This window comes from Carassius auratus, unplaced genomic scaffold (genome assembly GCF_003368295.1).
Source record: "Carassius auratus strain Wakin unplaced genomic scaffold, ASM336829v1 scaf_tig00216702, whole genome shotgun sequence".
In the NCBI taxonomy this organism is placed as follows: Eukaryota; Metazoa; Chordata; class Actinopteri; order Cypriniformes; family Cyprinidae; genus Carassius; species Carassius auratus.
Window position 1 is genome coordinate 1 of NW_020528697.1, and position 101435 is coordinate 101435.

Here is a 101435-nt window from a genome sequence, read left to right on the forward strand (position 1 = left end):
AGCTTACTGAGTCCAGTGATGTTGAAATAGTGCTTCTGTTCAAATGAAGTGAAATCAAGCCCAAATCTGCTCAAAAGCATGTCTCTCTAATAGAGAAAGCTGTTTCATTCAGTATTCAGTGCAAATCTTGCCAAACTGAAACATGCTTATGTCTTATGAAATACAATGTTTTCTGCAATGCTGTAAGACAGTTTTTAATGTGTTAGAAGTTATATGCACAAAAACTTATGTTAGGACTTCAATGATCAAGATTGTCAGTTTACAGCTTTCTGAGTCCAGTAATGCTGAAATAGTGCTTCTGTTCAAATGAAGTGAAATCTAGCCCAAATCTGCTCAAAAGCTTGTCTCTCTATTAGAGAAAGCTGTTTCATTCAATATTCAGTGCAAATCTTGCCAAACTGAAACATGCTTATGTCTTATGAAATAAAATGTTTTCTGCAATGCTGTAAGACAGTTTTTAATGTGTTAGAAGTTATATGCACAAAAACTTATGTTAGGACTTCATTGATCAAGATTGTCAGTTTACAGCTTACTGAGTCCAGTGATGTTGAAATAGTGCTTCTGTTCAAATGAAGTGAAATCAAGCCCAAATCTGCTCAAAAGCATGTCTCTCTAATAGAGAAAGCTGTTTCATTCAGTATTCAGTGCAAATCTTGCCAAACTGAAACATGCTTATGTCTTATGAAATAAAATGTTTTCTGCAATGCTGTAAGACAGTTTTTAATGTGTTAGAAGTTATATGCACAAAAACTTATGTTAGGACTTCATTGATCAAGATTGTCAGTTTACAGCTTACTGAGTCCAGTGATGTTGAAATAGTGCTTCTGTTCAAATGAAGTGAAATCAAGCCTAATTCTGCTCAAAAGCATGTCTCTCTAATAGAGAAAGCTGTTTCATTCAGTATTCAGTGCAAATCTTGCCAAACTGATAGATGCTTATGCCATATGAAATACAATGTTTTCTGCAATGCTGTAAGACAGTTTTTAATGTGTTAGAAGTTATATGCACAAAAACTTATGTTAGAGCCACAATGCTCAGGTTTGTCAGTTCACAGCATTCTGAGATCACTAATGCTGAAATAGTGTTTCTGTTGAAATGAAGTGGAAACAAGCCCAAATATGCTACAAACCATCTTTCTCAGTTAGTTAATGTTGCTTCATTCCATGTTAAATTCAAATCTTGCCAGAATGAAAGATGCCTCTGTCTTGTGATTAGAAATGCTTTTTGCAAGACAGAAAGACAGTTTTTAATGTGTTAGAATTCCTATGCACATAAACTTATGTCAGTGTTCCATTTTCATTCATTTCGGACACCTGATACATTGAGTGACAAACACTCCTATTTGTCATGCTATGTTAACATATTTGGTATTGTTGAATTCAGCACCACAGATCCCACCTTTCCAACAAGCCATCATATGTGTTTCTATGATAATCCCAGGCAAAGCAAGCACAAAGTAAATGAAAACATTCTGCATAGATACTAAATTTGTGCATGTCCGCTTATTATATGTAAGTGTTTACATGTCTCTATTTACTCCATACATCAAGATATTTCTAGTAGTTGAATAATCTTCCTGACTACAAACATGTCGAGTTTCAAAGCTCTCAGAGCTTGTGTGATTGATCTGCATTAGTTTATGTGCCCTAACTCCTATACGGACAGGCTATATTTTAGTCCTTTATTGGTTTTGGGGTGTATAACAATATCTGTTAATTTAACAATCTTAGCAGTAAAATATTTTTAGCCAAGAATCCATTTCATATATGGGAGACCTTAGAGATGAGGAAAAACATTGTTGGGTTATCTCAAAAATTCAGGGGCATTGTCACTAGCCTATCTTGGACATCTGCAACGCTGCGGGGTGGTCCACGCCCTCTACATTTGTCAGATTCTACGATCTTGATATGCGAGCCACTCCGGGCTCTTCTGTTCTCTCGCCTTAGCTGTGCTCTCCGGATACACACTGGGCAGGGATTTGGTAGTCTGGCAGCGTTGGCATATCATTCCCCAAAGCGTTGTCGACGCAGCTCGAGTTCCCGAAAAGGAACGCCTCAAGGTTAGGCATGTAACCCTAGTTCCTTGAGGGAACGAGACGCTGCGTCGCTGAGCCATACTCCCGGCACTATTTCAACATAACTGGTCTCAGACACCTGAAAACGGACAAACCTGAGCATTGAAGCTCGAACATAAGTTTTTGTGTATATAACTTCTAACACATTTAAAACTGTTTTACAGCATTGCAAAAACATTGTATTTCATAAGGCATAAGCACCTGTCAGGCAAGATTTGCACTGAATATTGAATGAAGCAGCTTTCTCTCATAGAGAAGACAAGGTTTTGAGCAGATTTGGGCTAGATTTCACTTTATTTGAACAGAAGCACTATTTCAACATAACTGGTCTCAGAAACCTGTAAGCTGACAATCTTGAGCATTGAAGCTCTAACATACGTTTTTGTGCATATAACTTCTAATACATTAAGAACTGTCTTTCAGCAGGTTTTGAGCAGATTTGGGCTAGATTTCACTTCATTTGAACAGACAAACTATTTCAACATAACTGGTCTCAGAAACCTGTAAGCTGACAATCTTGAGCATTGAACCTCTAACATACGTTTTTGTGCATATAACTTCTAATACCTTAAGAACTGTCTTTCAGCATTTTAAAAACATTGTATTTCATAAGGCATAAGCACCTGTCAGTTTGGCAAGTTTTGCACTGAATATTGAATGAAGCAGCTTTCTCTCATAGAGAGACAAGCTTATGAGCAGATTTGGGCTAGATTTGAACAGAAGCACTTTTTCAACATTAGTGGTCTCAGAAACCTGAAAACGGACAAACCTGAGCATTGAAGCTCTAACATAAGTTTATGTACATAGTTCCTTTAACACATTAATAACTGTTTTTCTGCCTTGTAAAAAGCACTTCAATTCATAAGACAGAGGCATCTTTCATTTTGGCAAGATTTGCACTTGGCTTTAAATGAAGTAACATTCTCTCACTGAGAGAGATGGTTTTTAGTATATTTGGGCTTGTTTCCACTTCATTTCAAGAGAAACACTATTTCAGCATTCCTGTTCACAGAAAGCTGTAAACTGAGAAAACTGATCATTGAGGCTCTAACAAAAGTTTATGTGCATAGTTCTTCATAAGACAGAGGCTTCTTTTATTTTGGCAAGGATTTTACTTGACTTTAAATTAATCAATGTTCTCTCACTGAGAGAGATGGTTTTTACCATATTTGGGCTTGTTTCTACTTCAATTCAACAGAAACAGTTTTTAATGTGTTACATGTTCTATGCACATTAACTTATGTTACAGCTTCAGTGCTCAGGATTGTCAGTATACAGCTTCTGAGAGCACTAATATTTAGTTAGTACATATGGTGAAAAGAACCTAAAAGAATCCCACATATGCAATACAGCTTCTCTCTGATATCGTCTGGTTTAGGCTATGTGTGATCCAGCATATCTGCTAATACCTGGAATCTGTTGATTAGTTGAAACCCAAAACAACCTGTGACCTTGTTGTCATGCAGCTTTCGGCCATCAAATTGTCTCATAGCTATTTTTCTGCTCCATTTCCCTAAGCTTTATTCTCAGCACAGCTGTGACCAGGTGATGATCACTACCAACGTCAGCTCCTCATTTGACCTTGACATCAAGTAAAGATCTCCAGGTTCCATTTATCATGAAATTATCTATTTGATTTTGATTTTGATTCTTTCTATTTGGAGAATTCCATGTTAGCTTGTGAGTGACCTTGTGTCATTCACCCAATGGGTTCCCCCAATGACAAGGTCATTCATGGTGCAAAACTCTACTAATCTCTCCCGATTCTCATTCATGACATTGCATCCTTCCTTTCCTGTGTTCTGTGTTGCTGTTCCCCACCTTGGTATTTAGGTCCCCCATCACTATCCTCATGTCGTGTCTGGGTGCAGTTTCCAATACAGCCTGCAGTCGTTCATAAAATTCGTCTTTCGAGGTGTCATCGCTGTCATTTGTTGGAGCATAACACTGGATGATAGTTGCTAATTTTAGCCTAATTTTCATGAGTCTACTGTTGCCAGGTTTTGACTCTATCATGCTCCTCTCTACTCCTTTTTTTTAGAAAGATGGCTACTCCTTCCTTATGCTTGTGGTTTTGTTGTGAGACCCCCTGATCCTGTCCATCTGCTTTCACTTACTCCTAGTATATCTAGGTTATGTCTTTGCATCTCTGATGTAACTGGAGCTAATTTGCCTACATCATACATTGTTCTTACATTTCTAAAATCCTATCCTAGTCTTACGTTTGGCATTCAGAATTTCCACCTTCCTGCAACTGGCTTCCTTTCGGTTTTCATCAATGGCTTTCATCCTAGCATCTGACAATAGCCCTGGAAGTCCATCACGCCCAGTTGTGTCAATTCCTTCTGTTGCTGTTTCCGTAACGTGTCTTTTTTTTTTTTTACAAGACAGAGTTGTTAGCCCTGTGCTTAACCCTCTAACCTAAAGGACCAGTGGATTGCTCTTTGTCTCGCCTCTACCCTTTGAACTGTCCAGCATGGGAGACCCTACCAGGAGTTAAATCTCCCGCTACACTACAAGGTTGCAATACAACAGGGAGAATTAAAACCTCTGTTATTTCAGAATTTAGCAGTAAGAAAGAAATTATTCGTCATCCAGTTTTTTATATCAACTATGTATTGCGTTAGTTTTTCAAATTGGTATGTTTCGCCAGGCCACGAAGAAATATATTGCTAGATTTCTCTTATCATCAGCATAACAGTGAAAGCTGTGTTTCTTGATGATATCTCCCAAGGGTAACATGTAAAGCGTGAAAGAGTAACGGACCTAGTACTGAGCTTTGAGGTACTCCATACTCCACTTATGATCAATGATAACTCTTCATTCACTGCTACGAATTGATTGCGGTCATATAAGTATGATTTAAACTATGCTAATGCACTTACATTAATGCCAACATTAATGGAATTAATGCCATTAATGCCTAGTCTATTCAAAAGAATGTTGTGGTCAATAGTGTTGAACGCAGCACCAAGAGTAAGTTCACCCAAATATGTGAATTTGAAGTAAAATGTACCAAAAATCATTAAAAAACGAATTAAAAAAATCACACAGACACACATAAGTCTATACAATTCATTAATTTACTTAAATAAAAAAAACTGTACAACACATTATGATTTAACAATATACATTGTTCTATTGAAATCAGAACATAACATGTTATCATCATTTTGTATATAAATCATTTGTCTTCAGACAGCCAGAAAAAAACAGCTAACAAATAATAACAATTCACATCTGTCAGATGAACTCATTAGAAAATATTATGAAAATAGCAAACATTTACACAGTTAACAAATACTTTATCAACTAGTGCCAACTTGAGCATCTCCAGATACACAATGACTTATGATGCTCAGTTAAACAGCCCAACAAAGCATTTTTATGTAAACTGTTGCTTTTAAAATGTATATTGTGTGTGTGTGTGAACTTCATGAACAAGTCTCATATTCAACCCCTAAATTCAAATAAGAAAGCAATTATATATTGCATAAATAAAAACTTAAAATCAGCACAAATTTAAGGCAGTACAATATAACCATGATGTATAAATATAGTACTTCAAAATCTTTACTGGATAACATGTTAATTTTTTAAACAAAGAATTTCAGGAAATCTACAAAATATTATTTATATTTTTTTTTTCTTTCACATCTAAAAGAAATATGACCTATGCATGTACATTCATGTACTGTATTCATTTACTTGTAATGTATTTCTTAGTGCTGATATTAAAGCAGTTGCATCCAAAAACCACAAGAAGATGAAAAATAATAATAATAAAATAAAATAAAATAAATTATATTATTCCAGTTTTCACACCCCTGTTTAGCAGGGATCAACCTGGTCTGGACTGGATTTACACCCGGCCTGTGTAAACATCAATTTGAGACAGACAATGCAGAAGAGCAGTTTAAAGAAACAACATTTGGCAAAATTATTAGTCAATCGATTCATTCTGTGCTTCATAAGTGCAATCCAAAACATCAGCCAGCGTGTGGGAAAATTCCAAAAGCTCTAAATGGCCTTTGGTAAAATACACAGATTCATCTTTGGGAGCTGAGCAACATTCAACAGTCCCTCATATGGGTGAGTAAAGTCTTTGAAAACCCAGAACAGTATTTTCTCATAAAATGATGATCTTTGGAATGTCTTAGATACAAATTATACAAATGTAATTTCCAACATTTAAATAAACTCTTAATATTATAGTGTATCTGTGCAAAGCTCTTCTGTTTAGGGTAGACAAATGAAAAGTGTGACCCACTATAAATATTGTACAATTCCTTAAGTTAGATTTCTCTTATATTTCAACATTACAGGATATTGCCACTGAATTGTTTTACCACTACATCTAAAATTTGCTGCTGGTCAGTTTTTCAATAGTATACACATAGTTGTTCTGGAATAATTCATGACTGAGAATCAAGTTTTTTTTCTTTTTTCGTAACTATGCATTCTTTAGATTTTGTGGTAAAATATGATCTGGATATTTCTCAGTGAGATTCAACCAAAAATTGCTCTAATGGCCTAAAAATTGTCATCAAGATGAGTTTAGAGTCACTTTGTAAAATAAAATAAAGTGCAACCCAGTGTTCGTTTCTGAGTTTGACACCATTCATATCTAATTAGTGTTAGTGATTCTGCTGACTGCCATTACAGTTTAGAAGAAAGGCATTTTAAATAATTTGAAACTACGCTTTCCCAAAGTTAAACTTGGGAAGATATTCTGCTAAAAACACATGAAGCACTCTTTTCTGAGAGGTGAGATTTAAATGAGTTTTAAGTGTGTTTTTGCGCACACAGCAACAATGCAAACACGTAAAAAAAATGCTTTGTTTATCAGCCTTAAAGGTTATTTGCACTCATTTGCAGTGACAAAAATAATTTACATTCATTTTCAATGAAAGTTTTAGATTTCTGGCAACTTGAACAGTGACCATTGCAAAATAACAAAGTGCACAAAGTTTAACTTTAGAACTAACCTGAATATAAAAAATTTATGTATAGTATATAAATAAATTATGCTGACTACAAATATAAATTAAATTTGAGAGTGAAGGTCAAGATAAAATATAGAGCATGAGACACATACTATAACTTTATGTTGTCTGATATTGCTCAAACTCTTATTAAAAGTGATTTCCTGTCAATTTTTGCTGCAAAACATTATAAGTGTTAACACACCTTAAAATGCAATTACTGCAAAATTACATTAAATATTTATCAGTATATTTGTCTTATTTACCGGTTTAAAATATTAAAATTTAGCTTAAAGGCAAATTTAAATGAGAAGGAAATTTCAATGAAATATATCTTAAATATAGCTTTTGATTTGTTTTACCTAACAATTGTGGTTAATTGTCTTTTAAACAAAAATACTGATTAAGTTATTTTATGCTGTCTAAAGTGTTAAAGACCATCCTTCCTGTAACATCTTCCAGACAATAAAACAATAAAACCAGACATGAAATCTGAATCAATGAGAGACAAGTACAAAAAACAAGTCTGTACACTGATCAGTATGCTCATTTTTGAAAAGCATAATACGAAGCCACCCGCATCCCTCAAGTTGGAAAAGCCTCTGCTTTGAGATGCAAAAACCCTCACTGGAATGTCCACTCGCTGAATCTCCTGCTAGTCACATCAGATGCCCACAATCGTACAAATTACAGTCGTTTGAAGTTAACTAGACAGGAAACTATTATCCAAATGAGATATCCTCCAGCAGGATAAAGGGTGAGTTACATCTCAGGGTTGGCTGTGGTCATGATCTTCATGTACTGGGTAAAAATTGTGTCAAAGGCCTCATCTCTGTGTACCATGGCACCAAAGACCAGTGGCTGTGAGAACAAGATGAAGCGATTCACTGTCAGACTTTATTTATTTATTAATCAAAACAATAAACAGACAGCGTAATTATTTTAATGAGGGTGATAAAGTACATCCAACTTTATCAGCATACATACAGTACACTCTTAATGTAATATATATACAATATAGTATAGTTCAGCTGCTTGAATGCTTATATCGTTGCAAAATATAAACTATATTGTTTAGCTCTTATCTGCCTAAATGTGCCTATAAGAGACTTAGATATTTTAAACATTAATATCATGATTTTCTTTGAAGCAGCTTAGAAACTCTGTGTATTTTGAAAAGTACCTTCTGTGTTGATGGAGTGGCAATAGAAATGCCCATTCCAGACCCAGGCAGAACTGATAAAACTTTATACTGTGGAAAAAGAAATCCAAGAGTTACTGTAACAGTAGAATATATATATTACAATATTAAATTTTTTTCTGTATTTTTGATCAATACATATCTATATATTATATATATATATATATATATATATATATATATATATATATATATATATATGATAATAAAGCCTCTCTGACTCTGAATAACTTAAATAAATGAGGGTAAATAAATGATGACAAAGTTTTGGAACACACTGCACAAATTTGCCCAATGTCTTTGCCAATCTGCAAATGTTGTTACTCCATGCTGTAAATCTGAGCAAAAAGGAATCCAGTGTATTCCAGCTGCAAAAACAATATGCATATTTGCTAATCAATGTTATCAATATTATAGCTTTATTACAATAAGCCCGCCTGTAGCTCAAACAGTAGAGCATAGTGCTAACATGGCATGGCAAAAAAACATTTAAAATATTAATGTATAATTTAGAAACTCCAAAAATGTATACATATTTAATTAAAATGCCCTTTACATGCAGGTCTGTGTGAAGTCTCTGATGCACCTACTGCTGTATGACACAAAGGTATAGTCCTCATATGCAATATGTTAGTGAATTATAAATGGTCAAAAGTTCATAAAATTATTTGTATTTTCATTTTTTTGTATTTGTGTGTGTGTGTGTGTGTGTGTGTATATATATATATATATATATATATATATATATATAAATAAATAACATTTAATGAAATAATAATTATTATTATTAATAAACATTTATTAATCTTTTTTTTTTTTTCAGTTAACTCTTTGAGTGTAAGTTTTATTTCAATGACCGAAAATTATTTCAGTCGTTTTTACTTAAAGATAACAACACTTGCACATACCTTCTGGATGTCTGTGATGTCCACCAGTTTGATGACTTTGTTCTTCTTTGAAGATCCTGATCTTGTGCTGGAGCTCTCAAAACACAGGCAGCTGTTTGGATGGACAACCGATGGTAATTATATTGCTACTGCATTACCGTACATCACATGTTAATGTACAAATGTGTGAAACTATTTATAACAGCATAAAACAGAGTGAAAAGTGTTGCCAGCATCTTGCTGTGCTCAACAATCAGATACTGAGCAAATGTTTCTTACTTCTCAGTGACATAGAGCATCCCATTGCGAATGTAGTCAGTCGGCATCTTCCTGTCTCTGTTTATCAGACAGCATCTCCAACCATTCTCACATACTGCAAGAAAACACCACTAAATCACACACTTGTACAAAAGTGTAAAGAGAAGGGAGTAAAAATCTGTTTATGAGGTACAACTGGTGCTGTAAGCAGGATTGACATCGAGTGGTTTAACTAGTTATTGCAGTCCAAATGTAAAAATATTGGAGAGGGCTTTTTTGGGGGGGGGGGTTTTCACCCGGGCCCTTCTCCTCAAACTTAATGCACACACAGGTTGCCAGATTAATGAAACCAACAGAAAGGAGTGCACTTGACAATGAATTAAATGAAATACAGTGTGTATTTCACTTTCACTTTCACTTTCAATTGACAACCCGGGGGGCGAAATACAATTGGGTAAACTGGCAGTGGGTGGGTTTCACAAACCAAAACAAAGACAGTTGTTCGGACACAGAACGCACACTTTCAAAGGAGAATAACTGCCTGTATAATTTTTTTTTTCAATTGAACAAGTATGTTAGTTTTTATGCTTTAGTGGAGTACTTTTCAAGTACTTTTTTCTTTAGGGAAGCAAAGTGTCATAAGATGAATAGCAAGTCTAAGAAAGGTCTCACCAGGCAGAGGTTTCTCATTCTCAGGTAGGTTGAAGACCTCATGGAATACTCCTTTCTTTGTGCTGTGTGAACGGCTACTCTCTTCCTCTCTGGTCACTCCGGCCGGGATGGTAGCTAAACTACTCCGTGAAACCACCGGCTGGATCTAAACATAAAAGGAGTGATGTTAACATATACTATTATAAAAAATGCTGGGTGGTTTCAACCCAACTTTGGGTCAAATATGGACTAACCCAACTTTTGGGTTAAAAATTTAATTACAAAATTTAACCCAACAGCTGGGTTAGTCCATATTTGACCCAAAGTTGGGTTGAAACAACCCAGCATTTTTTAGAGTGTAGAAAGAGAGAGAGAGAGAGAGAGAGAGAGAGATAATAGTGTTTATTTTGATCATTAATACTAAATAGCATTCATTTTGATCACTAATACTGCAAACGTGACGTAGTTCGTTTTTTTTTGTATGTTTGTCATGTGGGTGAGTTTTTTTGTCAGTGTAATGTTTTAAGAGAAGCAACTGCCATTGATCTCATTCAAAAGGGCAAGAGGTCAAGAGGCATTTGTCATTTGTGTAACACTGGGGAAAACGTCTCAGGTTACAAATGTAACCTTTGTTCCCTGAGAATAGGGAACGAGACAATATGTCATCGACATTATGGGGAACGCCTCAGGCGTGACAGGTGTCTGAAATCAAATATAAACTCACAGCAATCATGCTGTAACCTGAGACATTCCCTTTTGAAGGGAACTTCGACAATACGTCATCGACGTTATGGGGAACAAAATACCCACGCCACCATGCTAAAGGGAGTGCATGCCCAATGGCAGTGACAACTGTCAGAACCAGCAATTCAATGAACGCTAGAACCACTCACCCTCAGGTCACACTGGGCTGTCAGTGACAGCACTCCCTACGGTCATAGCCCAAGCTATATGATACCACAGAAAACCTCCATAAACATAGTTTAGTGAAAGGTCTACCTGGGCCTGCTCAAGGGCCTAGGAACACAATTTCGACTTCTTAGAAAGGGTCCCTTCTAGGGAATGTGGCTAGGGAACCCGAGGGAACCCCAGCCAATCACTATTCAGGGGAAAGTGCCACCTGAAATGCCACAAGGCAGGCCTGACCTGGTGTCACTACATAAGACACTACAGACTGTCCACTTCCTGTCTGTCCAAAGACAGAGCCTCTGGACACTTGCCTTTAGGAAGGAATCCAACCCAAGGAACTGCGGAGCAGGCAGTGAACCACTCGGCCCAGATCTCAGAGACGGGATATCCTGGAGAGTATGAGTAAAGCATAGTGCTTTACAACCCTTGCCAGCGAGAGGAGTTTCTCTACTGGATCCATGGATCTACCCAGTGTTTGTGTTTCAAAACACTGAGGAGGATTGTGAGGGCCTAAGGACTGATCTAACTGGGAGGCCTAATGAGAGCCGACTGACCAGACTCAGGAGACCACATTCTCATATTGACCCTCAGTGAGGGGAGCATAAGATCTACCTGGTAGGCAACCAGGGTGTAGCAAGATAAAGAGGGTCCAGGAGGGAACCCGTAGCAGATCATAAAAACTTAAGCCGAGCCTGGGCGCGAGCTCACTTTCGGTAGCTGCCTAAACTGAAAGTAAGCAGCCACTAGCTTACAAAACCCAGCACCACTGTGAAACTACTCTCAGGGAGACCTGGAGAGGCCTACTACCTGACAACCACAGTATGTGGGAGCTCACCTTCAGAGAGGCCTGGTGAAGCCTACTACCTGATAACCACAATATGTGGGAGTTCACCTACAGAGAGGCCTATTACCTGTTACCAGATAACCACCTTAAGTGGAAACTGAAAGTAATTTGGAACTCAACTCCAGGGAGGCCTGGTGAGGCCTACTACCTCACAACCACAGTATGTGGGAGCTCGCCTTCAGAGAGACCTGGTGAAGCCTACTACCTGATAACCACAATATGTGGGAGTTCACCTACAGAGAGGAAACTCAAAGTATGAAAAACCATGACATGAAGGAGCTTACTTTCAGGGAGGCCTGGAAAGGCCTACTACCTGAAAACCATAGCTGATAGTGAGCCAGACTGGCAGTCCAGTTGACTATCTTTGGGGCTTTGCCTTCAGGGAGGCCTTATGAGGCCTACTATCTGATGGTTCAAAAAAGTGGGAACAACACATATAAACTGTTATGACAGGAAGGCCATCACATACTCAGCACAGAAGCCACATCTTCTTTGAGCTTCTCCCTAATTCGCTCTAGCCACCAACTGGGGGAGGCTTCAGGGCCCTAAAGTCCAATACTTTAATTGCTCCTCTAAGAATGACCCGCTAAGTTTATACAGGGAACAAGGTCTGTAGAGAAATACAAATCAGTGTTAGTTATACACAGAATTTTACAAACCAAAAAGTTCACCTGCGGCATACGGAGTGAAGACTCGCCAGAGAGTTCTCAATTAATCTGGAGTCCACCACTTTTACATGCCTAAAAGAGGTGCTCACATCAACCAGTTGCTACGGCGGGCCATCAGAACATAGTTCTCATCATAAGTCCCATCATAAGATAGTTCGCAAACGTCTCGTCAATGGGCGGCATCGACACATAACCATACTCCCTGATCCCCTTAACATCAGCGAAATTACCCCGCTGATGTCGATGAATACGGGCAGAGTACGGTTTCTTCCATGCCCTCTCGATCTCTGAATGGAGATCAGGAAGGAATGGAAGGCTCTGCTGAGCTGGTAGTCTATGTTCAGGGAGAAACCGATCATCCAAATGACCGCGAATGATCTCTCCCTGAGCGCGCTGCCATGGCAACTGAAGTTTGTCAGTGGTGTGCTCCATAACTTCCACCAACTCTGTGTACACAGGGCAGGATGGCTGACGAGGTTGAGGATCTAAATCATCATCCTCAGCTATCTCTTGCCCAGCCCGAAGAGCACTCGCTGCAGTATCAGTAGGAGAATCGTCTCCGTCATCCACCTGCAGCTCACTCTCATCAGCCGATGATGCGTCCGAGAGGTTAACACCCCTCTCGAGACTGTTAGCGAGCTCCATCTGGGAGCCCCATAAAGTGCGTCGCCGCTCTGCCTCGGCACGAGCTGGACCCGATCCGCGAGGACCAGATGCTGAACTCTCTTCCCTCGAGAAGAGAGCCAGACGAGAGCGGAGCGTTCTCATAGGAAAACGCTCACAATTTGCACAGGACGCTCCCTCTTCACCCAAACAATACACACACATCTCATGAGTGTCACCCGGCGACAAATATCTTGGGCACGGGTCAGCACATTTAAATTTTAGGACTTGCCTTAGATGTGCGTTTCATTTTCGCTGTAAGCAGACGTTTAAATCAGACAAAACAGTCCCTGAAGATGAAAAGGATATTGTCATGGTTTCAAGGCGCCCTTTTTATATATCCAGGTTGCACGCTCATCATTCAAGCTGATGATTCACGGCTGTCGCCGGTCAGCATGATTGCTGTGATTTGATATTTGATTCAGACACCTGTCACACCTGAGGCGTTCCCCATAATGTCGATGATGTATTGTCGAAGTTCCCTTCGAAAGGGAACTGGGCATTGAAATGCTTGTGATGAGGCTCAGACATACAGTGACAATAACAAGACATAAGTCATAGACGTACATGGAGAGCACTGAGGTTCTTGAGTGACTACAGTGCCCATAGACAGAAAGACATGGATTACCATTATATTCCCATAAGTGGAAGTAATAGGCAGTGTTTGGAATAACGGCGTTTAAATGAACGGCGTTAGGTAACGACATTATTTTTTCAGTAACGGGGTAATCTAACTAATTACTTTTCTCGTCGTTACAACGCCGTTACCATTACTTGAAAGTAAAATGTGGTGCGTTACTATGCATTGATTTAATAAACTATGTAATCCGAACACACCCCTGGCTCACACAGCGAGTGTGGAGGTGGGTTAAAAACGAGATAAGCGATTATGATTGGCTAAGGCAGAGTCATCTGTTTCATGGTAGCCAATCAGAGCCAGTGTTTTTACACACATGCCGGCACACGCACCAGCGCCAGCGGCGCCAAACACACACACAGGCAACAGCTACACAGAGATTCGCAGCAGCAGCAGAGATGGCGACTCAGGAGCAATCTGATGAAAAGTTGCCATTTTCAAGGTGGAGATATAAGCACTACTTCAAATTAATTGTGGTAAAAGCCAAGAACGTGTATGTAATGTGTACATATAATGTGTGACACACACATCTACAAAGCTAGTGGCCCAAAACAGTTTTCTTACAAAGATAATACTTGAAGTGCAGGATAAAACTCTTGCTGTCTGTTGACGTGCAATACATATGAAAGTTATGTACGAACACGTTTTTTTGTTTTTTGTTTTTTACAGTAACGCAAATAGTTACTTTCCCTGGTAACGAGTTACTTTTATTATAGAGTAATTCAGTTACTTACTCATTTACTTTTTGGAACAAGTAGTGAGTAACTATTACTAATTACTTTTTTAAAGTAACGTTCCCAACAGTGGTAATAGGTACAATAAAGGTAATCAGTGTTTAGAGTTATGGTGTACATAAGAAGTCCTGAGGTATTGTGATTACTGGGGTAGAACGGTGTCTAAAATGTCATTGTAGAGTGCGTAGAGCTACAATGGAGGAAAATTAAAGTGGCAGTGCAGATGCAATAAATAAACTTAAGAGCAGCACACATTCAGATGTATTCCTGAGTAGAGCAATGTCCAAAAGTCATTGTAGTGTGTCACAGAGTAATAAAAAAGTGGCAGTGCAAGTACAATGAAATTAAACCACTGATCTATATATATAACTGGATCGCTCATCACGTTCTAAACTGCCAACAGGCAGTGAAGCCACCGGAAGTGTTCGATCGGCCATTTTACTAATCCCTACCAGCAGAGAGCACCATTGAGTTACATTCAAACCGCTGTCCTAAATAACTCGATTTGAAGCTGATCAGTCAAAACGGGACTCGTTTTTATGTTATGTGTAATAAAGTAATGTTTACTTCAGATGTCATCTGCAGTGTTTACGGTCTTTTGGGGCAGGATAAGCGATATATGTAAATTGTGTAGGTGGGTGTGTCTGCTGCGCACTGACGACACAGGTAACTGATCAAACACATAAAAATGGCTTATTTCTTTATGAACAAAATTATTCAGGAATTATTATACATGAAAGTATTAGTATCAGAAATGGATTTTAATATATTAAAATGAATAATACAATTATGTTGTTAATATTGCTCTAATGCATTTTTTTTTTTTATTTACTATCTGGGAAATAAAGCTTAGTATTTATTTCTTAAATCCGTACTGTATATAGTCAGTTATTTCTCTGAATAAATTCAGATTTCAGAACAAACACTTCGTTCTTTGTTATATGTTTGAGGTCGTGTCCGTCTGATGTTTATCATGTTCATGATGCTCACTAAGTAGGGGAAATTCCCGACATTAAAAAAATAACCGTTTACATTCCTAGGGTGTTTGCATTGTACAGAGATACTTCATATTTTATAAACGCTGACTTGTTAGGTGATGTTTTCTCATTAAAATCATACAAATTCCTATTAATTCAATGGAACGTTTTCGCACACTAGGGATTACCAATATGGCGGCGCGGTGGCTTCACTTTAATGACATCATGAGCAATCCAGTTCTATATTATAGATCAGTGAATTAAACATAAGAGCAGCATGTATTCCGTTTTTTTTTTTCATGTAGTATTCATTTTGTACAGATTCCCAAAACAATCAAACCACTCAAACATTCAACTATTTCTACCTCTAATGATCTAATAATGCACTATTGTGGAAACCAAGGTTAAACTAAAAATAAACAAATAAAATAAATAAATAATAATAAATAAATCCTTTAATAGTATCTCAATGATACTGAAATAGCACTGGTGGAAACAAAGTGATCCTTTTTGTCTTGAATGACACTAAGCACACACAAAGCTACCCATCACATAGTCTGTGAAAATGGATTCAAAATGGCACATTTAGCTGTACACATTGTCTGATGTAGCTTGATGCTAACGTTAGCTCTAATGCTACTAATAGCAGGTGCATTTCTTCTTTATAATGCATTTCTGTCACAATAATTCACGTAAGGTTGTAAGAAAATGTTTTGTTGTATTTTATAGTTTTATAGACTTTTGATAAATAAGGGGTAAATGCATACTGAGCCTGACGTGAGATCGCTGCTTTGTTGCTTTGCAAACATTGAAATTCCACAAAAAAGGCTGATAAATGTGATTAATGATAAAAGAATGTAGCCCAGTGCTAAAAAACATTTCAGTTATCTAAGTGCTAAATAATTTAGATTAATTAAGGTTCATAATTATACATTAGAACTAAAGAAATTATCTTAAAGATATAAAAAATTTGAATTTAGAAGTAAGCTCAAGAAACATATTTATTGTAGTTCATTTCCATTCTATTCATTTAGGGTAAGTGAAAGGGATTATGGGAGTTGTATTTTTGTTATTCAATTGTTTGTTTTAAGTATGTGTTTAAATTTATTTTAAGGGTTTTGTTTAAAGAATTTCATTGGTAAAGTGAAATGTGTAATGTAACATGTAATATTTTGATGTTTGGTAGTAAAAAAAAATAATAATATATGACGTTTGGTATGCATGGAATGACGTGAGGTGAAAGGTGAACAACCGGGAAAAAAGAGGAAGAGAGACGATATAGCGGAGCAGAAGTTGCTTCGAGAAATCGCTCCGTGTTTTAGTGTTTGGACATTAAAATAGAATGTGACAAACGTTGTATAGTTTCCAGTTGGACTTTGGCTGTGTTTGTGCACACAGTCGGACTGAATTGTGAACTTGAAAACCGAACATTTTGTAGTTATTGAAGTTTTGCCAAAGCTAACATTTCGCCGCCGAGAGGAAGTCTGCCGTGTGAGTGATTTCCAGTCCATGGACATCGCGTGTGAGAGACTTGCATGCCTGTGACGGTGCGGTTATTCGACGGACGAACTTCATTTGGGATTAAGGTATCTTAAATTGTTTTTTCCTTGCTCCAAAGGGAGAGAAGGGGTCATTTTGTTTATTGGCCACGCCGAACACAAGCAACGCTCCAGGCCTGCAACGGTTTATTGTTATATTTTTGCTCTTTTGCCGACTAGGATTGGGGTGGGCGAATCACGGGTAGTGTGTGTGTGAGTGTGGGCCCGTGTGTATGTTTCATGTTAATGTGTTATGTACTGTATTTTAGCTTACTGTTAAATGTTAGCTAAAGTGAGGCTAATGTTGTCACAAACGAGACAGGAGGCAGACAGGATGGACCGTTTGAGAGTTTTATTAGCAGAATGCTCCGAACCAGACGGGAATATCAGAGTGAGAGCGAGTATGGACCAATATCTATACAACTGAACGATCTCTGATCACAGTAAGTGGAAGTGGAATCACCGAAGGAGGACTGAAGGCAGAAGAAGACTGGCCGATCTTTGAGGGTTCTCAGAAGATTTGCGGATTCTCAGGCGAGTGTTGAGATAGAGTCTGTAAGCCATGTAATGACGAGATCAGACGGAGACTGAAGGTTGAGAGTGGGTATATAAGGGTGAGCATTGATGAAGGATAGCAGGTGACGGTGATGAGGATGAAGAGATACAGGTGATGACAATTAATATTCAGGGGATGACGAGCGAGTGGGTGGAGGGAGTGATGATGATGGTGGTGGAATCCTGACAGTACCCCCCCTCCCGAGGCGGCTCTTGACGCTTGAGAAGAGGGGCATTGGCGACGGCGAGGCCTACCACGACCTCTGGGGGCAGGACGATCAGGATGCTCTGCATGAAACTGGGTGAGGAGGGTTGGGTCCAGAATGTCTTCGCGGGGTACCCATGAGCGTTCCTCGGGGCCATAATCCTCCCAGTCGACTAGATATTCCAGCCGGGGGCCTCGTCGCCGCGAATCCATGATGTTGCGGACACGGTAGATAGGCTCCTCTTCTACTGGAACGGGAGGAGGAGGTAAGTCCCTAGGTCCTGGATCTGAGGGAGGAGAAGTGACAGGATCAATGAAGGGTTTTAACAAGGAGACGTGAAATGAGGGTGAAAACTTGTAATGAGGTGGGAGGTTGAGCCTGTAAGTGACTTCATTCAGCTGCCTCTGCACGGTAAATGGTCCGATGTATCGGGGACTCAGCTTACGGCAGGGCAGGCGAAGGCGGATGTCTCTGGTTGAAAGCCACACCTTCTGACCCGGTTGGTACTGGGGAGGGTCTGTCCGTCGACGATCGGCTTGGGTCTTGTGCCTTCGCACTGCCTGTTGGAGGTGAACGTGAGCTGAGTCCCATACCCTCTCGCTCTGATGGAACCAATAGTCAACGGCTGGAACCTCCGAGGGCTCCCCAGACCAAGGGAATAGAGGAGGTTGAAAACCCAGGATACATTGAAAAGGAGTGAGCCCGGTGGTGGATTGCCTGAGAGAATTCTGGGCGTATTCAGCCCAGGGGAGGTAGCGGCTCCAGCTGTCCTGGTACTGGTGGCAATATGACCTGAGGTACCGTCCTATCTCCTGGATCTTCCGCTCAGTCTGGCCGTTCGTCTGAGGGTGGTATCCTTAGGATAGACTAACAGTTACCCCAAGTAGTCGGAAGAAGGCTTGCCATACCCGAGATATGAACTGCGGACCTCTATCCGATACTATATCTTCGGGAATTCCAAAATTTCTGAAAACATGGTGGAACAAAGCCTCCGCGGTCTCAAAGGCGTAGGGGGTCCAGGTAAGGGGATCAGCTTGCAAGCCTTCGAGAACCGATCCACTGCTACTAGAATACAGGTGAAGTTGTTAGATTTAGGAAGGTCAGTCATGAAGTCTACACCTAGATGAGACCATGGACGACGGGGTATAGGAAGAGGTACGAGTTTACCCTCCGGGAGTTTTCTGGGAGTATTAGTGATGGCGCAGACTGAGCACCCTTGGACAAACCGGGAGACATCTTGGGAGATAGATGGCCACCAGTACCGTTGACTGAGGAGCGAGAGGGTACGCCTGCTACCTGGATGACCAGAGCCCGGAGCTGTATGAGCAGAGTCTGGACCTCCCGGCGGAGCGAGATGGAGACGGTTTTCCTGGGATATCTGATCGTCTATGTCCCAGAGGATTGGACAGGCGAACACGGCTGGAGGGAGAATGGGTTCAGGGCGGTACTCCTCAGACGAGGAATGATAGAGGCGAGAGAGAGCGTCAGCTTTTCCATTCTTACAGCCGGGTCGGTAGGTAACAACGAAATCAAAACGGGTGAAGAAGAGAGCCCAGCGGGCCTGACGAGGATTGAGCCGCTTGGCTTCTTTGAGGTATTCCAGATTACGATGATCGGTGATTACTTGAAATTGGTGATTGGCTCCCTCCAGCCAATGCCTCCACTCTTCCAAGGCAAGCTTGATTGCAAGCAGTTCCCGATTTCCGATGTCATAGTTTCGCTCCGCCGGGGACAGCTTCTTGGAGAAGAAGGCACATGGATGGAGTCTGGAAGGTTCACCCTGCCGCTGGGAGAGGACTGCTCCTACTCCAGTAGAAGACGCATCAACCTCGACGACAAATGGCAGATCTGGATCAGGATGGGCGAGGACGGGAGCGGTTGAAAAGGCGTCTTTTAATTGTTGGAAGGCTTGGATGGCTTCTGGGGAGAAGGATAGAGACTTGGTCTGGCCCTTCAAAGAGGAGGTCAGAGGAGCACTGATAATGCTGTAGTTATGGATGAATCTCCTATAAAAGTTGGCAAATCCGAGGAATCTTTGAAGCTCTTTCACTGTAGTGGGCTGCGGCCAGTTCCGGATGGTATCCACCTTCCTCTGGTCCATTTGCACACCATGCTGATTTATGATATAGCCCAAAAATTGTACCGACGTGGTGTGAAACTCACATTTCTCCAATTTCAGGAATAAGTGATGGACTCTCAATTTCTGCAGGACCAGAGTGACATGGCGTCTGTGTTCAGGAAGTGATGATGAATAGATGAGGATATCATCCAAGTAGACTACAACAAATCTATTGAGGTACTCTCGGAACACTTCATTCATATAATTCTGAAAGACTGCAGGGGCGTTGGATAGGCCGAACGGCATTACCCTGTACTCATAGTGGCCGGAAGGGGTGACGAAAGCAGTCTTCCGACGGATACGAATTAAATTGTATGCACTGTGCAGATCCAACTTCGAGAATATACGGGCCCCACGTAGTTGTTCCAGGGCTGCTGGGACCAGAGGAAGGGGGTAGCGAAATTTGACCGTTTGGGAGTTGAGATGGCGGTAATCAATACACGGTCGCAAGCCTCCATCCTTCTTAGCCACGAAAAAGAAGCTGGAAGCAGCAGGTGAAACCGATGGTCGGATGAACTGCTGCTGAAGGGCTTCATTCACATACTCCTCCATGGCCTTCTGTTCCGGGATGGAGAGAGGGTAGATACGGCCTTTAGGTAGAGTGGCTCCAGGTAGCAGGTCGATGGCGCAGTCCCATGGCCGATGAGGTGGTAACTTGGTCGCCAACTGCTTGCTGAACACATCCTGGAACCCCCTGTACTCAGCAGGAATCTCCACTTGATGCTGGACTTCTGGACTCTCAACTGAAGTCGAACAGACTGGGAGTTTGGGTTTGAGCACGGAGGACAAAGAAGAGGGAGAAGATAGGGCTTTCTTCTTGACTGGAGCTAGACAGGTATGTGTACAGTTTTCTCCCCAACGAAGAACCTCCCCGGATTTCCAGTCAATGGTGGGCTGATGTTGGATCAACCAGGGGCGTCCCAGGATGAGCTCAGCAGTAGACTCCTCCAGCGCCAAGAATGAGATCTCTTCTGTGTGTAAACAGCCAATGCGGAGCGTTAATGTGGGAGAGACATGACTGATTCGACCTTGACCCAGCGGCTTTCCTTGGATGGTTTGAACTCTGAGCTCTTGAAGGCTGCGGCGCTTGCGGACGTTCAGTTTTTGGAGGAGCTGGGTTGAAATAAAGTTCCCCGCTGAACCGGAGTCGAGAAGGGCTTGCGCTGAGACACAGATATGCGGGGTTAGTAGATGAACCATGGTACGATTTAAAGATTCCACTTTAGGAGGGATCTGAATGGAGCTTACCGCAGAACGTTGAGGTCGAACAGGACAGGAGCAGATGAGGTGATTGTCGCTCCCGCAGTACAGACAGAGGTGAAGCTGGATACGACGCTGGCACTCAGAAGGAGTGAGATGGGTGGAGTCCACTTGCATGGGCTCAGGTGCTGGAGGAGAAGCAATGGGAAACTCGAATGGTCTTCTGAATGAGGTTCTCAATTCCCATGGAGTCATCATAAACAACCAATAGCTGACGGATGTTCGGATTCAGGCCGTGGCGGAAAGCGGTAATCAGGGCCGACTCGTTCCAGCCACAGGATGCCGCCAGGGTGCGAAACTGGAGGGCATACGTACTGACAGAGGAGTTTCCTTGACGGAGATTGTAAAGCTGATCGTGAACTGAGAGATCTGAAACAGCCTGGCCAAAGACTTCCTTAAAATGAGACATGAAACCTGACAGGGACTTTAACACTGGGGAATCTGAATTCCAAAGAGATTGTGCCCACTGGAGAGCTCTGCCAGAGAGTAGAGAAATAATAAAGGCCACCCGGGCGGAATCATCGGTAAACTGATGCGCTTGCATTTGGAAATATAGTGAAACCTGAAGCAAAAAACCGCTGCAATCCTCCGCCTCACCACTGAACGGCGCTGGTCGGGCCATGGGACTCGCAGAGGCAGCCGGCGAAGTAGCGGGTGTTTGCGGAAGTTGATGTTGGCGTGCAGAGTGAAGGATTGCTTCAGGGATGGCGGAAGGGTTGTCCGGTAAAGAAGAGAAGATTGACTGGCGCACTGCTCGCACTAGTTCGGCAAACGGGTCTTTACTGGGATTAAGTTAAGAACCCAGGAACGCCCTTTAGTACCAGGAGATAGGCCTAGGGGGCGCTACAAGAATAATGCGGATAATGTGTCATACCTAGCGGAGGTGTGAAAGACTCGTTTGGTGAGAAGAATAGAACCATGAAACAGGGAATTTTCAAAGGCAACACACATACAGAGAACACAGGAGTGTTTATATGTGAGATCTTTCAGAGGTGAAAAGTGCCATAAATCAATCTGATTAGCCTTCTCTAAAAACACACACAACATGGCCTTAGAAAATATTTAATAAAATTCACAGTTTTACAGATTAGATTATGAAATTTCTAATGAAGTTTTGAAAGACTTGTGGCTTTATCTATGCTGTATCTCTAAACTCATATCTTACATCAACAATTTTTATAATATTTTTATTTTTGTTTTTATGTTTGAGCTTATATATCTCTATTATCATAACAGTCTGAGTGATTCTGATTCCTGAACAGTAAACTTTGAAGTGTCAGCTTTGTGAAAAAATGTTGTTTATGTATCTAGTCAGAAAGAACCATTGAGCAGAAACCTTTTTAATTTTGGGTATGTGATTTCTGTCTCCATGACAAAAAAGTGGGGTGACTGGTGAGGGTATATATTATATACGTATATATATTTTTTCTTTTCTTTACCAGTAAGTGTGTTCCCTTTCCTTTTGCACTGCTAACGCAATGCTCTACCGCTGAGCCACAGGAACTTATATTGCGAATACTCTGAAAGTCCTCATTTCTTTGTGATTTCGCATTGAGAAAATTTATTTTTGATTTGTTTGACACTTCTCACATGAAATTTGACCTGAAGTGATGAGCCATGATCCAGCTTTGCTTGCAAAGACTGAGATGTTCCTTTTATACTCAAACATGATCCCCAAACCTATTACCAATTCACCTACTGTGAACTGTTTCAAAATGGTTTAATTTTGATATTCCATAATCTTTCACTAGTATTTGGCCTCTGTCCCTCTACGTTTTTGGCGTAATACATTTAAGTTGGTCAGTGAAAACTCTGGAAATCTTTTCTTTGTATATTTGTCAACTAAATAAATGCAAAAGAGAATCAACAAATCACAGATTCCTGATTTTACAAAACCTCCCAACTTTTCTGGAATTGGGGTTGTAATTGTCACAAAAAAAAAAATAGGTAACACTTTAGAATACTGTTTCTTACTTACTACATAACTAATAAGGAATTATTGAAGAACTAACAGGTGATTATTCATTAACACTTAACTCACTACTGCTAACTACTAAGGAAGATGTGTTAATTAATCAGTATGTAATATGATTTTATGATTATGTTAAGTAACAGTTAGCTAATCAATAACTAATGTATTCTGTCATATCTCCTGATGAACTACTATTAATTATCTACTAGTTAGGGTTCAAGAAAAATAACTATGAAGTAACTACTAATGAACAGTTTTCCACAATTACATTGAATTGTGACCCTTTCATATAAATGTTATTAGCAATAGTAGTAGTAGTATGAAAATGCAATATTAATAAATGCAATATATTTTATAGAGGTTTTGCCTATGTAGTAAATTGTTTTGTGAGTGTGTTTTGTAAGAAATCAGCTTCCTATAGGAACCCCACCATGACTCCAGTGCCTTGCGATAACTTACCTTAGTTTTTATATTTTATATACAGTACTGTATGTGTGCCTCCTCAGGATATACCACATTATCATTAATTATATTTCTTTATGTAAGGCAAAGCCTCAGGAAAAGTGAAAATACAGGTATCCAATTTGTAATTAATGAAGAATTATAAAATAATTATGCAGGACTTATTTTGAACCTGAAACATTAGGCCTATTCTAAAGTGAAAATATTGGGAACCCATTAGTAATTAATAAAGAATTATCAGATAATTCCTTAAGAATTACCTAGAATCTGAAACAGTATTCTAAAGTGAAAACATAGGGAACCCATAAGTAATTAATAATTAATTATCAAATAATTATGCAGGACTTATTTTGAACCTGAAACATTAGGCCTATTCTAAAGTGAAAATATTGGGAACCCATTAGTAATTAATAATTTTTTTTTAGATAATTCCTCAATAATTACTTAGAATTTGAAACAATATTCTAAAGTGAAAACATAGTGAACCCATTAGTAATTAATAATTAATTATCAAATAATTATGCAGGACTTATTTTGAACCTGAAACATTAGGCCTATTCTAAAGTGAAAATATTGGGAACCCATTAGTAATTAATAATTTTTTTTTAGATAATTCCTCAATAATTACTTAGAATTTGAAACAATATTCTAAAGTGAAAACATAGTGAACCCATTAGTAATTAATAATTAATTATCAAATAATTCTGCAGGACTTATTTTGAACCTGAAACATTAAGCCTATTCTACAGTGGAAATGTTGGGAACCCATTAGTAATTAATAAAAAATTATTAGCTAATTCCTCAATAATTACTTAGAATTTGAAACAGTATTTTAAAGTGAAAACATAGTGAACCCATTAGTAATTAATAATTAATTATCAAATAAATATGCAGGACTCATTTTGAACCTGAAACATTAGGCCTATTCTAAAGTGGAAATGTTGGGAACCCATTAGTAATTAACAAAGAATTATCAGATAATTCCTGAATAATTACTTAGAATCTGAAACAGTATTCTAAAGTGAAAATATAGGGAACCCATTAGTAATTAATAATTAATGATCAAATAATTCTGAAGGACTTATTTTGAACCTGAAACATTAGGCCTATTCTAAAGTGAAAATGTTGAGAACCCGTTAGTAATTAATAAAGAATTATTCAGCTGTGCAACGTGATCTCATGAGAATAAGTGTATTTTTACATTAAATGTGGTTCTACAACACGTACATTTACTTACATTTCCATGCACATAAAAATGTACAACCTTGACGTATTTATAGCAGTAAAACTTACAAATACTTACGTGTTAGCAGCTAAAAAAACGTAAATAATCTAACGTAAAGTGTGAATGTATATGAATTCCAATGTATTAATATTAAAATCGTTGCTTTAATGATTTAAATCTGTTGTATTTGTCATATACATGTTTTTAGTGAATTTATTGAAAGCAGTTTACTCATCTACTTAATAGGAAGTAACATTTCTGTGCATGCTGCAAACTCGTTTCGGGGATTACATAATATTAAACAAGACTACACTTTGAAACCTTAAAATGAATACAATTTATGTAATTGTTTAACCATTTCGTAATATTTTGCTGTGCGATTTTCTCCTATCCAATGACTGGCATTACAACCATAGATACACAAAAGCACAGCATAAAATTACAAATCACATCCATTTTATTTGTTTGCTGTACTCCATATCTTTAGAATCCAGATGTTTGCAAGGAACATATCCAAATTCAGCCCTTTATCAATCGATCTTCATCTTCATTCTCAGCAACAGCGACCGTCACAGTCAAATCCCGCGCTCGTTATGATTCGAATTTGAAAATAGCGCCAGTGCGCCATCCATAGACAGTAAAAGAAAGGCGCCACCCTCGAGAAACGTTACGACATGGTTTACGGCACTGATATCGAACGCTCATTGGTTCTCACCCAATTCGTCAAAGATTGCGACATGCCGTGTTTCAGTTCAATCAATCAATCACCTTTATTTATATAGTGCTTTAAACAAAATACATTGCGCCAAAGCACTGAACAACATTCATTTGGAAAACAGTGTCTCAATAATGCAAAATGATAGTTAAAGGCAGTTCATCATTGAATTCATTGATGTCATCTCTGTTCAGTTGAAATAGTGTCTGTTTTAATTTGCAATCAAGTCAACGATATCGCTGTAGATGAAGTTGATAGACATTTTAAATCAGTACTGCGCCAGTGTGCCTTCAGAGAAGACAGATTCATAATTTCACGGATTAATAAATTAAATTCTGCTCTGTACCCTATAAAAACGATTACCTCCAGAGACGACTGCGACTGGAACTCATTATCATTTGAACTACTTTTGGTACCACTTTTGATATTTTCGCAAAAAATACATGATTAATCTTACGTTTGTTTGTCTGTTATTTGTTTATTTATAACAGTAGCATTGTTAGTTTTAAGAAATGCTTATGGGTAGGTGTAGGATTAACGTTAGTGGCTCAAAATAACGTTTTAATGTTATATTTTTACTAAAATTGTGTTTTATTATGTTTTATTCTTTTAACATTCTGTATAAAATGGGTAGGTTTATGTTTGGGTGGGGTTTAGGGATCTTACATTTGTCAAAAAAAATTATAAAAAGGGAAAATATACATAAATATAAATATTTTTTAAATCTGATTCGCATTGAAAAGCAGCTTCATGAGCAAATTTCTATGGATAACTGACTGGTCAGAGAAGGCGTTCTATCTGTACGTATTTGAGGTTGTTTTTACGTAAATTTAGTTACGTATCGAACCTGTAATTAAGTCCAGATAATTTAGCAGGACTTCTAAATTGAACCTATTAGTAAATAATAATAAACTACATCATTTTGACTAAAAACAAGCTATAAAAGTAATCATAAACTTTGTAAAATACTCTCATCTGTTTATTTCAGATGAGAAAATTTCTTAATACAGCATATTTTATTCAGTTTTAACATGTATACTGCCCACATTTGAACTAATTTAACAAACATTTCATAATCAAAAGTTAAACATTTAGAAGCAAACAAAATCCATATTTCATTTCTATTATAGGGTAATAAGTGGGCTGTAACAAAGTTGCTACTGTATCTGTACTTTTACTCAAGTACTTGATTTATGGGACACAGCCTGATTATTATAGTGTTTTTTTGCTTATAACTGTTCAGTATTAGTTATTTCATAGTTATTTTTCTTGAACCTTAACTAGTAGATAATTAATAGTAGTTCTTCAGGAGGTATCACAGAATATATTAGTTACTGATTAGCTAACTGTTACTTAACATAATCATAAAATTATACTACATACTGATTAGTTAACACATCTTTCTTAGTAGTTAACAGTAGTGAGTTAAGTGTTAATTAATAATCACCTGTTAGTTCTTCAATAATTCCTTATTAGTTATGTAGTAAGAAACAGTATTCTAAAGTGTTACCAAAAAATACATATATATTTTTTTAATCTTTTGATTTTGTAGTGATACAAAACTGGACGTTTCTTTGGTAGATTCACCCAGTAACATCAATTGGGTCATTGGGACTATATGGCCATTTTGATCCATTTGAGCACAGACAAAATTCATATTACACTCTGCATCTAGATTAAAACACACAAAAATAAAGAAAGGCCTCATCACACACACACACACACACACACACACACACACACACACACACACAGGTGCTGGGAGAAGCACATCACAATACCTACCTTCTCACACCCAGACAGCTGGGACGGAAAAATCAACAGATTACATGTGACCATCATGTCAACTATCTACACTGATGTTTCCCCTACGAGGGAACACCCATCACTCTCATGCACACGTGTTTACAGTGCCTGACACTTTGAAACAAATGTTTCAAAAAGGTAAGACATTTAAAGTATGAAAACACCCAAAAGGCTGGTGTTAAAGCATGACATTGTTTCTTTCTCTCTCACCCGTCGTGACACAGTGGCATTGCTGCGTTCTTTCAGCTGAGGGTCGGTGGGTAGGCTGTTCCACATGATATGTGGAGTGTCGTATTTGTCTCTGAGTTTTGGGCAGCTCTTAAACAGGAAGTCTATAATAAAGAACTTGATGCCTGCATAAAGCCCTGCCAGAGAAAAGACACACACCATGAGAATTATAAAACAACTACTTTAGACTGCTGGATTTTAGCACAAAAAGTTTTAGATTTTATTACATTTAAGAATTCAACTTTCATTTTATGGACCATGATAGAAGCACACTTAATTTCCTAGAATCCTCTGATATGCTAAAATAAAACTTTAGACAAAATTTCTAATTTTAAACTAAATTCTTAAACTCCCTGAAATTTTATAAATGCACACAACCTTTCAAAAGTATGTATGTATTTAAGATAAGTAAAAACAGTAATATTGTGAAATATTATCACAATATCAAATCTGTTTTCTATTTTAATACAGTTTAAAATTTAACTTATTTCTGTGGTGGATGATTACTCCAGTCTTCAGTGTCACGTGATTCCTCAGAAATTATTGCTGATTTGGTCCTCAAGAAACATTTGTTATTACCAATGTTGTGCTACATAAATTGTGAAAAGTGTGATACTTTTTTTTTTTCTATCTCAGGATGCTTTGACTAGATCTTTTTTTTTTTAACAATGTAAAAATCTTTTACTTTTTATGTTACTTTTGATAAATAATAAAAAAAAATGCTTCCATCCTGAATTAAAGTTTTAATAATAATAATAATAAAAAAAGACAACAACAAATTATCAACCCAATTTGTAGTCACAATTCACGAAGTGCACAATTCAGTGAACTCCCCCTGAGGAAAAATTTGTCTTAAATATACCCATTCAGAACCACAACACAACAGACATGCCTATGTTTGATATATAAAGCAACACTAAGCCATTTAGAATGACAACGTTTGTTTGTGTGTGAATGTTATTAGTGTGTATGGGGTGTTTATGTTACGTGAAGAGTTATGGGTAATGATTCTCACCGATCATGAAACCCATCAACTTGTAGGGCAGGACGCAAGAGGAGATGAAGGCCACCCACAGAGCGATGTACAATTTCTGAGTGATCTCAGGCTGAACCCACATGAACAAACTGATATACACATATCAGTGTACAAAAAAAGCATTGAAATATAATTTGTCCTATCATATTAATTTCCATGAACTTTAAAAGAGCTACTTACTTTTTGATTTTCTCCAAAACATCTGCCATCTTACCAAAAAGATTCTGTAGAGACATTAATTTATGTCGGTCAAAAAGAACAATATGCAAAATGACATTTTAGACAAGAGTCCATAAAATTTCAAATCACAAGAGACATTAAAAAATTAAGAATTGTTTATTATGACTATATTTCAGGTTATACAATAAAAGTCTTCAAAAAACTATTAAACAATGACCAAAAAAGTTCACAGACTTGTCTAGATCACAGACTCTGCTCACACAGATCTGATGTACTTTTTGCATTCTCTCAAATAACTTCATGAGGTGTATCCTGTTTTACTTTTTAAAAGGAATTTCCATGTATGCTTAACAGTTGGTGGCTGCTTATCCTTCACTATCAGGTCCAAAAAATGTATGTTTTGTAAAGAAATACATACATGATTGCAAAACGATTTAGATCAAAACATTTTCTGATCAGGAGAACCAATAAAGTGTTCCAAAATGCTTGACAAATAGTGTAAATGCAAGTGGTAGCTTTTTGTTAAAATGTAAGTGTAAAGTCACTTGTGCTTTTTGTGCAACATCAAGAACCAACTGAAACTTTTCAGACACAGTTAGGTCTTCCTTTGAAGGCTCCTGGAAGAAAAAATAAATAAAAATAAATATGCACAACATAAAAAAATGACTGACAACTATTAACCTAGCAAAACATTCCTACCACAGGTTCAGAAACCTCAGGCACAATACTCCACTGAATTCTCCATCCTCTATAAAAAAAAAAAAAAAAATATATATATATATATTTAATCAGTTTGTGAAACATATATTAAGAAAATACATATGTGCACAAAATGTATGTTTATTCTGTGGTAATATACAGGTATGGCATTAATACATGTACTGTATATGTACAGTGATAATGACTGCCTGAGTGTACATTATTTTTCTAAAAATATGAGTACTGATCTTGTGGTAGTATATTCATTCTTACGACTGGAAATTTCAGCTGATATACAACAGAACTTAAAATGAAATTTGTTTAATATATGTAACATTTTAAATATAACAATATGTTTCAATGACATACTTGACATACCAAAAAGGAAACATTGTCTTACCTGGCTATGAGGTAGTTCAGTGACAACCTCAGAATGGCTAAGAATAGAAACAAAGGAATAGCCCAGCCATGCCATGCTGCATTCATATAAATCTGTGACAGAAGACAAAAACACAACGCATATTACGTTGCTGTCTCAAGAAGGAATATTATTGGTAAAAAAAAAAAAAAGAAGAAAAGAAAAACATAATTGTTAAGTGAAGCTGTAATAAATCTTAAAAATATAAATATTAGATTAAAAACTAAAATAAGAAATTTAGATTTTTAGATTCAGTAATATTAAAGTAATTTAAAATTAATGGAAAATGAAAACTGAAAATAAATAATAATAAATAAAATAATAAATAGAAACTATAGTACTATATAAATAATAGTAAAATAACACAATATTACAATAACAAAATTATTACATTTTAATAAGGAAGTAAACAGATTTTGTAATTATAATTGTATAATTTAGTGGTAAAAAGTTACAGGAGCAGTTATACTCTTCTTTTACACATATATGTTTTGTTAAAACAACACAAATATATTTAGTTTTCCGCCAAAAGACAATTGTATTGTGTTTAATCAACTTAAATTGTTTAATTTTAAATTTTACTTAATTATCAATGGTTAAACTAACGTAAAGGGTTTAATTTCGTAATTCAAAAAAAACAAAAAAACGGAAGTGACGATTTCCAACGCATTTGATGACGGTGCGGAGGGGAGCAAGAGGTACCAGTCAGGTAAGACAATCTAAAGTTTTTCTTGTGTTAAGTCAACGTCTTTAATTTCTCTTAGAGTTTCTGTTTTGGGGTGCTTTTGTTTTGCAGTCTAGTATTGTGTAATCGGTTTATTGCACCGTTAATAGATGATTTGATGAGCGGTTGGGAGATGTGAAAGTGCATGACTCTCTGTAATGTATTCACTTTAGTATATATATACACTAGGGCTGAAACAATTACTCGACATTATCGACAACGTCGACGATAAAAATTAAATTGTCGGCAAATGTTTTTGAGTAACGTTAGTGGTTTGATCTCGTATCTGCCTAATTTGAAAGCCTGCAATAATGCAGTTTGACCAGTGTGGCGCTGTAGCGCAAGATTGTAATACACTCTCCTGATTCAATTCAAAATAAAATAGCACTTCAGTTTGAGGCTTCCTCTCAATAACTGCATAAACACAACAAAAAACTGGCCGCGATGTAAAAGCAGCTCTTAAGAACATATTTGATTACAGAGATGTGGATGTTTGCACAAACTCTGAGGTTCTCCAGGCACTCCAGTAAAGAAAAGTCCAGTCATGTTTATTTATATAACAGTCCTTTATGCAATCGATAGCTTTTCAATATTAAACATGAAAATACAGAGTCAGTGTCGCTAGAATTATAACTTGATTTCCTGTTATAAAGCAGCTCTCCAGTGTGGAGCTAGCTAATAATAAAATCATTTTATAAGTGGGGGAAATATTTCATTAAAGTTTTAGTTCTGCGCTAGATCAAACCAAACTGTTTTGATTATCATAACCCAATAAGGTATTTTAAGAGACATTGTATTTATTAATAAAATGTTAATCCAAAAATAAAACGTCCTATCATTTACCTTTACTTTATATTATACATATGGCTTACAATAAGAGATGTTAAGAGACAGAATGATTCGTCATTCAGCTACTTCCTCATATAACTAATCAAATTTATTTGTATAAATTAATTGTATTAGTAATACATAAAGACTTTCAAAAGTGGAAGTAATTACCTTTATTTGTTATAATATGTATATTTTAACTAATTGCAAAAGATAAATAATCAATAAATGTCTAACCATGAGATGGCTGCAGTTTTCCACAAGTTCATCAAACAACCGCAGTAAGAATATTTCATCAAGCACAGTGAGTAATGGCTTCTCCTACAATTGTTATTTGCACCTCTTGCCACATGTACAGTTTATCTATCTCTGTCGCTGATGAGGGATTCACATGTGATAAATGCAGGGAAATAGTTAGGCTGACAGAGAAGATTTCAGAATTAGAGACACGCATCCAAACTTTAATTGAGGACAGTAAGAATGTTAGGGCTCTAGATATGGCTTTGGATGCGTTTAGCTCAGGGACTCCTGTACATTGTCCGGTTCCAGCAGAGCCCCTGCAGCAGGGCAACTGGGTGACAGTGAGGCAGCATAGTCGTGGGTCAAAACACCGCTCTTCTGTTCCGATCAAAACATTAAACAGGTTCTCCCCACTCAGTGATGCACCCACTGAGAAACCTGATGAAAGTGCTCTAGTTATTGGTGATTCTATTGTACGGAACGTGAATATAGAGACACCAGCCACCATAGTCAAATGTTTACCGGGAGCCAGAGCGCCTGACATCTTGGCAAATTTAAAAGTGCTGGCTAATGCTAAGCGTAAATACAGTAAGATTGTTATTCATGCCGGCGCTAATGATGTTCGACTTCGCCAGTCGGAGATCACTAAAAATAACTTTAAAGAGGTGTGTGAACTTGCAAGCACGATGTCAGACACTGTAATATGCTCTGGTCCCCTCCCTGCTTACCGTGGTGACGAGATCCATAGCAGATTGTCATCACTCAATGGCTGGATGTCTAAGTGGTGCCCACAGAATAACATAGGTTTCATAGACAATTGGACAAGCTTTTGGGGCAGGCCTGACCTGTTTAAAAGAGATGGTCTTCATCCCTCCTGGGGTGGTGCTGCTCTTCTGTCTAGAAATATGGCACATAGTCTTAGTGTTTATACTTGACTAACTGGGGCCCAGGTCAGGAAGCAGACAGACTGGCTAAACCGACCGTCTGCTAGCTGCCTCCCGTCACAGAGGTCAGTTAATTCTCAGCACATAGAGACTCTTTCACCTAGATATCACACTATAGAGACTGTGTCTGTTCCCCGAACTAGAAAATACAAAAAACGTCTAAACCAAGTTAAGGTTAACAATTTAATTGAGGTTCAACAAATAAAAAACAAATGCAATATGGATAAACAAATGATAAAGATTGTCTTATTGAATATCAGATCCCTTTCTACTAAAACACTTTTTGTAAATAATATGATAACTGATCATAATATAGATGTGCTCTGTTTGACAGAAACTTGGCTAAAACCTGATGATTACATTATTTTAAATGAGTCCACCCCCCAAGATTATTGTAATAAACACGAGCCGCGTCTAAAAGGCAAAGGGGGAGGAGTTGCTTCAATTTATAACAACGTTTTCAGGATTTCTCAGAGGGCAGGCTTCAAGTATAACTCGTTTGAAGTAATGGTGCTTCATATAACATTATCCAGAGAAACCAATGTTAATGATAAATCCCCTGTTATGTTTGTACTGGCTACTGTATACAGGCCACCAGGGCACCATACAGACTTTATTAAAGAGTTTGGTGATTTTACATCCGAGTTAGTTCTGGCTGCAGATAAAGTCTTAATAGTTGGTGATTTTAATATCCATGTCGATAATGAAAAAGATCAGCATTTATAGACATTCTGAACTCTATTGGTGTTAGACAACATGTTTCAGGACCTACTCATTGTCGAAATCATACTCTAGATTTAATACTGTCACATGGAATTGATGTTGATAGTGTTGAAATTATTCAGCCAAGTGATGATATCTCAGATCATTATTTAGTTCTGTGTAAACTTCATATAGCCAAAATTGTAAATTCTACTTCTTGTTACAAGTATCGAAGAACCATCACTACTACCACAAAAGACTGCTTTTTAAGTTATCTTCCTGATGTATCCGAATTCCTTAGCATATCCAAAACCTCAGAACAACTTGATGATGTAACAGAAACTATGGACTCTCTCTTTTCTAGCACTTTAAATACAGTTGCTCCTTTACGCTTAAGGAAGGTTAAGGAAAACAGTTTGACACCATGGTATAATGAGCATACTCGCACCCTAAAGAGAGCAGCCCGAAAAATGGAGCGCAGCTGGAGGAAAACAAAACTAGAGGTATTTCGTATTGCTTGGCGGGAAAGTAGCATATCCTATAGAAAAGCATTAAAAACTGCTAGATCTGATTACTTTTCTTCTCTTTTAGAAGAAAACAAACATAACCCCAGGTATTTATTCAATACAGTGGCTAAATTAACGAAAAATAAAGCCTCAACAAGTGTTGACATTTCCCAACACCACAACAGTAATGACTTTATGAACTACTTTACTTCTAAAATCGATACTATTAGAGATAAAATTGCAACCATTCAGCCGTCAGCTACCGTATCATATCAGACAGTGCACTATAGACCCCCTGAGGAACAGTTCCACTCATTCTCTACTATAGGAGAGGAAGAATTGTATAAACTTGTTAAATCATCTAAACCAACAACATGTATGTTAGACCCTATACCATCTAAGCTCCTAAAAGAGGTGCTTCCAGAAGTCATAGGTCCTCTTCTGACTATTATTAATTCCTCATTGTCATTAGGATATGTCCCCAAAACCTTCAAACTGGCAGTTATTAAGCCTCTCATAAAAAAGCCACAACTTGACCCCAGAGAACTTGTTAATTATAGACCAATTTCGAATCTCCCTTTTCTGTCCAAGATACTAGAAAAGGTGGTATCCTCACAATTATATTCCTTCTTAGAGAATAATGGTATATGTGAGAATTTCCAGTCAGGATTTAGACCGTATCATAGTACTGAGACTGCTCTCCTTAGAGTTACAAATGATCTGCTCTTATCATCTGATCGTGGGTGTATCTCTCTATTAGTTTTATTGGATCTTAGTGCTGCGTTTGACACAATTGACCACAACATTCTTTTGCATAGACTTGAACACTTTGTTGGCATCAGTGGAAGTGCATTAGCATGGTTTAAATCGTACTTATATGACCGCCATCAGTTCGTAGCAGTGAATGAAGATGTATCATATCGATCACAAGTGCAGTATGGAGTACCTCAAGGCTCAGTACTAGGGCCGCTACTCTTCACGCTTTATATGTTACCCTTGGGAGATATCATCAGGAAACATGGTGTTAGTTTTCACTGTTATGCTGATGATACGCAGCTCTATATTTCCTCGCAGCCTGGTGAAACACACCAATTTGAAAAACTAATGGAATGCATAGTCGATATAAAAAATTGGATGACGAGTAATTTCTTACTGCTAAATTCAGAAAAAAACAGAGGTGTTAATCATAGGGCCTAAAAACTCTGCTTATAATAAACTAGAACACTGTCTAAGACTTGATGGTTGCTCTGTCAATTCTTCGTCATCAGTTAGGAACCTAGGTGTGCTACTTGATCGCAATCTTTCCTTAGAAAGCCACGTTTCTTGCATTTGTAAAACTGCATTTTTCCATCTCAAAAATATATCTAAATTACGGCCTATGCTCTCAATGTCAAATGCAGAAATGTTAATCCATGCATTTATGACTTCAAGCTTAGACTATTGTAATGCTTTATTGGGTGGTTGTTCTGCACGCTTGGTAAACAAACTACAGCTAGTCCAAAATGCAGCAGCAAGAGTTCTTACTAGAACCAGGAAGTATGACCATATTAGGCCGGTCCTGTCCACACTGCACTGGCTCCCTATCAAACATCGTATAGATTTTAAAATATTGCTTATTACTTATAAAGCCCTGAATGGTTTAGCACCTCAGTATTTGAATGAGCTCCTTTTACATTATACTCCTCTACGTCCGCTACGTTCTCAAAACTCAGGCAATTTGATAATACCTAGAATATCAAAATCAACTGCGGGCGGCAGATCCTTTTCCTATTTGGCGCCTAAACTCTGGAATAACCTACCTAACATTGTTCGGGAGGCAGACACACTCTTGCAGTTTAAATCTAGATTAAAGACCCATCTCTTTAACCTGGCATACACATAACATACTAATATGCTTTTAATATCCAAATCCGTTAAAGGATTTTTAGGCTGCATTAATTAGGTAAACCGGAACCGGAAACACTTCACATAACACCGTACTTTCTACATCATTAGAAGAATGGCATCTACGCTAATATTTGTCTGTTTCTCTCTTGTTCCGAGGTCACCGTGGCCACGAGATCCAGTCTGTGTCCAGATCAGAGGGTCACTGCAGTCACCCGGATCCAGTACGTATCCAGACCAGATGGTGGATCAGCACCTAGAAAGGACCTCTACTGCCCTGAAAGACAGCGGAGACCAGGACAACTAGAGCCCAGATACAGATCCCCTGTAAAGACCTTGTCTCAGAGGAGCACCAGGACAAGACCACAGGAAACAGATGATTCTTCTGCACAATCTGACTTTGCTGCAGCCTGGAATTGAACTACTGGTTTTCGTCTGGTCAGAGGAGAACTGACCCCCCAACTGAGCCTGGTTTCTCCCAAGGTTTTTTTTCCATTCTGTCACCGATGGAGTTTCGGTTCCTTGCCGCTGTCGCCTCTGGCTTGCTTAGTTGGGGTCACTTCATCTACAGCGATATCATTGACTTGATTGCAAATAAAAACAGACACTATTTCAACTGAACAGAGATGACATAACTGAATTCAATGATGAACTGCCTTTAACTATAATTTTGCATTATTGAGACACTGTTTTCCTAATGAATGTTGTTCAGTGCTTTGCCACGCAATGTATTTTGTTTAAAGCACTATATAAATAAAGGTGATTGATTGATTGATTGATGTCGACCGAGTTTGGAGGCCCCTGGCTTAGCACAGTGAAAGTATTTGAAGCTTTGTTTATGAACATGGCGGTGTGGTCATACAATGACTTTAAACCGGACACTACTCTGAGCTGTTCACATTATACATATGCTCCAGATATGTAATCAGGTCCTCCCTTTTGGAATGGTAAACATGACACTATTCATCACTCACACAAATAAATAATTTAATATTTTGATCATTGAATTGGTTTTTGCTGTTCAAAATTTTTTTTTTTTTCTGTAACACATTGCACTTCATGTGTTTACAGATTTGTGCAGAATTTGAGACATCCAGAATTACCCTAGGCCCATTAGAATCCACAATCTTTGCCAAACTTGATCCGCACTACAGAACTTATGAAGATGTTTGCATACTGAAGAAGAGTCCTTGGACAAATAATGAAACCCTCTTGGTGCCCACTACACAGGTAAGAACAACTGCACAACACAACCTTATTAATACATTATTCTCTCACTGTCCACTGGAAATTGACAAAAAAGACAAATATAATAAGATAAGGTTTATTAATACAATAAATACAAAATATGTGGTATATCTATAAACTGATAGATTTATTTTAATGCAATGCAGGGGTGTCCAGACCTGATCTAAGAAAGCCAGTGTTCTGTGGAGTTCAGCTCTAACACACCTGCCTGAAACTTCAGGTAAGACTTTTTTGTTTTAAAATTCCCAAGAACCTTGATTAGCTGGTTCAGGTATGTTTAAATGGCTAGGTCACCCAAAAATAAACATGTCATTACTCACCCTCATGTCGTTTCAAACCCGTAAGACCATCATTCATCTTCAGAGCACAAATTATGATATTTTTTAGGGATGCCCCGATCATGATTTTTCATGGCCGATACCGATTTTTTTACAAGCAAACTGGACGATTTTTTTTTTTAATCTTTAAGCAACAAACAAGAAGGAAGGACAGTCCACAGTCTACAGTCCAATATTGAGGAAAAGCTCAATAAAGCCCCTTTCACATTGTGATTCCGGCAAATACAGGTCCTGTAACGACACGTGACATCAGGGCGTGACGTGTAATGTACGAGTCGAAAACATTAGGCAGGTAATACTTTCACTGAATCTGGCGAACGATCTCGGTATCACCATGGAAAGTGAGGAACTAACTGATCTCTGCTTCATACAGTTTGCACTTTTTTTTTTTTCAGTGAACGTTGATCTTCCTTCAAAACAGCCGCTAAAAGAGTTGCACGATAACGTGTGTCATCACTTAGACACGGCATTAGATCTGGCTTTTGATCACACAGAGCTTGTCCCAGGATTGAACCCAGCAATGTTGCTAGGTCCCCGACCCGGGTTCAATGCTGGAATAAATCCCGGGATGTGTTTGCTTTCACACAGAAGTAATGTAGTTGGAACACGCGGGCGCACTTCCGGAAAAATTGGCCGGAAAAAATTCCAAAGACCGGCCGATTACAAATCGCATATTTTAAGCAAAAACCGTCCAGTTTCCGATTTATGGCCGGTCAATTGGTGCATCCCTAATATTTTTATGAAATGCGAGATTTCTGAACCTCCATAAAGGCTGCAATGCAACTGAAATGTTCCCAGAGTCATAGTAAGGACATCAGTAAAACAGTCCATGTGGCATCAATGCTTCAGCGACACTTTTACAAAGGTACAAGAATACATTTTGTGCAAAGAAAACAAAAATAGCGACTTTATTCAACAATTCTTCTCCAAATCACATATGCCGCCATTATGGATAGTAACAAGAGGCATGAAAATTGCTTTCCTCTGCGTGTAATCAAGGCTCAGCGCATGCGTGTTGTAGGTCAGCAGCACCATGCGCATGATTTATTTACGTGCTGTTTATAATGGTGGAAGATGCGATTTGGAGAAGAATTGTTGAATAAAGTCGCTGTTTTGGTTTTGTTTGCACAAAAAGTATTTTTGTTTACTTTGTAAAATTATGGTTGAACCACTGGTGTCACATGGACTGTTTTACTGATGTCCTTACTATGTTTCTGGGTCTGGGAACATTCCAGTTCTGTTGCTTACCGTACAGGGTCCAGATGTGTGTACCATTTTCCACTGTAATGTTTGTTAGAATCCCATTTTGACTGCTTGCCTGTATTTCCCATAAGAAGATGAATGACTGAATGTTTTTTTCATGTAATTTTAGGAAGTCTAAATTTTGTTGTTTTCATCTTCAGACTAATGAAATTGAAGTATCCAATGAAGACCCTAGCAGTATGGAGTATATGGTGAGTTTTTTTTTTTCAAGGTTAATAAATGATTTGTTAAAGTTAATACACAAGAATTTGTGTTCTCCATGCTTTTAAATACTTCTAGGAAACAGAGGTTGCCAGCAATCAGGAGGTGATCCAGAAGACTCGTGGGAATCTATTTGAAGGTGTAATTTTTTAATGTGGTTTAAACTGTATTTTACTGTGTGTAATTATTTATTGCTTGTTTAACAAATACACTTTGATCATTTGTGACATCTTGTATTTTGTCTCATTACAAGACAAATCACACAAAAAATGCTTTGTTGAAGGGAGTAACTTTAAATAGAAAATATTGTGTTAAAGTAACTAGAACTAATTGTGTGGAACCACTGTCCATAATTCAAATGAGTAATTTGAAACAAACCTCCTTATGTTGATAGAGTGAAACAAATTTGTCTAGATTATAATAAACCAAAACATGTTGAGTTAACTTAACTGGTTTAAGTTGAAGCAAAGTTAATAAATTGAGTTGGTTGGACATTACTATTTCACATAGATTCTACCTCATTCAATTGTGTTGTCACAACACAAGGAGTTTGCATAGATTAAAAAAATTCCATTAATGTTATCAAAACACAATTTGGTTGTGTGGAACCACTGTCCATAATTGACTTAAGTAAGTTTAAAGAGTAATTTTTTTGAGTGTATGTACAGTGTGTATGCATATGTGTAAATATAGAAAACTGATGGAAAACCACTCACAATGAAGGCAATCGCTGATGTATATACTGAGTGCCAGTTGGATAAGGCAGAAAGATTCCGTAAGAAATTTGTCACCGGTCTGGCACTCCATTCTAGAAATAAATAAAAATAAAAAGATAAATAAGTGAAGCTGAAAATGTTTGTGAATCCATGTGTATATTATTAGGTGCGTTAGATATTATACAGTGATCATTAAGCGCTGCTTAAAGTTGAACATGCCTATTGCCTCAAAGTAGTCCTATCATACACTTTATCTCAAGTCTTGATGATTTATTACCCTGATTTATGGCCTGATTTATGGCCGTACAGTCCGTGTAGATTGACAGGTAGTCAGAAGTGTGCATGGTCAGTTGGATTGATATATGACTATAAGGCCTGTCAGTCAAAGCGGTTGCCATGCCACTGGGTCCTGTGACCCTTGATTGACATGGCAGAGGTGTGTAAATCAAAAGATCAAAGAGATCTCAGATTTGACTTGTGTTGCGTTTATTACTGGATATATGATGGTTGTATCTGTAACCAGAGCAGTGGGGGATTTCTTATGATGGTTGTATCTGTAACCAGAGCTGTGGGGGGTTTCTGTGAAGTTCCTTTCTGGCTTGTTGTTCACACCTAAAGACAGTGGGAGGTGTTTGGGTTCTTCCTGGGAAAAAAAAATGGCTGTGCAAAAGTGAGGGTTTTGACGTCTTGACAGGATCAATGTTTGTTTGATCTATATGGTGTTGATACCTAGGCACCAACAGGCCACATGCTCCCCGTCTACAAACACATTTGAAAAGGAAGACGATGTCTGGTGTCTTTCCAGGTGAGAATTTCAAAGAGTGAGAGAGACAATTATCTAAATCATCAACTAACCAAGCCGCTGAAGAGATAAATAATTGAATGTTATCTGGAATTAATAAAATCAAACAGGCATTCCTTAATGTTAAGAAAATACTATCCATAATATGTGATGTGTAAAAGGAGTTGAAATCTCACGCTAATTTTAAAACCGACTTTAAACACACACACACACACACACACACACACACACAAATTGGTTTTCCATGTTCTATGGGACATCCCGTAGACGTAATGCTTTTTTAGACTGTACAAATTGTATTTTGCATCACCATACACCAACCTTACACTTAAACCTACCCCTTAAAGAAAATTTCGTTAATTTTAAGATTTTCAAAAACACTTCATTCTGTATGATTTATAAACTTGTTTCCTCACAGGGACAAAAACAATCCCCAAGGATTTTGGATATTGCCATCATTGTTCCCATAACATGGGGTATACCTGAACCACACACACACACACACACACAGTAAAACTGAGTAAACTAAATTTTATTTATGAGCAAATTCGTATTTGTTGTTTTTACTTTGTGTTATGTAAGAAATGTTTTAATTTAATAATCTAACCTGTAGTATGTGTACTGTAAATGAACAAATATACATTTAGCTTAAACTCAGTAAAATAATTACACCTACCATTTTAAACATGTTTAAAAGATTACACATTGTGTGTCACTAAAGCAAGGCACACTGTCTATTGTCTTAAAAAATGTTTAAATAACCTGATGATCAGCATTGTTTCTTTAGATCATTTATGCACACAAGTGCTTTTTTCGCACGAGTAGAAAACTCTTTGGATGTGTTTGGCAAAAACATCATTTCTACATCTTAAATGTATGACTGAACTTTTCTCATTCGACAGAAATACTATTTTCTAATTATTTACCCGGCCTATAACACTTGGTGTAAATGTTCTTACCTAGAACAGAAAACATACACTTTGACTATTTGACTATTTTGTAGGCATCATGTAATGTTAAATGGTTTACAAAAAAAAATTTAGCACCAGCAGCTGTGATTTTCAAAATGAAAGAAATGTACAAGCTAAGGATGTTTCAACTATTATCATCATTTCCTTTTGACTCTGATAAACTGGTAATGAATTTTCTATGCAAGTGACACGATATACAGTTCTCATACTATTTGTGTAGATAGCTGTGCTAAAACATTTATGACTATTTTTGCATGCCAGCAGATTATGTCAAGGGTGTTTCACATCTAAGAATCACAATGTTTTTTAAATGACATTTTTCTTACACCTCAAGATTTAGCCATATCAAGATTTTGGACGGCCGTTCACAATTTGTTTGTTGGACTGTACGTTTTTAGGTGATCTCTGTGTGGTGTCATCATAATAGGAATAAATGAAAATTAAGAAATTAAGTTACAGTTTTTCTCTTCGAGATATTTCTTTTAGTGCAACTTTGTGTCTGTCCAAAAAGTGTGATCACATGAAGCATCGACACAACAAAAAATTAAGTCTAGCTGTTTTACACTTAAAACTATTACAACCTAAACAAATGAAACGGTTCCACTGAAAGATGCCCACTCGTTTAAGTTTGAGCATGTTAAAGTTTCCACACTCCTGTGTAGAGATAAATTTTATCCATAACCTTTTGTGTATTCACGTGACCAAATCACTAAGAAAGAGAGTATAGAAAGAAAGCAAATGTTTACAATGCATATAAAATTCAGAATACAATTGTTAAAAAAAAATTATGTTGATTTGTAAATGGTATTTTTATTAATCCACTAGATTAAGTCATCTTGTTCAGATAGCAGGTGAAACCATTCACATTTTGTTTGTTTGGTCGTTTTTGTTTGAAGACTCCTGTAAGTTCATGCTAACTCTCGCGTGGGAAAGAGAGCAGGGTGAGCACATCCTATTCATTTAAGAAAAAGTTTTAAGTTTTAAGTTTTAAGACCAAACTTTTTTTATTATTTTGACAAAACACAACAACATTAAAGAATGTTATCCGTTCCTATGGCCATCTTCTTTGACTCAAATGAAGCAACATCTCTGGTGTACGTAAGCATCTACAATGTGTGTATGTGCTAAACATCTGTTTCTCCACTTCTGCCAGATTTGTTAGATGGGCTTTTGTTGTAATACAGACACATTTGAGAACTATGATGTTCTCACTTTTGTAATGGTTATAGAAAAATTCAAACATAACTTTTGCATACGGAGCAAAACTGACTAAAAAATCACTGAATTAAAAAATGCAAAAGCGTGTACGGCATTTGGCAAAACAGGATTTTAGCTGTAATGACCACATAAGACAAAAATTTGTCAATGTGTGACTTGTAAATATATTCTATTTTATTTTATTTATTTATTTATTTTTACCAGAGATAGTCGACTGATCTGTTTACATGTTGTTTTGCCGTTTTCTGATGAAGAGTTTTCTCTGACTGTGGTCAAACATACAGTGCCGGTTCAAAGGAATTTTTACAGCATAACTACAGCATAAAAATATCGCCCCTACATCTAGAGCTCTTGTTCATATAGCTGATGATGATGTTCACATTTTTATTTGTCGTACTCGTTAGTTTCAACATTTCTACTGGACATTAAAGAGTAGGCCTATGTGTACTCCCTTTATGTCAGAAGCATTAACATCTACTGTGTGCTAAGAATTTTCTGCTTTCTCCACTTTTGGTGGATTTACTAGAGGGACTATGTGACCTTGTTGTAATGTGATTACGTTTAAGATCCATATGATTGCACTAAACCCCCTTGAATAGGTTATAGACATACTCTTTTATACAGGAAATGTTTCCACAACAGAAATATGTATCAGAATAACAAATACCTAATTTGAAAATATGAAATCCTCACTTCTAAACTATTGTGAAAACTTTTAATGTTGATCCGGCCCACCAGCCGTGTATCTTTTTCATTGTTTTTTAGATAAAGACTATTCTCAGAGTTTGGTAAACAGGCAAAAACATGAACAAAATGTAGTACAAGATGATTAAATGATTGTCAAGAGACTGTTTAAACTGAGATTGTGATGCACTTTAGAGCTTTTTCTGGTCTACCAGTGTCACAAAGACACAACATTTTCAATCAACTTGAAAATGAGTCCTGCCATTTTCTGTTCTGACTGTTACACTTAATACAAACCCGTCTATTACACTTAAAGTTAGACATTAAAAGTCATGGATGCCACAGGAACTATTTCCTTTCTCTGTTTCTCTAAACATCACACTAAATAAACCAGAGATCACATGTAGAAAGAATTCATTGAAAGGGGTATGTTTTAGTTCATTTTAGATGGTCTGCACCAACACATGTTTTAGATGTTTTAGGTATTCATCAGACTAACAGGTTTGATTCGGGAAACACACACAACTGGAACTGAGTGTTGTCATGTCTTTATAATTGATCTACTTTTACTTTTAAAACAACACAGTGTGAAATTATGGTCTTCGACAGCATGGGCCCCTGAAATGTTGTAGTATATCTTTGTTTTCACAAAATATCTAAACATTTATCTATCTTAAAATATTAGTTATTACGTGTTTACAAAGTTGTCATGTCTGACGTTTACATTTTTAAGAACATCTGATATAGTTTATCATCTTTTAAATTTTATAACGTATATTTCACCAAACCTTGACGCCTGAAAAACGGGTTTAGCGTCAGTCCACATTTCAGTTGTTAGCCAGAAAATGCAAGTGAGCCGAGATTTCATTACTGAGATTATCTTCATGATGTGAAACTAGCTCACAGTTACATTAGAGTTTTGGGGTTCTAGTTTATGTTGAATAGTGTTTGTTACTGTTCCACATGTTTAACACCACATTACTCCATTGTGAAGACATGTACTGTATAAAAAGTTTTTCACTGTAGTAGTCCAACTCTGAAACCAGACCAAACAAAAATGAGCTTGAGCCTTAGTTAAAGCAGAATTAAAATGTTTTCTTTTTATCTTTCCATGATTTGTGCGTGTTGTTCTGAACCATGGTTTCATTTTAAACATCACAATCGTATTGTATTGTCCTGTATGATTGTAAAGAGTTTGCTGTCGAAGACCATAATTTCACACTGTGTTGTTTTAAAAGTAAAAGTAGATCAATTATAAAGACATGACAACTAGAGATGTTCCGATACCCTTTTTCTCTTCCCGATACCGATTCCGATACCTGGGCTCAGGGTATCGGCCGATACCGAGTACTGATCCGATACCTGGGTGTATATCTGTATATACAGCTGTATATACTACTAGCCCTGTGTAAATTGCTAGAATTTTTTTATGGTGTGCTTCAGACAGATCCCTCAATAAAACATGAACAAATACATGGTGAACTACTGTATTTATTACAGTATTTTTATTATCTAACATGAATTTGACAGTATTATTTATTTTCTTATGCAAAAAAGAACTTCAAATGCAGCCAAAAATCTAACACCGCAAACTAAAAAAGGTATTTAAGTTTTACAATATAACTGTATAAAAAAACTGCAACAAATAAGTCTAGGAATATAAAAAAAGATCTATTAATCAGATAATCTCTAACAAGTAAAAAACAAGTAAAAAACAAGCAACCATCTAGGCATAATTATTATTATTATAGAGATGTATTATTATTACTGTAGGCTACAACAGTAGCTTTATATATTGTCAATTTACTCATGTAAACCAAACATTTATTTTAATGGGCTGCCATGAAGATCTTTGAGTGTCTGTGTTTATGATATGACAGTATTCTCAAATGAAACTGTAAATTCTCATGAAGTGACGGTTTATGCGTTCGTGTCCTCATGACACACAGCAGAGACTACAAAACAGCGAGCTCTCGCGCATCTGTGCCAGTCACCCACAGAGATGTAGATTTTGCGGGAGTAATATTTAAATAGTATTTTGCAGTTTAATATTCACAGACACTAGTATATATTCGGCTACTGTCTGGAGCCCTGCGTTTTGACTTACACGGAAGCGACTGAACGCAGTTGCCGGTACTGAATATACTCGAGAGTCTGTAACTACCGGTACTACAGAGACATACTGCTAACCACTGATCTATAATATAGAAGCGGCTTCACTGTCTTTTGGCAGTTTAGAATGTGATGAGTGATCCAGTCATATATAGATAAGGGCTGCTAACGCGTTTTCATTTCTTCTTCGCTGCTCTAAACAGGGGTTGCTTGTGGCAACACAGCACAACTTCCTGTGTTTTCAATGCATTTTGAGCAGCGAAGAAGAACCGTGCAGCGGTTAGGCAAAGCTTGCGGTCATAACTAGGTCTTTTTTAAGAAAATGGTATCGGATCGGTATATGGGTTCATGTACTCGCCGATGCCGATGCCAGAATTTGTTGTGGTATCGGAGAAATTTCCGATACTAGTATCGGAATCGGAACAACTCTAATGACAACACTCAGTTACAGTTGTGTGTGTTTCCCGAATCAAACCTGTTAGTCTGATGAATACCTAAAACATCTAAAACATGTGTTGGTGCAGACCATCTAAAATGGACTAAAACATACCCCTTTCAATGAATTCTTTCTACATGTGATCTCTGGTTTATTTAGTGTGATGTTTAGAGAAACAGAGAAAGGAAATAGTTCCTGTGGCATCCATGACTTTTAATGTCTAACTTTAAGTGTAATAGACGGGTTTGTATTAAGTGTAACAGTCAGAACAGAAAATGGCAGGACTCATTTTCAAGTTGATTGACCAGAAAAAGCTCTAAAGTGCATCACAATCTCAGTTTAAACAGTCTCTTGACAATCATTTAATCATCTTGTTCTACATTTTGTTCATGTTTTTGCCTGTTTACCAAACTCTGAGAATAGTCTTTATCTAAAAAACAATGAAAAAGATACACGGCTGGTGGGCCGGATCAACATTAAAAGTTTTCACAATAGTTTAGAAGAGAGGATTTCATATTTTCAAATTAGGTATTTGTTATTCTGATACATATTTCTGTTGTGGAAACATTTTCTGTATAAAAGAGTATGCCTATAACCTATTCAAGGGGTTTAGTGCAATCATATGGATCTTAAACGTAATCACATTACAACAAGGTCACATAGTCCCTCTAGTAAATCCACCAAAAGTGGAGAAAGCAGAAAATTCTTAGCACACAGTAGATGTTAATGCTTCTGACATAAAGGGAGTACACATAGGCCTACTCTTTAATGTCCAGTAGAAATGTTGAAACTAACGAGTACGACAAATAAAAATGTGAACATCATCATCAGCTATATGAACAAGAGCTCTAGATGTAGGGGCGATATTTTTATGCTGTAGTTATGCTGTAAAAATTCCTATGAACAGGCACTGTATGTTTGACCACAGTCAGAGAAAACTCTTCATCAGAAAACGGCAAAACAACATGTAAACAGATCAGTCGACTATCTCTGGTAAAAATAAATAAATAAATAAAATAAAATAGAATATATTTACAAGTCACACATTGACAATTTTTGTCTTATGTGGTCATTACAGCTAAAATCCTGTTTTGCCAAATGCCGTACACGCTTTTGCATTTTTTAATTCAGTGATTTTTTAGTCAGTTTTGCTCCGTATGCAAAAGTTATGTTTGAATTTTTCTATAACCATTACAAAAGTGAGAACATCATAGTTCTCAAATGTGTCTGTATTACAACAAAAGCCCATCTAACAAATCTGGCAGAAGTGGAGAAACAGATGTTTAGCACATACACACATTGTAGATGCTTACGTACACCAGAGATGTTGCTTCATTTGAGTCAAAGAAGATGGCCATAGGAACGGATAACATTCTTTAATGTTGTTGTGTTTTGTCAAAATAATAAAAAAAGTTTGGTCAAATGTTTAATACTTTTTCTTAAATGAATAGGATGTGCTCACCCTGCTCTCTTTCCCACGCGAGAGTTAGCATGAACTTACAGGAGTCTTCAAACAAAAACGACCAAACAAACAAAATGTGAATGGTTTCACCTGCTATCTGAACAAGATGACTTAATCTAGTGGATTAATAAAAATACCATTTACAAATCAACATAATTTTTTTTAACAATTGTATTCTGAATTTTATATGCATTGTAAACATTTGCTTTCTTTTTATACTCTCTTTCTTAGTGATTTGGTCACGTGAATACACAAAAGGTTATGGATAAAATTTATCTCTACACAGGAGTGTGGAAACTTTAACATGCTCAAACTTAAACGAGTGGGCATCTTTCAGTGGAACCGTTTCATTTGTTTAGGTTGTAATAGTTTTAAGTGTAAAACAGCTAGACTTAATTTTTTGTTGTGTCGATGCTTCATGTGATCACACTTTTTGGACAGACACAAAGTTGCACTAAAAGAAATATCTCGAAGAGAAAAACTGTAACTTAATTTCTTAATTTTCATTTATTCCTATTATGATGACACCACACAGAGATCACCTAAAAACGTACAGTCCAACAAACAAATTGTGAACGGCCGTCCAGAATCTTGATATGGCTAAATCTTGAGGTGTAAGAAAAATGTCATTTAAAAAACATTGTGATTCTTAGATGTGAAACACCCTTGACATAATCTGCTGGCATGCAAAAATAGTCATAAATGTTTTAGCACAGCTATCTACACAAATAGTATGAGAACGTCTCGGTTACGTACGTAACCCTCATTCCCTGATGGAGGGAACGGAGACGTTATGTCGACCGACAAATGGGGTCTCACTTGGGAGGCCAATCATCTCTGATTTTAAGAGAAAACGCCAATGAAATTGGCAAGTGGATTAACACACCTGAGCCACTCCCCGTGCCAGCGGGTATAAATAGGGCGACAGGTGCATCCACTCATTAGGTTTTACGCTGAGGAGCCGAGAACGTGTCCCGGCAACAGCGAATGGTTCAAGGTTGTGGCATGGGGACATAACGTCTCCGTTCCCTCCATCAGGGAACGAGGGTTACGTACGTAACCGAGACGTTCCCTATCTGTCAGTCACTACGAGTTATGTCGACCGACAAATGGGGTCCTATGGAAAACGCCATAACCTGAACCTCGTCACAACCCTGAGGCGCTGCAATTGTTGACAAGCCTTGGCGTGCCACAAAAGCTACGCTTAAGGTCGTAACCTTCCCAAAGCCCCACCGCAAATTCACTGACCTTGGTACCGAAGGGGCCAAAGGGTGAGTACATCGCTGCTGGAGAAGGCCATGCTGCTGTTCCGCCCACATAAAGTAAATGGAAGGGATTTCAACCTTCAGTGAAAGATTGCTTCAAATCTTCCCTATTTGTTCTTTCAGCTGGCAAGACAATGGGGAAGCGAGCCTTTAGGAAAGGTCGCTACGGAGACCACATCCTACCCGTAGGGAGGTGACATGTGGATATACCGATATGGACTGACCCAGGGGGCAGTACTACATATGGAAAGGGTCTCTGAGGCAGGTCCTACCTAGGAGTAGGGATGGAACGGCTGCCAGAAGAGACCGACAGAGCGATCTGTCAAGGGAAGACACGGGTTTGCCAAGAGGGAAACCTTACCGTGGAAGAATACACATATGGGATTACCCGCAGGGAACCCAGCCATATGGACACCTAGCCCAGTACAGGGGCTGACCGGCTCCGGGCATGCTAACGCCAGTACTGGGCCTGGCGCCAGACTGCTCCGCCAAGTCTGACGCCGAGGGTGCTGGAGGATGCTCGACCAGGGTACGCCAACCGGGGAACTCTACTGGGAGAAGAAGGCGCTCACATCCCCGTGTTAGGGGGAATGGCGCAGCAAGCAAGACACCCAGCCAGCCCTTCCCGCCAATTACCTGTTACCCAACACACGGGAGGAAACTGGCTCTACACGGAGGTTGTAAAACCTCGCAAAGGTGTTAGGTGTCGCCCAGCCCGCAGCTCGACAAACGTCTGCCAGAGAGGCGCCGTGCGCCAACGCATAGGAGGAGGCCACACTCCGTGTGGAGTGGGCCCTCACCCCCAGGGGGCACGGCTCGCCTTGGAAATGGTAAGCCAAGGCGATGGCGTCCACTATCCAGTGGGCCAACCTCTGCTTAGAGACAGCCTTCCCCTTCTGCTGACCTCCAAAGCAGACCAGGAGCTGCTCAGAGCTTCTGAAGCTCTGGGTGCGGTCCACGTATATGCGAAGCGCTCTTACGGGACACAGCAACGACAAGGCTGGATCTGCCTCCTCCAGGGGCAGCGCTTGCAGGTTCACCACCTGGTCTCGGAAGGGAGTGGTGGGAACCTTGGGCACGTATCCAGGCCGGGGTCTCAGGACAACGTGAGAGTAGGCCGGCCCGAACACAAGGCACTCTTCACTTACCGAAAATGCTTGGAGGTCCCCGACCCTCTTGATGGAAGTGAGCGCGATCAGGAGCGCTGTCTTGAGAGACAGGAACTTCAGCTCAACCGAATCCAGCGGCTCAAAGGGACCCCTCTGAAGTCCCGCCAGGACAATAGAGAGGTCCCAGGAGGGAATCAGGGGTGTCCTAGGAGGATGTAACCTTCTGGCACCCCTCAGGAACCTAACGATCAGGTCATGCCTCCCCAGGGACCGGCCGTCCACTGCATCGTGATGTGCTGCAATGGCAGCCACATACACCTTCAGGGTGGAGGGTGACAGCCCACGCTCCAGCCTACCTTGCAGGAAAGAAAGCACGACTCTGACCGGGCATCTCCGGGGGTCTTCTCGGTGAGAAGAACACCAATTCGTGAACAGACTCCACTTCAGAGCATAGGCCTGCCTCGTAGAAGGGGCTCTAGCCTGAGTGATAGTGTCTACCACCGCTGGGGGCAGATCACTTAGGTCTGCCGCGTCCCGTCTAGAAGCCACACGTGGAGGTTCCAGAGATCTGGACGCGGGTGCCAAATGGTGCCAAGCCCCTGAGAGAGAAGGTCTCACCTCAGGGGGATGCGCCAGGGAGGGGCTGTCACGAGGAGCATGAGTTCCGAAAACCAGGTCCGGGTGGGCCAGTAAGGCGCAACCAACAGGACCTGTTCCTCGTCCTCCCTGACCTTGCACAGTGTCTGTGCGAGCAGGCTCACTGGGGGAAACGCATACTTGCGTAAAGCCCGAGGCCAGCTGTGTGCCAGTGCATCTGTGCCCAGGGGGGCCTGGGACAGGGAATAGTACAGCTGGCAGTGGGAGGACTCGTGGGAAGCAAACAGGTCTACCTGGGCTTCCCCGAATCGACTCCAAATCAGCTGGACCGTCTGGGGATGGAGTCGCCATTCCCCGGGGAAAGTGAGCTGTCGTGAGAGCGCGTCGGCTGCACGATTGAGCTCCCCCGGGATGTGGACAGCGCGCAGCGACTTGAGCCACGTCTGACTCCAGAGGAGGAGATGACGGGCGAGTTGAGACATGCGGCGTGATCGTAACCCGCCTTGTCGGTTGATGTACGAAACAGCCGCAGTGTTGTCCGTGCGGACCAACACGTGCTTGTCCAGCACTAGCGGACGAAACCGTCGCAAAGCTAGATGCACTGCCAGCAACTCCAGGCAGTTGATGTGCCAAAGCAGTCGAGGTCCTGTCCAGGACCCTGAGGCTGCCTGCCCGTTGCATGTCGCGCCCCAGCCCGAGTTGGAGGCATCTGTTGTGACAACAACGTGCTGGGACACTTGTTCTAAGGGCACGCCGGCCCGTAGAAAGGCAAGGTCCGACCAAGGACTGAATAGGCGGCGACACATCAGTGTGATGGTGACACGATGTGTACCGCGGCGCCATGCCCATCTCGGGACTCGGGAGTGTAACCAGTGCTGAAGTGGTCTCATATGAAGCAACCCGAGCGGCGTGACTGCGGCTGCGGATGCCATATGCCCCAGGAGCCTCTGAAAGTGTTTCAGCGGTACCACTGTCCTGCCTCTGAAGGAACTCAGGCAGTTCAGCACTGAGTGGGCACGCTCGCTGGTGAGACGTGCCGTCATACTCACCGAGTCTAACTCCATACCGAGATAAGAGATTCTCTGCACAGGGGAGAGCTTGCTCTTCTCTCGGTTGACCTGAAGCCCCAACTGACTGAGGTGCCGAAGCACGAAGTCCCTGTGATCGCACAACTCTTCTCGGGACCGGGCCATAATGAGCCAGTCGTCGAGATAGTTGAGGATCCTGATGCCCACTTCCCAAAGTGGGGCAAGGGCGCCCTCCGCGACCTTCGTGAAGACACGGGGGGACAGGGAGAGCCCGATGGGGAGGACCTTGTACTGCCATGCCTGACCCTCGAAAGCAAAGCGCAGGAACGGTCTGTGACGAGGGAGGATAGAGACATGAAAGTACGCGTCTTTCAGGTCGATCGCTGCAAACCAGTCCTGGGGCTGAACGCATTTGATAATGCGTTTCTGCGTCAACATCCTGAACGGGAGCTTGTGTAGGGCCCGATTCAAGACTCGCAGATCCAGGATAGGTCGAAGGCCACCGCTATTCTTGGGCACGATGAAGTAAGGGCTGTAAAACCCCGTCCTCATCTCGGCTGGAGGGACCGGCTCGATTGCATCCTTCGCCAGGAGGACAGCAATCTCCTCGCGCAAGACAGGGGCGTCCTGGACTGCCACCGAAGTCTCGAGCACGCCATTGAACTTGGGGGGTCGCCGGGCGAATTGAATCGCATAGCCGAGTCGAACCGTCCGGATGAGCCAGCGTGACGGGTTGGGCAGCGCAAGCCACGCTCCCAGATACCGTACAAGTGGCACCAAAGGGACAGTCGACATGCCCGCAGTGGTGCAGCGATGGGGAGTCGTGCCGGAAGGCCCAGAAGGCACTGCGTCCTGGGTCATCGCAACCACACTCCTCGTGTTCCCGGAGGAACTGGCCAGAGACGCGTGGAGAGGCGTTGCGTCTCCGAACCGCGACCTGCTGGCCGCTGGCGAAAGGGGGCGTTGTGGGTGAGAGTGAGGAAGCTGTGCGTCGCTCATTGTCAAGCCACGGGCCTTGCAACTCGGAGGAAGGAGAATTTGCTCTTTTATTGAAAATGTGGGTACCACTGGCCGTCCGGCCAGTGGCGGAACAGAATAAAACAGAAACTGAAGATTCTCCGCCCGGCCCTCCTCCGGGGGAAGGAGTGGCGCTGTCTTCGCCATCTCCTGAAGAGCAGTTCTCCGCATCTCCGAGTTGCCCATGTCAGGGCCGCTTGGTCGACTTCTTGGAGGACTTCGCAGCCGGGAGTGACACGGGGGGCGCCGCTCTCCTGCGCGGGGCTCGACGCGCCGGCCTCGAAGAACTCTCAGCACGGGGCGGAGCTGGCGTAGAGGACGCAGGGGGGCGCCCACGGCGACGAGCAGGCTGAGGCGCTACCCGCGACGGAACGGTGGCAGCCGGAGAGACACGTCGGGGCAGGATGTGCTGGATGGCCTCAGTCTGCTTCTGTACCGCCGAGAACTGCTGGGCAAAGTCCTCGACAGTGTCGCCGAACAGGCCTGCCTGGGAGATGGGGGCGTCGAGAAAGCGCGCTTTGTCCATGTCCCTCATCTCAGCCAGGTTCAGCCAGAGATGCCGCTCCTGGACCACCAGCGTGGACATCGCCTTCCCGAGGGACCGCGCCGTGACCTTCGTTGCCCGTAAGGCGAAGTCAGTTGCCGTGCGCAGCTCCTGCATCAACCCCGGGTCGGTACCACCCTCGTGCATGGCTTTGAGTGCCTTGGCTTGGTGTACCTGCAGGATAGCCATCGCATGCAGGGCAGAGGCAGCTTGGCCCGCAGCACTGTAAGCCTTGGCAGCGAGTGCGGCCGTCAGCTTACAGGCCTTGGACGGGAGGCGCGGACGATTCCTCCAAGTGGCGGCGTTTTGTGGGCACAAGTGCACCGCAACCGCCCTCTCCACCTGGGGAACCTCTACGTACCCCCTGGCTGCCCCGCCATCAAGGGTGGTGAGGATGGAAGAGGGAGAAGAGCGGCTTCTGGCCGTGAAAGGGGCCGTCCACGACTTCGTCACCTCTTCATGCACCTCCGGGAAGAAAGGCACCGGAGCAGAACGAGGTTGTGAGCCGTGTCCCGCGCCGAGAAACCAATCATCCAGCCGTGAGGGCTCGGGACTGGGCGGTGTAGTCACCTCCAGTCCGATACTCACGGCTGCCCGGGCAAGCATGGCCGACAACTCCAAGTCCGATTCGGCAGTAGCGACAACACCCGAGGGGGGCAGCCCCGCCGAACCTTCATCCTCAGAGGTCGATAACCCATCCCCCGATGCAGCAATCGACATCTGGTCTTCGGGCGGCGCACCGAAAGACACGCTGGGACCGCTGTGAGACGGCCCAGCAGAATCAATCGGCAGCTGCACGGGACAGTCGCTGCGTGAGGAGTGAGAGGTCCGTGGGGCGTGGCCCGGCGGAGAAGCTCTCACTGTGATCCTCAGATCTCCCAGAGCGCCAGCCGGCGGCCCTCTGCTCGAGCCAGAGAGACCGGGACGGGTGGCGACAGAGGGGTCTGCTGCACTCCCCTTGAGGAGTGAGAGACGCGATCGCAGCGCTGCCATGTTCATACGCCCACAGTAGACGCATGAATCATCCACGAGCGCAGCCTCAGCGTGTTGGACGCCCAGACACTGCAGACAACGCTCGTGACCGTCAACCGAAGACAGGAAACGACCGCATCCAGAAGGACACGGACGAAACGGCATCTTGAAAAAGACGCGAATCGTCCGTGATTTGCTCTTTTAGAACTGTCTCTTTTAGCCGAAGCGCCCAGGGGAATCGCCGTCTCGCAGGGACACCGCTGTAACGCGCCGTCACACCGACCAGGAACAGTTCAGCAAAAACAAAGATGAATGGCTTTGTAGTGATCTTCTTCATCGACTACTCGGCTCCGAAGCAAAAATCTAATGAGTGGATGCACCTGTCGCCCTATTTATACCCGCTGGCACGGGGAGTGGCTCAGGTGTGTTAATCCACTTGCCAATTTCATTGGCGTTTTCTCTTAAAATCAGAGATGATTGGCCTCCCAAGTGAGACCCCATTTGTTGGTCGACATAACTCGTAGTGACCGACAGATAGGGAACTGTATATCGTGTCACTTGCATAGAAAATTCATTACCAGTTTATCAGAGTCAAAAGGAAATGATGATAATAGTTGAAACATCCTTAGCAGCTGCTGGTGCTAAATTTTTTTTTTGTAAACCATTTAACATTACATGATGCCTACAAAATAGTCAAATAGTCAAAGTGTATGTTTTCTGTTCTAGGTAAGAACATTTACACCAAGTGTTATAGGCCGGGTAAATAATTAGAAAATAGTATTTCTGTCGAATGAGAAAAGTTCAGTCATACATTTAAGATGTAGAAATGATGTTTTTGCCAAACACATCCAAAGAGTTTTCTACTCGTGCGAAAAAAGCACTTGTGTGCATAAATGATCTAAAGAAACAATGCTGATCATCAGGTTATTTAAACATTTTTTAAGACAATAGACAGTGTGCCTTGCTTTAGTGACACACAATGTGTAATCTTTTAAACATGTTTAAAATGGTAGGTGTAATTATTTTACTGAGTTTAAGCTAAATGTATATTTGTTCATTTACAGTACACATACTACAGGTTAGATTATTAAATTAAAACATTTCTTACATAACACAAAGTAAAAACAACAAATACGAATTTGCTCATAAATAAAATTTAGTTTACTCAGTTTTACTGTGTGTGTGTGTGTGTGTGGTTCAGGTATACCCCATGTTATGGGAACAATGATGGCAATATCCAAAATCCTTGGGGATTGTTTTTGTCCCTGTGAGGAAACAAGTTTATAAATCATACAGAATGAAGTGTTTTTGAAAATCTTAAAATTAACGAAATTTTCTTTAAGGGGTAGGTTTAAGTGTAAGGTTGGTGTATGGTGATGCAAAATACAATTTGTACAGTCTAAAAAAGCATTACGTCTACGGGATGTCCCATAGAACATGGAAAACCAATTTGTGTGTGTGTGTGTGTGTGTTTAAAGTCGGTTTTAAAATTAGCGTGAGATTTCAACTCCTTTTACACATCACATATTATGGATAGTATTTTCTTAACATTAAGGAATGCCTGTTTGATTTTATTAATTCCAGATAACATTCAATTATTTATCTCTTCAGCGGCTTGGTTAGTTGATGATTTAGATAATTGTCTCTCTCACTCTTTGAAATTCTCACCTGGAAAGACACCAGACATCGTCCTCCTTTTCAAATGTGTTTGTAGACGGGGAGCATGTGGCCTGTTGGTGCCTAGGTATCAACACCATATAGATCAAACAAACATTGATCCTGTCTAGACGTCAAAACCCTCACTTTTGCACAGCCATTTTTTTTTCCCAGGAAGAACCCAAACACCTCCCACTGTCTTTTGGTGTGAACAACAAGCCAGAAAGGAACTTCACAGAAACCCCCCACAGCTCTGGTTACAGATACAACCATCATAAGAAATCCCCCACTGCTCTGGTTACAGATACAACCATCATATATCCAATAATAAACGCAACACAAGTCAAATCTGAGATCTCTTTGATCTTTTGATTTACACACCTCTGCCATGTCAATCAAGGGTCACAGGACCCAGTGGCATGGCAACCGCTTTGACTGACAGGCCTTATAGTCATATATCAATCCAACTGACCGTGCACACTTCTGACTACCTGTCAATCTACACGGACTGTACGGCCATAAATCAGGCCATAAATCAGGGTAATAAATCATCAAGACTTGAGATAAAGTATATGATAGGACTACTCCTCAATATCAACAAAACCACAGGAAATTTTAATACAACAAAAAAAAAAGACTTACTAAGTCGTAGCATATTTTCTGTTAATCTGAAACAGAGACAAAGCAACTGTTCAGTCAAAAGCAAAAAACAAAAACAACAACACAGCTATATTTTTAAAGCTTCTGAGTTAATCTCAATTTAAGAACAATCTGAGGTATCATTCATACACAAGAGACAAGTGACTTTCCCTTCAGCAAACTCCAATGATTTCTTCCAGCGACCACAGCTTGTCTTGTATTTTTATTGCTAAGTGACAGTTAAATTGTGTAAATCAATGAAAGCAGACAGCTGTGGCCAGTACACACTCAATAATTCTCTTCAGAGACAGATATATACTTCATACATATATCTGTATGAAAAATGTACGAAAAATGGAGCGCAGCTGGAGGAAAAATCTGTATGAAAAATGTACGAAAAATGGAGCACAGCTGGAGGAAAACAAAACTAGAGGTATTTCGTATTGCTTGGCGGGAAAGTAACCTATCCTACAGAAAAGCATTAAAAACTGCTAGATTCGATTACTTTTCTTTTCTTTTAGAAGAAAACAAACATAACCCCAGGCATTTATTCAAAACAGTGGCTAAATTAACCAAAAATAAAGCCTCAACAAGTGTTGACATTTCCCAACACCACAGCAGTAATGACTTTATGAACTACTTTACTTCTAAAATCGATACTATTAGAGATAAAATTGCAACCATTCAGCCGTCAGCTACAGTTAATTATAGTTAATTATAGACCAATCTCTAATCTCCCTTTTCTGTCCAAGATACTAGAAAAGGTGGTATCTTCACAATTATATTCCTTCCTTGAGAAAAATGGTATATGTGAGGATTACAAATGACCTGCTTTTATCATCTGATCGTGGGTGTATCTCTCTATTAGTTTTATTGGATCTTAGTGCTGCGTTTGACACAATTGACAATTGCTTTGACGCAATGTATTTTGTTTAAAGCGCTATATAAAAAAAGGTGACTTGACTTGACTTGACTTCATAAGTGGACATTTAAGAGACATGGCCTATAATTGAGGCAGTTACATGCATTGACTTGACATCAGACCCAGAATTCCTGTTTAGCAAGTGTGAATTTGACCACAAACCACAAAACCTTGAAGATTCTCAAAATGTTCAAAATACTGTGTCTATGAAATAAACCAAATAGAACTGTGAAGCTTAAACAACTGTAGAAATGTAAGAAATGTAAACATATATGTGTTGTAATGCCATCTAAATGTGACATGTTAAGTCTAAGAAATACATAGTTTGATAGAACTGGAAAGGAACATATATTAAGACAAACGGACACTTTCATTTTACAAGGCAAATTAATTTTCTGTTCAAAATAGAAGCTCAATGTTATATCAGTTTCCATCCTGCCCCTTGTAAAGATCTCTTCTGTGCCATTAAACGTAGCTTATTCTGACTAAAAGCATCCTTGCCACATGGAGGCAGATGTTTACTAGACAGAAAATGATCTCTGTGACATAGTATTGGAGAAGAGTATTTCAGTTTCACACAAATTATATGAAGAATGAATTCCACAAGTGATTTTTCTCAACTGACCTTTTAGCACTTAGTGGCTCCTCAGCCTCAACCGTGTTCTCCTCAGGCTGGAAGCGAAAATCCTCGATATAAACCCCAAACTGATCATACAGCCAGCTCTGCAGCCGCGAACACACTGTCTCTTTCTGTTGTTTGTCTACAGAGAGATTTTAGACATATATTTGATTTAGATTTAGCCAAAACCAAATCTCTTTTAATATGAATCCTGCAGTGGGTGTACTGAGAAAGAGAGGAAAACGAGATTCTTAAAAAAATAACACCTGTCCTGAACTTCAGACTGCAACTCTTAAACATTTTAACCTGATTCTGAGTTTGGGTGTTTTTCCTGAGGTCTGGGACACAGGACTCATCTCTACTATCTTTAAAAGTGGAGACAGAACAGATCCTAAGAACTACAGAGGGATCAGTGTAAACAGTAATTTGGGGTAAAGGGATTTTGTTCTATAGCAGCACCATATCATCAGCAAATTTTCTTCCTACCTAAACATCGAACCACTGATCAAAATCACACACAACACACATTAATAATATATATGTACATTTGTTTGTTTTTATTTTGCTATGTACAATTATTTGTCAATATGTACTTAAGTATATCATACCAATAATATATACATATATGAATTGAATTAATCAAGGGGTGGGGGGCATGGGTGTGCTCCACATTCTCATTTCCTGCTTTAGACAAAAGGGGTTGGTCTGGCCTAGATGGTCTACGAATTTAGACAAGTGCCTAAAATAACAGCTGAATGCTTCCTGAAGCAGAAATTTCAGTCACAAACCTAAACCACAAACCAGCCAGAAAATCAACAACCTCAACACAGGATTAGAGACACAATTACCACTTGAACCCACATGACTGACAGACAAATAGAGAAGGTGAAAATTCCAAAATCCTGACTTTATGGCTCCTTAGCTTTTCACGATTCCATAAATATATGTGAAATTATTTAAAAAAAAATATTTCTGTGGTTAGTATAAAAATTTACAGCACACACATATTGGGTAAAGTAGAACATTGTCAGTAAACCTTTTTAAAAAAATACTTTTCATCATAAAACAATAATTAAATAAATAAAAATCATAGCAGTTAAGATAAAATTCTGCCTTAAAATTACTATTAATAATTGACCTAAAAAATTGTGAGGTGTAGAAGTATATTCATCTAAAAATGTTTTGTTCCTTGATGTCATAATATCATATATATATCATATTTACATTTACATATATATATATATATATATATATATATATGTGTGTGTGTGTATATATATATATATATATATATATATTTACATTTACATTTATTCATTTAGCAGACGCTTTTATCCAAAGCGACTTACAGATGAAGACAGTGGAAGCAATCAAAAACAACAAAAAGAGCAATGATATATAAGTGCTATAACAAGTCTCAGTTAGGTTAACACAGTACACGTAGCATGGGATTTTAAATAATATAATAAATAAAAAGAAAACAGATAGAATAAAAAAAGAATAGAGCAAGCTAGTTAGAGGTCTTTACACATACACATATATATAATTGCATAATAAATGAAAAGAAAAATTGAATACAAAAAGATTATAAAGGTAGTTAGATTTTTTAAGAATATAATTAGAATATTGAGTGATAAAGTTAGAGGGTCAAATAAAAATGGAAGAGATGTGTTTTAAGCCGTTCTTGAAGATGGCTAAGGACTCAGCTGCTCGGATTGAGTTGGGAAGGTCATTCCACCAGGAGGGAACATTTACTTTAAAAGTCCGTAAAAGTGACTTTGTGCTTCGCAAGCTTGTAGAGGGCACATAAGTCTGAGGTAACAAATTTAGGTAAATGGGTGCAGAGCCAGTGGTAGTTTTGTAGGCAAACATCAATGCCTTGAATTTTATGCGAGCAATTGGAAGCCAGTGCAAATTGATAAACAGAGGTGTGAAGTGTATTCTTTTTGGCTCATTTAAAATGAATCTTGCTGCCGCGTTCTGAATTAATTGTAAAGGTTTGATAGAATTGGCTGGAAGACCTGCCAAGAGAGCATTGCAATAGTACAGCCTGGACAGAACAAGAGCTTGAACAAGGAGTTGTGCAGCATGTTCCGAAAGAAAGGGCTTGATCTTCTTGATGTTGAATAAAGCAAATCTGCAGGATCTGACAGTTTTAGCAATGTGGTCTGAGAAAGTCAGCTGATCATCAATCATAACTCCAAGGCTTCTAGCTGTTTTTGAAGGAGTTATGGTTGAAGTGCCTAACTTGATGGTGAAATTGTGATGGAACGATGGGTTTTCTGGAATCACAAGCAGTTCTGTCTTGGCAAGGTTGAGTTGAAGGTGATGGTCCATCATCCAGGAAGAAATGTCTGTTAGACAAGCTGAGATGCAAATAGCTACTGTTGGATCATCAGGATGGAATGAGAGGTAGAGTTGAGTGTCATCAGCATAGCAGTGGTATGAAAAGCCATGTTTCTGAATGACAGAACCTAATGATGCCATGTAGACAGAGAAGAGTTCCAAGAACTGAGCCCTGAGGCACCCCAGTAGTTAGATGTTGAGACTTGGACACCTCACCTCTCCAAGATACTTTGAAGGACCTATCTGATAGGTAAGACTCAAACCATTGAAGTGTGGTTCCTGAGATGCCATTTGCCAGTAGGGTTGATAGAAGGAGGATCTGGTGATTAACTGTGTTAAAAGCAGCGGACAGATCAAGCAGGATAAGTACTGAAGATTTGGATTCTGCTCTTGCCAGTCTTAGAGCTTCAACAACTGAGAGCAAGGCCGTCTCAGTTGAATGTCCACTTCTGAAGCCAGATTGGTTGCTGTCAAGGAGATTGTTGTGTGTGAGAAATGTAGAGACTTGTTTGAACACAGCTCTTTCAAGTCTTTTTGCAATGAAAGGAAGAAGAGAAACTGGTCTGTAGTTCTCTAAAAGAGATGGGTTGTGGTTGGGTTTCTTAAGTAGTGGAGTTATACGTGTCTGTCTAAATGATGAGGGGAAAACACCAGTGTGGAGGGAAGTGTTGATGATGTGAGTGAGTGCAGGTATAGCTGCAGGAGAAATGTAATTTATTAATAAGATTCGGGAGGAGCGCGTCAGATACTTAGCCTAATCAACACAGGTGGACCATAATCAAGTAATCAATCCCATAGTATAAATATCGCTGACTTACCTCTATCCACTGACGGTTTATCAGCATTTTGGTCCGCATGCATAGCACCATGTCCCAATACCGAGATTCCTCGTGAGAAGACTCATCCAGCTCTTCCTCAGCCCCATCACCGCAGCCAGCCGGCTCCAAGGCCACCCCTTCCCGTCGTGGCAACCAAATCGAGCCCCAGGCTCCAACACGCGGGCGCGGTACGGCGCGAGCAGCTACTCGCCGCCCAAGATGCCTAGGCCTACCTTCGCCGCCTCCGGCGAGAACCGCGGCTGACTCCCCCGTGTCCTCCTACCGCTCGGCCAGGCCTACGATTCCGCCATAACACAGGTGGACCATAATCAAGTAATCAATACCATAGTATAAATATCGCTGACTTACCTCTATCCATTGACGGTTTATCAGCATCCCTCCTCCACCCCATCTCCTCATTTCAAGTTCACTTTATAATAGACGGGGAAGGGGGGGTACTCTAGGTTCGGGCCATTCCCGAGCTCGGAGCCCTTCCCCGGACAGCATGCCAAATATGCATACCATTCCTCAGCTAATTATATGTAAGCGTGAACTAGTGAAATGGCTTGAAGAAGATGAGATGGAATAGGATCAAGCGGGTAAGTAGTAGGGTGGTTAGAAAGGATGAGTTTTGAGACTTCTGCCTCAGAGAGTGAAGAGAAGGATGTAAATGAGTGTAAGTTTGCTGGTGATATGAGCTTGAATGATTGTGGTGTGGAAAACTGTGCACTAATGTGTTTAATTTTATTAATGAAAAACGTTGCAAAGTCATCAGCTATTAGAGACAAAGAAGTGAGGAAAATGTTTTAAAAAGCATGCAAGAGTTAGATGAATTGTTAATTTTGTTATGGTAGTATTTCTTTATAGCAGATGAGACATTAGCAGAGAAAGAAGATAGGAGTGACTGATACACAATAAGGTCAGTAGTATTTTTGGACTTGCGCCACACCCTTTCAGAAGCTCTAAGCTTAGAACGGTGTTCGCGTAGAACATCAGATAACCAAGGGGCAGAAGGGGTGTTACGAGCTGGCCTGGAAGATAAGGGGCAAACAGTGTCTAAACAAGATGTAAGAGTGGAGCAGAAAGTATCAGTAGCACTGTATGCGTCCAAAGATGCAAACAGTTTAGGGGAAGGAAGTGAAGATGTAACCATTGCAGATAGCCGGCAGATACGTCGAAAGATGACATGTGGAGGAGTAAGTGATGTGTCAGGGACCATGTTGAGGTTAAGAGTGAGGAGGAAATGATCCAACGTGTGCAGTGGAGTAACCAGAACATGATCAGTAGAGCAGTGTCGTTTATAAATAAGGTCCAATTGGTTGCCTGATTTGTGAGTAGCAATAGTTGACACTCGGTTGAGATCAAAAGAGGAAAGGAGAGAGTGGAAATCAGCAAACAGAGGTTTATCTAGATGGATGTTGAAATCTCCAAGCATAACTAGGGGAGTACTATCCTCAGAAAAGGTTAAGAGCAACACATCTAATTCATCCAAAAAGTTACCCAGTGGTCCTGGGGGTCAAAGGACAACTACAAAATGTATTTTAAAAGGGTAGGTAACAGTAACTGAATGAGATTCAAAGGAGCTGTTGTTACCCAAAGATGGTAAAGGCTAATTTCCAAACATTAGGGATGAGCAGACCAGTACCTCCACCTCTTCCAGTCAAACGGGGGGAGTGGGAAAATGAGAAGTTATTGGAGAGTGCTGCAGGTCTCTGTTAAGGCCATGAGATGAAGCTTTGAATGACTAATAATAGAAGTAATGAAATCGGCTTTGTTTACAGCAGACTGGCAATTCCAGAGACCAATAGAAAAAGAAAGTAGTCTATTAGCAGACACAGGCAAATTGTGCAGGTTGTTATGATTGCGCTGTCTACATTGAGTGATGCATGGTTTACGAGTGGTAATGATAGTAGGGATCTGGAAACACATAGTGAGAATTGGTTATAAACAAAAACTGAAACAGAAATTAAACAAGGAGAAGGAAAAGGAGATTAATCAAAACAATACTTATATCCCCAGTCGGTGTCCCTGCCCGGTGGAGTCGCACGGTAGAGTCGATGGTCTTTACACTCTTCGGTCTTCACACGAGGAAGGCTTAACTGGAGGGCTGCTGCGACCACTGCCGCAGTATACTAATCTTTTTTAAACCCAACAAAACGAAAAATTGAATTCAGCTGAACACACTGTTTATCACAACAAAGGTCTAAGCAAGCGCACAACACTGACAACGTATGTGATAGAGTACGAGACCAAACGCAGCACGTCTCAACACAGTACACAAACAAGTGTTTCCTAGCAACGCCAACTGCGCTAAACACTAATGAGACAAGAAATAAATACACTTATGGTCTGCTTTTAACTCCCGCTGATTTAACTGCTTCTCACAAATGTCTTTACACTCTCTTGGTTGGCGCTTGAACGCACTTTACTGTTTATCACAACCAAGGACTTAGCAAGCGCACAACACTGACAACGTATGCGATAGAGTACGAGACCAAAAGCAGCACGTCTCATTTTTTATATAATCTGTGCGTGTTGTTGTTGTCTCTGTGCACTTGAAGCTTCTTTCACCAAAATTAATTCCTTAAAGTGACGTGACATTCAGCCAAGTATGGTGACCCCTTTCTGATTCTGATTCTGATAACATTGAGGGCTGTATTACCTGTGCCATTAGCTGCAGGTGGCTGTTGCTTCCGTGGAGGATGAGGTGGAGAATCTTCACACCTTCGGCAGGAAACACAAACAACATTAACTTTCAATTCAATTCAAACTGTAATTTAGACCTCATAAACACATTGCTCTTCTACACATATTTGCAGATTAACTATCAGAAACTTCTCCTCATAGTAGCTCAGCCTGTGCAAGCCTACAATGTGCTGGCAATCAAATCTGAATCAATTAGATGTTGAAATGAGATCAGTGGAAAGAACACTCTGCACTGACATATTGCTATTCACATCTCTTCATATTGACATTGGCTTCCTGTTGATGGACCTTTGGGTGGTGGGATGTAGTGGCTATTTTTATATATTTTTTTATATTACTCAGTTTGTGGCATGGACTGTGGTCAGTTCTACCATGACAGCCAGAAAGAGTACAGGACCAGATCACTGAACACTGCCAACATCCATCAATTTATCACATACTATAGAGGGAAACTATTAAACTGTGGTATGCTACAATAAAAGTTTTCTCCAAAACCTAATTAAACTTGTGATTTCTACTCAAAACTTTCTGCATTTCAGGTCTTTTTAATGCTTTCCTGTATACCATTTCTTTCTTTTTTTCACCTAGTCTTCAGCATATCACTCATCTTCTGTTCCAGGTCTAGTCTTCTGCTGTGTTCTTTCTCCAACTCCTGCTTAAGGGTCTCCACATTGGTTTCTTCTCGTAGCTTCCGCAGTTCCTCCTCTGAAAGAATATAAAAAGTAAAATAAAATACATAAAAAAATGCAACGATTTCAATTTCCACACAATTAATAAACCTTCCGTAATGAAGACATTACGAAAAAAAAAAAAGATCTAGTCCATGACATATGTGTTATTATAAATATTTCTGAACTGACAAAAATGTTTATTTGACATATACCACAGTAATACCATGATATACGTTTCTAGATGTACCATGCAAATAGTTTAATGACTTGTCTTAATTTTAATTTCTTTGTAGTCTTAGTGATTTTTGTTTATTTGTCACAACAATATGGTAAACATTTAGTATCACATTATATTGTTTATCACCACCTAATACATAATGATTTATTATGCATCCACCTCACAGTCACAGGTGTGGCATATCAAGATCCTGATTAGACAGCATGATTATTTACACATTTGTGCTTTAGGCTGGGCACAATAAAAGGCCACTCAAAAGATGTTGTGGTCAAAATGAGTTTATTGTTTTTCTATCGCCTTTGTTTCTTTGTTAACTGTGAAACAACAGTCTGAGTCAATGTTTCCGCATTGTGGATAAGTTGAAAAAAAAAAAAAACACATATGATAGTTAGGTATGTTTATGTTTTCAGCTTGTACATGTGCTCTTAAATTTTTTTTGCATTAAATGAAAACCTGTTCATACTTCAAAACACACCTAACCATGACATGCAGTTTTTTTCAACAGGTTTTCTTTTAGTACAAGAAAATTGAAGGCACGTGTACAAGCAGTATATGTCTGGCTGTGTACAGTTTATGTGAATACTATTATTACATTTATGTTGCACACTGAATGCATACCCTAGAAGGGTATGAAGGTCAGAACCCCTTACGAAAATTAACCATGGTTTTACTACAAATAAAACCAAAAAACCATGGTTACTATAGTTAAACCATGGTAACCACAAAATAGCCATGGTTTTGCTATATTAACCATAGTTTAACCATGGTATTTGTAGTAAATCTGTGGTTATACAAAATGGTATTCAACAAGCCAAAAAAACATGGGTTACTACAGTTTTATTATAATAACACCATGGTTATTTTTCGTGAGAACATTGCAGTAACTGCATAGCAAGATGTTAACAACTACTTAGAACACCTAACAACTGCATAGCAAGATGCAAATAATCACTTCAAACACCTTAGCAACCTGGCAAATAACCACTTAGAACAACTAACTGCATAGCCATATGCTAACAACTAGGGCTGTGTGATTAATCGAAATCGAAATAAAATCGTGATTTGAGTGTGCGCGATTTCTAAATCGCTTTATAGCACGATTTTCCGCGGCCCTGACCTCATGCAGTATGTTATCTGAACCAATCAGGATGCAGCGCACCTGAGTGGAGCGCGAGAGCAGAGCACTGAGAGCAGACTGGGCATAACCTAACTCCAGGTTCACACACTGTCTGTGATGCGCAGCCTTTTTTGTTTTTTTGAGCCATGTTAACGGATCAGAACGTTCACACTGCACGCAGTAAAAAGAGGAGAAAAGAAAAGGTTATAAATAGAAAGGTGCGAAAATATATAATATCTTGCGCCTGAGCGCAGAGAGAGTTGTGAGTGCACAGGACACAGGTTGAATGAGAGGAGACACGTTGTAAGTCAGCATGTATCTGAGCCTTATACAGTCTATGATCTGAGCACGCGCATCTGGTTTTGATAACAGAGCAAAGGAAATCTGCGTGCAAGTCAGTGATGCGCGGGTTGATCCAAAATGAGCGGGTGCCCGCGGTTACGAGTCATCCAAAAATATTTTTAATGATATTCGGCTCGCTGTCGGTCGGATCCTTTGAAATAAAAATGCCAATTAAACCTTTGCCATTTAGTATAGTAGGCATTGACCCGCGCATCACTGGTGCGAGTGGAAAGATTCGCGCTCGCGCATTATTTTAATGTGCTTTTGAATTACAATGATGCACTCTCGTTGCTGCTTCTGAACCGCTTACACATAAATTACTGTATACGCACTGCAGATGGAGTACGTGACCCTTGGGCAATAAATATATTGGGCAAAACATATAACACCCGAGGTACCGCTACAGTGAGCTCTATGACCAATGCATGAAAAAAAATAAAAAAATAAATACGTTTAGACATTTTGTTTGACATCTTAGTGATTATTTTGACTTATGTCTGTTCTAGAGACATTTGATAAAGCTCTCATTGGTTTTCTTTTGGAAATATGTTTAAAAAAATCGTGATAGGTTTTTAAGTGTCCATATCGCACAGCCCTACTAACAACTACTCAGAACACATTAATAATTGCATAGAAAGATCCTAACAACTGCCTTGAACACATGAGCAACTATATAGAAACGTGTTAACAACTACTCAGATTATCTTAGAAACTGCACTGCAACATGCTAACAGCCACTTAGAATATTTTAGCAACCACAATGTCCTGGAAACCACTCCGAACACCCTAGTAACTGCAGAGAAACTGCCAACAACCACTGAAAACATATTAGCAAAATGCTAGCATTGCAACACTCCCACAACACCCTAACACTGTGACAGTAAGAAAATTGAGTCATAAAAATAAATAAATAAATAGTGTAAATTGTCCATGCCAAAAATTATTACTGACTGCCGAAGGGTGCTTGGAGGATGCTCAATCCAGAGTTTGTCAGATGAGGTACATGCCCGAAGAAGTGAGATGGCATCAAACCCCCTGTTTAAGGGGAATGGTGCTGCAAGCGATACACAGAGTCTTTCTTGTCACCCAACCCACAGCTCAATAGATGTTTGCTAGAGAGGCGCTGTGCGCCAGCACCCAGGAGGAGGCCATACTCCGAGTGGAGTGATCCCTCACTCCTAGGGGGCATGGATCACCTTGTGTTTGGTACGCCAGGGCATCCACTAGCCAGTGGGTCATTTTCTGTTTGGAAACAGCTTTCCCTGTCTATTGACCTTTGTATCAGACAAAGAGCTGGTCAGAACTTCTAAAGCTCAGAGTGCGGTCCACATAAATGTACAGGGCCTGTATCTGTATCTCCTCCAAGGGCAGTGCTTGCAGGTTCACCAACTGTTCCCGGAAAGGAATGGTGGGAAATTTGGGCACGTATCCAGTCTTGTGTCTCAGGAAAACATAAGAGTCAGCCTGTATTAATTCAAATGACATTTCACTGACCGAAAATGCATGGAGGTACCCCACCCTCTTGATGAAAGTGAGCGCAGTAAGGAGCACTGTTTTAAAAGAAAGAAGAGAGCGGTAATCCACTGCATCTTAAAGGGAGGGGCAGGTGTGAGTAGCACCAGATCCAAAAACCAGGTCTGGGCGGGCCAGTAGGGTGCAAACATTAAAATCTGCTCCTCTTCCTCCATGGTCTGTTCAAGGAAGTTTATTTGCGAAAATACATATTTCTGCAGGCCCCCAGGCCAGCTGTGTGCCAGTGCGTCCACGGTATGGGTCCCCACAGTCAGGGAGTAAAAGAGCTGGCGATGGGAGGACTCAATCCTTATCAGCTGGACAACCTGGGGGTGGAGTTTTTATTCTGCAGAGAAAGTGAACTGTTGTGAGAGCATGTGAAAGCATATGAATGACACGCAGTGACTGGGTCTGAACTGGGTCTGATTCCATAAGAGGACATAGCAGGTGAGTTGAAACATGCTTGCCCTGAAGCAATTGATGAAACCAGTGCAGGGCCAGCAGAACTAGAGCAACTTGAAGCAATTTATATGCCATTGGAGTCAAGGTCCTGTCCGGGAGCCCGAGGCTGCATGCCTGTTGGACACAGCAGCCCAGCCCATCTTGAGGCATCAACCACAAAATGCCTAGATATTTGTTCTATAGGCACTCCTGCCCATAGAAAAGTAAGGTCCTCCATGGGCTGAAAGTCTGACAACAACTCGGCATGATAGGAATGCGCCATGCCCATCTCAGGACTCTGCCATGTAGCCAGTGCTGAAGTGGTCTCATATGCAGCAATTCAAGCTGTGTTACTGCAGCTATGGATGCCATATGTCCCAAGAGCCTCTCTAGTTGTTTCAGTGGAATCATTGTTTTCACCCTGAACGAGTTGCATGCCCATTTGTGAGCCACACTGTAATGTTGAAAGAGTTAAACTCCATACCGAGAAAAGAGATTCTCTGCACAAGGGAGAGCTTGTTCTTCTCACAGCTGACCTGAAGCCCCAACTGGTTGGGGTGCTGGAGCATCAGGTCCCTGTGTTCACACAAATCATCTTGAGAGTGAGCTATAATGAGCCAGTTTTCGAGATAATGCCCAACGGGGCAAGGGCAACCTCCACAACCTTGATGAATGTCAGGGCAACTTCACTGTCTGCTTGGCTGCCTGGGCCATGGGCTGCATTGCCTTCCTCGGAGTGGTTTGAAGTTGTGGCTGAGGTGTCATGGAAGACTGCACCGGGGAAGAAGTAGATGCCCTCGATGATGAGCAGACTGCCAATGGTTGCTCGGTGCCAGCAGTATGGCAAGATGTGCTTGATGGCCTTGGTCTCCTTCTGGACTGATGATAAACTGCTGGGAAAAGTCCCCTCCACTGAAAAGGCCAGCCTGCGAGATAGGGGTGTCAAGCATGCAAGCCTTGTCAGCAACCCTCATCTAGTCAAGTCAAGTCACCTTTATTTATATAGCGCTTTAAACAAAATACATTGCGTCAAAGCAACTGAACAACATTCATTAGGAAAACAGTGTGTCAATAATGCAAAATGATAGTTAAAGGCAGTTCATCATTGAATTCAGTGATGTCAACTCTGTTCAGTTAAATAGTGTCTGTGCATTTATTTGCAATCAAGTCAACAATATCGCTGTGGATGAATTGACCCCAACTAAGCAAGCCAGTGGCGACAGCGGCAAGGAACCCAAACTCCATCGGTGACAGAATGGAGAAAAAAACCTTGGGAGAAACCAGGCTCAGTTGGGGGGCCAGTTCTCCTCTGACCAGACGAAACCAGTAGTTTAATTCCAGGCTGCAGCAAGGTCAGATTGTGCAGAAGAATCATCTGTTTCCTGTGGTCTTGTCCTGGTGGTCCTCTGAGACAAGGTCTTTACAGGGGATCTGTATCTGGGGCTCTAGTTGTCCTGGTCTCCGCTATCTTTCAGGGCAGTAGAGGTTGTTCATCTCAGCAAGGTTGTGCTAGAGATGTCTCTGCTGGAGCACCAAGGTGGCCATCGTCCGGCTGTTACCTTAGTCACTTATAGAGCTTAGAACTACCCCTATGCAGCTCCCTTATTGTTTTGTATTGATACCACTTGCAGAATGGCCATCGTATCGGATCTTTTGGGTTAAATTTATGTAGAAATATAGAAAATTCTAAAGGTTTCACAAACCTTCATGCAGCACTTTACATTTTATGATGTGTGGCAGGAAAAGCAAACAACAGACACGGGTGTGGTGTCAGGCCTCGTGAAGGCTTTTATTTAACAGAAATAAGACATAAAATACCCAAAGCAGGGAATAAAGTGTCCAAGTGGAAGGAGTGTCCAAAATAAATGGGGGTTACTCTGAGCTCCTCCCGAGTGACCGAGCTTCTCACCCTATCTCTAAGGGAGCGCCCAGCCACCCTACAGGGAAAGCTGATTTCGACCACCTGTATCCAGGATTTTGTCCTTTCGGTCATTACCCACAGTTCATGACCATAGGTGAGAGTAGTAACGTAGATTGACCGGTAAATCAAGAGCTTTGCCTTACAGCTCAGCTCCTTCTTCACCACAGCAGACCGGTACAGCAACCGCATTACTGCAGAAGCTGCACTGATCCGTCTGTCAATCTCTCGTTCCATCCTTCCCTCACTCGTGAACAAGACCCCAAGATACCTGAACTCCTCCACTTGAGGCAGGAACTCTCTACCAACCTGAAGTGGGCAATCCACCCTTTTCTAACTGAGAACCAGCCTTGTCTAACATGTACTAAAACATGTACCAGAAAATGTGTTTAAAAGCTACTGAGCTGCCTCCCTATATACAGTATACATAAACACTCAGCAGCTCCCTTAGACAGCATCCTAAAACAATTTAATTATTTTTTAACAGCAGTCTTTAACTTTGAGTATATTAACAATAAAGGCCTCTAGTTACTTACTGTTTAATTTTATCACAGATTATGCTGTAAATTAGCAAGAGTTTCTTATAAATTAAATGATACGCAAGTCATTGTTCTCATTCTTGCACAACAAAGCAATTTCACAATGACCACACAAACATCAGACAGATAAATCAAGATATGAATCTTTTTTTTCCTTACGTATTTCATGAGTACACATTGCATTTTAGTCTCAGGAGATTAAACTTCATATTCATATTCATTTTTCATCTACGTTTACAACAGCCCTTACAAAATATGACTGTTGCTGTGGTACAGTAACGATATTGTGGTAATAACGTACAGGGTTTGTTCACTCTAAAATGAACATTTTGTCATCATTTGTTTACTCTCACATTGTTTCAAACCCATAGGCTTTCATTCAATTTCAGAACACATAGACATTTTTAATAAAACCTGAGATAGATTTATCACTCCAAAAATAGGCATGCATTAATTAAGATGAGTGTGCAAAAGTGAAGATATTTTGAGAAGAAAAGAATTGTTTTGCACCCAAAATCTGAATTAAAATATTAGTCACATGGTTTGTTTTTATGACATTTTTGGAGCCTTTAAGACCTAAATGGATGAAAAGAAATGTCTCAGGTTTCTAAAAAATTATCTTAATTTGTGTTCCAAAGAATACGACTTATGGGTTATGAATAACATGAAGATGAGTAAATTTTCTTTTTTTAGATTGAACTAACCATAAAATATATACCGTGCTACTGAATTATACTTAATTGAATACCCTTGTATTTCTATGGGACATATTCAAAATAATAAGAATAATATGATCAAAGAGTTTTCTAAATGAGCAAACAGCATGCAGGGGTCAATTCCCAGGATGCACAGTTCTCTGAAATCCTCAACACGTAAGTGCATCATAATAACTAGGGATGGGCGTGTCCCCTTCAGGTTGGTGGAGAACTCCTGCCTCAAGTGGAGGAGTTCAAGTATCTTGGGGTCTTGTTCACGAGTGAGGGAAGGATGGAGCAGGGGGATAGGTGAAGCTTCTGCAGTGATGCGGTCAATGTACCTGTCTGTCGTGGTGAAGAAGGAGCTGAGCTGCAAGGCAAAGCTCTCAATTTACGGGTCAATCTACGTTCCTACTCTCACCTATGGTCAAGAGCTCTGGGTCATGACCGAAAGCTGGCTGGGCGCTCCCTTAGAGATATGGTGAGGAGCTCTGCCAATCAGGAGGAGCTCAGAGAAGAGCCACTGGTCCTCCACATCGAGAGGAGCCAGCTGAGGTGGCTTGGGCATCTGTTCCGGATGCCTCCTGGAAACCTTCCTGGAAAGGTGTTTCGGGCACGTCCCGAAGCGTTAGCACTCATTAGCTTGTCATTAGCATTTTCATTCGAACCTTTGGATGCGTCAAGCTTATGGATTCCTGTACATTGTTCGGTTCCAGCAACAGAGCCCCTGCAGCAGGACAACTGGGTGACAGTGAGGCAGCGTAGTCGTGGGTCAAAACACCAATCTCCTGTTCCGATCAAAACATTAAACAGGTTCTCCCCACTCAGTGGTGCACCTACTGAGAAACCTGATGAAAGTGCTCTAGTTATTGGTGATTCTATTGTACGGAACGTGTATATATAGACACCAGCCACCATAGTCAAATGTTTACCGGGAGCCAGGGCGCCTGACATCTTGGCAAATATAAAAGTGCTGGCTAACGCTAAACGTAAATACACTAAGATTGTTATTCATGCCGTGTGATGGCTCGTAAAAGAGGAGGAAGCAAATGCAGGCAATCAGAAGAAGTTTATTGATAACTGAGTCCAGAATGTAGGCAATGGTGAAAGAAGGTCTACGGTGGCGTGAGAAGTGCTGGATGGTGAAGTCGGTGGTGAATGTGAAGACGGTCAATGGATGAAACCAGGAACAGACCGGAACACTCACACGAAGACGACAACACGAACACAATCCAGAACAAGAACACGGGAGACGGTAATCCAACTTGGGAAGCTGTGACATGAATGAGGATCTGACAACAGACAGAGAGATGGGTGAGTATTTGTAGCTGAGTGGAGATGAGGATCAGCTGGAGCGAGACAATCAACACACAGGTGACAACAATCAACCAAACAAGCACATGGAGACTACGAGAGTACAAATACAAACGCAAAACATGACACGGAGAAAACAATGGATTTCCTACCGTGACAGTACCCCCTCCCCTAGGACGTCACCTGACGTTCCCAGCCTGCTTTACCTGTAGATTGTAATCATCAATAAGGCGGTGATCCAGTATGTCTCGAGCAGGAACCCACCTTCTCTCCTCCGGACCGTAACCTTCCCAATCCACCAAGTACTGAAATCCGCATCCCCTCCGTCTAGAGTCCAGAATACGATTAACCAAATATGTGGTTTCCCCATTAACGATACGAGGCGGGGGGGGGGGGGGGTAACCGTGGCAGGCGGGTTAAGACGGGAAAAAATCACCGGTTTAATTTTGGACACATGGAACACGGGATGAACCCTCCTGTACGCCGGAGGAAGGCTAAGGCACTGTTACCGGATTAATGATTTTGGTAACAGAAAACGGGCCAATAAATTTGGGAGCAAGCTTATTCGAAACGGAACACATAGGAATATTTTGGGTTGAAAGCCACACTCTTTGACCGACGACGTAACGGGGAGGCTTCGACCGGTGGCGATCGGCCTTAGCCTTGGTGCGCGACCTAGCATGGAGCAGAGCTCTGCGAGCTCTGGTCCAGGTGCGGTGACACCTCTGGACTAGTGCGTGTGCGGAGGGGACCGAAACCTCGGATTCCGTACTGACAAAATTAGGTGGTTGGTACCCTAAACTACACTTAAATTGAGACATGCCCGTAGATGACACTGGCAAAGAATTGTGTGCGTACTCCACAATAGAGAGTTGCTGACACCAGGACGAAGGATTATTGGAAGCCAAACATCGCAAAACCCTTTCGACATCCTGATTGGCTCGCTCGGTTTGACCATTGCTCTGGGGATGGAACCCGGAAGAAAGACTAACAGTCGCTCCTAACAATTTACAGAATTCTCGCCAAAATTTGGACACGAATTGGGGACCCCTGTCAGAAACCACGTCTGTCGCAAAGCCATGTATACGGAAGACGTGGTCAATGACAGCTACCGCTGTTTCCTTGGCTGATGGTAATTTGGGCAAGGGAATAAAATGAGTCTCCTTCGAGGACCGGTCCACTACGGTTAAAATCACTGTATTGCCCTTAGAGGGCGGGAGGGCGGTAATGAAATCTAGCGAAATGTGGGACCAGGGTCTCGAAGGGACAGACAGCGGCAAGAGTAACCCATCTGGAGGTCAATTGGAAGTCTTACCAATAGCGCAAACTGAACAAGCCAAGACGAAGTCGTGGACGTCACGAGCCATACCAGGCCACCAAAATCGTTGCTTGACTAGAAACCTAGTTCTACTAACCCCTGGGTGACAAGCAACACTGGAACAATGACCCCACTGGAGAACGTCTGACAGTAACCCCTCCGGCACAAACAATCGGTTCGGTGGGCAACGAGCCGGGGGCGTTACCCCTTCTAAGGCAGTCAACACCTTCGATTCGACCTCCCATCTGAGCGCGGAGATAATGATGGTCCCCGGTAAAATGGGCTCGGGAGTAGCAGTACGATCGGAACGCTCAAAAAGACGGGATAAAGCATCGGGTTTGATGTTTTTGGAACCCGGCCGGTAAGAAAGTGTAAAATCGAAACGACCGAAAAACAATGCCCACCGAGCCTGCCTGGAGTTAAGTCTTTTGGCGGTTCTAATGTATTCGAGATTCTTATGGTCTGTCCATACAATGAAAGGTACACCCGACCCTTCAAGCCAGTGACACCATTCTTCCAGTGCAAGTTTGACTGCCAACAACTCTCGATTGCCAATGTCATAATTAACTTCCGCAGGAGATAAACGGTGAGAATAATACGCGCAAGGATGAACCTTTCCGTCTGAGGATGCACGCTGGGACAACACTGCTCCTACCCCCACCTCTGACGCGTCGACCTCCACTATGAATTGACGTGAGCGATCAGGGGTGACGAGAATGGGAGCTGAAACAAAGCAGCTTTTCAGTTTGGCAAACACAGCCTCGGCTGCGTTTGACCACCTGAACGTCAAACTAGGGGAGGTCAAGGCGGTCAGAGGAGCGGCTAGTTGGCTGAAATTGCGAATGAAACGCCGGTAAAAATTGGCGAACCCCAGAAATCTCTGCAGGGCCTTGCGAGACTCTGGGGATGGCCAATTTACCACAGCCTTAACCTTCTCAGGATCCATGCGAACACCCTCAGTCGAAATGATGTGTCCTGGAAAAGAAACAGACTGTGCACGAAAAACGCATTTCTCCGCCTTGACAAACAATCCATTCTCTAGCAACCGCAGAAGCACTCGTCGTACGTGTTGCACGTGTTCCTGGAGAGACGAAGAAAAAATCAATATGTCATCCAGGTAAACATATATGAACAGATCGACCATGTCTCGCAACACGTCATTAACGAGTGCTTGGAAGACTGCCGGCGAGTTCGTTAGCCCGAAAGGCATCACGCAGTACTCAAAATGGCCTCTAGGGGTGTTAAAGGCAGTCTTCCACTCATCCCCCTCCCTGATGCGGACCAAATGATAAGCATTACGTAAGTCCAATTTAGTGAAAACGGACGCTCCCTGCAACCTCTCAAAAGCTGAAGACATAAGCGGCAAAGGATAGGTATTCTTTACCGTTATGTTGTTCAGCCCTCGGTAGTCAATGCAAGGTCGCAAGGATCCTTCTTTCCCACAAAAAAGAACCCTGCCCCTGCTGGAGAAGAAGAAGGGCGGATGAACCCCGTTGCTAGAGAACTGGATATATATTTCTCCATGGCCGCCGTCTCTGGAATAGACAAAGAATATAACTTGCCCTTAGGCGGAGAAGTACCTGGCAATAACTCTATCGCACAGTCATAGGGACGATGAGGAGGAAGAGAATCAGCATGAGACTTACTGAACACCTCCTTCAGGTCGTGGTACTCCGCGGGCACGTTAGCCAAATCCACTGCTTCCCCCTGAAACACAGACTCAGAAACATTAACACCAGCAGACAAAAGACAAGACAAATGACACTCCTCGCTCCAGCGAACCACAGATCCGAGGCGCCAATCGATCCTGGGGTTGTGTTTCTGGAGCCAGGTGTGACCGAGAACAATGGGAGATTGAGGTGAGTCCGTGATGAAAAATGAAATCTCCTCCGTATGGTTGCCAGATGTGATGAGGGAAACAGGTAAAGTGGTCTGTGTGATGACTGGCAGTCTGTGTCCGTTGAGTGCAAAAGGTGCAATGGGGTGTTTGAGGGAGGTGAGAGGAATGTTGAGCTTCCTAGCAAACTTAAAGTCCATGAAACTACCCTCGGCCCCAGAATCCAACAAAGCGTGATGATCGAGTGCGTGGGTGGACCACCGAAGACTCACCGGAAGGAGTGTCGATGTAGATGAGGTCTTCCTGGCAGAGATCCCACCCGATAGTAGCCTCCGTTTTACTATCGGGCTTGGTCTTTTACCGGACAGCGCTGGATGTGATGTTCTTGGCTGCCGCAGTATAAACACAGTCCCAGGGATCTCCACCTGATCCTCTCCTCCCGGGAGAGCCGAGCTCGCCCCACCTGCATGGATTCAAGATCTCCAGGTGGGCTGACCGCAACCTCTGAGTGCTGACGCTGAGCCTCCGGTCTGGTCGCGAGAACTGCTCTCCCCCTCCGTCTGGCGGCTTGGTCGAGTCGGTTGTCAACTCTGATGGTGAGGTCAATCAGGCCATTGAGAGAAGTGGGGAGCTCAATGGCGCAGATCTCCTGTTGGATGCGGTCAGCCAACCCATGCAGGAAGTGATCCCACTGCGCCTCTTTGTTCCACTTACACTCCGCCGCCAGGGTGCGGAACTCAATAGAATAGTCGGATACGGACCTGTCTTCCTGACGTAGGTCCGTGAGAAGTCTAGCCGCCTCCCTCCCGGCGACGGAGCGGTCGAAGACCCGTCTCATCTCCTCCGAAAGGGCGTGGAACGAGGCACAGCAGCTGTCTTGGTTCTCCCACACCGCCGTCCCCCAGAGGGCAGCCCTCCCTGTCAGTAGTGACAAGACGAATGCCACCTTCATTTCCTCGGTGTTAAACGTGCGGGGCTGCAGGGCGAAGTGCAGAGAACAATGAGACAGAAATGATAGACAAAACTTAGGCTCACCCGCATATTTCTCAGGGATGGGGAGGCGTGGTTCGGACTGGGAAATCCCCCCGGAGACGATCGGCGGTGTGGGTGGCGTGGGAGGCGCAGCGGGTGGCGGTTGTTGTTGTTGTTGAGCCTGGAGAGCGAGCTCGGACACCTTCGTCACCATTGCTTGGAAAGCTCGACCCATCTCATCTATCGCCTTGTCTTGGCGATCCATACGACCAACGGCTCTCTGCAGAAACTCCTCCAGATGAGATGGGGAGCGATCGCCTGCTGCTTCCATGATGGTCAGATCCTACTGTGATGGCTCGTAAAAGAGGAGGAAGCAAATGCAGGCAATCAGAAGAAGTTTATTGATAACTGAGTCCAGAATGTAGGCAATGGTGAAAGAAGGTCTACGGTGGCGTGAGAAGTGCTGGATGGTGAAGTCGGTGGTGAATGTGAAGACGGTCAATGGATGAAACCAGGAACAGACCGGAACACTCACACGAAGACGACAACACGAACACAATCCAGAACACGAACACGGGAGACGGTAATCCAACTTGGGAAGCTGTGACATGAATGAGGATCTGACAACAGACAGAGAGATGGGTAAGTATTTGTAGCTGAGTGGAGATGAGGATCAGCTGGAGCGAGACAATCAACACACAGGTGACAACAATCAACCAAACGAGCACATGGAGACTAGAGAGTACAAATACAAACGCAAAACATGACATGGAGAAAACAATGGATTTCCTACCGTGACATGCCGGCGCTAATGATGTTCGACTTCGCCAGTCGGAGATCACTAAAAATAACATTAAAGTGGTGTGTGAACTTGCAAGCACGATGTCAGACACTGTAATATGCTCTGGTCCCCTCCCTGCTAACTGTGTTGACGAGATGCATAGCAGATTGTCATCACTCAATGGCTGGATGTCTAAGTGGTGCCCACAGAATAACATAGGTTTCATAGACAATTGGATGAGCTTTTGGGGCAGACCTGACCTGTTGAAAAGAGATGGTCTTGGGGTGGTGCCGCTATTCTCTCTAGAAATATGGCAAATAATCTAAGTGTTTATACTTGACTAACTGGGGCCCAGGTCAGGAAGCAGACAGACTGGCTAAACCGATCGTCTGCTAGCAGCCTCACGTCACAGTGGTCAGTTAATTCTCAGCTCATAGAGACTATTTCACCTAGATATCACACTATAGAGACTGTGTCTGTTCCCCGAACTAGAAAATACAAAAAACTTCCAAACCAAGTTAAGATTAACAATTTAATTGAGGTTCAACAAATAAAAAACAGATGCAATATGGATAAACAAATGATAAAGCTTGGCTTATTGAATATCAGATCCTTTTCTACGAAAACACTTTTTGTAAATAATATGATCACTGATCATAATATAGATGTGCTCTGTTTGACAGAAACCTGGCTAAAACCTGATGATTACATTATTTTAAATGAGTCCACCCCCCAAGATTACTGTTATAAACATGAGTCGCGTCTAAAAGGCAAAGGGGGAGGTGTTGCTTCAATTTATAACAATGTTTTCAGGATTTCTCAGAGGGCAGGCTTTAAGTATAACTCGTTTGAAGTTATGGTGCTTCATATAACATTATCCAGAGAAACAAATGTTAATGATAAATCCCATGTTATGTTTGTACTGGCTACTGTATTACAGGCCACCAGGGCACCATACAGACTTTATTAAAGAGTTTGGTGATTTTACATCCGAGTTAGTTCTGACTACAGATAAAGTTTTAATAGTTGGTGATTTTAATATCCATGTTGATAATGGAAAAGATGCATTGGGATCAGCATTTATAGACATTCTGAACTCTATTGGGGTTAGACAACACGTTTCAGGACTTACTCATTGTCGAAATCATACTCTATATTGAATACTGTCACATGGAATTGATGTTGATAGTGTTGAAATTATACAGCTAAGAGATGATATCTCAGTTATGATATACTTGCAGCCAAGTGATGATATTTCAGCCAAGTGATGATATCTCATTATTTAGTTTTGTGCAAACTTCATATAGCCCAAATTGTGAATTCTACTTCTTGTTACAAGTATGGAAGAACCATCACTTCTAACAAAAAAAGCTGTTTTTTAAGTTATTTTCCTGATGTATCCAAATTCCTTAGCATATCCAAAACCTCAGAAAAACTTGATGAAAAACTATCTTCTAGCACTTTAAATACAGTTGCTCCTTTACGCTTAAGGAAGGTTAAGAAAAACAGTTTGACACCATGGTATAATGAGCATACTCGCACCCTAAAGGGAGCAGCCCAAAAAATGGAGCGCAGCTGGAGGAAAACAAAACTATAGGTATGTCGTATTGCTTGGCGGGAAAGTAACCTATCCTACAGAAAAGCATTAAAAACTGCTAGATCCAATTACTTTTCTTCTCTTTTAGAAGAAAACAAACATAACCCCAGGTATTTATCAATACAGTGGCTAAATTAACGAAAAACAAAGCCTCAACAAGTGTTGACATTTCCCAACACAACAGCAGTAATGACTTTATGAAATACTTCTTCTAAAATTTATACTATTAGAGATAAGATTGCAACCCTTCAGCCATCAGCTACAGTATTGCATCAGACAGTGCACTATAGACCCCTTGAGGACCAGTTCCACTCATTCTCTACTATAGGAGAGGAAGAATTGTATAAACTTGTTAAATCATCTAAACCAACAACATGTATGTTAGACCCTATACCATCTAAGCTCCTAAAGGAGGTGCTTCCAGAAGTCATAGATCCTCTTCTGACTATTATTAATTCCTCATTGTGGTTGGACCCTGGTTGGACCTTGCCATCTACGGGCTGGCGTGCCCTTAGAACAAGTGTCCCGGCATGTTGTTGTCACAACACATGCCTCCAACCAGGCTGGGGCGCAACATGCAACGGGCAGGCAGCTTCAGGGTCCTGGACAGGACCTCGACTGCTTTGGCACACTGCCAAAGTTGCTGGATGTGCATCTAGCCTTACGGCGGTTTCGGCCGCTGTTGCTAGACAGGCACGTGTTGGTCCGCATGGACAACACTGCGGCTATTTCGTACATCAACCAACAGGGCGGTCTACGATCACGTTGCATGTCTCAACTCGCCCGTCATCTCCTTCTCTGGAGTCAGACGTGGCTCAAGTCGCTGCACGCTACCCACATCCCGGGGGAACTCAGTTGTGCAGCCGACGCACTCTCACGACAGCTCACTTTTCCCATGGAATGGCGACTCCATCCCCAGATGGTCCAGCTGATCTGGAGTCGATTCAGGGAAGCCCAGGTAGACCTGTTCGCTTCCCACGAGTCCTCCCACTGCCAGCTGTACTATTCCCTGTCCCAGGCCCCCCCTGGGCATGGATGCGCTGGGATACAGCTGGCCTCGGGCTCTACGCAAGTATGCGTTTCCCCCAGTGAGCCTGCTTGCGCAGATGCTGTGAAAGGTCAGGGAGCACGAGGAACAGGTCCTGTTGGTTGCGCCTTACTGGCCCACCCAGACCTGGTTTTCAGAACTCATGCTCCTTGTGACAGCCCCTCCCTGGCACTGAAGTGGAGTCTGTTCACGAATTGGTGTTCCTCTCACTGAGAAGAACCCCAGAGATGTGCGGTCAGAGTCATACTTTCTTTCCTGCAAGAAAGGCTGGAGCGTGGGCTGTCACCCTCCACCCTGAAAGTGTATGTGGCAGCCATTTCAGCCCATCATGATGCAGTGGACGGCCGGTCCCTGGGGAGACATCATTAGGTTCCTGATGGGTGCCAGAAGGTTACATCCTCCTAGGACACCCCTGATTCCCTCCTGGGACCTCGCTATTGTCCTGGCAGGACTTCAGAGGGGTCTCTTTGAGCCGCTGGATTCAGTCGAGCTTAAGTTCCTGTCTCTCAAGACAGCGCTCCAGATCGCGCTCACTTCAATCAAGAAGGTCAGGGAACTCAAAGCATTTTCGGTAAGTGAAGAGTGCCTTGTGTTCGGGCCAGCCTACTCTCACGTTGTCCTGAGACCCCGGCCGGGATACGCGCCCAAGGTTCCCACCACTCCCTTCCGAGACCAGGTGGTAAACCTGCAAGCGCTGCCCCTGGAGGGCATAAGATCCCGTAAGAGCGCTTCACATATACGTGGACAGCACCCAGAGCTTCAGAAGCTCTGAGCAGCGCCTGGTCTGCTTTGGAGATCAGAAGAAGGGGAAGGCTGTCTCCAAGCAGAGGTTGGCCCACTGGATAGTGGATGCCATCACCTTGGCGTACCATTCAAAAGGTGAGCCATGCCCCCTGGGGGTGAGGGCCTACTCCAAACGGAGTGTGGCCTCCTCCTATGTGCTGGCGCACGCCGCCTCTCTGGCGGACATCTGTCGAGCTGCGGGCTTGGGCGACACCTAACACCTTCGTGAGGTTTTACAACCTTCGTGTAGAGCCAGTTTCTTCCCGTGTGTTGGGTAACAGGTAAATTGGCGGGAAGGGCTGGCTGGGTGTCACGCTTGCTGCGCCATTCCCCCTAACACAGGGATGCGAGTGCCTTTCTTCTCCCAGTAGAGTTCCCCGGTTGGCGCACCCTGGTTGAGTATCCTCCAGCACCCTCGGCAGTCAGACTTGGCGGAGCAGTCTGTCGCCAGGCCAGTACTGGTGTCAGCATGCCCAGAGCTCCGGTCAGCCCCTGTACTGGGCTAGGTGTCCATATGGCTTGATTCCCTACAGGTAATCCCCACATGTGTATTTTTCCACTTTAAGGTTTCCCTCTTGGCAAACCCGTGTCTTCCCTTGACAGACCCGTACTGTCAGTCTCTTCTGGCAGCCGTTCCATCCCTACTTTAAGGTAGGACCTCCCTCAGAGACCCCTTCCATATGTAGTACTGCCCCCTGGGTCAGTCCATATCAGTATCTCCACATGTCACCTCCCTATGGGTAGGATGTGGTCTCCGTAGCGACCTTTTCCTAAGGCTCGCTTCCCCATTGTCTTGCCAAGCTGAAAGAACATATAGGGAATAATTGAAGCAATCTTTCACTGAAGGTTGAAATCCCTTCCATTAACTTTATGTGGGCGGAACAGTGATGTACTCACCCTCTGGCCTCTTCGGTACCAAGGTCAGTGAATTTGCGCTGGGGCTTTGGGAAGGTTACGACCTTAACCCTTTCGAGTTGATTAACGCCATTTTGAGTCATTTTCTCCTGATAACCCCGAAAAGAATGTAAATTACACTCTCAGTTTTAATCATACAGATAAGAGCAATACATCAATCGAATCTGTAAAGGGTCTAGTTTTTTTTGGATACAGACATAATAAAAAAAAACCTTTGTGCACTTATAAAATAAAGATAACAAACAAGGTGCGCTGTCTGCAGCCTTTGTCTCCGGTGATCGTCATGTACAAACAGGTCATTAATTGAACTGTAACTCCGTGAATACTCAACGAAGAGACATGAGAGAGGTATCTATAGAGAGCCTGAAATGCCTATTTTTCAACTAAACAATTGCTGCTGAAAACAAATATTCTGAGATAAAGTAATCCATATGAAAACAACGCGACGTCTCTTTTTCATGTCTCCCTTCATTATATCTAATGTGACTACGCCCCCGCGCCGGACGCGCTATTCAGATTCAAACTGAAGCTCTCGGCTTGAATACGCCCATAACAGAAGAAAAAGCAGCGAGACTGTTCTTCAAGTTTTTATTTTTATTTTACTGTTTGCTTCACGATGAGAGAAATAAGATATAATTCACCCCAAAAAGATGTGATGTGGTTGAGGATTTGAGAAATGGATTTCCTCAGAAAAAAGAATGAAGCACTTAATTCAGCAGAGATCATAAACACGAGTAAGTCTCTTTTTATTTATTTATATACTTGTACTAGTTTTCACATAACGTGTAAACATTTTACTAGTTAGACTTTTTCCAAATACTTTTTCCAAACTATAATTCCTGACTAAATGTATAATCAAGTGAAACATTATGAAGTTTCAATAACAATATAAAATACTATACCATTCAAAAGCTTGATTCAAATAATATAAATGTAACAAATAGAGATAACTCTAACAAATGTAAACACAATGCAGTTCTTTAAATTTATTCCCCATAAAAAATAAAACTGAAAAATATTCTCAGCTCTTTTCAACATTAATAATGATAAAAAATAATAATGATGATAATAATAAATGGGTTTTTTTTGGTAGAAAATAAGATTGTTAAAAGGATTTCTGAAGAATTGTGTGACTGGAGTAAGGATGCCAAAAAGTAAGCTTTGATTGTTCCTAATAAACCGTTTAATTGTTCCCCCAAGTGGATATTACATTATGTTGTGGGATAATTAAATATATTCTTAATAAACTACAAACATAAAATTACATACTTTTATTTTGTTCTCACATTCTTTCTTGTAACTCCTCACTCACAGTGGCACAGCTGAATGAGAGGCTCATTATGCAGCTCATTATGCAGGCTTTTGTCTTCTCAGATGTAAATCACAATGATATTCATGGTAGTTGACGCCTACTCACATATGATTTTTACCAACAAAAAGTGTGTTAGAAAATTTAAATCAATATATTGTTTTATGTAAGTGAGTAAACAAGATGATTTTCACATAATTTAGAAAGAAAAATTCTAGGCTACAAGCTCCAGTTCTAAAAAATCCTGGGAACCATTGTTCTTTATGTGTTTTATGGCCTTTTCAAGTGTTTTAACATTTTTTTAGTTTTTCACTAACCACGCATAAAAAAAATTCCCTCAAAAACACAATCATGTACATACATGCATTTCACATATTACGTCTTGCCGACAATTGAAGTGCCACAGGGTTGTGACGGTGTTCAGGTTGTGGCGTTTTCCATAGGACCCCATATGTCATTCGACATAACTCATAGTGACTGACAGATATGGAATGTCGCGGTTACGTATGTAACCCTCGTTCCCTGATGGAGGGAATGGAGACGTTATGTCCCCATGCCACAACCTTGAATCGGTCGCTGTTTCCGGGACACGTTCTCGGCTCCTCAGCGTAAAACCTAATGAGTGGATGCACCTGTCGCCCTATTTATACCTGTTGGCACGGGGAGTGGCTCAGGTATGTTAAATCCACTAGCCACTAGCTCGGACTAAAAGCAAAAAAAAATAAAAAATTAAAGCTGCAAGCAGCGATGAACGGGCCCTCGCACCCGGGCTCACCGGCAGCGAGTGGCTTTAGTAAATAGGTGAGCGGTGAGAAATATGCATTTAAACTCATAAATATAAGTGGAATATATCAAAGTTATTCCATATATGTGCCAATCTTCCTGTTGCCAGCAGGTGGCGCTATCATTATAATGGAATATTGGCCTTCAGTTGTGTTCAGGGCAGGACTCTTATCGAACATGTGAAGTTTGGGGAAGATCGAACATTTTATGCCTGAGTTACAGCAACTTCCTTTTTCATGGCGAAAAATTCGTTTTTCAAGGAAAAATTCGGTTCCTTGCCGCTGTCGCCTCTGGCTTGCTTAGTTGGGGTCACTTCATCTACAGCGATATCATTCACTTGATTGCAAGTAAAAACAGACACTATTTCAACTGAACAGAGATGACATTACTGAATTCAATGATGAACTGCCTTTAACTATCATTTTGCATTATTGAGACACTGTTTTCCAAATGAATGTTGTTCAGTGCTTTGACGCAATGTATTTTGTTTAAAGGACTATATAAATAAAGGTGATTGATTGATTGACTCTTATCACACATGTGAAGTTTGGGGAAGATCGGACATTTTATGCCTGAGTTATAAAATATTTTATTCCCATGGCAAGACATCGAACTTTGTCACGCCGTCATGGACACGCCCTTTAACGAAAACTCAAGATCTTCACAATTTAACATCACACAGGCCTTTAGATTAGTCTGACCACAAAAAAAGACATTGATGTCAAAAATTTCTAGGAGTAGTTTGTCGCAGCGTAAAATATGTCACTTCCTGTTGCCAATAGGTGGCGCTATGACTATAACTGAATATGGTCGTGTCAAACTGTTCAGGACAGGAGTCTCATCAAACATGTGAAGTTTGGGGCAGATTGGTCATTGTATGTCTGAGTTATAGCAACTTCCTGTTTCATGGCGAATCATCGAAATTCGCCAGGCCGCCACACACAGGCCCTTCAACGAAAACTCAAAAGCTTCGCAATTTAACATCGCAAAGGCCTTTAGATTAGGCATACCAAATTTGGTGTTGATCTGAATGAATCTCTAGGAGGAGTTCGTTAAAATACAACGCATGGAAATGACAAAAATGACACAAAATTTGCTCATAATATTAGAAATAACCGACTTCCTGTTGGGTTTCGGATTTTGCTCCAAGAGACTTTTTTGTAGGTATTGGAGAGTTACATGTTTATACCGATTTTCATACATGTACATGAAACGTAGCTCGAGGCGCACACCGTTGAACGTGTGTAGGTGGCGCTGTTGAGCCATTTTGCCACACCCACATCTGAATCCCATATCAGATGTAAATTTTCGCCAGTTCTGAGGTGTGTGCAAAGTTTCATGACTTTTCGAGCATGTTTAGGCCCTCAAAAATGCGATTCATTTTGGAGAATACTACTACTACTACTACTACTACTACTACTACTAATAATAATAAATGGAGCAATTCCAAGAGGGTCCTCGCACCATCGGTGCTCGGGCCCTAATTAAAGCTGCAAGCAGCGATGAACGGGCCCTCGCACCCGGGCTCACCGGCAGCGAGTGGCTTTAGTAATTAGGTGAACGGTGAGAAATATGCGTTAAACACATAAAAAGAAGTAGAATATATCAATTTTTATTCCATATATGTGCCAATCTTCCTGTTGCCAGCAGGTGGCGCTATCATTATAATGGAATGTTGGCCTTCAGATGTGTTTATGGCAGGACTCTTATCGAACATGTGAAGTTTGGGGAAGATTGAACATTTTATGCCTGAGTTACAACAAATTATCTTGCTGTGGCGAGACATCAAATTTTGTCATGGCGTTATGGACACGCCCTTAAACAAAAACTCGAGATCTCCACGATTTAACATTGCACAGGCCTTTAGATTAGACTGACCACAAAATACATTAATGTGAAAAGATTTCTAGGAGTAGTTTGTCGCAGCATAAAACATGTCAGTTCCTGTTGCCAGCAGGTGGCGCTATGACTATAACTGAATATGGGCATGTAGATCTGTTAAGGGCCGAAGTCTTATCTAACATGTGAAGTTTGGGGCAGATTGGACATTGTATATCTGAGTTACAGCAGCTTCCTTTTTCATGGCGAAACATCAAAATTTGTCAGGCCGACATGGACATGCCCTTTAACGAAACCTTAAGATCTTCGCAATTTAACATCCCAAAGGCCTTTAGATTTAACTGACCAAGTTTGGTGTTGATCTGAATAAATCTCTAGGAGGAGTTCGTTAAAGTACAACCCCTGAAAATGGCAAAAACAACGCCAGTTTTGTAGAAAAAATTCTAAATAACTAACTTCCTGTTGGGATTCGGATTTTGTACCAAAATACTTTTTTGTAGGTATTGGTGTGTTACATGTGTGTACCGATTTTTGTACATGTACGTGAAACATAGCTCGAGGCGCACTCTGTTGAAAGTGTATAGGTGGCGCTATCGAGCCATTTTGCCACACCCGATGGAATATTGGCCTTCGGATGTGTTCAGGCCAGGACTCTTATCACACATGTGAAGTTTGGGGAAGATCGGACATTTTATGCCTGAGTTATAACATCTTTTATTCCCATGGCGAGACATCGAACTTCGTCACGGCGCCATGGACACGCCTTTTAACGAAAACTCAAGATCTTCACAATTTAACATCGCACAGGCCTTTAGATTAGACTGACCACAAAAAAGACATTGATGTCATAACATTTCTAGGAGTAGTTCATCGCAGTGTAAAATATGTCACTTCCTGTTGCCAATAGGTGGCGCTATGACTATAACTGAATATAGGCATGTCAATCTGTTCAGGTTTGGAGTCTCATCAAACATGTGAAGTTTGGGGCAGATTGGACATTGTATGTCTGAGTTATAGCAACTTCATTTTTTATGGCGAATCATCGAAAATCGCCAGGCTGCCACGGTCACGCCCTTTGACGAAAACTCAAGATCTTCGCAATTTAACATCGCAAAGGCCTTTAGATCAGGCATACCAAATTTGGTGTTGATCTGAATAAATCTCTAGGAGGAGTTCGTTAAAATACAGCGCATGGAAATGACAAAAATGACACAAAATGTGCTCATAATATTAAAAATAACCAACTTCCTGTTGGGTTTAGAATTTTGCTCCAAGAGTCTTTTTTGTAGGTATTGGTGTGTTACATGTGTGTACTGATTTCCATACATGTACGTAAAACGTAGCTCGAGGCGCACATCGCTGAACGTGTATAGGTGGCGCTGTCGAGCCATTTTGCCACGCCCACTTCTGAAACCCATATCAGACGAAAATTTTCGCCAATTCGGAGGTGTGTGCAAATTTTCCTGACTTTTTGAGTATGTTTAGGCCTTTAAAAAGGCGATTCATTTGGTATCGTAATAAAAATAAGAGACGGAGCAGATACAATAGGGTCCTCACACCTTCGGTGCTCGGGCCCTAATTAAAGCTGCAAGCAGCGATGAACGGGCCCTCGCACCCGGGCTCACCACCACCTGGTGCCCATAGGAGGAACCGTGAACGTTGGGCCATATGCTTATAAAATAGTAAATATTTTTGCCACATTTCCTGCTGCCAACAGGTGGCGTTAAGATTATAACTGAATATAGCCATGTAAATGTCTTTAGGCCAGGACTAAAGACATTAACCAAAGACCAAACATGAAAAGTTTCAGGCAGATCAGACATCTCATGTTTAAGTTAGTATGAAATGAGTCATTCCTGTTGCCAGCAGGCGCCGCCATACTTATAATTAGGGCTCAAGCCTGGAGGGCGAGAGCCCTATTGTTTTCCTTAGGATTATTTGTTATTATTATTAGGGCTCAAGCCCGAAGGGGCGAAGAGCCCTATTGTTCCCCTAAGGATTATTAGGGCTCAAGCCCGAAGGGGCGAAGAGCCCTATTGTTCTTCTAAGGATTATTCTTGTTATTATTATTTTTATTTTTTATTAAACCTTCCGGGGTGTTTTGGGGGCCTTAACATGCTCAAAAACTCTTGAAAATTGGCACACACATTGGAATCTGCGGCCATCAGGACGCCGCAGAGGCTGGGACCCGGGCGTGGCACAGGGGCTCTACAGCGCCCCCTGGAAGACAGTCAGAATTCTTGAACCATAGCTCACACACACTTGCATGTATTTATATCAAACTCGGTACACTTATAGATCTCATTGAGCCGAACAACTTTCACACTTTATGTCATAGGCTCCGCCCAACAGGAAGTCAGCTATTCAGGGCTGTTTAAAAAAAGCATGCTCTGGAATTTGAAATACTCCTCTGAGGTTTTCAACCCGTTCGCCACGAAACTCGGTGAACATGATCTCAAGACATTGAGGATGAAAAATTGCGAGGGGATTTTTGATATCTCGAACGGTTTGCCCGTGGCGAGGCATGGAACTTATGGCGAGAAATGAGAAACAGGAAATGTCTAATAACATCCACATACATTTCCTGAATTTGATCAAACTTCATGGGTTTGTTCGTTGTATGATACCGATTGTATATATGTGGCTATTAAGAGTCAACGTTATAGCGCCACCAACTGGCAGCAGGAAGTGTGTCATTTTCCAAATGCTTTGAATTCAGCATCTTATTTTTACTCGATTTACTTAAAACTTCATCAGAATAATGACAAAACACGGCCGATGTAAATCTGTTGTGGGGATATTGATATCTGATATAGTGTTGCCATGGCAACATGTCAAACTTGAATGTTCTGTTATGGTGAGTTTGAGGCAGACAACAAGCTCAGATTTACATGAAACTCAAAACACATATCAGTATTAGTGATAGCTAGACAATGGCAAAAGCTTTTAAAAGGGCGTGAAGGAGGCACTCTATAGCGCCACCTTTTGTCAAAAGTGGGGGGGTTAGTTTTAGCTACAGACACCAAACTTGGTACATAAATTGTTCTTTTCAAGACGGACAACTTTCTAATTCACAGTCATCAGCTACGATCAACAGGAAGTCGGCTATTTTGATTTGAATGTGTATTTTTGAGATTTTACAGTTGTGAATTAGTGAATACTCCTCACAGGGGAAGTACACTATACACACCAAACGTTGTCTACATGAAGAAAAAACATCGAGGAACTTAAATTGCGAACAGATTTTGGTTAGCTTGAACGGTTTTGTCGTGGTGATTTTTTGAAATGACAGTAAAAAGTGAAACATTAATCGTCTTGTATTTTTAAATTGCAGCTTCCAAACCTTTAAAAAACATTTTTAATTTAGAAAACCAGTGATTCTGAGGAAATATGCATAGTTTCATGACTTTACAGCACTGTATGATTAAAAGAAAATTAAAAAACTGTCAGACATCTGATCTCACTCTGTCACTCTGTGTGCTGACTCTGTGTGTGTGTGTGAGTGTGAGTGGGGGAGGGGTGTGAGCTGAGTGGCAGACAGACAGAGAGAGAGAGAGAGAGAGACTTAAACATCTCTTTAATCACCAGAAAAAAAAACTGTATTTTAAATAGTTATTTTTTTGTTGTTGTTGCTAATTGTGCTGTTATCATTACATCTTAAGAAATATCTTAGGCCTTATCCTTTTCTGACAGTTTCAGGGATTAAAAAAAATCCTAAAAAACCTTATTTGTGCTGCAAATAATAATTTCAAACTCATTTGATACTGACCTCTGTCACCCTGTGACATGACATTTATTTGAATTTACATAATCTCAAGGATGTAACAGTAAAACTGTTCAGCTCACAGATGAAGACTAAGCTTTAATGCAAGCAGAACTATTTCACAAATGCTTATAGGTTAATGAAATCATAACAAAACACTTTTAAATTATTTAAGGATTTGGTAACACTTTAAAATAATGTCTCAATTGTTAACATTAGTAAATGCATTGGTAACACTTCATAATAGCTGCAATTCTTAGCTAAGCATTAGTAAATAGTCAGTTCATGCTTTATATAGCCTTCTCCCAAAATTAATATTTTAGTAAGCATTTTATAAATACAGCTATAATTAAATTGTTCATGGTTTATATGCACATTTATTTTGAGGAGATTAAAGGCTGTAATCTCCCTAAAAAAAATGTAAAATAAAAAATAAAATAAATAAAATAAACAAACACAGAACTCATAAATATTTATTTCAAGATGCAATAAAAGAAAACTGTACACTTGAATTTATTTATATATATATATATATATATATATATATATATATATATACACACACAATTGCATAAGTTTATATTTAAAAATGTTTAGCAAGTGTACAGCTAATAATAATAATAATGCATTTTATTTCGTTTTAGCTACAGACACCAAACTCGGTACTTAAATTGTTCTTATCAAGACGGACAACTTTCTAATTCACAGTCATAAGCTACGATCAACAGGAAGTCAGCTATTTTGATTTGAATGTGTATTTTTGAGATTTTACAGTTGTGAATTAATGCATACTCCTCACATGGGAAGTACACTATACACACCAAACTTTGACTACATGAAGAAACAACATCGAGGAACTTAAATTGCGAACGGATTTTGGTTAGCTTGAACGGTTTTGACGTGGTGATTTTTTGAAATGACAGTAAGAAGGGGAAACATTAATTGTATTGTATGTCTAAATTGCAGCTTCCAAACACTTCAAGGCATGTTTTCATACAGAGATCAAATCATTATGAGGAAATATGCATAGTTTCATGACTTTACAACACTGTATGGATAAAAGAAAAGAAAAAACTGTCAGACTTCTCAACTGACATGATCTCACTCTGGCCACTCCGTCTGTGTGAGGAAAGGGAGGGGGAGAGGGAGGGGGAGTGTGAGTGTGAGGGGGTTGGTGACTGTGAATCTTTGGTGACTGACAGTGTGTGTGGATTGTAGGGAGGGGCTGTCTGGCAGAGAGAGAGAGAGAGAGAGAGAGAGAGAGAGAGAGAGAGAGAGAGACCTAATCATTCCTTTAATAATCAGGAAAAAAAAATCTATATTTTAAATTGTTATTGTTTTTGTTGTTGCTAGTGGTGGTGTTTTTTTCCTTTCATTACAGGTTAAGAAATCTCTTAGGCCTTATCCTTTTCTGACAGTTTTTGGGATTTAAAAACATCCTAAGAAGCCTTATTTGTGCTGCAAATTATAATTTCAAACTCATTTGATACTGACCTATGACAACCTGTGACGTGACATGACATTTATTAATCTCATGGATGTAACAGTAAAACTCTTCAACTGACAGATTAAGCTGCAATGCAAGCAAAACTATTTCACAAATGCTTATAGGTCATTAAAATCATTACAAAACACTAATAAATTATTAAAGGGTTTGGTAACACTGTATAATAATGTCTAATTTGTTAACATTAGTAAATGCATTGGTAACACTTTATAATAACTGCACTCATTAGCTAAGCATTAGTAAATAGTTCATGATTATAAAGCCTTTTCCCTTAATAATAGTCATTATTAAGCAGGAATACATCTCTAATTACATTGTTCTTGGTTTAAAAGCACATATATTACAAAGGAGATTAAAGTTTCAGTTGTCTTATAAAATAAATCAATAAACACAACCCAGTTTGATTCAGAATTCAGAAATATTTATTTCAAGATGCAATAAAAGGAAACTGTACACTTGAAAAGGTTTTGAGCGATTCTTGAAGGACTAGCATCACCTTCACTTGTACGATGGTTTGAGGAATATATCTTCCAGATAGTACCGCCGCTCCCTATATGCAGAGTATGCAGTCTTCGTAGAGCACCAACTCCCAGAGGGGGCACCAGTTGCTCAAAAAAAACAAAACAAATATGCGCCATTCTCCCATCCGCGTTCGTGACCACTCAATAGCATTTGAGAAGAAAGACTTGTAGTCACAAAACAATTGTAATGTGTTCATATAGGTGTCAGCTACAATGCACACCTTATACATTTTTTATACATTTTAAAATAAAGTGTTACTAAAGTTATATATATTGTTCTGTGTATGTGATTTCAAAGTCTAGATTGGTCCTTTAACTGCCACATCCCTTAAAACTTGATTGTCAGAGGGTTACTGTAAATGCTTATGCCCGCTGGGCACAGTTTTCCCGATGCCACCAGGGTGGCGTTGCACTGATGGCTTGAGCCCGACATCGCTGCTTGCAGCTATATTTCTTATTATTATTATTATTATTTTTTTTATTTTTTTTTAAACCTTCTGGGCATTTTTGGGGGCCTTAACATGCTCAAAAACTCTTGAAAATTGGCACACTCATTGGAATCTGCGGCCATCAGGACGCCACAGAGACTGGGACCCGGGCGTGGCACAGGGGCTCTACAGCGCCCCCTGGAACACCGTCAGAAATCTTGAACCATAGCTCACACACGCTTGCATGTATTTATATGAAACTCACTACACTTATAGATCTCATTGAGCTGAACAACTTTCGCGCTCTATGTCATAGGCTCCGCCCAACAGGAAGTCAGCTATTCAGGGCTGTTTAAAAAAAGCATGCTCTGGAATTTAATATACTTGTCATAGGTTTTTTACTTGATTGCCACGAAACTCGGTCAACATGATCACAAGACATTGGGGATGAAAAATTGCCAGGGGATTTTTGATATCTCGAACGGTTTGCTCGAGGCGAGGCGTTGAAATTATGGCGAGAAATGAGAAACAGGAAATGTCTAATAACATCCACATACATTTCCTGAATCTGATCAAACTTCATTGGTTTGTTCGTTGTATGATACTGATCGTATATATGTGACTACTAAGAGTCAACATTATAGCGCCACCAACTGGCAGCAGGAAGTGTGTCATTTTCCAAATGCTTTGAATTCAGCATCTTATTTTTACTCTATTTACTTAAAACTTCATCAGAATAATGACAAAACACGGCCGATGTAAATCTGTTGTGGGGATATTGATATCTGATATAGTGTTGCCATGGCAACGTGTCAAACTTGAATGTTCTGTTATGGTGAGTTTGAGGCAGACAACAAGCTCAGATTTACATGAAACTCAAAACACATATCAGTATTAGTGATAGCTAGACAATGGCAAAAGCTTTTAAAAGGGCGTGAAGGAGGCACTCTATAGCGCCACCTTTTGTCAAAAGTGGGGGGGGTTAGTTTTAGCTACAGACACCAAACTTGGTACATAAATTGTTCTTTTCAAGACGGACAACTTTCTAATTCACAGTCATCAGCTACGACCAACAGGAAGTCGGCTATTTTTATTTGAATATTTAAATTGAGCTCTGATTTAATGCATACTCCTCAAAGGAAATGTTCACTATACTCACCAAACTTTGTCTACATGTTGAAAAAACATTGAGGAACTTAAATTGCGAGCGGATTTTGGTTAGCTTGAATGGTTTTGTCGTGGTGATTTTTTGAAATGACAGTAAAAAGGGAATCATTAATTGTCTTGTATTTTTAAATTGCAGCTTCCAAACACTTAAAAAAAAATCATACAGAGATCAAATCATTCTGAGGACATATGCATAGTTTCATGACTTTACAACACTGTATGATTAAAAGAAAGTTAAAAAACTGTCAGACATCTCAACTCACTCTGTCCCTCTGTTTGAGGAATGTATGTGTGCTGACTGAGTGTGTGTGTGTGTCTGTGAGTGGGGGATGGGCATGAGCTGAGTGGCAGACACAATGAGAGAGAGAGAGAGACTTAATCATCTATTTAATCACCAGAAAAAAAAAAGTATTTTAAATTGTTATTTTTTGTTGCTTTTGCTAACATTGCTGTTTTCATTACAGCTTAAGAAATCTCTTAGGCCTTATCCTTTTCTGACAGTTTCAGGAATTAAAAACAAAATTCTAAAAATACTTATTTGTGCTGCAAATAATAATTTCAATCTCATTTGATACTGACCTATTCCATCCTGTGACATGACATTTATCTTAATTTACATAATCTCATGGATGTAACAGTAAAACTGTTCAGCTCACAGATGAAGACTAAGCTGTAATGCAAGCAGAACTTTCACAAATGCTTATAAGTCATTAAAGGATTTTATAACACTGTAAAATAAAGTCTAATTTGTTAACATTAGTAAATGCATTGGTAACACTTTATAATAACTGCACTCATTAGTAAATAGTCAGTTCATGCTTTATAAAGTCTTGTCCCAACTTAAATAGTCATTAATAAGCAGCTTATAAATACAGCTATAAATAGCTTGATCTTGGTTTATAAGCACATTTATTAAAAAGGAGAGTAAAGGGTCAGTTATCTTCCTATGAAAAATAAAAAAATGAAAATAAACAAACAACAACACAGATTGATACAGAACTCAGAAATTTTATTGTGGATTTATGATCAAATCAGCCTGTAAATGAATCATACTCCTCCAAGAAGACACAAGTAGTTCACACCAAACTTTTTCAACATGATGCCAATATACTGAAGATGTTAAATTGCGAATGGGTTTAGGATACCTTAAATGGTGTGGCCATAGCGATTTATTAAAGTAACATAAAAAATACAATAGTTATTTTACTATATCTTTAACATTCTTCATTCCAACTCTTTATAATTTTTAATATACGTAGAAGTCATCATTTGAAAGAAGCACAGTAAGTTTCATAGCTTTATCATTTTCAAGAGCCAGCTTAAAATTAAAACTATCATAACATATAAATCAAGCTTGCAATTCTTAGTACCAATAATGGCCACCAGATGGCGCTATATGATTACTTTTAAATAATTATTGTAGAAACAAGTATGATTTAAATCATTTATAGAAATCTTTCAAAGAAAAATAATATGTATTTTACTGATAAAATGACCCTCACTTAATTAGAATAATATTCTGAAGTATTGTGAAATACTGTGTATTAAGAATAATTCTTTATAGGCTTTATGGACAGATAAGTTTGGAGTGACTCTTGAAGGATCAGCACCACATCCTCTTTTACCACTGTTTAAAGAATGTATCTTACAGAACAGGTGCGAATGAATTTTGAATAGCTTGAATGGTTTTGTCATGGTGATTTTTTGAAATAACAGTAAAAAAAGGAACCAGTTAATGTCTTTTATTTTTTTAAGTGCAGCTTCTAAACAATTCAACAAAATGTACACATAGAAGACAAGTCATGCTGAGGAAATATGCATAGTTTCATGACTATACAACACTATATGGATGATAGAAAATTAAAAAACTACCATACATCTGATGTCACTCTGTCCCTCTGTCACTGTGGGTAATGTGTGTGTGTGTGTGTGTCTGTGTTAAGTGTGTGTGTGTTAAGTGTGTGTGCTGAGTTTGTGTGAATGTGTGGGAGAGGGGATGGGCTTGGTGTCAGAGAGAGAGAGAGAGAGAGAGGGAGGGAGACTTAATCATCTCTTTAATCACCAGCAGAAAAAAATCAATTTTGTGTTGTTGTTGTTTTTTCATCATTACAGCTTAAGAAATATCTTAGGCCTCAACATCAACTGTTGCTGCTTTATATAGCCTTCTCCCAAAATTAATAGTCATTAGTAATCATTATATAAATACAGCTATAAATAAATTGTTCATGGTTTATATGCACATTTATTTTGAGGAGATTAAAGGCTGTAATCTTCCTAAAAAAAAATAAAAAAATAAACAAACACAGAACTCAGAAACATTTATTTCAAGATGCAATAAAAGAAAACTGTACACTATATATATATATATATATATATATATATATATATATATATATATATATATATATATATATATATATATATATATATATATATATATATATATACAATTGCATAAGTTGATATTTAATTTTTTTTAATCAAGTGTACAGCTAATAATAATAATAATAATAATAATAATAATGCATTTTATTTAAGGCGCCTTTCAAACCACAACAAGTAACAACAGTAACAATATTAAAACAAAAAATAACAGCAAATAACAATGTCAATAAAAAACCACAATAATATTAGAATAGCACAACATATTGTGGAATACTATATTAAGACTTTATATATAGGCTTTATGAACAGATAGGTTTTGAGAGATTCTTGAAGTACTAGCATCACCTCTTCTTGTACGACGGTTTGAGGAATATATCTTCCAGATAGTACCGCCGCTCCCTATATGCAGAATACGCAGTCTTCGTAGGGCACCAACTCCCAGAGGGGGCACCATCCCAGTAGCTCAAAAAAAATAAAACATGCGCCATTCTCCCATCCGCGCTCGCGACCGCTCGGACATTTGCGGATGAATGTTCGTAATTGATGGATGGACATCTATGCCCGGGTAAAAGACATCAGCAATCCAGCACAGAGAAAAGAAAAATAAAGTAAAAAACAAAACAAAAACAGGCATAAAGTTGGCTTGACATTGGACATTCGAGAGTCTCAAATTTAGGGACCGTCTCTAAAGTTACATGTGATATTGTTATACACTTTTCTAACGTCAGTAGCATTTGAAGAGAATGACTTACAGTCATAAAAACAACTGTAATTGTTCATCTAGGTGACAGCTATAAGACACCATTATATTGAATGTTTGATATTTATTAAAACAAACTGTAAGTCATATGTAAATTATGCTACTTTTTCACATGGGCTCAAAAGCAAATTTGAAGCTCAATAGCATTTGAGGAGAAAGACTTGTAGTCATAAACCAATTGTAATGTGTTCATTTAGGTGTCAGCTACGATGCACAACTTATACATTTTTTATATATATTAAAATAAAGTGTTACTAAAGTTATATATATTGTTCTGTGTATGTGATTTCAAAGTCTAGACGGGTCGGATTAACCCTTTAACTGCCATATCCTGTAAAATTTGATTGCCAGAGGGTTACTGTAAATGCTTATGACCGCTGGGCACAGTTTTCCCGATGTCACCGGGGTGGCGTTGCACTGACGGCTTGAGCCCGCCATCGCTGCTTGCAGCTATATTTATTATTTATTCTTCTAATTTTTTTCCAAGGTTTCGGGGGCTTTTGGGGTCCTTAACATGCTTAAAAAGTCTTGAAAATTGGCACACACATTGGAACCTGCGGCCATTAGGGCCGGGCAGAGACTGATACACGGGCGTGGCACAGGGGCTCTACAGCGCCCCCTGGAATACTGAGGGCCATATATCATACATACTTGCACGTAGACACACGAAACTCGGTACACATGTAGATCTCATCAAACCAAACAACTTTCGTACTGCATGTCATAGGCTCCGCCCAACAGGAAGTTGGCTATTTTGGGTTTAGTAGTCATATTTTTCTTCAAAGTTGTGGGGGCTTTTGGGGTCCTTAACATACTCAAAAACTCTTGAAAATTTGCACACACTTTGGAATCTGTGGCCTTTAGGAGCCTGCAGAAGCTGGGACCCGGGCGTGGCACAGGGGCTCTACGGCGCCCCCTGGATCACAGTCAGAAATGTTGATGTATAGCTCACACATACTTGCCAATATTCATATGAAACTCAGTACACATATAGATCTCATTGTGCCGAACAACTTTCGTATTGAATATCATAGGCTCCGCCCAACAGGAAGTCAGCTATTTAGAGTTATGTAAAAAGCGCATGCTCTGGAATTTGAAATACTTGTCATAGGTTTTTTACTCGATTGCCGCCAAACTCGGTCAACATGATCTCAAGACATTGGGGATGAAAAATTGCCAGGGGATTTTTTGATATCTCGAACGGTTTGCTCGTGGCGAGGCTTTGAAATTATGGCGAGAAATGAGAAACAGGAAGTGTCTAATACCATCCACATACATTTCCTAATTTTAATCAAACTTCATCAGATTATTCATTGTATGATGTCGATCGCATATATGTGACTATTAGGAGTCAAAGTTATAGCGCCACCAAGTGGCAGCAGGAAGTGTGTCATTTTCAAAATGCTTTGAATTCAGCATCTTATTTTTACTCGATTTCCTTCAAACTTCATCAGAATAATGTTAAAACACAGCCGATATAAATCTGCTGGGGGGATATTGATATCTAAAAATATTGTTGCCGTGGCAACATGTCAAACTGGAATAATTCTCAGGTGATTTTGAGGCATATAACATACTTAGAATTTCATCAAACTCAGAACACATATCAGTATTAGTGACAGCTAGACACTGGCAAAATTTCATAAGAGGGCGTGGAAGAGGCACTCTATAGCGCCACCTTTTGTCAAAAGTGGGGGGGTTAGTTTTAGCTACAGACACCAAACTCAGTACAAAAATTGTTCTTATCAAGACGGACAACTTTCTAATTCACAGTCATCAGCTACGACCAACAGGAAGTCGGCTATTTTGATTTGAATGTGGATTGTTTTTTACATTTAGCTGTGAATTAATGCATACTGCTCAGAGGAGAGTAACACTATACACACCAAACTTGGTGTACATGTTGAAAAAACATTGAGGAACTTAAATTGTGAATGGGTTTTGGATAGCTTGGATGGTTTTGTCGTGGGGATTTTTTTAAATGACAATAAAGATAGAATTATTAATTTTCCTGCATTTTTAAATTCCAAACACTTCAAAACCTTTTTTCATACAGAAAAAAAGTTATTCTGAGTAAATATGCATAGTTTCATGACTTTACAACACTGTATGGATAACAGAAAATTAAAAAACTGTCAGACATCTCATATCACTCTGTCCCTCTGTTTGAGTGTGTGTGCTTAGACTTCCATTGTCTGAGTGAAATAGCGCCCCTACAGGTGCAGTTACCGGACTAAAAAAGGGAGGAGACTGTCTTTTTGTTTCACTTTTAAATCGGTTAAAATACAAATAAATACTTGGATTTAATTCACACTGACAAGCTAAACCAACATATATGATTATTATCAGGTCAGGGCTCATTAATAATTGATGTGTGGTCAGTGATACGTGAGAAACACTAGAGATGAATCACCGCTCTGAGCACCAGCGTGTGGAATGATGAGCTCAGAAAAAAACGAGTTTATTCTTGTTTTATAGCTATTTAAAATAAAGTATTGCAGCGATATCACACAATTCACCAATTAGAGCACACCAAGAGCTAAATTAAAATGTTTTTGAACTGTTTGTGTGAAAATGAAATATTTGCGGCTGCCTATCTGAAATCACTGCCTCCGATCAGCGCGCACAGTGTCACAAGTTCAAAACTAACGAATTTATTCTTGTTTAAGAGCTTTTCAAAATAAATTATTGCCATAAATGCACACAATACATCCATTATAACACAACACGAGCTAAATGCAGGTGTTTGTGACCCGTTTAAGTGTGCAAGACTATTTGAAAGCGCGACTGGCAGAATAACATATATCTCTCGAGCTGCAGGATTCTGCCTTTCGTCGTAAGAACGAACACATCACGGACAAGATTATTTCAAAATACATAATAGCTTGGCGAATATAAACGAAAACAGCCACGTGAACATAAACTGTTGAGAAATAAATCTGAAGTGGATCTACTGGATTTTAATATTAAGTGACCGCATATACCAGCTGCTTCTGTCTTCACTTTTAATCTATATAAAAAATTAAACTCATTCATCTTGGCTGCTTTTTTAATGTGTGTACGTATTTATTTATTATTTTGCTCTAACAAGACTTAATCTATATTTAATTAAATCAATTACATTTGATTTTACATTTGATTTTTCCATTTCTGCATCTAAACGCCTAAAAACCTAAAACATGCTCTGTTATACTATTGTTAGCAATTTCTTTATCGTCCAATTTATCTGGTGTACACGCTTTTATTTTCATAATAAACTTGTTTGTTAGATTATACACAGTTATAGTGGTCTATAATAAATATTGACAGGTTTTATTCAAGCTGTGTAGAATGATTGCCGTAGGCAAATTTTTAAAAATGTAAATCCCCCAAAAAAAAAAAAAAATATATATAAATAAATAAAAAACATTGGAAAAGAATAACTTGTACTTTTTTATACATTTTGTATAGTTTCATAGTTTATGCATTATAGTTATAAAAACAAACAAATTTAGCCACTCACATAGAAATCTTAGGCCTTATCCTTTTCTGACAGTTTTAGGGATTTTTAAAAATCCTAAAAAACCTTATTGGTGCTGCAAATAATAATTTCAAACTAATTTGATACTGACCTCTGACATCCTGTGACATGATATTTATTTGAATTTACATAATCTCATGGATGTAACAGTAAATCTGTTCAGCTCACAGATCAAGACTAAGCTGTAATGCAAGCAGAACTTTCACAAATGCTTGTAGGTCAATAAAATCATTACAAAACACTTACAAATCATTTAAGGGATTTGATAACACTGTAAAATAATGTCTAATTTGTTAACATTAGCAAATGCATTGATAACACTTTATAATAACTGCACTCATTAGTAAATAGCCAGTTCATGCTTCATAAAGCCTTGTCCCAATATTAATAGTCAGTAGTAAGCAGTTTATAAATACAGCTATAAATAGCTCATTTATTAAAAAGGAGAGTAAAGGGTCAGTTAACTTCCTATGAAAAAAAAAAAATAAAATAAACAAACAACAACACTGATTGATACAGAACTCAGAAATGTTATTGTGGATTTATGATAAACTCAGCCTGTAAATGAATTCATTCTCCTCCAAGAAGACACAAGTAGTTCACACCAAACTTTTTTAACATGAAGCCATATACTGAAGATGTTAAATTGCGAATGGGTTTAGGATACCTTAAATGGTGTGCCATAGAGATTTATTAAAGTAACATAAAAAAATACCATAGTTATTTTACTATATCTTTAACATTTTTAATTCCAACTCTTCATAAATTTTTATATACCTAGAAGTCATCATTTGAAGGAAGCACAGTAAGTTCATAGCTTTATCATTTTCAAGAGCCCAGCATAAAATTAAAACTATCATAACATATAAATCAAGCTTGCAATTCTTAGTACCAATAATGGCCACCAGATGGAGCTATAGGATCACTTTTAAATAATTATTGTAGAAACAAGTATGATTTAAATCATTTATAGAAATCTTTCAAAGAAAAATAATATGAATTTTATGTATTTTACTGATAAAATGACCCTCACTTTATTAGAATAACAAGCTGAAGTATTGTGAACTGTATATTAAGAATAATTCTTTATGGACAGATAAGTTTTGAGTGACTCTTGAAGATCAGCACCACATCCTCTTTTACCACTGTTTAAAGAATGTATCTACAGTACAGGTGCGAATGAATTTTGGATAGCTTGAATGGTTTTGTCGTGGTGATTTTTTGAAATAACAGTAAAAAAGTAACCAGTAAATGTCTTTTATTTTTTTAAGTGCAGCTTCTAAACACTTCAAAAAAATGTACACATAGAAGACAAGTCATTCTTAGGAAATATGCATAGTTTCATGACTATACAACACTATATGGATGATAGAAAATTAAAAAACTATCATAGATCTGATGTCACTCTGTCCCTCTGTCACTGTGGGTAATGTGTGTGTGTGTGTTTGTGTGTGTGTTAAGTGAATTAGGTGTGAAACTATCAGGGAGCATTTAGTCTCCAGTGCCAACATTTTACAGAACTGCCACTTTCCTGGAGTCTCAGAATTACAATGTGTCAGGTTCTGAGAAATCAAAAATTTCCAAAAAAATGATTTAATTAGAATACCATGAAGTATTGTGAAATACTATATTTAAGACTTTATATATAGGCTTATGAACAGATTAGAGTGACTTGTGAAGGACCAGCACCACCTCCTCTTGTCCGATGGTTTGAGGAATATATCTTCCAGAATCCGGATTAAGATTTAGGAGCTCATTTTTATTCACTTCTCTTTCCTGAAAGTCTGTCTTGCAGAATTGACATTAAAATTAATCTTCACAATTAATTCCTAATTTTTTGCAATTAATTTTTGTCAGCTCTCACCTGTTTTTTTTTTTTTAATTCTTTTCTAACCTCATGACCCATCAGCATTTTTACTACAATGGTCAAGTCTTAACTTATCCATTTCTGTATTAGCATTTGTGTTTGATATTTCTCATGGGTATTCATA

General features: G+C 40.0%; 1 protein-coding gene across 1 annotated transcript; it reads right to left on the bottom strand.

The window, feature by feature from the left end:
- Nucleotides 1–6608: 6608 nt before the first annotated feature.
- On the bottom strand, nucleotides 6609–69855 carry LOC113098819 (GRAM domain-containing protein 4-like). Its single transcript, XM_026263910.1, has 18 exons — nucleotides 69810–69855; nucleotides 69015–69029; nucleotides 64009–64129; nucleotides 63381–63442; nucleotides 57561–57696; nucleotides 56017–56042; nucleotides 39502–39593; nucleotides 29890–29981; nucleotides 29490–29538; nucleotides 29336–29407; nucleotides 28791–28834; nucleotides 28590–28699; nucleotides 27557–27711; nucleotides 10078–10222; nucleotides 9427–9520; nucleotides 9169–9259; nucleotides 8243–8311; nucleotides 6609–7920 (listed from the first exon to the last, which is right to left on the bottom strand). The coding sequence occupies exons 1-18, from the start codon at nucleotides 69853–69855 to the stop codon at nucleotides 7822–7824; spliced, it is 1518 nt and encodes a 505-aa protein (XP_026119695.1). The 3' UTR covers nucleotides 6609–7821.
- Between the last annotated feature and the right edge of the window lie 31580 nt (nucleotides 69856–101435).

Bases quoted from the DNA above. Each gene is read 5' to 3' on its own strand.
- LOC113098819 (XM_026263910.1), bottom strand. From the start codon at position 69,855: ATGCGGTTGCTGTACCGGTCTGCTGTGGTGAAGAAGGAGCTGAGCT. The intron at 29,982-39,501 runs GTGAGTGGTTTT...CTTCTGTCACAG, and splicing joins CATCAGCGATTGCCTTCATT to ATTTATATGAATGCAGCATG. The intron at 29,539-29,889 runs GTAAGACAATGT...TTTTTTTTATAG, and splicing joins CTGAACTACCTCATAGCCAG to AGGATGGAGAATTCAGTGGA.